The 144,179-nt window shown below is 41.6% G+C and overlaps 1 protein-coding gene and 1 long non-coding RNA gene across 3 annotated transcripts; one reads left to right on the forward strand and one right to left on the reverse strand.

The window, feature by feature from the left end:
* The first annotated feature begins 1,023 nt into the window (after nucleotides 1-1,023).
* On the forward strand, nucleotides 1,024-50,162 carry zbbx (zinc finger, B-box domain containing). The gene is made up of 20 exons (XM_062385290.1): nucleotides 1,024-1,152; nucleotides 1,611-1,724; nucleotides 8,533-8,617; nucleotides 9,164-9,215; nucleotides 9,778-9,872; nucleotides 12,946-13,041; nucleotides 19,571-19,765; nucleotides 23,099-23,315; nucleotides 24,775-24,934; nucleotides 28,538-28,620; nucleotides 31,560-31,681; nucleotides 31,882-31,937; nucleotides 32,871-33,079; nucleotides 36,193-37,074; nucleotides 38,053-38,282; nucleotides 40,084-40,252; nucleotides 44,239-44,403; nucleotides 46,763-47,038; nucleotides 47,222-47,300; nucleotides 49,896-50,162. Exons 1-20 carry the CDS (start codon nucleotides 1,088-1,090, stop codon nucleotides 49,972-49,974), a joined length of 3,429 nt encoding a protein of 1,142 aa, XP_062241274.1. The 5' UTR covers nucleotides 1,024-1,087; the 3' UTR covers nucleotides 49,975-50,162.
* A 19,896-nt stretch (nucleotides 50,163-70,058) lies between these two features.
* LOC133952433 (uncharacterized) lies at nucleotides 70,059-73,362 on the reverse strand. 2 transcript variants are annotated; one of them, XR_009920550.1, is made up of 5 exons: nucleotides 72,582-73,362; nucleotides 71,975-72,117; nucleotides 71,683-71,829; nucleotides 70,928-71,029; nucleotides 70,059-70,127 (listed from the first exon to the last, which is right to left on the reverse strand). It is a non-coding gene; the product is annotated as an uncharacterized LOC133952433 (long non-coding RNA). The 2 variants fall into 2 exon arrangements; XR_009920549.1 differs by lacking the exon at nucleotides 72,582-73,362 and having other exon boundaries at nucleotides 71,975-72,569.
* Between the last annotated feature and the right edge of the window lie 70,817 nt (nucleotides 73,363-144,179).

The raw sequence follows: 144,179 nt of genomic DNA on the forward strand, positions 1-144,179 counted from the left end.
TATATAAAAACCTGCCCTTAATGGTTCTGAGGAAGTTTGTTCCCACATCTGGAGTCACTGTGTCGAAGCTATTACTTTGACAAGCTTAAGACCAAAATGTAGGGTGGTCAATAAAACAATAACAATGATAGTAGTAATATAACAAAAATCTGATATATTGATATATAATTTTGTATTCACTGTGCAAGGACAGTGAGAACTTGAGTACAAGTGTTTGTCATTCTCTGCCCACAAAGAAGAGTCTCTGGAGCAAGAATCTGTCTTTACACTTGAAATAAATAATAATGTTATATTTATCATGATAATTATGGATATTGTCCGATTGGAAATGTTTTGTCATGACATAATTTTTGTCTCTATCGCCCAGCCATAAATCAAAATAAAAAAAACATTCAGTATGTGCAGTATACCAGAGTATGTCTGTCATCTGAGTGTCTACAATAGATGATTGAGGTCAAGACAGGAAAAGCGCAGATATACTTAATAACAATCAAAATGATCAAGGCTGCATCCTATTCACTGGTAATGGCTCACAGAGAGAGCTTCAATGGACACTTAAAGGTCACTTACATCAGTGGTTTTTCAGTTGTGACATGGTAAAAAAAAAGGTCAGGTGGCCATCATGAAACTTCTCATTTCATCAATGCTCTGATTCAGGTGCTGGTTCCTTGTTACCCACCTTGAGTGAAACCTTTTGTAGCCATTCACCCCGACCTAATGTCACTTTGCTATCGGTTGAGTTGCCAGGAGGTGTGGCTACCTCGCTGTATAAAATCCGTAATTGGATTTTGCTGATTTTAAAGAGTTTCAATCCTTTTTTCAAGCACATAAGTCTGCCAGACCCAATTTAAACACACCGGACGGCTTCTTTTAACTGCCTCTCGCACATTTGAGCAAATCTCTCGCTGTTATTTTACTCATTTCATTGCAGCAGTATTAATTTATGGCTTTGTGTGATTTAGCCTGGGCCCAGCGTGATAGCCTGTTTTATGTCATTACTGTTGGGTTTTTATTGCAGAAGACACTCTTTGTAAAAGGCGCAGAGAAATACGCCGGAGGAATACCAGAGTCCACAGACAGAGGAGACATGAATTTAAATGACTTCGTGGTGCTTCATAACAGCAAGGCCAAATCTGTCAAACTCAATGCCAGGTAAGATAAGATAAGATCAATGATTTGATTTAAGGCAGTTGGTAGAAGCCCATTAGGGTCTCTTTGTTGCCACACTTTTACCATCTATACCTGAATGGCCATTTTACAAAGTGGAGTTCTGGGCAAGATAAACCTTATGACTGGGATTCTGATAGTTTTCAGTGCTCTCTATTTGTTACCCTTAATAACTGACCAGTGCAAAATTGAGTCCAACCTCCCACTGTAGTTTCTCACTTGCCAACAGGTAATTGACTGAATTGATGGCTTGCTGGGTGGTATCCTGATCCAGTGACTAATTGATTAAAGTATGGATCAGTCATGGCAACAGGGATCTATCAGTGCAGCAGATAAATTGAACATATTGATAAAAGCCTGGACGTCCAATCTGGAAGAGCCGGTCATTTGTATGATTGATCGTTGTTGATTGATTGCATATATGTATGTGTTTGTTGCCATAGGAACCTGCAAGAGCTACAGATGGAGACGGTGACTCTGTCCCTGGAAAGCAAAGACATGGAAGAGAAACTGCAACAGCTGAAACAGAGCATGAGTAAAGAGAAGGAGGAGAGAGGGTGCGTATCAGTATCACAGTCAGTGCACTAGAAAAGGAAGAGAAAGGAGAGAGAGAGGTGGAGAGGACGAGCCGGGGCAGACTTAAGTGGGAAGGTGAGAATGGAAGGGAGACAGCTGAAGAAGGATATGAGGTGAGTGAAAAAGGGAGGGAGGAGAGAGAAAGAGAGAAACATGACAATTAAAATGTGCAGGAAGAGCTGCAGCAGATACATCAGCAATCACAGAGGGGAAGGGGGGAATCAGAAAACCCCTTCGTCCTCTTGATTTCTAAGCTGTGTTGGTTGCAGTGTTTCCATGAAAATAATACAAGAGAGAATCTCAGCATGTCACTGCTAATCACATAGTGAGGAGAACTAGTGAGTTATGGAGAGACAGTGACAGAGGTAGACCAGGTGGGGGGGAAACTGCATCAGCTGCAGCAGAGCAATGGACGTAGACAGTTATAGAGATGGAGGAGGTGACTAGATGACAGATAGGGGGACGGTCAATGACTTCTCTTCCCATTAAGGTCATGGAAAGGTTGCAACTGAAGGGAGAAAAGGAGAAGTCAGAAAATCTGAAAAGCCACTCATAGATAAAGTAGGTTCTCACCCATCTAGTGGATTATTCTAAAGGTCAGTGGAGCCCTACAGACACTTGGTCCTGACAACTTGTATCAGATGTTCCTCCTATTTTCTATTCGCTGTCATTAATGGACAGCAATGTTAACCACAAGTGAAAGACAGTAATGAGAGTGCATGTTGAGCATGGAGGGATTGACTTCAAAATGTAAGCAATAAAAGTATTTAATTTCTTCTAAATATTTCTCCGTTTTAATGCTTTACAGTCTAAAGAAACATATATAATATTGGGCAGTATTCATTCCAAGTGAAACTCATAAAAGAAATAAAAACTTAAGACATAGAGATAAAAAAGAATGCAACATCTGGTAGAGGAATTAATCAGATCAAAACTGAAATTAGGCCGAACAAAACTAATAATAGCAAGTTTGAACGATGGGACTGGTTGGTTCATGCTGGGCGGGCATACAGTAGTAGAAGGCTGTTCCTTTTCTTTTCTATTTTCCTACAGATATCCTAATGGTTTGTTTGTGGGAACAGGAAGTGTGTATTTCAAGTTTTTTAATACTTTCATGGTATTTATATAGCACCCAGACCTGCTTTATAATCAAATATCAAATATGACCGGTAAGTCCTTTTCTATGCGATGGGACCTTTAACAGGGACCAGCTCATACTCAAACAAAAGGATCTTGTTAAAAAGTGTTGTGGAATGGCTCAACTGCTGAAAACAAAACCCCATCATATCTGAAAAGTCAGGATCCAGCAACAAAAGTGCCAAGTTGACAACACTGCCTATAATCGCTCCTCTTAAGACTTCATAAAAATGAAGGCCAGTGGGAGAAACTCCAACAGTCAGCTGGGTGACCAGTGGTGTAACTTCATCGCTCAGTCAGTCAGGGGCATTCACATTTATAGGGCTGGCCCTGCAGTTGTGGTCCAGTACACTGGCACATACACACAGCCACACACAAACACATGCTGCTGCAAATTTATATCAGGCCATAACTGTTGTGTGTGTGAGACTATTAAAATTAGAAAATCTTACATGCTCATCCTCAAATACATTTTAATTGGATTTGACAGCTCACACATTCGCACACACACACAATAGCATTTATTTCCCCTCACCAGTTTATTACAGCGTATGTACCTGGTCCAATACTGTGACCATTATCCAGCAAATTCATATTGAGGGGCATTCTTGCCTGTGTGAGCAGGAAATTAATTTGTGTGATGAAAACAAACTCTAGTTATTAATGTGATTGTTTTATTCTCCATTCCAAGTTCACCCCATTTCATCTAATTCCATTAATGACTTGAGAGATGTGTTACCCAATGTGAAGTTATGTTGAAAAATGTAATAGGGGTGTATAATACAATATATGAGCACATAACTCAGAGACAGCTTTAGTGAGAAGCAGAGTCCGTATATTAGACACAGACACTTCCAGATAGTAAAAGCCAGAAAACGATGCACACAAACACACATTTACAGGCAGCGGTGCTCATTACAGCATCAGTGATTTAAAGCTGAGGTATGATGAGACGCTCTTTACACATTTTTAATGCTTGCTTCAGATTTACATTATTATTCCAAAAATATATTAGTATCGTAATGAATTAGGCTATGTGTTGTGTGTGTGTGTATATGTCCTACTCTATGAATACTACTTTGTTTATCAGTAATTAAGAAGCCATACATCAGCATGGGGATAGGGCCATCTTGTCCCGGCAGCACAAACGATAAGCACATAAACACAGTGTTTCCTGTCACACTGAAATACTGCAACATTTAGCGCTCCGCCGACCCCAAGATACGACAACGTGTGTGCGTGTGTGTGTCTGCCTTCGTGCGTTTGTGATACTAGGCTCCATAAATAATGCCCCTTGTGTTGCAGGCTACAGAGGGTGTGACTACAACCTTTTTTCAGCTGAATCTATTTAGTGTTCCTTAATTTGTAAAGACACATTAATCTCGACAGGACAGGAGTCTCACCCGAGTCCCATGTCTTGACCGACCTGACAAAGATTCTATATTTGTGTGCGTCAGCTTGAAAGAATTGGAGCGCAGTGGGGATTTGTGTCTATGCGAGACGGAGTGAGTGAAGGTGAAGGAGAAAGACTCGGCTGCCTCAGTTACAAAGTGTAAATAGAATAAATACTCGCATCTGAGAGCTAACTGAAAAAGATTAATATTTTATTAGAATTAAGAATGATACTTTAAAAAGGCTAGCTTATATTAATAATGCTCCAGTGAGTTTTTTTTATAGTGATGTCATTAATCAGTCTGAACCATAGACTTGGTTGGAATGAATGATCAAGTGTCTCCATTGCCACCTGGTGACCGGCTGCAGTATAAACCATAAACTCTGCCTCCTCCATGTTGGTGAATGAAACATGGGCATCTAATAATTCTGAGTACACATCAATGTTTCTCAAAGATGGTTCCTTTCATTTTATGTGGTTGATGTTTGTTTTCATGTTAATTTGATTTGAATTATGTATGTAAACACCATGATTGATAGCAGAGACTGAATTGCAATTGGTAGAGCATGTGTATTGGCCGGGACCTCACCCCACTACCAACTGCTCCTGCGCAATCTGTGGCTCTAAATGCGTAAGATGGGAATGCTCATATCCAGGACATTGTAGCTTGAGTTCCGGATAGCGCCATCCGTATACGATCTGACATGGAATGTGCAGAGCTGTTGTCAAGGAGAGTGCAACTGTCATAGAACATTTTAACACCGTTGTCTTCCTTCTAAAGGACTTAACTTATTAGCAGTGTTAAGAAAAGTACTATATAAAATGTTTTTTATTGTTATAATTGAAGAGGGGAATAATGCACTCTGTCATTTACAGCAAGTCTTTTAAATCAGGTGACATGAGTCAGATGATAAGTTGTGCTTCTGTCTTTCATGTGTACCCTCCTGCCATACTGTTTAATCAGTTTGTTTCCAAAACACGGCTTGTTTTGTTGTTTGTTCGATTAAAATGGAAGGTAGAAGAAAAAGTTTGTAGGACACATGATGTGGCTGAAAACACCTGAACTAGAATTGAAGCCGGGCAGTCAAGGATTAAATTACATTATCGAGTGCTAAAATAAAACAGATCCACATGTCCTGTCAGGCTTTTACAATTGACGCTCACGTTAATGTGGCTTCACTTCCTCCTGTCTTTTATCTGAAGGCTTTGTAGCGATGCAGCAGTCCTGTAGATGTGAAATCCAGCTTAACACTTTGAATCAATTAATTTGTAAGCCTCTAATGAAAAAGAAGAAACAGTTCTTATCACTTCTCCTCTGACTGACATGGGAAAAAGTGGACGCGGAAGGAGGTCTGGCAGTTAATCAGGTGTTCTGGTGAATAATGTGAAGGTTACCTGGATGTCCTCTGTTCCTCTCAGAACCTGTGGGTGCATGTTTGAAGCGCCTTTGCTGTAGATCTTCAGGCTGTTATTTATTCTCAAGCTGTGGAGTGTACCGTGTGTCTGTGTAATGTGCACCATGTGTTGTGTTTTTCCTCTCTCAATTTATCTTTTAGATCTCAGTGCTCCCGATACCTAGGTGAATTGTTCGTCTTTGTCTTAGTGTCGGGACACACTCGTGCACACACACACACACCCTCAAGTGTGCATCCTAAAGGATAGGCGAACAAATTCACTTTGCTGAGAGGAGGTGTGGTATAATCAGTTTGTTGAAGAGCACACAGGCGATAATAAAGCCAGACCGGCAGCTTGGGGCGAGAGCAGTTCATCATTCTCTGTTTTGGCCTGCCGATTTAATGTAGCTTTGTCTTGAGTCCTGCATGGCTTACAGACACTAGCTCTTACCTTAAGTACAGTTGAAGTTTCCATTTTCTGGCGTCCTCTGCTTTCTCACTGCTGTGATTCTCTTTCTGTTGACTCTTTCTTTCGTCACATTTTTGTATCTCAGGTGTGCTGGATTCATTCATTTCCCTGCTTCTAGCACTAGTTTCAGTCTGTAGCAGTTATGTCTACCATGCAGATGCATTGGCCTGCAACCAGCATTGTTCATGCTGGACTAAAAAGTGATTATGTTTGTGTTTATAGGATTCAATTTACTTTCGTTCTCAATCAAAGAGGGTATAAAAATATGGATGACATATTCTCAACTTCTTCCACCATCCAGAAATGAAGCCAATAGTACTGATGATGCAATTTGTGCCAAGTGAGAAATATTTGGAGCCAGATTTTATACAGTAGCCATCTGGGGACTGAGTTATTGATGGGATTGAGGACCTGCCAATACATGCCCATGACCAATCAAAAGCCCAGCTGTCAAACATGACTTTTCAACTTGTTTTTATATCATCAGATAATTAATTAAAAACAAACTTGAACATCACTCTAATAAGAGCCGTCTAAAATATCAGAAACCATCTTTGAGAACAAATTACGCTTGCACTTTTGACTTACCCTCTCTGTTTTTGACCTTTCCTCTCGTCTCACTGGGAGCGAGGGAATCCAGGGAAGACCCAATTTTTTTGGCACGAGACTTTAAAGTGTGTGTATGCATTTGTGTGTGTGTGTGGGGGGGGGGGGGGGGGCACAGATGTTTTTATTTCATCCTTTGGGTGAGAAGCGTGGGTGTGTTTATGTGTGTTGTCTTGTTTTTGCCAGGATTGAATGTGTCCATGTATGACAGGTGGTGTTTGACCTGGGATAGCATTAAACATTTGCTGTTTCCACTCGCTTTCATTGCATCTGTTTATCATTAGAAATATAGAGTAGATCTGAGCCGACGTAAAGAACTCTTCATTCTGTCTGCTTGGCCTTGACTTTAATATTTTTTGACGAGGTGGCATTTGGTGTTTCGATGTTCGCTTACAATATGCAAATTGTGATCAATCATGTGTGATAGTGATAGTGTGTGAATAGGTGTGAGTGTAAGTGTGTGTGTTTATTTTTCTTCATTAACAGGTTGTCAGATCACAGCATGACATTCTTTCCACACTGCTGGATCAAACTGTCTCTCTCTCTCTCTCTCTCACAAACACACACACATAAAAACATAGGCTGCTATTGGTATTTGAAAGCATTTTAAAATAAGAAGTTGTGATTGAGCTTTGTGTGCGTGGGAACATGTCTGTTTATTAGAAATATATAAATGTTATTATTTTGAAGTGAGTGTTTATTCATACGTGTACAGTGGCTCAGTAAATGTAACTGAGCGTGAGTGTGCGTAGATTAGATTGTGAGAGACACACACACACACTCTCTCTTACACACACACACACACACACACACACACACACACACACAAACAAACACACAAACACACTTTATCTCTCCAGGTTGCCTGTCCTCAGGGGACACCCTGTCATCCCGCAGACAGGGGTTTGCCTCAACTGTCTCCCTATAGCGACAGTCCAGTTGCCAAGGTGATGTTGCCGGTGTGATTAGCTGACGCCCACCCTCAGTGTCAGCGCAGCACAGCAACGGTGTCAGGGGTGTTGGCAACTCTTGTCATCACACACGCACACCAACCACGCACACACACACAGTCAGAGACACACTCTAACTCACACAAATCGAGTCTGACAGACTGCCAGCTCAATCCAAAATAAACTTCTTTCAAAGACAGCCAGACATCACAATAGCATAAATAGCATAAATAATTCAACAACATGAGCATGAATAACTCATGTCAAAATGAGGATTCCTCTCCACTTCTACACTCTCTGCTGCTGACAGGAGCGTCCTGCATGTGTGTCGAAAAGGTTATTGCATTTGCATATGCACCTATGTCTGTGTCTGTTGAGGTTTAAGTAGGTTTTTCTACTAACCTCTTTTGTGATGTCTACAATTTATGTTGCCAAAGTCAGATTGCTTTGGAGGTAAAGGTGTGTGTCCCTTTGCACATACCTTGCACCTTAAGGACCACCTTTTCCTGGATTTTGGTTGAGGTAGTTTGGATTAAATCATGTTATGCCTTTTTCATGCTGATATTTATTTTTCTTTCACATTTGTTGCTTTTCTTTTCAAAGTCTGGCATTGTTATACAAATTCATTCTGTAGCAAAAGTGCTTTCATTGCAGTTGATGCCAAATCTCCCAATTCCTTCACAGTTTGAGAATGTTTTTGTTGTGGCTTGCACAGTCGCTGCAGTCAAGTTAAACTATTTATACATGTACTACTAGGATTTATTAATTATATAAACTCAATTCTGTGCTGCATTTTGTTGATAATTATCAAAGAAAGACACATATTTTCTCTGTCTTCAGGCATTCAGGAGGGTTTAGATGGTCGTCTGGACAATGTGGTTCTTCAAACAGCGCAAAGAAGTTCAAGGAGAACAGACTCCAGAAGGTACAAGAGAAATCTATGGATGTTTTTATGATGTGTTAATTTTGTATATATACTTCCGGTTAAGCCTGATTGCACTGTTAGGGATGTCTTCAAATGTCCATATATATCCCATATGTGAATAAAAATATATGTCCATCCATTAAAACACCAAGGCCACCAAGCATTGCTTGAGATAAGATAGCACTTTGCACCCAGGAGCTTAATTTTAGAAATTATTACCATAGATCTAGATCTAGTTTAGTACTGCCTTAGAGTGAAGAAGACCGAGAATGATTTCATTCTCATCATTTTAATTTCAGCAGATGCCAGCCCCTGCTATAAATTTTCACCAGCTTGACAACATTTAAGGGCTGTAATCAAGAATAGATTGACTCATTTTATGACACAGACTCAATACATGTAAGAGAACCTTTTATATAGCAGGTTTTTATTCATCTATTTTGTTGTTTGCACATTAAAGAAATGTAGCAAAGGGCAGATTTAGGAATAGGTCACATATATCCACACAAATTCAGGTCACTCCAACCCTCCCTGTTTCCTCCCCAGCTGTCAGCAGGCAAGATGAGGATCCGAATGCTGAAGAATGAACCGCTGACAGGTGAGTAGTTTGCACAACCTGGTCCAGACCTCACACAGACGTTTTTGCCAAAATCCATTGGTCCTTTAATAGACTAACTTGTTCTGAAATCCTCTCTACCCTCCATGATGATGTTAGCATTCAAGAGCAGCTACAGGGCACCACCCTGCTAACCGGAGCAGGGTGCCTCGCCCACAGTTGACTTCAATAGGTTGGATACTTGCCATAGCAGAGGCCAATCTGTACATTTCTCTTGTTAAAGATTGATCTCTAGCCAGTAGCAAAACTTGGCAGTAGTAGTAATGTTTGAACATGCAAAAGCAAAACAATTTTAACTTATTAAATCTATATAGTAACCGCAAATGTATCTTTATAAGGATTGTATCTTGTGTATGAAATGCTTTTAACCCCTGAGGCTGAAGAATGCAACTAGTTTGCTTTTTGCACAGAAACCACATGCACGTCTGGTTCTTATCAAAATGTTTTGTATAAACAGTTTCTGTGCTCGTCTCTACCTTATTACCAGACAAATATCTTAAAATGTCAGTGATATTAAATGAACAGAATATTTGCTCTTTTTTAGTCCAGCCTCAGCCGCCCCCACTGCCTCGGACGATTAGGAAAAACAGGCTGACGGGAACAATCTGTGGACAGTGTGAAGTCAAGACAGCTGGACTGGTAAATGCGCAGAAACTAACCCAAACAACACTGTTTGGCTGAAATGTTTGTATATTTAATTTATGTGCTTTCTACCAGACCAAAAGTCACCAGCCTCCTGTGGGCATACTCTTTCTTGAGGCATCAGGTGTCTAATTGAGCCCTTCATTTTTCCATAATTTCATGAGCTGAGCTAAAATGAAATGTTTTAAGTGAATTTGTAAATTAATACCAGCAATCAAAAAACTTGACCTACACCGACAGCTGAATCTGTCACTTGCCTGTATATTTCTCTCTTTATTCTACTTGTCCATCATTTTGTCCATCACCATGTTTGTGCTTTACTGTTCCCTCTGTCGCCCTCATTCTCATTTCTGATCTCCCATCCCTCTTCTCTTTCTCCTTGCAATATGTGTTTAAATCCTTTTTTTTTCTCTCTTACACTCGCAAATTGTTGTCATCCCACCAACCTCCCCTTTCCCCCCCTCTATTATATCCTTACCTAATTCTGTCTTTCTTTTTCCTGCCCCTCAATAATGTTTGTCTGTCTTTTTCTTTCCTCTTGCTGCCTCTGCCTCGCCGTGCTTCTGCTTTCCAATCTGTCGGGTCTCTCCGTGTGTTTGTGTTTGCACTGATAACAGTTTAGCTGGATCCATTCATCGATACCCGAGACCTCTGAGGGCACCGTTGTTTATTCTTTCTCGCTCTCTTCAGCCAAGGCTGCTCGAGAGGAGGGACTGTGGCCTGCAACTGTATGTGTGAACAAGAGGAAGGGAGAAAGCGAGACATGAAAAGCCCCGGTGTATGTGTACCGGTGTATGTGTGTATAGCAGTCTGTGTCGGACTGAGCTGAGTAATGCATGCTTGATGACCAGTCACTCCCACATCCCCTCCTTCTAAATCCTCAGCTACTCATGTGTAATTCCTATCGTATTTCTGACTGCCAGCACAGTTTAGAATTGAATAAATTATGCTTCTGAGAGACAGTGAGAAGGAGAGGAATAGTTATAGAAAGAGAGACTGAAAGAGGGAATGAACGAAAGGGGAGGGACTGAACTGATTCACCTGACAGCCTCCATTTTTCTGCCACTTTGTTTTAGAGTAAGGTATTTTTAAGTGCAACACACACAATGTGGTAAAATGTAATGTGGTGATTTGCTTGATAGTGCATCTGATGGTGCTGAATCGTCCAATGAAGGCTCCAGTGCCCCCAGTGCCCCTTAGTGAGGGGCTTAATGGCAATTTTTGTAGTAGTGTGGGCTAAATGTACACACAGATACACACAATCCACTGGTGTATACATGCACACATTTCAGACAGCCCCGGTGCCCAATAATGACGGCAATATAGGAGAGTGTTATGACTCTGTTTCTGCCATTATGTCTGGAACTGCACTTAACCACATAAATGCACACTCACAAACTGATAGTCGTATACACATCTGGGCTTGTTTAAACTATGACTCTACAAAAATCCCATGTGCACACACACACACAGATGCATGCACAAACACACACACACACACACACTTGTGCAGTGTTCTAGAATTGTCGCAGCAAAAAAAGATCCTCGGTTCCTTAATGCGAAGCACACGAGAGGGCAGTGTTGTGGCGCTCACCGCCTGAGAGGGATTCCGACACCCTGGGGACGTTCTGTAATATATCCTCAGGCTGATAGAGGAAATCAGGCCTTTGTTTATGGGACAATTAAAGGGCTATATAGCAGCTGTGCACTTGCATATCACACACACACACACACACACACACACACACAGACTGATATGTGAGCAAGAGCAGAAACAGATCGCCACAATGTAACAAATATATATTAATTAATACATAATAAAGAGAATCTGCTGGTAAAACTTTGCACGGTAAGACCTCTGTACTATATTAAATATATTGTACTGTTACCAAAAACAGTAAAAGCTCGGGCTTGTAATCCTGGAAACGCATGCAGGCTGTACGTTCAAAAAAATGCTGCCTTTACATCCCATTACTCCCATCGTCCCTCTTGTGAAAGGTACGCTTACAAAACAGGTGACACACACTAACCAACAGCAGCTAGAAGCATTGACTCCCTTCTGGTTATTATCTCTGCATGCGCAATGCACGTCTCCTCCGCTGAGGGCTACAGTCATGCACAATTAGAGCATGGGTTATGGCGCGCAGTCGGACAGGTCTTTTGATATGTTTATCACAGTTCTGCGAGAGACACTGCCTTCTTTTCTTTTTTTCTCCATGATTTATTATTGGCTATCGGGTGGACTTGAGGTGGATTTCAACAAATACAATGAAATGGTTGCAGAAGCAAATGACCAACCCTACCTACCAACCAGACCTTAAAATTCTACTACACTAAAGTTTATTCTGTATTGATGATGCATGAAGAAAAAATACCTGCATGCCAAATGAATAGACCCAAAGTTGGATCGGCTGTTTATTTACTGTTTGTTGTTTATAGATTTTAAGTAGCCTTGGTCCTGTGCTTGCTCCCACTTTCCCCTCCATGGATTTTCCCTTCTTATTCGCTGCCTCTAGTCCCGGTGTTCTTGCCTGTGTTCTCCCTCCACCTGATCTAGGCCTATCTCCCAGACTTGCTGATGCAAGGACTCTCCCTCACTAATAAGACCAAATTCTCACACATAGAAATGATAATGACCTCCCTTAAGATGCTCAATCTCACTCACCCACAAAACAAACACACACACACACACACACACACACACACACACATACACACACACACACCCACACACACACACACACACACACACGCACACACACACTCAAACACCTTGCAGCATCCTGCTAAAGATTCGATTTCAATATTCATCCCTCCTCTCAAAGTGTGTTTGGAAAGGTTGATTTTAGAGGAAGAGAGACAATCTCCAGCTTTAGGTTTAAATCTTTAAGAAGTATTGCTTTATGAGTTTTCTGGTCGTTACTGCAGACTGTTTGTGCATTGTGATCATTGCACATACCGCACATGTTCATTGCATTATCATTCTTTTTTTAATTTAATGCTTGCCTCAGCCACATGAATGGAAAAATCTTCACATCCATTTATTTCTCGGTGTGTCTCTGTTTTGCAGAGTTGCGTTGAATGTACGGAGCACTACTGTATCGGCTGCTTTGCCAGATTTCACCAGAAGGGGGCACTGAAGCTCCACAGAATGATCCCCATTCAGGTGAGGAATTTACAATGTGCATCAAGTTGATTTTCACCCTGATCTTTGTCTGTTTCTCTCCGTCTCTTTCTCTTACATAGATACTTTCAATAATATCTCTGATGATCCCATTCTGCTTCACTCATTCTTCATTTTACCTTTCTTGCATCCTTGGCTGTGGTATCTACTTTTTCACAAACTCTTCTTCCCCCTTTCTCTGCTTCTGCACCCTAACTCACTTGGTATGCGTGCACGCACACATCCACACACACAAACACACGTCTTGTCATGGCTTCAGGGGACATTGCATTGACTTAACATTAAATCCCCGGAGACCTACTCTAACCTTAAGCACTGGCTTTATCCTCACCCCAACCTCAACTTAAACCCAACCTTACCCTGACCTCAAAACATATCTTCACCCTCAAATTTAATTATTAACGTTGTGGGGATTGTTTTTTCCCCATAACTTGACTATGTGAACAGATTAAGGTCCCCACAACATGAGACATAGCTGGACAACACATACAATGAGAGACTCAATGACACACTCACATTGAGACGGAGAACAGGCCTTGAGCAGCAGTCAACCCAAGACCAGCCACAGCAGTCTTCAGTCAAAGATAAGACAGAGAGACAAGACAGCAGGTCAATGGCAGAGAGTTTAATTTAGCCAGCACACTTGATCCATAAAATGGAAAAACAAGATTCTGCTATCAATCAACTGAGAATATGATGTTAGAGTTATCGTATGAACTTAACAAACATACAGGTATCTATATGCAAAAAATGCACGGTGGACATGGAAGGACAAGGAAAAAACATATTTTTTAATATCTGGCCATATTCAGCTTTGTTGATTTAGTAACTTGTGTAATGTGGGAGTCCCTTGTGTTGTTTTTCTCCACTGCGTGTGTGTGTGTGTGTTGTGTTTGATTCATGTAGTTACTCCATGTACTTTCTGCTGGCTGTACTGCTTTTCGCCTCGCAGGATGTGTGTGATTTTGCCAGCTAATTTTCATTTTATTGTTTTCTTGGGCACAATAATTTCCCTCTAGAAGCACACACTATGATATGGGATTTCTGTGTGCAGGGATATGGCTTTGTGAATTTCCATTTTTATGGTTTACCTGTCAAAATGTTCTTTGTATATTTCTGTGTATTTTTGTGTAACCCTGCCTCTGACATGCATGGTTATTGCATCTTTTCACCAACAACACAAATGAGCATTCTAAACCCAATCTTTTTATCAAAACCTGGCCGAACCCACACTGCCATGAACAGCCCATGATAAACTAGCCCTTATGAAGTCAATTTTCTGACTTACTTCTACATAGTCAACACACTAGTATATACTGGGTAGGCAGCATGGTGGAACAAAGCCACACACACTGACAGCGACAAACAGTACACACATTGTACCGAATCAGTGAAGACAAAACAACACTCTCTTCTGTCCTCGCCGCAGCACTCAGTGATGCATGGGTGGAAGTTCTCTCAAACACCAACTTGCATTCTGTTATTCAATCACACACACACAAAACTGCGTATTTTGGCAGGACATAAAAACTGGGGATTATACACATGCAGCTGACGCAGCCATCTCTCTCCCTATGCTAATCCTGCTTCATTTGCCTTAGAAAGAATAAGTGGAGGGAGAATCATAGAAAGAGAGACAGGAAGACAAAAACAGAATATTAATTTCATCAGCATGCTGTGTTGGGGCTTTCATCAGTACCTCATCTGCCCGTGTGCCGGCCTTACACACACAGATAGATTTAGCCTAACCTGTGTGCGGTACATTACATTATTACATTATATATCATTTAGCTGATTCGTTTATCCAAAGCGACTTACAATATGTGCATTCAGCCGTGAGGGTACAAACCCCAAAGAATCATGTAAGTACATTAGTTTAAAAAAAGCTAAACTACAAAGTGCTACATATAAGTGGACTATAGAAATGCAAAATAATGCAGTTAAAATTAACATTATCACATACATTGAACATATTTTAATGTTACAAAATCTCACTATCTTCTCTTTCTCTCTCTTTGTCCCTCCCTCTCACACACACACTAATCACTGCAGGTAAGAGAAGCTTGGATGGCGCTATCTAATCTTAATTTTTATACAGGATTGTTGGGATCTCATCCTATCTTAGTAATTGAAACCACAAGGAGCTGTAGCATTGTTAAATGACAGACAGGGGGTTGTGAGTCAGAGCATTTGCTATAGTGCTGAGACAAGCGTGATCACACGAGGAGAAGAAAAGCCAGCCCTGAATCTCTTGCATGCTGCGGAAATCAAGTCAAAGGTGCTGGTTCAACTGTTGAATATCCTCATGGAACTGGCGTGTGAGGGGTTGCCCCACTTAGATGGCTTGGAAACTAATATGCGGTGGCTTGAATCCAAGATTTACAAAATACAGGCGGTTGATCCATGAATATATAAGAGCTGATGCAAATGCAGGCAGTGGGGATGCTACAATGCGTATGTAAGCCTTGGATATGTGATGTTGCGGCCCATTTCTGCAAAAAAATGAATCTAAAAACTCACAGGAGTGTGTGCCATCAAAATCAGATCAAACAATGCTAGTCTTATTATTTTTATGAGGTAACTCACTTGTATTCTGTCAAATGAATGTAGTTGTAATGCAGTCGGTTCCGTTGGAAATTAGAAAACAAGTCAGTTTAGCAAACAGCAATCCAGTCAGTGTTCTTCCAGTAGGTCTGCATGTTGCTGCTTCTACCCATCGACCCATCAAACAAGTCACTGTTGGTTGAGCAGTGACCCCTCGGGTTTTTTCAAGCTAAAGAAAAGGATAAAATTAGTTGTGTGTAATTTGAACATACCAGACTTTCAACCAAACTTCATTTTAAGTGAAAGATTCTGTTCAAGCACACAAGATACAAACATTTCCATTTGTCTAACCCTTCAGTGTCTGGATCAGTCTCTTGAGAGGGATTCACATAGTTGAAATTATTTGTTCACTTGATAAGTCGCTAAAAAAATCTTTTAAGAACAAAAACAAAAAGCTTGAGAGAAAAGTTCAAAGTCCTGTCTGCTGTTACACCTCAACTCTCTTGGCCCTTGTGAGAAGTTGTTATGGCTGTGTGACTGTATGATCGGTAACACCCTCAGAAAGGGTTAGAATTCTGCAAGATCGGAAAAACTCCTAGACTGAGTCCATGTAAACGTTCACATGACACTGTTGGCTGGTGACAAAGAAGAGAAGGAGAGACAGAGTAAGAAGGATGGCTTCAACAGTTGTACTGATTTAAAACTTCTTGCGATGTAATTACATTACATTATATTACATTACATTTCATTTAGCTGACGCTTTTATCCAAGGCGACTTACAATAAGTGCATCAACCCCGAGGGTACAGACCAAGAACAACAAGAATCAAGAAAGTACAATTTCTTCAAAATAAAACAAAACTACAATGTGCTATAATTAAGTGCCATTTAAGTGCTACTAGAAGTGTTAGTTTCAAAGAGTTGTTAGTTTTTTTTTTTTTTTCATTCATTAAAGGTAAAGTCGGAAGAGGTGTGTTTTTAGTTTTCGGCGGAAGATGTGTATACTTTCAGATGTCCGGATGTCGATGGGGAGCTCATTCCACCTTCTAGGAGCCAGGACAGCAAACATTCGTGATTTTGATAAGTGTTTAGCTTGCAGTGAGGGAGCAACAAGCCGATTAGCCGAAGCAGAGCGGAGTGAACGAGCTGGGGTGTAGCGTTTGACCATGTCCTGGATGTAGACTGGACCTGATCCATTCACAGCATGGTACGCAAGTACTAGTGTTTTGAACCGGATGCGAGCGGCCACTGGTAACCTGTGAAGGGAGCGGAGGAGCGGAGTAGTGTGAGTGAATTTCGGTTTAGTTAAAAAACAGTCGAGCTGCTGCATTCTGGATGAGCTGCAAAGGTCGGATGGCAGTAGCAGGTATACCTGCCAGGAGGGCAGGTCTAGATGTAATACTTGGTGATCAGAGGGTGTTAGGATCAGGAAGGGTTGGCTGCTTGTTTCCTGTAGCAGCTTGTTGGACAGTGTGAATCTCTGTGAAGGTGTGACAGGGTTCATTTCAGGTGCTAACAACAGAGAAATGGTTATATTTCCCTTATACATGCTGATACGACACTAAGTCAATCTAGTCCACAAACCAGCTGTTGTAGCCAGGGTTAGTAATTTGTTCCCGACAGCCATTGATAAATAAAGTCATCTGGGAAAAACAATCCGGTGTCTGTCCTCCTCGCAGGACTATAATAAATACGATCAATCAAATGATTGGTTGGCCTGCCTGTCTTCCACGAACCAACTCTGCAAGTGCTCTTACTGTGCATGAGTCTTAAAGGGATAGTTCACCGGAAAATGGAAATTCACTCATTATCTACTCACCAGTATGCCGATGGAGGGGTGGGTGAAGTGTGTGAGTCCACAAAACACTTCTGGAGTCTCAGTGGTTAACTTTGTTGCAGCAGAAACCATTAAGAAGAAGAAGTGTCGATAGCCAGAAGTTATTGGGCGAGTTACAGAAAAGTAATCTTCTAGCAGTTGTGAGGTAGTGCAATACCTGATTTAAAGGGGTACCTTTGACTAGAACATGGATGGGAGAGAATGAAATGTATCAGTTGCATTTTTCTTAGTGTAGCTTGCTCTTGGTAGCTTAAGGTGTAAGCTACCTTATATACAACATACAAACACAAGATGATGTTAAAAAATATTGTTTTTTAAAGAAGTAATTTCGTAAAGTGTAAGCCTTTTATCTTTTCCACGACACACATTTCTATTGGTTCCTAAACACCGTAAGCAAGTTCCCCACTGTTACTTATGTTAACCCCAGACAAAAAGGCTGATAGGCTTATTTTGCCATATGAATTGTCTGTTGTCCACTAGCTTTTCTGCACGGCAGCCTGTCAAAACAGTCCTCAGACTCCAATTTTGCATATAATGACCACAATTGTTCTCTTTCTTCCTTTAGATTTCTATGAGAGATAGTAATTAACCAGCAGTGGAAAAACATATATTAAAAGAAGCATTATTTTTTTATTGTACTTAAGCAAAAACAATCCATCTATTGTCATAATCAGTGAGTTGCAGCCAAGGTGACAGAACAAAACAGCGATAAAGTGCGTCATAAAATGACTCAAATTATCATGAAGCCTTGCAACCTTGTTTTAACACTACATCTGTCCCTCTCAAGATCTCACTGTATCTTGTCATCCATATAGCCATAGCTCCATTTTGTTTTTGTGTGTCTGTCGCACACATTCAAGGACGGGATAACAGTCAACAGTCTGGTTAACCTCAGCAGCCTTCATGGTCAGTGGTGATTAATGGAACAGAATAATGAGTTCAGCCTATGGTACAGAGAAGCTCAATCAGCACCCATGCAGTGTGCTACCCATTTTCACTGGTTCATAATTACGGAGATACGACTAATTAAAACCGGTTTACTGATCGTGAAGGATTATTTTTCTCCTAAAAGAAGAAAAGCAGGATTGGTGTATTTGTGATGTGCAATGGAAGGAAGTGTATTACTGCTCGGCTGAATTAGTATGAGATTTAAAGGCAAACTGCAGTAGGTGGCCTGTCAATATGGTCATGTGATTCAGTGTCTTCCTGTTCGTTTATTTCTGGACCAAACACAAACCCAAAGAAGTTGGTGAGGAAAAGTGGATTGATTCAGGACAATTGGCAAAGGTTGATGGAGCGGTGTGGGAGGGGGGGAGGGACGCACTGGGAAAGATGGCGCAGACACACATACTGATGAAGCCAAGACACATAGGAAACAAGGACAACAGAGACACTTTGGGAAAGATATGGTCACAGTCGTCCCACTGGACCCATGTGATTTCCTTTCCATAAATTAAAGACACGCTTTTACTGTATAAAATTGAGGTTATCATTGTGACTTTCAAGGTTATGCCATTGATGTAGGGATAAGCACTTAAATTGATTAGGTTGTACCCTCTAAATGGGGTTCATGATAGCTGAGTGGCCTTATTTCACTGCCGTCATGTCATCATTTCATTACCTCCATGTCATCAGTGTACATTAAGTGGGACTTGCTTGGTTAGAAACTTGTTATAGGTCCCAGAATTGATTCCATAGCGACAGAAATCCCTGCAAAAACAGGTACAAGTTCAGCTGCTATGAAGACATACATAAATCAGGTTGGCTCCCATATTGCATCTTATTTTCCAGCTTTCAACAGAGTACTGAAATATATTTCATCCATTCTGGACTATATAACTCTTTTTTTTTTGTCCCTTACTGCATCTTTGAATGGCCACTATTTTAAGACTTTTCCATAAAACACATTAAAATCTATCTTTCACAAAATTCACAGGTTTGACTGTCAAAATATCCCCCAAAAATGGAAGGTGGGTTTCCTGGATAAACATTCAGCAGTTAATTGAGCTATTCACTAAGGGCTGACTAATTCAATTTTCGTATTTTTATATCACAGAAAATGTGGGGCTGCCATCTTATCCAGTAACAGCAATGTTGATCTAATCTCAGGTACAATGGATTTATTTTACAGGCAGAACTACAGACCCGTGTGAGCACTCGAGATGTTGTCGATTACTATCCCAGCACCTTTACAAGTCCTGATCCTTGTTCCAAACCCGGCACCAGTCACACACCAACGTCCAATGCAAGTACCAGGCAAGATGAACAGAGCCCAGGAAGAGAGGCTGTGACAATACCAATGCAAGCGCACCATGAAACCAGCCAGGTATGTGGTCTACTGTTAAAATGCTTCAGTTACTACTGCTACTCTGCAACATTTATAAATGATCAAGGATCATTTGGTTAAATTATATAATTGTGTGGAGATTCTCTGACTCATCTAACAAAAATGTGCATATTCGGTTTGATAGGACACAAGAAAGTGAGAAAAGTAAGAAATGGTGAAACATTGAGTTATGACTCTTTAATCTGGGCTTTTATTAACATGGTTTTTGGATAAGTGGCTTTTTTGTAACTTAAAAGTTCTTAGCTTCTAATAACAGAAGTGATGTTAATTGTGGAAAAAAACAACATTAGGTCTTGAAAGCCTTGAACTAAAATATGTGCTGGTTTAAATCAGTTCATCACAAGTTAAAAATATAGTAAAACAGTAGGCTTATTCTTCACAGTTACCTCAATGTTATATAAAAAATAACTTTAATCATCTGAATATTAGTAGAGCACTGTATTTTTACACAAATATTATTGTATTCCAATGTGCTGCAATACATTTCTTAAACTTTATGAACCCATTTGTGTACACATTCATGAGACAAATCCATAAAAATCTGAATTGTACCAACAATATTTTTGTAAACAAATATGTGAATTTTTCCAGAGCAGCTATTGATTCAATTAGAACTAAATGACCATAATTTCTCTCCATGTATGAACTGCTTGCTGTGACAATCACCACAGCAAATAACCCGCAGAAAAATAAGTCAAACAAACCTCTACGCCATGTGAGTTTTATCTCTGCACCCTGTGAGTCAATTGAAAAGACCTCAAACAAACCCTAATTGATATAATATCCACAGGCTGCATTGACTGTCAGGCATGTGAACTGCATGTACCTTTGGACAAAAAAAGGCCCGCCAATAGTTAGAGCCTGGCAGTCCAATTGACATTGCAGCTACCACAGAGCTCAGTTGACCTCATTCACACAGCACTCATTTCGAACAGCTGGGGTCAGAAGCTACTGAGAATGTGCTGACCTTTATCCTATACTTGACTTCAACTGGTCAAGCACTGCTTGTCTGGCTGGTCCCAATGGCACACTACTCTGCCATGTTGTATACACGAGTGTTCAACTTACAAGTTCAGGCTTCATAGAGCTAAGATGTTTAAATCCCATTAACCACAGAAGCAACATCCACAAATCGTCGCAATAATAAGGCTGATTATGGAAAAGAGTCAATTTTTTGCCTCATGAACGACGCAAGAAAATTCTTCATGTTTGGTAAAAAAATAGATTCCCAATAGACTCACAGACTAACTTATTAGATTTGTGTGTTTAAAGGTCAAGGTCATAGTGATCTCATATTATTGGGAATGTGATATGTCAGGAACACCTAGAGGGACTGATTGGGTTTTGGATTTCCCATTCGTAATGACCACTTATCACTATTCACAAGCATTCACACACATAGCACTTCTCTGTCACTCATACATTTCATTCACACACTGACAGTACAAGTGTCATGGGGCAAACTTGTCACTGGTTTAGTGACACTTAGACATGTCTAAGAACCACTGACCTTCTAATTAGTGGACAACCTGCTCTATCTTCTGTCACACAGCCACTGATATAAAACGTGATGAATTATCTTTGAAATGCTTTACGTCTGATGAACGCTATCTAAAAAAATATATAATGAAATGCAATGTCATATCATTTTTGCTTTTATTTCAATCGCTATAGTAGTTGGGTGGTCTAACTTGAAGATAAGTGTTCCCATTCAATTTTAATTATGTAGCTACAAAAATGTAGCCAAGGTCACAGCCAAACCTGCGTGAGGGTAAACTTGAAAGACTTGTTTTTCCTTGTCCTTGCATGTGACATTGGTAGACAGTGGTGTGCCTGCAACATTTACATTTTCATTCAATTAACTCACATCAAGGAATGAACAGACAAACAAAGACACGAGGCCGCTGCGTGTCTTGCTCGTGCCCGGGACAAGACGATCTCCAGGTACCGTCCCCTGCATCACTGCAAAATATGCACTGGCAGCGTCTGAAAAAACTCTCTCTCTTTTTTTAACCTAACTTTAGTGTGACAGACCAAGCCATTTTTAGCATGATAGGTAGGTGAAAGAGGAAAGTGAAATTGTTTTCAGCCACTATGTCAAGGAAAACTAAGGGGTTAGTAGAAACAACAAGCTTTCATCTGACTTACAAAAACAATACATAGTTTTCGCTTACTTCATTTTTTTGTCATTCAAATTCTCTGTAGTTCATATGTTAAAAGTCTATAGTTTAGCTAAACACAACCTAACTTTGGTAAATATGGTTATTTGTTATGAAACTGCAAAGGCAGCACTAGTAGCACTAAGCTTCTCTGAAATGGTCATAGAAATACTATATGCTAAAACTTTTAAACATGAAAGCTAACAGGCTGTAGCGACCCTAACCACACCCCACTCACTCTGTTGGACCCACCATCCCTCTCACTGTTGCCCAGGCCCTGTTAACTTTATCAATCTATAAAGTAAGCTTAATCTATGACACACCTCACTGCTCCCAGACAAAAATGTATGAAGCATCAGGCCAGGCTAAAGACAATACAGACCTACATGTGTAGGATACTGTCTTGGTCAAGTTAAAAATTTAAAATGTAAAGATGTGTTTGTGCGCTTGTGTGTGTGTCACTATACTCCACTGGCTCATCAGTGATTTCAGAAAATGCACTGAAACAGCACAATGGAATATTGCTTAAAATATAAGTAAGGAGCCGTTATTTAATAAAAACCCTCCCACTGTTTAAATCAAAGTAAAACTTTACGGTTTAATGTGATTAAAGCAGTAAAGCAGTCCGTGTGAAATATCTGTTGTCCACAGCTGTTTTATACTGTATGAGAAGCTTCTTCTTCAGGTCATTAATAGTAATTAAACTGCAGCCTCAGGACCACACTTCAGCTCTTTAATCCTGGGAGTCACGAGACGTTTTTCGAACTTTGCTTGCATCTCTTCAGCTGTGCTTTATGCATTACAATGCTTAGACTGTTGCATTACATTTGGCAATACGATGCGACAATTTCACCTCAGGACAGCCTTCAGAACTGAATGCCATTACACACTTGTCGACTTGGAGAATTATCTTTTGAGTGGAATTCGGTTCAATACAAGCCACCAGTATTCCAATTTGGAACCATAACCAAAAGGTCACACTCACACACAATTAATGCTTTGGCTTAAGACATCTGAGGTCTCCTGAGATTTCCTTCACAGTGACCGATCAATTTAAAATGGAAATGAAATAAATAAGTTTCTTAACTCAAAACTAAATCCATGAGATATTTTTGGGTATAACTTTATAAAATGTTTAAACATTTCGTTGCAGGTGTTGGTTGTGAATTACACAGAAGAGAAACAATTTGAATCGGGGATGAAAAGAGATGATGAGAGGGGATTTCCCAGTTCTCTTCTTAGAGGAGAATACAATGAGGTGGAGTCTGCAAGATCCTTCCAGGAGGCTGTGAGACAGTGGAGGGGACAGACGAGTGATGGAGCAGGAGAGCCCATAAGGAAGGAAGCTATGTGGATACCTGATCGCCCAGGTAAACTGCGCAGACGACTTCAGGCACACACGTGAATACACATACATACAAGTGGATTCATATCTTAACCGGCATCGACAGTTTCACTAAGTTTGAATGAGAATAATGAAGCAAAAAGTGTCAACTTAGATTTTCATGCAAGTTTTTCTCATTGTTCCACCCTCTCATCTGTCCCCCACTTTCTCTGTACAAACCCATTGGCAATTTGGTTTTTTTTTTGAGACATTGCATAGTTGCTCAGTTGTTGCGATACCATTTTTCCCTTGACTTTACTGTTACCTGGATTCTGTGTTTTGGCTCAATCCCATGCCAGTGCATTTTAAAAAGAAAAAACTTTTATAACAAAAATAGAACTTCTGGTATTTGGTATATACATGGCACATGGAACAAATCCCATTTGATGAGTTGTTAAAAACTGATTCTACAAAGCAAAATGTAAAGTCAAGTGTATATATGGAAGTAAAAAATGTAGCAATAGTAAAATGCATTGATAGATGTACATATTATAGCTTGACTAAATGTTTTTACACGTTTGCCACCTATGCCCATCCTTTTCCTCTTAGCTCTTCCTGTCTCGCCTTCCGTTCCATTTTTTCCTACTCCTCAGCTTTTACCTCCCCCCAATTTTCCCTGTCTCTGCACTGATCTGTTCAGGCCTCATAGAAAGTGCTGACCACGGCAGTAGGAGGGTAATCCATGGGTGTTGCATATTGAGATAATGAGAGGAGTGTTAGGGGGTGGCCCTACTCCACACCACGGTATTAATCGCCTCAGCTGATTGCATGGGCATGTGTACAAGCTCCACTGCGTCAGGCAATTTTGATGCCTTTTCACACATACTGGGTTTCCAAATGCAACAGTGTTTGTATGTCCAGGTTTATGTGGGTGTGTATTATTAACACTATTATTCTACGTTGACTGTGTGTGTGTGTGTGTGTTAAGGTGTTTGTGCTTTTTATTAGGCCTCCTATTTTCTCTGCTTTACTGCTTGGACAGACTCTGCTCCTCTCTTTCTTCGCTCTGCTCTGCAAATTGCTGCTAGCCCCTCCAGCCCTAATTATTTCTGTCAGGCCAAAGGCACCCTAGCCCAATTTAAAGCTGCCACTGTGGACTGCTAAAGTGTCTCCAGTACAATCATAACATTTCTCTTTCCTACCTTTTGCCTCCTCCTCTCTCATGCACTTACTACGTTCCGTCTTGTATTGTGTACATCTCTTTCTTATTCCCAGGGGGCACTCTCCTGTCTGTTTGTGTTTTGGCTCTCTTGACGTAGTGACAAGGTGTTTTCTCACTTCTTGAGGGCAGGTGTTTTGAGAAAGGTGTTGAGAAGCTGGCAGACAATACTTTCTTTCTCCCCTGTCTGCCTTTGTCTGACGTCCTCTTTTCTTTGGGCTATATTTTGCTCCTCTTCCCTTAACTTTATTTTTATGTGATCTCCCTCCTCCCTCTTTTTCTCCAGTATCAGTGTCAGCCACAGCAACTCAGGCTGACCTCTCTCCAGACAGAGAAGCTGAAGGACAAGGAAGAGGAGGGGGACCAGGCAGGGTACTTCTCCGGGTGGAGTTTAGTGACAACAGCCTTACCTACATGGATAGGTTGCTTCTCAAGAAGCAGCGCAGGTAAACAGACACACCCTCGTATCTCATTTCTATTTAAAAAAGGATGACTTGATAGTTTCCAAAGATTGAAGCTAGAACATTTAAAATACTCCTCCTAAATGTTAGTCTACTGTGCAGACTCAGGGTCAGATTCATCTTGTCAGACAAAGTGGGAACAATGATAATATTTGTACTGTGAGACCAAATATTTCAAAGAAATGATATCATATATCAAAAGGTTAGATTGCTCTCCCAAGAAGATGGTGCACATTGACCAGTCACGAGCCAGGCTGCGAGCTGACACATCACATCTCTGAAAATGCTCTAGCTAATTTTGATACACGTATTATTTGAACACACTCAAGACTCAGAGTGCACTCAAAACAGGACGACCCTTGCGTCTAACTGGTGGAAGTGGATTTTGACACACCCGAAATGCATTGCCACATACACAGTCCATGTTCAAAGTTCAAATAACTTGCCCTTCTCTTCAGGACATTCACTGATTGTTATGTTGAATATAACTGCAACACCTTGAAGCTTATAGTGATAATACTATTTGAGGAATAGTGAAATCATTGTTATTTCATTAAAACTGTTAAAAATAGTAACGTATACTATAATTAATGTTGTACTAACACTAATTCACACATGAAGAAGTCACTTAGTGGCACATTTTTAAGGTAACTACACTATTTGTATTACTGTGAACATTGATTTTGACTGTCTAACACACATAATCTTGTTTCTTCAATGGCTGGAAACATGAATAAGCTGATACAGTATGTGGAAACACAGTTTTCACATCACACACATCTTTCATTGCTGCTGCGCTTGTCTCTCCGTGTTCAGCCTATAACCCACCAGTGTACAAAGCAGTTTCTCAGCACTTATTGTGCAGTGGACTGCCTGAGGGCCTGGCTTCGGCAGGTCCCATTATTACAGCCCTTTATTTAAGCAGCTCCTTTTGGGCTGAGTAGCCCACTGGAGAGCAGGCTGGAGGAGAATAGAGCAGAGTGCAGTTTTGGGCCCACTGACTGCCTGAGCTGGAATGCTTTAAGTCCCCTGTTGTAGCTGCCTTTAACTGTGGAATAGACCAGAGACCCAATCTAGAGTGCAATAAGCCTGCAGCAGTGATGGTGGCAGAGCTTAATGGAGAGACAGAGAGACTCGGTGGCTGGCAGAGAGAAAGAATGAGAGGTTGAATTTTAACAAGCGTCTACAATAATGGGAAAGGGAGTGAAGGAGGGAGGGAGCACGGAGTAGGAATGCGTTTTTAAGAATTTGCTAAAAGTGCTTAGTTATATCAGAGTTGTAAACTCTGTCACCTTTTTAGATTTGTGGAAGGCCCAGAGGTTACAGGAATCGATCCTGTGACCAGAGGGGGCATTATGGTTTCTTGAGCAGGCTGGGCAGAGTGGGTGGGGGTAAGTGAATGCTCGGTTCTCCATCAACTGCAAAAGTCAAAGTATCTCTGATGGAGGCACTGAACCCTGTAATACAAGTCAGTGCAGGAATAGAACTGGGGTGTGCACTGGCCCCTTCCAGTGTCTGTAAGGCCTGATCTGACAGCCCTGTCAAGTTTAAAACGCAAATCTGGTTTCATGTGACATTATATATGAGTTATATCTGAAGGGAAAGCACGTCCATGTATAGGGCTTCTAAAAGGCATTTATGCTTACCTAAGATACACAGAAATGCTTTTTCAAAGTTAAGTAAAGCATGTTAGGAATTCAATGAGACCTTAGCCATAGTTGTCTGCCTGTACAGGACACATATAGCTTGTAATGACCGTATAGAGATTTTATTGGCTTATTGAGCGCAGCTCCAATGGGGTGATAATATTGGCTCGATGGCTGTTAAACAAAAGGGCAAATAAGGGCAGAGCCATTAGATTATTAGTCTGAAAAAATACATAATTTCCAAGCAGCCAGAGGAAAGGCTGTGAATGAGCATACATACAGCCGATGCCAGGGGACCTCTGAACAACGAATATCAACAAAAATGACCAAGACAGCAGCCCCAGTGCACAAAGACATACAGTGCATAAAAGCAACAAAATAAAAGAAGAAAAGTACACAGGCCAAGCCAGTGCTATAACTTTAAGGTTGTGCAAAACAGCAACATGTTTCCTTGAGGCCAGTTCATAAAAAACCTTTAAGATTGTTCAAAGGAGAAAGTGCTTCTTAGGTAATGCTATTTTGCAGCCCATTTTATACTTGGGGTGCATGAAAGGAGGTCGTTTTAGTGAGCTCTGAGTGCACTCTGGGGATATTTAAAAAGAATAAAGTTGAAGATCTAGCGCTATAGTTGCTGGTATGATAAGATAAAAGGCGGCTGTTATAAGTAGGTAGTTTAAATAACATAGTTTCCCTCTTTTGTATATGGCAATATTTTTTCAAAGAGATACTTTAGATCCTCACTCTTATTCTTGAGATGTAAATACTGATATTTGGTCGACTGTATTAGGAAGTAAAATCTTTTCTAATGTTAAAAGAAAACGTTTGCCTTACTGCCTGTCTCAGAGATCCTGTCTTATTGATGCACCTATTGTAGCAGTGCATCATCTCCCAATTACACAGTTCTACAGTTTGATAATGTGTCTCTTCAGAGCATCAAGGTGGTTTTTCTGTATTTCACTTTAACAGTTTTATGGTGATTAATTCGATAATTTGAGAATAAATTGTGAATAATTTGCCACAGTATTGTAACACGAGAGAAACGCTCTTCCTTACCAAGTTGTATCAGCTCACAATCCTTCCTACAACCTTTCAACAGAAATTATTTTTGCCTCTGTAGATGCTTTAAACATATGACGGAGGACTCTTTATCCTGTCCTTCATATTGTGCCTTTTTCATAAATTTAAAAAGTCAGATATCATGATTATATATAATATATTTTCTGATTGAAATTGTAAGACCAGGGAAGACCAAAAGGCCGACATGGTTCTTTTTACTTTGCCCTGGTAAAACCTTAATGTAAACAACCTAAGGCTAGTGAGGCTACTTGCACGTGAAGTACTGTGTGTGAGGATTAAAAAAGATGGATGGAGCTGAGGGATGAGAAGGGGGATGTGAGGGACAGGAAGAATAGATACCCCTCTGAGTTCATTAGGTAGAGAACGAATATACACTACATTGCCAGGTTGGAGGAAATGGACTAAGTAGGAGGAAAGTATTTACCTGTTGTTGCCCCTTAAATCTCTCACTGAATTTGGCAAGATTAGACTGGGAAGGAGGGATAAGTGGTGGGTAGTGATGAGAAGTGTAAAGGATACAGGTTTGCTGCTTAAGTGGGCCAACAGAATTATGTGACTATAAAGAACAAAATCAGAAAGTTCTTTGTATCTATTTATCCATCCATCCATCGATCAGTCCATTTTTGTGACTGTCTACCCATCCAGCCATCTGCCCGTTGATCCATCCATCCATCTATCTCTCCATTAATTTGTCAGTCAATCCATCCATTCGTAAAGGAGTATGACGGAAAAGAAATAGGCAGTTTTTCCTCACTCCTTATTACTCTTTTGTCTGTGCTCCAGCTCAGGGCCTGTGTGTTTATCTTCAATTTTTATTTTCTATTATATTTGTTCATTGATTTATTTATTATTCTTCTATATCCAGGACACCTGTCGAAATGTATGATCCTTTGCCAGCACTTGATCTAAAACCTCGAGCAAACACTGAGGAGGAGAGTAGCCTCACAGGTAAGACACACGCATGCACACAACTACCTATACGCCAACACACATCTGTATGCCCATGAACAGCTTTCAATTCTGAGATAGGATTTTGGCCCTAATGGCTGACAGCTGTATGTTCTTGATGTATGCCTCTCTGATACACAGAGACGAGAAACCGGTAAGGACAGAATAGTTTGACCTGCATGGGTATACTCACACACACACACATACACACACACTAATACACACACACACACACACACACACACACACACACACACACACACACACACACACACACACACACACACACACACACACACACAGACACAATAGCAAAAGTAAAAAAAAACTCTCCCTCTCAGCGGGTTTGACGTATCAGTACCTGCCCATCCATCCGTGCTGGTGTGATGTGTAATCACTGGCTGTGATTGTGTGGGCAGAGGGCTGTTAGAGGCGGCTCATGCCTGAGAGATTTCACTCTGCTTGGGTAAGAGATGGTGCAGGGGAGAGGGCGGATAGGGTTTGGACTGCAGTCTGGCGCTCAGGGCATGGAGCTCATCAGTCGGGGGAGAGCCCTGGCTGTTGGACGGCCGGGTAAGCCAGAAGGGAAGTTCTACCGGGTCATCTGTCCTCTTCCAAACCTCTGGACTCAACTGCCCCTCATCACATCAATCAAGATCTGCATGCCCTTGCCTGCTTGCCCGCTTCCCCACTGCTGTCCATCTAAATAGTGGTGTCTTTCAAAATGTCGGAGTTAGAAATGTTTCTCCTTGATCCCCAAAGAAAAGTGTAATTTTAGGAGAGGCAACCATACAAATACGACACAGACTTTTGACCAACATTTCTGACTGAAGTATCCTGAAGTATAGTGTATATTATAAATTAACAATACCCCCTTGCAGCTCTCCACTGAGCCTGCTCTTATAAATAAGAGATACTTAACAGCCTGAAAACTACACTGCCTCCTGAAACAGCTGTCGGCTCCTAAATATTACAACTTTTATAGAGGCGACCTTGCTTTTTTATCAACTCTGGCTCTTTCTATCCCAGAATATGTAATGATGAGTGCCAGCCAACCATAGGTTTCTCTTTATTTAAATTATTATTTTAAAATCACTCTCTCTTCTGTTGAAATCCTAACACTATGGCAGAGATTATACCATGTCCACAGTGAACAACATGTGATTTTTTCAAATTGAGGCGCATCGTTGTTTTTTATTGGGCTTAACTTTAAAAGTTCAATCGTAGTAATTTACTTCGTAGAATTTAGCGATGTTTCGACCACAGGACCTTTCCCCTGTAACTGGGAACCTTTTCAGGAACTCTTCTCGTTTATATCGCAGGACGGGGGTCTAAATAAAGTAAAGTCTTTCTTTCCCCCCCAAAACATTCATCGTTAAAGTTAAGTAAAATATACCTATTTCTCTTTATTAAGAACACAAGTATTCACATCATGACTTTCATTTCTCTCCTCACGATGTAGTGATTGATGTTCTATTGTTTTAGTGATACAAAGAGGGAAAAAGCATTGTCTCTGGGAAATGCAGAGCTGTCCATCAGCTGATAAACCATTCCTGCCACCTGCTCCGAACTTTTCTAAAGCATGCCAATTACAACAGGTTGCAGAGATTCTCCTCATCTCCTGCCTTTGAATATGAAAGAGTGGGCTGTGTGTGTGGCCATGAATGATGAATGAAGAGAAGACGATCTCTGGCATCATGTCGGGAGCACTATCTTGTTTTAAATTCAAATGTTTCTGATCTGTCAGACCCAATGCCGTGATGTGATCGGAGGATTGTTAGTAAGAGCGAAACAGAGAGGAAGAGAGATGGGAAGGAGCCATACACAGGGAGGTTGCAGTTGTAAAACAATGATAGAAAACACGCTGAAGTGTTTTTTTACCTAGCAAGGCGATCAAAAAAAGATTTCTAAATTCAGTTGTTACTGATATTGTCGGAAAGATAGTCAAAAGAATATAGATATCTTATCAGTGCCCAATGGCTCGGGCATTGATATGACATAGACAGGTGCCATAGATGACCACATGTCTCCTGCAGCAGAGTAGGGTCCTCAGCACTGAGAGTGCCGTTCAACCACAGCTGTGTCGACAGCATCTGTCCACTGTAACAAGATGAAAAATGAGTAAAGATACCACAGTGCAGCTCAGTGTGTGTATGTGATCTCTGATCCCCAGAGGATGAGGGGATAAGAGACGAAATTACCCCGTTGGTATCAAGATATGCAGGCATACCAAGAAGCTGTAAGAGACACACTGGCAACATAACCAGAAAGAAGCACTGAATACACGCTGTAGTCTTATACAGATTGATTCTACTTATTTCACGCATAATAAAAAAAGGATGTATGTATAAAACCCAAGAAAAGAAAGCATATTTTACAATGCCTCTCTACAAGCTGAGGTAATTTAAACTTGAGACTTGGAAGTAGATGTATCAGATGAATAAAACACAGAAAGCATATTTTATTTAATTCACGTTAAATGTATCTTTAATCAGACCCATGTCCATCATCATTCATTGGAGTTTGTTCTGGGGTCACCTTCAGTGCTTTCAAAATATAGATAGAAAAGTTGAGCAGACAATTTGACTGACTGCAGAAAGTTGAGACTTGACCTACCGGTCAAACAGAACTCTGGGGGTGTTGTTGGCATGGCCTGTGATTGATTCGTTGCTTGCATGCATATGTTTTATGATAAATCCTCCTGTCAATGAAAAGGCTGTATGATAAATGCTGTAAACATTTTGGATTATTTTCAAATTGAATTGACTTCATTATTTAACAACACTTTCATATACTTACCTATATTTGTAGTTTTTTTTCTTACTCTAGCTTTAAAGATAACTTAATAGCAAAGTCCCTCTCCCTCTCACATCCCAACACACAACATGACTATGCCCCTCTTTGCCCATCTTGATTTGTGTGCGTGTTTGCGTTTGCAGCTCAGGAGGAGGATTTTCGTTGCTACTGTGCATCATTGTTTGCAGTCCCTGTCAGTCGGGGCGAGACTCGTGCTCAGATCACTGCACCTGAACCGTGCCTCGTCATAGAAGTCCTGGATGAGGTGAGAACCACTCAAGCCTTTTCGTTTTAACAGCAAAGTTTTACCTACATGAACACGCAGAGTGAATCTAGACAAGCGAACCAGGGATAAGTCACACTTAACAACTTAATCGCAGAAAAGACCTCATAGAAAACAGCATATTCTTTGTTTCCTTCTTTGTCTTACTGTCTCATTCAAGTTATCTCTTTTATTTCCTACAGACAGAGGGAATCATGAATGAAGTCTCTGCTGAACAGAGGACGAGCAACAAATCAAAGTAAGAATCAATGTAACAAAAACTAATCTACTCTGACCTAATCCCACACCTACTGTACCTCACTGACATTGGCCGGTGTGATGAGAGCAAGCACATGTTTACACACAGAAAACTGTTGATTTACAAAACAAGCCTGACAGCATCTGTATTTATTATCGATCAAATCTTCTACATGAATCTCTCAGCGTGTAGTCAAGAGAATATACTGCAGTAACAGCCCCTGCCTGTGTGAAATATGTGTTTGAACTGTCTAGTGAACAGTGTGAGTTCAAGGTTTGCTCGTCCTGTACCAAAATTATAGCATAAATAATTCAACAGGCTCTTTAATGTACTGCTCACCCAAAGCATGTGATGCAATGATATATCAGTGTTGTACAGCACTGGTGCAGGGCCCATCAAGCTGGAGTCCTGGCCAACGAAACAAACTAAAACTCTGCAGCGATAGATGAGATTTAACAGCCTGATTTTACAATTGATGTCTGTTGAGAGATAAATTCAAAGTTGAAATCATGTTGGCCGTTAATTTTCAGCACCCATATTGAATTTTCATACAAGTGAATTATGAGGTGACAAACTAAGAATTCAAAGCATCATGGAAAAGGAGAAATTTCTGAACTTTTTTAACCATCGGATGAACTTTGGTGTTTCTTTTTAAGGAACGAAAACCTTTCTTATATTACGTCATGCAACTCGGTGTGTATATCTTGACTTTTTAGAAAGAGTAGTGTTGGTGGAGCTTGGAGTCATAGCTCAAAGGAAGTATAGAAGAAAATCTACTAGCATGCATTAACAATCAGCCAGTATTCATCATTCATCATTTGATTTAACTACAATTTTTCACAAGGATGTCGGGAAAGTTGCCGGGAAAGTTGAAATAAAGCCATTACTGTATAGTATAGTATCAACATGGATGCCTATTTCACCCCCCCACAGGGATTACTTGTTTGAGCAAGTCTCCAACAAAGGAAGTACCCTGGTGCCCCAAACAGCCGTGACTGGCGCTGGGTCCTCAAGAGTCAGCCGCTCCTCTCTCAGTCCATCACAACCATCCAGTCAGTCCAAAGCACCCACACAACCTCCAGCCGCTCAGAGGCTCCATCAATCCGAGCCTCAGACTTCCGAAGCAGATCACACAGACAAACGTAAGTTGTGCATTGTTTTAAGGTTAATTTAAGGGTTTTCTGCTGAGTTTGTTTCTTTCATATAGCAGATGCAATGAATTAACTTTATAAGCCTTTGTTGTTGATGTTAATGTGCGTGTATTTGTACATATCCCAAAAGAACTCTAATCTCATGCACAAATACGTTTGGCTATTATTTCAGTGAGTTTCGATAAAACAGCAGAGTGATTGATAGTATTTTAGTAAGTTTTTCAATGTTTACTCAAATGATAGATATGACAAATTGAAATTGACTAAAGGTTTGAGAAAACTATTGTTCCAAAGTAATTTATTAAAGATGTTTCCTCTTAAATCATTTGGAACAACTGACTTACAAAATCAATTTATATGGCATATTTTTATTGACAATAAACATTTTATAATCTTTTGAAATTCAAAAGAAAAGACAAAAGTCAAATTGTTATACTGTTGCTTTAAAGTCGATCAGTGGAGAAGTCCCCTCACTGGCGCTGGTAAATGCAGACCGCGGGTCAGGAGTTAATTTGTTGCTGCAAATGTTTCTGTGTAATGTTAGATGCTCCAGCAGTTTAGTGATGTACGCTGTGAGCTGATTCATTAAAATGCATCTTCAGCCTCTCCTGTGGTGCTCCAGTGGTCATCCTGCTCCCTGACTGTGCAGCTGCTCCCTGCAGAGCCTCATCCCAACAAGACGTTCCTTTCAGTCACTCTGCAACAAACACCCAGCGTTTGTATCTGTCTGTTCTAACACATTTCAGTTGATATTTCCGCTGGTAACCAATGAACTGTAATTGCACATGGCTGCAAAGGTGGCGGCCCGTGATTTTATAGTGTGGAAATATTTGTTTTAATGAGGTAGTAAAAACTGTTTCGACAGACTCATCAATCCAAATGTTAGATTTGTGTTATTTTCTCAGGGGAAACTACAGTGCTCAGCAGACGCAGCCTTTGATTTTGTGCAGGTTTTTGCCCAATTAAAAACTAAAATGGAAAGATGCCTCCAGTCTGATCCTGGTCTGATTTTAGTTCAAAAGCAGCTGTTAAGTAGTTGCTATTATCCTTATTAAATCCAAATTTAAAGTCAGATTAAAAATATTTTACCTTAAGTTTACTCTAATGTCTATGATTCTGTTTGAGTGGCACTAGCAATATAATTCTTCAAAGTGTGATCAGAAGCCAAAGCTCCATTATCTAAAAGCATCTCAAGGCAGAAACGATAGTTAGTCAGGGAACAAAAATATCTTAGTACATTGAGCAATAAGCTCCATGTAAGCTCATTTTTTCCTGAAAAGGATTTTGAGAAATAAAGAGTCGAGTAGTGATTTATGCTGTAAATCGTTTTGTGTCACGTTCTGAAGAGCAACCATGAGCTCTGGGAACTTGAGATGGAGATTTTTCACATTTCGTTTGCATAATGAAAATCACTACATTTTTAAATCCAAAAGACATTTCCTTGCTGTAATTGTTGCAAAAGTGTTGCTACCTGGTTTTACATCAATGAGCCTAAAGCATTATGACCATGAGTCTAATGCATCTTCTAACGTATACCTCTAAACCTGAGTCGTCATAATGATTTGAGTCATTAGTGTACATCTTCTTCTAATGAACCTCTCACAGCCTTCACACTTTGTAGTTACACTATTTTGTATACAGTTCAAAATTGTAACGATAAATTATAACCATATAAATGAATGTAGACATTTGTGTGTATGTTTAGTAATTTAGCATTTCCGTCTTCTCATAAAGGATGAGCCGCAGTGAGGAACAGTCTGGGCGACTACCAGGAAGTCAGAAATTGCAGGTTGATCAAATATTTGAGAAAAGTGAAGTGTTGTTTATCCAAGTTAAACTATTTTCATCTAAAATATATAATAGTTTGTTTTACTTTATTTTCTGGCCTTTTCCCTTTATTAGATAGGAGTAGTGCAGATAGACAGACAGTAACAGTTAATGTTTTTGAACCAGTCTCAGACCAGCATCAGACTGGAGGCACCTTTTAAGTTTTTGTTTTTAATTGGGCTAATACCTGCACAAAATCAAAGGCTGTGTCTGCTGAACACTGTAGTTTCCCCTGAGAAAATATTACAAATCTGAGATTTGGATTGAAGAGTCTGTGGAATCAGTTTTTACTGCCTCATTAAAATACTTTTTCCACACTATAAAATGATGGTTCACCTATGCAGTCATGTGTATCAGGTTACCAGCTGAATAATGGACAATATTGTGCTGAAACGTGTTTAGACAGTTGTAAACACTGAGTGTTTGATGCGGAGTGAAGGAACGTCCTGTTGAGATGAGGCTCTGCAGTGAGCTGCTGCACAGTCAGGAGCAGGATGCCCACTGCAGCACTGCAGGGGGGGGGGGGGGGGGTAAAGAAGCATTTTAATGAATCAGCTCACAGCATACATCACCAAGGTGCTGGAGCTTCTAATATTACACTGAAACATTAATAATAACTCATTAAGTCCTACACACTGTGTATTTACCTGGGCCAGGGAGGAGTCTTCCCAGCTGAACAACTTTACAGCACCAGTCTAATTTCTACAATTTGACTTTGTTTTTTTTCACTTCAGTCTGTGGATCTGCAGATGTAACATGGACAAACTGCAGAAAATCAACTTTACCTTCAGAGATGAGCTTATTTAGCTTTTTTTCATGGACTTTAAAGTAAATCACCATGTATGGTTTTATGCATTATTATTCCAAAACATGAATGATTCAGTGATGTGATGAATGTGAAATACAAAATTATGGAAATAAAAAACAATTTTCCAGTTTTATATTTCGATTACAATTTATTTAGAAAATTGCAACGTAACTTACAAGTTATCCCGATGCATGTTAACACCATTATAGATTGCTGAAATAGACAGACTTTGTGGTGCAGTGCCAATAGTAAATCATCTGAACGAGAAGCTAAAAATCTATTAAAAAGAATTGGGTCTGGCTGCATATCATATGTCCATCTTTCAGTATGCAAAGTTGTATTTTATGAAATCTCATTTTTTGGAGAAAAACCGCTTTGTGTTTGCATGTAGGTATTTTTCTTAAAGGAATATATGTGACCAGATACCTGCAAAATTGAATAACTATTTATTGCGTTATCTTTTGTGCAGCATTACCCTCTAAAAGTATGCCACCAGCAAACATCACTGCTGAGACAGCAAGGACTTCACAGACATCAATCAACACCTCAAAGTCGCAAAAGCCCAATTGTTCCACCACTTTCCACAAATCAGAAGCTGAACGTGGGTCACCACCACATTTTACCTCATTACCACATCCCCAGGCTAAGATCCCTAAATCCTCCCGCTCCCCTTTCTCATTTCCACCTGATGTCTTTCCTCTGGCTACCACCAGATCACCATTACCAAACCAGCATCTCTCACCTTCTCCGTCCACAACCTTCATGCTTGGGTCTACATTCACAGTCTCACCATCAAGCTCCACTGAGTCAACTTTGTCGGCCAAAGTTTGCCATTCATCCCCGTTACAACAAAGCTCAGACTCGGCTCTGCTGAAAGAACGACACCAACCTTCCACTTTATACCAAGAACCAATCTCTTCACCAAAGCTTTTTCAATCACCACCAAACAATCTGGAGTCCCTAGAGAAATCACTGCATTCCTTGAGTGACCCAGAGTCTCTCCTATCGGATAATCAATTTCAGTCTCCCAGGCCAAACCCACAACCAAGATCCCTGGAACCAAGTCAGTCACAAGCCCTCCGAGCACCACCAAGCGCAACTGTGAAAGCCCTGTTAAGTTTATCTTTATTTAATGAGTCCCCACCAGATGCAAATTCTAGACGTACGTCAACTCCAACATATGGGGATGCTCCAGTTTTAATGTCTCCTTGCTCCTTCTCTGGGAAATATGAATCAACTCTGTCTCAACGAGATACTCAGTGTAAACCTACGCTTTCATCACAATCCTTAAATGTCATCCAGAATCATCCTTTCGCTTTGAAACTAGAGGAGGAAGAGGAACTATCTGTGGGTAAGTGAATTATGATAATGAGCTGTCTGAATGCGTGCGTGCGTGCGTGCGTGCGTGCGTGCGTCTGGTTTTGGTTGTATCTCCACATTTATGCTTCTAAACCAAATCATGAACCACAACTCAGTGATTGTTATGTGGTTTGGACTCAAATCTAATTTGTGGGCAGTGATTACAACAAAGAAGTATCGGGAGCTCCGCCTATTCTCCTTTCAACAAGAGTATATGGCATAGCTCCTCTCTGGTTACATAAATATGAACACATGCAATCAGAATTCAACCCTACCTACATTCATATCAATGCCAATGATACACTTCCCTGGACCCTCTTGAGATTCTGCTCACTCCGTGAGGTTCCTCATTATTCTAAACACATTTGCCAATTCACACCTCAGATAATTAGCAACTCTAACTCTGATCATGTAATTTGGAAATAACATTTCCACCCTAACTTAGAAATGCACCTAATAGAGCGCATACCTCTGGCAAAGGCCCAATAGTCCAGCAGTATGATGTTATGGTTATCTCATACAACAGTACTATGCAGTTAGATTTTTAGAACCAAAGAATAATTTACCAAGGCCAATATTTGGGTTAGAACCGTTAAAATTGGTTTAAAATGGCCTATTGGTCTTCTTTCCTTCTGTAAGCGCTGCTCCCCCTTTCCTCTTTTCCTCCAATGATTCATCATCTCTTTGTTTAATTTCAGCCTTAGTTTCTATCATTCTCTTGTTTCCCTTTCCTGCACCTCTTTGACCAGTTTGATTCTAAAAGCCGACTTTATCAACTTTTTAGAGTTCGATCTGTGTATGGAAATGTCAAGGACACTCAGATCCCATTTAAGTTTTTTATGTTTGCTTGGATGTAGAATAAATAAATTGAATCTATTGGGGGGGGGGGGACACTTTCCAAGCTTGAATTATGATTCAAAAAACGTCTGTTTTATCCTCTAAAAAGTTTGTGTCTGTACTTTTCGTGAAGACAGTGGAGATGAAATGTCCAGCGACAGTCTGGGTCTGGCTCCACACAACGAAGGCTCCTCAGATGAAGAAACCCAGATGCACGGACGTTTAACAAGAGGGAGATCCAGAAAAGAAGAGCAGTGGAATTCTGTCACATCTCATCTCGGAGATTCCTTTGTTCCCACATATGCAGACATAGAAAAAGATCTGCCGACTGATGAGCCAGAACATCTGTCAGAGCCCTACATGGTAACACATTTTCATATTCCCACATACTTTTCGCTTCTTTGAGGTGGAAATCTTGGGCCAAGAGAGTAATAGCAGTATTTTTTCTCTGGGGCACAAGTTTAAGCTAAAGTCACAGGACTCAGCTGTAAATATGTTTTTAACTGCTTTTCAAGCCGACAATCAGCTAGCAAAATAAAGTTTTTTCTGTATACTGAACATTGGCCTAATAAATAGACTTTATAATTAGAATTTGGCTCATTTACCACCAATTAAACGTAATTTCTTTGGATGCAAATATTGAATTTTCTGCCTTAAATATGATTATTGATATAACAGTAGTGAAAAACATTAGCTTGCCAGTAAATCATTAAAATAATTCCTAAATATACTGCGATAGTTATATGCCATTATGCTCAAATTTGTATTGGAAATATCTCTAGGGTGAATAATAAAATATATAAATGGGCAACTTTTAGGAGTTGTAGAAGTTTTAGGCTCACATCAATACAGTGGGAATAATTACTGCGTAGAATGAGCAGATTTAGCGACATACAGTTTGTCATTGTTGCTGACCTGATATATTAGATAAGATTTGTGTCGCACTAAATGCTTAACATTTTTTAATCTATTGAATCCGAGACACCTAGGGGCTGTGGTGTGCTGCCAAGGGAAGAGAAAAGAAACAGTGGATTAAAAAAAAACACCTCTGGAATGTTCCTGAATGATCTGTCAGCCATTTAATTGTAGGAATGCTTTATATACTGTGACAGAGGGATGAAAAACATAGGAGGAGGTGGAGGGCAGTTGGCGATGGGGGTAGAGCCTTATTAAAATGCTTGAGCAATATGAGGTTCATGATTGTGAAGATGGTGGTTATCTGTGGCCTATGGACCTAAATCAAACTGCTGCTAATACGATTAGATAATGATTAGGTAATTTCTTTCCATCTTTAGCCCTCCGTCTGTCTGTCTTTCGACCCGATAGCCTCTCTTCTCCTTCTTATGGGATCTCTGTCTCTATTTTTCATAATTCTTTTTGTCTATTTGCCGTTCCCCATTCTTTTTCTTTCTCCCTTTCACCAGACAGTTCGGTCAGCAAGGTCTCTCGCTATGTCATTGTTATGCCACTCTTCTTTCATTCACCCTGTCTTCCTCCCCTTGTCATTCTCAGCTCGCTCTCTCCTCACTCTAACCAACACGATTCCCTCATGCCTTCCCTCCTATTATTTCCTGGCCCATCTGCAGCTCTCTCTCTTTCTCTCTCTCTCTTTAGCAGCGCTGTGGCTGGCATGCGAATGCATCAGATTCTAATCTTAACTAAACAGAGTTTCCTCATTTTACAGCCGTCTCACAGGAGGACACTTGCGTGGGAAGAGCGGCTGGCCCACCAGGGCGTTGTGAGATGCTCCCGGCAGCCCCAGGGGTTAATTAAAAATCAATTCATCAAGTGGAAACAAAGGAAACAGGGAGGGAAGGGAATAAACTCCAATGAAAGAGAGAGGCTTATTAAAATGCATTTACACAGTCAAAAAATGAAAAACACACAAGTTTTAACACACCTACCTGCCGAAATTTAAGTGGAATTGATATTGAATTTCACTTTGTCCTTTAAACTTGAACCCAAGCCATGAGAACACCATATTAATTACTTATTCCCCCTTCTTCACTCTATTTGAATGTCTCTTCCTCTCTCTTTATGTCCTCTACCCTATATAATATATTTCTCATTTAAATTTCTCGTCTTTCTGTGGCACTCCCTCCACTTATTCCCTTTGATAACACACACTCCTTTCTTCCTCCCATCTGTTTCCTTTTCCTCTTAGGTGATGCACAACTGGAGTGCTGGGTCTGGATCAGAGCAGTCTTATGATCTTGAGAGGTTTTCTCCTCTCAGTGTGGATTTGAGTTCTAGTCTCTCCAACACACCAGAACACACAAGCTGCGACGCACAGCGAACACGCCAAACTCCACCAAATGACTCAGACACAAAAGGTACGTTAAAGACGCAAAGTATTTGTTTTTGTACATTTGCGGGAACTTTTACACACCAACTGTTTTCTTCTTCTCATGTTTTTCCAACACACTGCATCAGAAAATTGCGTAGCTGCCTCTCCATGCTTCAGGAGATTAGATTGCAAAGATTACCTCTGTGTCCAACTTTTGCCGGGAGATACTTTCCAATTTGCAAGTGTTATTCATATCACAAAGGCCTCATAATAGGATTTAGAACAAATACGTAAAAACGTTGAGCTTACAAGAGGGATGAAAATGAGTTTTAAACCCAGAGGAGTGTTGGCTGCACAGTGGTAAACGAGAGATGGGGGACAACAAGGATAATTTACTACCGGTGGGTCCAAGGGGAGCGTCGCAAAGACTCCTTTTCATTCTCAGTGTGTGTGTGTGCGTGCCTGTAAATGTGTGTGTCTTTGCATCTTTATATGTAGTATTTAGTGCCTCTAATTTCTTAAACAGTAGGTCTTGTTTCTTCCTTAAAGGTGAAGGTAGTGCAGCTTGAATCCTTCACACAGACTCTACAGTATCCAGAGCCCAGTCCACTGCACATCTATTGGGAGGTTTTTGTATTGTCATGATTCATGCTACTTTTGTTTTATCATCATTGCCCCTTACCTTCAGGCACCTGCATAGAAAATTTATTTCACACTAAAATATATTTTTCTCATTCTTTTCGATGCCAAATTTAACCTTGAACTACACCAGACAAAGACTGTTGTAACAAGATGGTTTTAAAATCATCTGACATTCAATGTGTCTGTTCGACCGAATAGCCTGTTGAGGAAAGTGCCCTGAGGTGTATGATAAATATCCCATTTCTGACTGCAGCCCGGGCATTCAGAATAATTTTTTAAGGCTAATGATTTATAAATTGACCTTGTCTGTGAGGTGTGCACACTGTGCAGCACGGCTGATGGTAGTCGAGCCCGCGCCTCCAAATTGCATCAGAGTTAAAGTAATAATATCTGGATCCAATCAGATCCAATCAGATGCTGTAATTTGTCCAGCCACACAGTGCTCATTATACCTTGTACTCTCGTCCAAGGCGTTGTTAAATGCAATAAAACAAAGGTTGCTTTTTGGATTCAGGAAACATTTCCTTTTCATACTTTTATCATTTCTTCTGCCAAAATCGGGTCTAAAAGCTCAGCTCTTCTCTGTGCCATTGTCAAGACTGTGTTAAATGAATGACGTCGAGCTTGAGACTCACACAAATGTACCACCACTGTCCAATGCTCTATGCAGCCAGCCGCTCGTCAAAACCTTGCACTGTCTCTGCCACCATCGTTAAAGCACCAAAGTTAATGAGAGAGAAAGGTTAGAGAGGAGGAATATCACCTTGACAACACTCCACATTCGTTTATTTCCCTCCATCCCTCCATCTGTCTCTTCACTTTTTCTTTGCAGGCAGGGCTGAGGTCCAAAAGGTTTTAATATGTCTCCTGCTCTCCCTCTACACCTCTTTGTCCTCCCTGTCACCTGGTCAGTTGGAAAATGAGGTTGTTAGTGTGCAGTTTCTGTCTTGTGTGCATCCAGTTAGAGAGAGAGAGAGAGAGAGAGAGAGAGAGAGAGAGAGAGAAAAAAAGGATACTGGCAGTCACACAAGCTGTATGATGTGGTGCAAGGCAGACAGATTAATGAAAAGACAAGTAGACAGCCACCCTGACAAAAACAAAAGCCAAGATGAGAAAAAGACAGACGAGCAGACTGACAGAATTCCAGTGGTATCTATCTCTTGTATTTTCAAATTATTTTTTTTTCCAAAATATAACTTCAAACCTCTCAGTTTTCTGTTCATGAATTGAGAATCTGGAAAACTGGCTCCTCTCCTCCCCCCTTCTTTCTTCCTCCCTTCTCTCCTCCTCTCCTCATTTCAGCTGATTCAAACTAGTTAGTGGACTCTCCATCCAGTCGATATTATTAATTGATTGGCTAACCACTGGGTCGACAGTAGAAAACAGCAGTGATTGCATTGCAGCTGTCAGCATTAGCTGAACACACTTGTTAGCAATATTGCCTTGCTACAGATGCTGCATCTGTTTTATTGAACCAAATATAAATTATTACATTTAATTTAAGGATGAAATCATTGATTTAATACAATAAACAGCCATGAAAATAAAATAAAACAATATTCTATAATTGAAAGCTTAATCAAAAAGTGTTTCCATCCGTATGGCTGATTAACTTTCTGGTTATCGGATGGTTTGTGTGGTTTCCTTGTGCCGCTCTGCTTCTATTCTCCTGACAGGGCCTGGTCACATATAAGTGAATCAAGCAGTAGCAAATTATAGCCCCCTGATTCACTTCCAATCAGCGCAAGCGAGCGGGGAAAACAAAACCTTTGCTTCCTGTGGAGAAACACATTTGCAGTGTGGCTTTTCCCAACGATATTTGCTTCAGATTTCCGTATGTGTGACCGTGCCCCCAGTGGGTTCAGCTGGTTGGGGGCATGACCTCCTGCGTTCCTGCTTTACCCGTCCACTCTTACCCGCACCACTTCCTCATTCAAGCTATCATCCACTCAACTACCTGCAGCGTTTAAGGACTGTTACCATTGGGGCTTTTTGTTTGCTTAATGTGTTCTGCGACTTGAGTCGCACGTATTATAAATTCTAACAGATGCAGATAGGTTGTAAATTGCATACTTTGCTGTTTCCATTTGCTAGCTACAGGTTCAACTGATAGCAGCCTCACATTGCATGGTCGTTATCTTTGGATGATATTTATCTGGATTGCAGTTTCTCCAAATGTTTCCTTGGGCATGTGAAGGGCAATGAAAGAATTTGAAAGTGGGGTAAGTGATGGGAAGCTTTTAAAGGCTTTTGGGCAGCTGCAGCTCAGAGGTAGAGCGGGTCATTCACTAAGCAGAGGGTCAGTTCCAGAAGACCCATTCCGTGTGCCACAGCGCCCTAACTCTCCCCTGACGGCCGAATGCGAGTGATGTATAATGGAGAAAGGGCTGCACAGATGCTCTGTATGAATGTGTGTGTGAATTGTTGATTGTTACTGTAAAGCCCTCTGAGTGGTCATCAAGATTCCAAAAGACCATTAACCTTTTAAACAGGGACAGAAAGTTGAATGCGCAAATAGGGAAAAAAAGATTCAGGTCACACTAAAGCTGAAAAATGATGTACAACAGATTAACAATTAACATAGTTAACCAAGTAAACACAGATTTCCTGCAGCATTAAAAGTAATACAATCTTGAAAGTTAATGCAAACAATTCCTAAAGTTGCCTGAACTTTCTTGACAAACACTCTGTCTGCACTAAGATGGAGTTGAAACAAACGTAAAGCAACTGTTTTTGCATCTTCAGCACAACATTGTACTGCAAGAGCTAGTATGGTATAAGAATATCCGAATAGTGAGCAAAAGACAAGTAACAAAGGGAGTCAGACTTGTAGATGAGGGGGTTCATCCTACAGCAAAATAATAACTCAAAACATAAGAAAAAAGAACTTGAATGTGGCTTTATATGATAGAAGAGCAGCAGAGTCTATAGATTAAAACCTCACTGAGCTGGATGCGATGAGTTGAACAGAAGAGTGAACTCAAAGCAAAGTACAAGAGCAACATATTTATGAGAACTTCTGCAGCAGTGATGGGACATACTTTCAGTATAGTGTTCTATTCGTATTCCAGACAGAACAAAATAAAAGTTCTTCACACTGTTTGGCTCCCAATAATTTATTTTAAATAATAAATATGAGGCAAATGTAGAAGCAGAGAAACGTTTTTTTGAGAGAGATTTAAGATTCCATCATTTCAATTTTAATCTTTTTCATTTCTTTCTTTCCTGTACACTTAGACATTACGCAGTGTATATATATAATTTGTATACATCGTACATCCTCTGACAGAATTTACGTTACAGTAACAACTGGATTCATCTGACCGGTAGTGGAATGATGGCTGTTCTTTGTTTAATTAGATTCTCTTTCTATATCTCTCCTTCTTTTAGGAACAGAGTCCTGTGGACCGAGCAGTCGCCTCCGTACCAACACTGAGAGACAGCTTGTTTGCAGAATGATGGAGGACAGCAACACGCAGCCAACTGGAATTAAAATCTGCTCAAGCACGACTTCCAGGAGAGGAGAAATATCAGCATATGAACTAGGAACATCTGGTAAGTGTATGTGTGTGTTCTCTCACATGCACGCTTGTGTGTGTTTGTGTGTTTGTTTGTGTAAAAGATCAGGCAGACTGAGTTTAAACTTTTAAACAATTTACTCTCATACATACAGAACTCCATTTCCTACACAATTAATACCTAACAATTAACATCTCAATTCTGCTCATAGCTACTCACTGTCTAGGGCTAGGCACAGAACATTCAGGTTTCTTAAAGAGATTATACTGTAGCGCTCTCAAACACACACACACACACACACACACACACACAAAATAACAATAATTTGTATATGAGTTTTATTCAGAGATGTATCTTAGCAACCCACCGTTAATAAATTCCCTTCCTCTTTCCCTCATCCCGTATTTCACTGTAAACATACATGTTTAAATGTGGAAATTTCAATCCTCTACTTTTATTTTTACACTTTTTAGCTCTTCTGTTTTCTTCATAAATCTTTTTCTTACTCTTTTGAGGCACAATCCTCGAAATCCTTCCTTTTCCTCTCCCTATTATGTTTATTTGTAGTTGAACTCCCAACATGACTTGAGGTTTTGTTAAGTTACTTAACACTAATTTCAAAATCTGTTAAAGCGCCAGCAGAGCTCAGAACCTTTCCAAGATATTTAATGAGGATCTATTATGCTCATTTACAGCTCATAGGTTGGATTCTGGGACTCCACTATTAGCTAACAGAACATGATTGATTTGAACTGATTGAAATATTCTCAAATGCATCAGTTAATTTTCAACAACCTGAATCCAATGAAGAATGTGTATAGTTAAACTAGACAAACATTTAATATAAAACAGCACGATGATTACCTTATCGTTTAATGGTGGATGTAATTTTCAATCATTCAATGTCGTATATAATTTTTTTGCTATATAAGCCGCCATTAATTGTTGTACAGTAGGGTAATGTCATAAAATAACAACTGAAGGTCAGGAATTGAAAACACAAATGTTGTGCTCTTCTGCTATAGGTTGCTCGTATTGTTGTGTTGAACTTTGCTGCTCAAGTAAACTGTTTGGAGGGAACTAGTTTTGTTAGGAGCAGATCCCTGTTCAGAGAAATCTTTGACTGAAGTAGAAAAAAGTACAGATGCCTGAGCTCTTGTCTCACGGCGATTACTTTTACATACATTTATACTGTATATACTCTGTATGACTATAAGGAAGAGCTTTTTAAGTGTCAGAAAGAGACCTCAACATGTTTTCAGTATTTTTAGTTCCTCGAGGGAACCTGTGCACAGACGTTTTGGCAAGTTGTGTGTGTGTTTGTGCAGCTGCAGTGTGTTCACTGTGACAGTGCTCTAAAGAATGCTTCTCACCAAAACATATGTGTTCTGACTCCCTTGTGCTATTAATGAACATCTTGAAATAGCTTTCTGCTCCCGAGCATTTTTGTCAGGGTGGAACTCCTTTTCAGATTTACAGCACTTGGTTTTTAAACATCATCATTCTAGCTATCATACACCAAATCATGGGTGCTGCTAAAACTCACATTATATAATCATTTATCACTTGAAAAGGATCCATATGTCCTGAAGCTATAAATATATTGCACTTACAGAACATGCAAATGGTGAAAGATTGAAATCTGACTTTCCTTGAGGAGCCATTTGAGAGAAATCTAATTTTAATCTTCCCCTTTTATAATGAATCCATTTAAAATGTCAGGTCTTTCAGGACATTAAATCTATATATATGTCCTATTTGCCATGAAATGGAGGCCGATTAAATATACGGGTTTGTGTATTTGTGAGTTAACGTGTTAGCAGCACTGATACCGCATTTATCATTCCACATGCTGCTTGGTTTGACAGTGCTAAGCGGAGTTTCTGTACCAGGCATGGGGAGAGTGAGGTGGGAGGGAGGGAGGGAGGTAGGGAGAGGTAAAGAGACAATGCTAGATTGAAAGAATGAAAGACTTCATGCTGGAGCTGAAACTGGTTCGACAGCACGCAACAGAGGAATCAGTGTGCTGTTCACGCACATGTACACACCCACACCATCATAGATTCTCAACGGGGGCCGCGATGTAATTTACAGTGAGCAGGTGGGGATGGATGTTCAATCTGATTCAATTTGATGTAGCTCACAGTACAGTGGGATGAGACACCACCCATTCCACTAACTGGGGTGATCGTTTCTGTCTCTCACCTGCGTTCTCTGAACCCTCTCCTGTCTACCTCTCATCTTATCTGTTTCTCACAGCTCTCTGTGGCTGTTTTCACTTCACCGCATGTCGTCATATCCATTTTTACATCCTTCCGTCTATCCCTCTGGGCCCTGATACATTTATCCACCCATGTCATTACATATGTCTGGCTTCTTTTTCATTTTTATTTAGCGTCAAAAAGTTCCACTCCACCTCTGTCTCACCCAACAACGACGACCCCGAGTCCTCCCCGGCCACCTGTGTTCCCCTCCTCCTCTCAGTCTCCGTCTCCTCCTCGCCCTGCCTGCCGGTTTCGTCCCACGTCGGCCTCAGAATGGGGCCCATTGTCTCAGGCAGCCCAAGAGATCATGGACATCTGTAGACTGGACCAGACAGGTTGTGAGGACCCTGACCTGCACACAGACACAACTGCACACACGCTCCACGGCCTCGAGCAAGACCTCAAAGGTACAGACGCAAACAAACAGCAGAGATGGAAGTCAAGCATGAAATCACACCACCATAGTGCGATTTAATGAATGAACACCTTACTTTGCATTTTATAATGACAATCAAACACGGAAGCATTGTGGTGATAATGATTTTAAAATAAGGGTCATAAGCGTTGCTCTCCTTTCTTGTCTATTTCAGAAACAGGGACACAGGCTTCATTATTTGCTGCAGTAAACAGTGAAAGACAATCTCAGCATCAGAATCATAGACTGACACGGTGGGTAAAACACACACGCACACAACAAACCCACTCCCATCTTTACATTGTGGTTGCTCAACCCACATCATATACATTACCTCATGCTAAAGGGTAAACTCAAGTCTGAATGGTATTACTGTACTTTGATGGGCTCACCTAGAAGTTTTCTGGAACTTCCTACTTGGACAATGGAAATTGGAAAATGTCCAAAGCAACTTTGCATTCTCCCTTCGGGAAATTTCACGAAAATGTTTGGACTTCGATGCCTGTCTGAAAGAAGCTTAAGATTTGATAATCTGTCAGTTATGCACTGGAGATCGTACCCGCTCACCAAAGTTACACAGATCAAGACCAGATGTTCACGATGAGGAGTGAGAAGAGAGCTGCTCCATTGTCTTTATTCCAGGTCAGTGAGCCCTCAAACTCAATTTTGAAGAGGCTATTTTAAGGCAAAAAGTTTCATAGTGTTGCTTAAATATGTCACAGTCTTAAGCTTTAGAATAAGAGCTACAACTCTGGTTACTGTTTCAATTTCCTTTCCCATTTGATATCCTCAAAGACAAATTCACTCTTCCCCCAGGGAGGATCTGACTGTAGCATGGGGACTTCCTGTTTTCAAACTCTCTGCTACTTCCTTTCTCCATGAGAGGCATGTAATCCATTGCCCTGTACACATCCCTTCTCTCCTCCACCATACCAACGGTCACGATGGGGGGTAATCCCTCTTTTTTGTGCTCCGTCGATCCCGCTCTCTGTCGGATATGTGGAGTGTGTAATGAATCGTTAGCCAGCAGAACGACTCTAACTCTGACGACATGTTGGGTATCGGGGGCCCTAATGTGCTGCTTAATGTGTGTGTGTGAGATGGAGAGAGACGGCCTGTCGGTGTGTTTTTCTCACATATCAGAAACGGAGTGTGTCGAGCTGCGCTTTGTTGACGGTTTGTGTGTGTGCGTGTAATGGGCATAATCTGTGCTAGAGGCCTTGTGCTGAGCAGAGCACTGTGAATATCACATTGAGATGTGTAATAACCGGATTACCACATACTACACAGAGGGCTCTCTAAATAGCTCCTTCCATCCTTCAAACACACACACACACACATCACCCAGTTACACTTACCCAGACCAGTTTGTCATACCTGTGCAGGTATCATGTTTTGTTTTTGTATGTCATTACTTCAACAGTTTCATTTTGATCTTTGTCATCGCCTTCAAGATTGTGGAGATTGTTACCAGATTCAGTACAAAGATGAAAAGCTCCTCAGATATGTCCAATATTAATATCATGGCTGTAGTTATTTACTCATCAATACAGGGATCAAATTTTGGAATTGGATCCACTGATCCATGAGTCTGGACCTTCACCTTTTTCACTTTCCTTTTATAAACGTAAACCCTGCTTTAACTAAAAAACTGTTACTTTAATATAGTGTCACTCTACTGATAGGACACCTCAGTGTTATCGTCCTCACAGTCACCAGGCTGCTCTCAGACTGTGGTGACTGCACTTACATCACAGAGTAGATGTATAATATTGAAGTTCCATTGTGCTCTGGTCTCTGGTGCCCAAGAGTTATACAGAATAACAGTCTACCATAAAAAAAAGGAGTGGTTTTATATCTCTGGAACCTATGAAATATATTCATATTTACTTTAGTGAATATTATAGCAGTAAGACATGTACGCTCTAAAGCCCCATACCCCCCCCCAACCCCCTCCTTATATCACACAAGATAATTCTGGGACAGTGTTTCAATGCAGCATGTGTCTGATGTGTTTGTCTATCAGCACCTGTACTGTACGTTGTCATTTCATATCCAGATGTACGACCCATCAGTCCCAGTCAGCTGCTTCAAGCTGCCTGGATGAGCTTTAGTGCTGCATCAGTCATATCTTTCATCCACCCCTCATTCAGTGCATACTTACACTGCAGTATCAAATTCAGATTTGGGGCGTGGCCCTGATTTGATCATGCGCAGTCTACACAGCACAGGATTTCCAATAATCTCAAACTGAGCCTTAAACTGTAATAAGCTTAAATGTGGTAGTTGAGCTTGACTGTAATTAACTGAGACACTTGGGGTATATTTACCCATTTATTTGTTTATGTTTACTGAATTAATTTAATAATCAGCTCAGCAGAGGTAGTTATGTTTCAGTGTTGTTTGCCTGCGTGTAAGGAGGATTAATGCAAAAAACTGCACAACCAATTTTCTTGAAAGTTGGTGCAAGGATGAAAGAAAAAGATAGATGATAATCTCACATATTTTCCAGGGAAAAATTCAATGGTCTTGATGAAAGAATTCTGGTGTATTTATTGAACTGAGATCTTTGAGTGTAATCTGATGCAGTTTGATTGAATCTAAGGGAACTGTTTGGATTCAGATTGAATGAAAAGCTTTCAAAGCACAACCCTGAATCCACCTCCAGCTGAAAGGTTGACCTGACATTGGACATTGTGTCTGATTTTGATTCATGTTTCTGTGTTTGGTGTCTGCGTCTGACACGGTTCTAAAGTGCTTGAGCACATTTGTCTTTTAATCATGGGTTGGTATTAAAGTGCTTTGTGTGTTTGATGTTCTGACTATGATTGGTGGCTTTGGTTTTGCAGGGACAGAGTCAGCGACGCACAAAGGGAGGTGGAGGAGGCTGCAAAGAGAGACCGGCAGAGCGTCCTATTACTCCCCTGACATATTTGCTCACAAAAGCAGACAAACACACACTCTCACACACACAAACACACACATATATATATATATACACACATATATAACCTGTATTGTAAGAGAGTAAAGTGAGCAAATTGAATATAATTTAAATTGTGTAATTGTTGAGGTGTCAAGGTTGTTGTAAGTGTCTATAACTGTGCAGAATTTTTTTCGAGTGCAAATAAATGAAAATGTTATCCTTTGAAAAAATTGTCATGAATTGATTAAACAAGGTTTGTTTTGTGTTGGGATTTATCACTCTGAATGTTTCCATATTTAACATTCACCATATTTACAGTGCGTAAAAAAAGCGGCCTGTGCATGGATTAGCTGAAGGTACAAAACAAACAATGTGAGACGTGTGAGCATTACAAGACAGACGCAGTCGGCTCTGGTGCCGATTTTAACTGCAGGGGTTAAGAAGAATGTTGTCACCAGTTTGGTCCTTAATAAGGTTTGAGTGGCACTGGATCGGGTCAGACTGCCACAGACACACACACACACACACACACACACACACACACACACACACACACACACACACACACACACACACACACACACACACACACACACACACACACACACACACACACCCACCCCTATGCGGGAGTCTCCTGCAGGTGATAAATTATGTTTGTAAGAGAGGGTGCTATCTCTCCGTACGTGTGTGCAGGACTTGGGGAAGATAAACACCAGGTGCTGGAACTGGTTTCTCACCTCTGTCAGGATTGTGTACACGCACAGTAGGTCTGCGTGAGTGTGTATATTTTGTATATTATTTTCTCAGCACTCCTGTTTTGCGTGACTCCCCACAGCCCGTCTTTACCTTTCATATCTGCAACTGTCCTCAGCTGAGTTCACAGCCCGTCACTCGCTGTGTTATCTGCAACCATGTGCATCATGTGGGGATCAAACAAGGACAAAAAAGTACACATGAGAGAAGAGTCACAGCCGTGTTACACTCAAACACACACAAACTCTCTGAAGGTAGAGAAACGTCAGAGAGGCCGTGATTAAATTGAAGATTAAGCTTAATTTGCGCACTGCAAGCAGTTGTGTGTGTGACTATGCCTTGATGTGACCGTGCTGTTTACTTCACTCACTGTGGAGGGATATAAGGGTGTTTTATATGCCCCGACGTTAATCGCGAGGAGCGGACTCCAAAAGCCCCGTGATCCAACAGCAATCACAGAGAGACTGAGAGAGAGAGAGAGAGAGAGAGATAAATAAATCTGATGGATATCGAACCGCTAGGCCGGGTTTAAACATCTCTGAGATCCCCCCCCCCCCTCTGTCTCCCCCTCTCACGTGGACAAGGACGGGGGGAAAGAATCGTGAAAGGAGAGCTGACCTTTGTTAGACTTTGCTGTTGAGTGTGATGTTGTTGATGGGGTCAGAAAAGCAAAGAAACTGGAAGAGTTGACATTTAGCTGAACAATTAACTGACCCTTCTCCAGAACCGGAGTTCAAATATGCTTTGTTTCGAAACTTTGTGTCTCTCTGAGCAAATTTCGTGACTGTTTTGAATCTGAAAAGTTAACTCGGGAAGACATATTGTATAAGTTTCCCAACACGTCACAGTGGATATTACTGGAAAATCAAATACAAGCATATGGTTTCCCTTTTCTCCCCACGAGCCGCTGGGATTTTACCAATATTACTTGTTTTTTCTTGGGATTTGGCCTTTTTTCTGTGACTGTGAGTTGCACATAAGAAACATTTTGTTCTGCCGCTGGGCCGCATGTTCACTTGTTTTCTGTTGAGAACCCATCCAATTTCTTCCTCACACAGAATGCTCCGAGAGGACTCACTTGTTCGCAGACTCTCATAAGTCTCCCGCAGTGAGCCGCAAGGGACTGAGGCGGCATCCACGAAATAGGTAAAGTAGAAGAAAGGGCGCTCCTAATGTAGAAAGGGATTATATTCATATATATTATTAAATTATTAGGCTTTTTGTGAACTCACAAGGGAAATCCTCTGTGGGTATTTCATGGCAAATGTGTCGTCTTGTGTCTTTTATTTGTTCCTTTAACTGAAAAAAAAAATGTATTATTAAATATATTATGGAGGAAATATAACTGCTGTCTGTATCACACTCACTGGTGACACTGTGGTGGGTTATTGGTTAAATAAGTCATCCGTCTGGTAATTCAAGTCAGTGTTGACTTTTTATTCAATAATCACAGTTTCTGAATCATCTTTAGCAAGTACTGTGTGTGTGATGTCACTGCAGGGTTGGGTTAATCAGAGGAATCGCTGCCATGCATGACACTACCACAGGTGAGAATTTGGTTGAGCATATTGATTTGACAAAAAAACGATGCGAGGATCATCATCATCATCATCATCAGACACAGAGAAGCAGATTCAGCCATTGGATTAGACAGGTTAGTCTGATATATGTGTTCAGTAAATGATTATGGCCTAAGAGGGATGTTATGACAAACGAAATGGCCTGTTCACATTCCCCAGCCCTGCTTTTAAATATTGTAAGTATTGAAGCTGAAATACAGTAAACTTGTGCTGCAGCCCACGTGTCAAAGACCGTGTGTTGTATTGAACACATCAAGGAGTAAAACAGCATCTAAAGGAACTGATATGTCCCATGCAGGTAGATTTACATTCTGTTAAAAATTCATACCTTTTAATATTTAATGTTTGCCCATTTGACATGCCCAAATGACCGAAGATCTAAAAGTCAAAATGCTTGTACATTACACATCCACGTGTCCTTCAGTTCTCGTGTGGCTCAGAAAAGTACTTTTGTGTCCTGGTCTGATTAAGATTATATTTGACAATAAGCAGGAGACAGTTTCGTAAGAGAAACATGAAAGTCACCACATCTCCCCTACATCCTCCATCCAGTCCTCCATCCTCTCCATGATAAATCCAAATACTCAAATTCTGCAACACCGAAAACACAGCGAAGCATTTTGGTACTTATAAGATGTTTTTATTATATCACTTAAAACTTAACATGATTCATTAGAGTGTTGCTCGTCATATTCTTACTCAACTCCACCTGTAATTTGGAAGGCTGTCACTCCTTTACACAGCCAATCATCTGCTCTCATTGGACAGTACAAATGTCTGTCTGCAGGTGATCGTAATTAACAAAGGTATTAACCAATCAGGGCTCATTCTGCACCTGCTCGACACTCCTCATTGGGTCTTTTGCTCAGGAGCGCTCGCTGTCTCCACCTGAGCCTCCTGAGGTGGGAACTTTTCCGGAAAGCTTCCAGTTAGGAAGCTGAAAGTCAGCGTAAACAAGCAAACCAGCCCGTCTGGAGGAGAGGAAATAGCACACACGTGGAGGACGGAGTTTCCGGACGGTGCCGTCATGGACGTCACGCAACAATATCTAAAACGTGGGAAACTTAAAACAAACATACATATTGCCCCATGTGGACTAAAGAGACATGAACAATCAAGGACTGGACAGAGTGTGACCTCACCACCGCTGCACAGGTAGGAGCTCACGTAAGAATGGCTGTTGTTGGTGTTGGAGGCTGCTGTCTGGAGAGAAAAGGGATCTGACTGCTTCATATGCACTTTGATTTGATTCAGCTGTGTTCAAACAACATCTGCACAGACAGGAACATGATTCTGATTAATTGATGCAAAAAGAAGTGGGCTGCACTCCTCGAGAAAAAAAAGAAGATATTTACAGAGAAGCGTAGAGATGAAAAAGCAATTTATTTTAATCGGACAAAGTGAATTATGAAATGCTCCGGTCGGACTTTGAGCTTTTTAAGATGAAGAAACATGAGGAAATCATGAGAAGAAAATAAATATGCCAAAAACCTTGTCTCATGTTGTATTATCACGACATCAAAGCGTCTCTCACTTGTAGTTTTACTGAATGTTCGTGTGTAGGTGCAGCTCGTCTCTGCTGCCCCTGAACCTACTGCTGCATTCCAGACCACGTGGATGCTGGAATTCTCCGACCTCCTACTGGAAAAAGAGCAATTGAACACCTCTCAAAGTCAGAGTTCTGAAAATGTATCATTACATTATATATCATTTAGCTACATTAGACCACAAGGGTACAAACACACAACAGCAAAAATCCTGTATGTACATTAGCTTAAAAAAATTAATTCATTCTCAACCCTTACTTCATGGAGAAGCAGTTTGACTGTGGCTGTGGCTCTGAGGCCCGTCCACCCTCCGTACGACTGCATGTGCACGTGTTCTCACCCCCATCACAAGCCAAATAAACCCCAGCTTCTCACGGTCAGCCATGTTTGTCTACGTTTGACATTGGGCAATCCCCGTGCATTGGAACGCTTGGAAATAACGAATATCCGACACCCGAGTTGTCTGGAACGCAGCATAACAACTCGCCGTTAGTGAAGCATGACACCATCGGTCCCCCCTGGCCAGGTGAAACATGGGTTTTACCTGCGCCTACCAGCAACATCTCCACCGTATGAATGACCGGCTCCTTTTCCTTCTATGGTTGCCGGGCTGCAGGTATTTGCTGTGGATGTATATCATCTAATCACGTCCCGTGCTGTCTGTTGGAGCCGTGCTGCCTCATTACAGGAGAGGGCTGTCAGTGTGAAACATAAAAAGCCTCTTAGCTGCTTAGTTTGTGCGGCTGCTGCAGCTCCGTGTCTACACCATTACACACCCGGGCTGTGAGTAGAGCGAGCAGCCAGGCGGAACACAGGTGTGGGAGGACATTGCAGGCAAATAGAGCGAGAGGTAATAACGTGAAGTCTTGTTTGTGCATTATGTATAAATGTGACTATAAAAAATACACAAAAGACGAGCTCAAAAATAGTAGAAAGGACATGTCTTATAAATTCCAAATTCCGCGGAAATTATGTTTTAAATGTTTAAGATATGACTTATTCTAAACAGAGTTTGGTGTCTTTGTTACAGCAGCGGCTCGTCTGTTTCAGGAAGCCGAGGACCATGAGGAACATCCACACAGTTATTTCTCAACATAAAAACCACTGAATCGCTCGGACACACCGTGTGTGGCTGCAGAGGGCGCTGTTGCTCACTAATAGTTACATAGTGTCGCCTTACTAAATCTATTCTGTGATATTACTTTTTAATAAGTATTGCATGCTACTCATTACTACTTTACTGTCTATTTTGGACCACCCTCTTTCTGCGAATTTATTATATTAAATTAACTAAACTTAGCTCCATATGACTGTTCAAAACTGTATTACTACATTCAAGGTCATTATCACGTCTGTTCTTAGATGACCCCGTACAATGGAGATGGAAGTACGGTGTGCCCTGAATGTTCAGGCAGGGAGAGTAATAATGGAGGGGATGAGAGAGGAAGATGCAGCGAGAAAATATAAAGCGCGGAAAGGTTGAGGAGGTAGAGGATGGAAATTATAGAAAGGTGAACGTTGGACATGAAAGAAATGGGGCAGGGAGGTAGACCTCTATCTACTTTGATAAAGAAAGTATTTTTCTGCTCATATTTTCCCCTGCTTCTTTTGTCATGTCTACATTTCTCTCCCTCCCTCTCTCTCTCTCTCTCGGTTCTCCACCTCTTCTTCTTATTCCATCAATCCTCCTTCAGCTGTATCTTCCTCACTCCTTCCCTTTTTTTTCTTTCACCTTCACACTCCTCTTCCTCAATTCCCTCTCTCCTCTCCCTCATTTCTCCTTCACTTACATCTCCCTCCATTCACGTCCTTTCATGTTTCCTCCTCTCTGTTCCCTTTTCCTTTTAATCCCTCCATTTGTCCCCCCTCTGCCTCATGTTTGGTGGCAGGTCCCAGCGCCCCGGCTGAGCCACCGAGACCTGCTGGTAAATCAATACATCACTGTAATTGATTCTGTCGGGGGCTCAAAGTGTTTAATGAGAACCCACCACCACCACCACCACCACCACCACCGACCCCCTCCTCCTCCTCTTTGCACGTGGGATTTGGCGGTCCGTTTTTAATGGTTAATGGAGCGGAGGCATCCATGTGCAGCAGAGTACTGCAGGTGGTGGATGAGGGAGGGGCCAGGTATGGCAGGTGAGGGTCTCTGGGGGGGGGGGGCAGGAAGGCAGGTTTGGGCCATTGCGTTTTATCAGTGCAGCTCCCGAGGTGATTGGTCGGTCAAGCCGGGTAATGAGGGTGAAGGCTGGAAGTAAAATGTCTGGTCTTGGGAGAAAAGAACAATGTGCCATGCCAGGCAAGAAGAGTGTGTGTGTGTGTGAAAAAAAAGACCCCCCCCCCCCCCCCCCCCTCCACACCTTAGTTTTTCACTGAATTTCTGGACGATTGTGATGAATGTGAACATGATGATATTTTTGATTCGAGAGATTCTCAACAATCGACTGTTTGATATGACCTCACTCTGTTTGTTCTTGGGAGGTTTATGAGGTTCTGAGTCTGGGAAAAACTTTTAACATCTATACACACACACACACACAGACACACAATTCATGATTTCCTCTTGATAACAAAGGAAATAACAAAGTTAGGTTTATGTATTTTCACCTCCCTCCCACTCTGAAAACCGGTTTTATAGACACACACCCAGATGATCTACAACCCGACACAATGTCCTGATTTTTATCTTACTGATGTGTGTGTGTGTATATTTGTGTGTGTGTTTGTGGCCCTGGAACAGATTCAACAATATTGACAACTACAACTACACCTACGCCTACACACACCTACAGCTACATACACCTAATACGTCCGTTCGGCTCTGATTGGCTGTATTTGTTTAAATATTTTGCTGCTAGACATCTGGTCAGAGCAGGTCTAGCAACAAAATTTCTCCATGTCTTTGAAAAGTTCACACATTGGCGACTCACACTCACAAACACTAATTTAGCTCCAACCTGAACCTTTTGTTGTCAAGTTTAAATAATTGTCAGCATGTGGAAAATCGTGTAATCAGCTTAAATCGTCCAGAAGGTACGAGTGGTTCTGCGATAAAGTGACGACTGAAAATAAACGTCAAGAAGTTCCTAATGCCATGGAGAAATTTACACTAGCAGTTTTCATTCTGGGTATATTTGTGTTTTTCTTTATGAGGTAAAAAAAGCCAGTCAAGGCAATTGATTTTAAATCAAAAAATCAAGTAGTCCCTCAATCTAACAATTATCCTTCAGATACATTTTTGGCATTATTTTTTATTTATTTTAATAATCCTTTGTTATCTCATCTATCAATAACTGTCACTGTGCTCTACAGTTTGTTTCGACCTGTTTGACTGTGGCTCATACTTGAACGTATTTAAACAAAAGTCAAAACATGTTGTTCTTTCTTCCTCCAGAAAAAACCTTGCAATGGCTAAACTGCAATATTAAACTGCAGTACTCTGAGCGGTACCTAATAAAGTGGTAACTAAGTGTGTAGACTGTGTATGTCAGAAGTATAGCTTTCACTGTATGAACAGATAAAACACTTTGATTGGCACAGGCTGAGTTTATGTGGAGTCTTGTGTTATGCGTTTCTGTCACAAACCAGGAGCTTCTTCTTCTTCGTTTCGTTTGGTGGAGGTTGGCAACCCTCGTCCAGGTGAATGACCGCCACCTACTGTTTAAATCATGATATTTAAATAAGATTTCTTTAAAAACATTCAAGACAATCAAGACAGCTATGATGTATTTCATATCAAATGTGACTAATATGACATTGATCTAATTCATCAAATCTACATGATAGAAATGGATAAGATAATTCTAGATCATAGGCACAGTGAGAGTATTAAACCTTCTTGCCTCAACAAACTTCACCTTCCCTGAATCAACCTTCTGGTGAGTTGAATATTTTCCACTTGTTGAATTAAGCTAATTAAATGTTATAACAAACTATGTTATAATTTGAGCTTGGTGGGAGTAAAAGGTTGACAAAAGAGTTTTATGTGTCATTTGTAGTTTTATCTTCAAATATATTTGACTAAGTATACAGAGTGGCCTCATTTTTGATTGTGTACAGTAAATATGTCCATAGAGTCATAGGAGTAGTATTAGTACACAATATTTATTGGTCTGTAATGGACCTTTGATAGAGGCAGTAGTTTTATTTTCAAATGCCTGAGCTCGATGAAGTGTCTGTAAACGTTTCTGCTACTTACATGTGAACTGTCTGTGTGTGAATTCCTTCCTATTCATTCTCCCCACAGATCTGAGAAATCAACAGGAGAATTTTTTCCATCATGTCTCAAAAATGTGTGATGGAAATCAGTGTAGGATACCTGATAAGCTCCCCCACTACACAATACAAGGTGTTGAAGCAGCTTTACTCTGGCTCACATGGAAAAGTTTTCCAGTGCATGAATTTGAGCAACAATGAAACGGTGGCTATAAAAATGTTCAGCATCCCGGCCCACTTTAGGTCTGCTGAGAAAGAGGAGGCCATCCTAAAAAAAATGAAGGAGCTTCTCTCAGGGAAGTATAACATCGCCCCACTGTATGAATCCTTCACCCACAAGGGACATCACTGCCTCGTGTTTGAGCACCTGGATATAGATCTGCACAAATTCATGCAGAGCAGCCCGAATCTCCGGCTGGAGCAGATCCGCCCCATTCTACAACAGGTTTGTTGTTTAAACTGAAGTTCTTAAACTAACTGCTTTGTCGTGTGAAAGGTCCATTTTGTCTCTAAGATTAGTTTGTTAGAGTTTTTGTCAAATCCAAGTTGTAACTCCCGTCAAAATGCATCTTCCCTCTCAAACTCCAGGTGTTTTTGTTTCAGTAGCAACTAATGAAAGATGTTTGCACTATGTTAAGTTACATAATATCCTTTATAAACTAGAGTGAGACTTGTGGTGGATACATGGAAACCTTCAGTTTCATATTTAGTTTGTACAACCACTCGTGCTCTGTATGTTCGTCTATCTCCAAACTATCTTGTTCCTGTAGTCAACTCTACGACTTTAGAATATCGGACTAATGGTTGTTTCTGTTTCTGCTACCATCATCGAACATGTGTATATGTTGAGGAGATGAACTCTGGAGCTCATGTGTTATTCATGATTTCAGCTGGCGACATCCTTGGAATTCCTGGAAAGTTCAGGGATCATTCATTCAGATTTGACGGCACACAGAATTATGATAGTGGATCACGTCATCCAGCCGCTGAAAGTGAAAATCATAGGTTTTGGCTCAGCCTGCACCACTCCTGAGGAGCAGATAGGTGAGGTCCAGCCGGACTCGTTTTACAGGTAAGTAACTGACCGCACATCTGTATTCTTGGGACAGCTGTGTTTGCTCTAATAAATTATATTGAATGTGTTTCTCTTCTTCTTCTAAGATTTCCTGGGATTCTGAGGGACGCTCCTTTGGACGAGGCCATCGACGTCTGGTCTCTAGGCTGCATTATTGGCCAGCTGTATATGGGCATTCCGTTGTTCACGGCCTGGAATGAGGATGAGTTGGTCATTATCACACATGCTGCAATGAAAACACTACATACACACTGTGACTCTTTTGTTCTTTTAAATCCACACACTTGTTTAAATAGTGAGAGAGTTTCCAGTAGAAGTTCAATGATTTCTACTATTTTATTAATGAAACAAACTAGAGACACTTCTTCCGTAATAGAAAAGCACCTGATGATCCTGAGCAACAATGAGTAGTTAGCAAACTTGATGTGAGCTAACTCTCACAACGTTGTGTTTTCTTCTCAGCTTAAGCAAATGCGTAAAACTTGGAGGCCACGGCAGCATAAACAATTCCCTTCAGGCTGGTTCTGGCCAAAGTTCTAGATTTCAAGATAATTCATGGTAAGAAAGTTTCCCATCACTGGGCTGTGTTTATAGCTGCCTAGTTAGGTGTCTTTCCTTCGGTCTGTGTTTCGTTCCCTTGTGCCATCCACTGCCTTCGGAGCAAACTATCTATTCTAGTTCGATCAACAGCCTGGATGAATTGATAACAGCACAAGATATCTTTAACAAACAGTGTTTTTCCTCATCTTGTTACAGATGACTCTTCCTGAAATACAGGACCTGGAGTGCTTTCTGGACCTCCTGACTGACATGCTAAAGATGAACCCGTCTGAAAGGATTAACCCCAGGCAAATTCTCGAGAGTCAGTTCATGACGATGAGCCACTTTAAGGGTCGATTCCAAAACAGCTCCTAGTAAGTGTGTGCCGAGAGGCTCTGTGTACGTCTGTGCTGATAGATATAGGCCAAACATATATGAGATATAAGGAGATTAAGGTGTTTGGCTAAGATGTTTCATTTTGTCTTCCAGGGCGAATAGGTCTCAGGACATGATGGACATCCGCCAGGATCAGAGCTCTGACGGTGGACACGGTAAATTTGGTAAATATTCTTGTGTTTTGCGCAGACTTCCATCGGAAGGCCCAGTAATCCCACAGAAGAAGCGAAAGAGGGATGATCCCACAGGCGATGGCAACCCGTCTAAAAAGAAGACAAACGTGAGCTTCACAGAAGAGCTGACCCTTACCGGGTGCCTAACCCGAGGGAGTAAGAGGCGCGCAGAGGAGGCGCCAGTGTTGGACGAAAGCTGCCCACTGAGGAAAAAGAGGGCATGCAGGAGATGGAAAACGGCCAAGAACCTAACTTGTGTTTTACCTGGTCTTTTTAATTGATTTACTGAAATGTGCCCTGATTAACTTTTTCCAAAGTGTTGTAATGTGAATTAAAACATGAAATAAATCACCTCTCTAAAGAGTCATGTTTAAATGTCTGTCGTAATCATAAAGGGAGCATGGAGCTCTTTAGAGGCTGCAGACACATTCACCTCCATGTTTGGTTCCTGTTCATCTCCACTAAGGTGAAAAGATGCTAATGTGGGAAATATATGAGAATCAGCGGCTTGAGCTCTCGGCCACTGTACAATATATATTTTTTTATTTTTGTACTTCTTGAACCAGGCTGTTTGAGCTCTTTCTCAAAAACAAACCAGCCTGTAGAGTTGCCATCATGCCAAATATGCGCAAATCATTTAAAATACGTCAGGGAGGGCGGTTAGTAGCAGGCCCTTTTATATATGTATATAGCGTCCGAATGCAAGCGCATCACACATTCATAAAACGAGCCTCTCCCACTTCCTGGTCGAGCTGGGGGAAGAGGAAGCAGCCCCCTCTGATCAGGCCACATGAGGCCGACCTGCAGTCCACCAGACCTCAGAGGCTGCTGCCAGTGCGGCTCCAACCTGCCTCTTCCCCTATGTCGGTGCTTCCACTTCGACAGCATCTTCAGAGTGTCCTCCTTCTATTTCAATTATATCTACTGTAACATCTGGGAGCGGGAGGGTCAGCTCTACCAGGATGATGCTACACAACAAGGACACTGGCAGAGGGATGAACCATAGGTTGAAATCCAACTCAGCGATCCTAGCTGCTACATAACGAAGGTCACGTTTACTGGTCCTATAACACAACTGGGTGGCAGAGTAGAGATTTTGGTGGGAACTCAAGTTTGTGTGTGTGTGTAATGTGAATAAGAAGGAAGGATTAAAGACAAGAAGGAAGTTAGTAAGGACTAAATAGAAAGAAAGACTCACTGTCTCAAATAAGATTGAATCAGATTCAATGTAATCAAGTACACATACTTTCCAGAGTTTTGCCCCTGAATCATTTAACTTCATATTTCTGTCACAGTCTGAATGTTCCTCATCTTATACTTTGAATAAACTTCCAGAAACTTCAGTAAATTCACAAAAATCAAAACCAGTCTCTCTCAACCGAACATCTGGAACACACACGAACACACACACACACGCACACACACACCGTCACACACATACGGCCAGAATAACATGAGGAGTGAACTGGCAGAGGAGTTGCATTAACGACAGAAGGAAGATCTTTTTTTTTCAAGAGCACAAATGGCTAGAGAGCAGAGGAGAGTGGAGAGTGATGGAGACGTGGCCGTGAGCCTTAGCTTGTTTTGTTGTGCGTTTGTGCGAGTGTTTGTGTGTCGGATGTGGTTGGGATGGGGGAACGTTACGGACTGTGAATCATAAATAACAGCAGCCTGTAAGACACTAATGAATAACACGGGGAATATGTCAGCTCATCGTTTGCCTCCCTCCTGTCTCATCCACTCTTCACACCTCTCTCTTTCTCCCTGTCTTCTGTCTCTCTCTTCCTTCTTGATTGAGAAACACCTGTTATGGGCTCCTAGTTAGCTATCCCTTGTTCACCCAACAGAAACCAATAGAATGCCGGGTGCAGTGTTTGACAAAAGAGATTGTCCTGTCTTCGTGAGAAGCCCCTACGTGTACATGATAGTTTGGTCCATCTCCAATTCACTAACATGGAGGGGGCCATGTTTGTGACCTACACTGCAGCCAACCACCTGGTGGGACGGGCCACTTTGAATTCATTTAGTCTTCACTCTCATGGAGCTGACATCTTTACATACAGAATATGCTATGGAGGCTCTGGAGCCATTTAAAGACACGTTTTACAGAAATGAGTAGCTAAAGTAATGTGAATGAGGAATTTAACTAATTACTTTAATTAGTGAGGAATCAGGAAAATAATGTAATGACTTTTTTCAGTGAGGAATGTCTCGGGTACTTTTTTCAAGTAACACTCCCAACACTGAATTATTGCATGAAAGGGTATTTCATTATGAAACAGAGGGATGAGTGACTGATACGCTGAGTATTAGGTTCCATTTACACAGATAGGGATCCTGCTCCTAAGCCAATGGGGTTCATTAACTTCCCTCATGGTGAGGATGATGGATGTTGGCCTATATAACACATGAACAAATGGAGCAGCATAATACCAAACTGGGTTCTCTTCTGTTTCTTCATGTCTTCCAATAAGCTGCTCTGTATTTCTACTTCTCTCTATTTTCCCGCCTGTATTCATTTAGCGCCTTTTGTCAGTCTCACATTCTCCCCTTTTTACTGTCTCTCTCATTATCCATGTCCTGTTCATGGCCTCTTTAAAATCTCTTTTTTTATTGAGGTTAACTTCTCATTGCTCCTTGTCTCTGACTCTCTCTTTTCTGTCCCTGTCCTCACAGACACACACACGGTCACACCTCGTCTCTTTATGAAATACCTACATATGTGTTTGTGATTCCAGCAACGAGGTGATGAATGGCTTGTTTATTTTGTCTGTGTGACTCTATCTTTTCCCCTCGTCCTAATTAGAGTTATTTCTGCTGATTTAGCTCAGCCCCACCTGTAGCTCTGTTTATACAGCTGAATTTCACAGTACAATTCTTGCTGAAGCCCGTTAAGCTGATGCTCTACTGTAGTTTGATGAATGTCTCCTAACTTGTGTTTTGATGGGGAATGGATGAATATTTCTGTGAAGTGTGGACGAGCCTGGAATATTAACCGAGCTCCATGTGAGTGTGTGCCTAAAAATGCAAGCGTGTGCTAAACTTCACGAGTGTTTGTGTGCGAGTTCGCTTTGTTGTCCTAATTATTTCTCCCAGAAATGCTTACAATCTCTTTAGATTGTTGAGGTGATGCTTTTCTTTAGTACTTCACCTAGGTTTTGGGGAAGTTTTGGGAACTCATTAGAAATTGAGACAACCATGTGCCACACATCAGAGCAAGCTGACATGAGCGTGTTTAAAGGGAGTAACTCCAAAGCTCCTAATTAAAGGGTCTTTGTTAAGGATCCCATACTGTAGAACGTGGGGTTCCTATGTCTTTTTATGCCACTGTGCCAGCCACAGCCAGTGGTCAGAGGCATTAGGTTTTAAGGATGGAAACACCCAATTCCCACAGAAAACCTATTTCTGGATGTCACCATTCTTCATTCAAAAGTGAAAACATTACATATCTTCATATTGCAAAGTGTGATCACTCCTACAAGACTGTACCGAACTTGTAGTACTGACACATCATGAGAAGTTTCTTCTTCTTCGGCTCTCGTCTTCATCAGTGTTTGCTATGGCTATTTAACACATTGTCAGATTACCATTACATTATATTTCATTTAGCTGACGCTTCTATCCAAAGTTACCTACAATAAGTGAATTCAACCGTGAGGGTAAGAACCCAGAACAACAAGAAGCAAGCAGGTAACGCTTTCTTCATGAAAGCCAAACTACAAAGTGCTATATCTAAGTAACATATAAGTGCTACTAAATATAGTTATTGTTATCCAAGGTGTAATTGGAAGAGATGTGTCTTTAGTCTACGGCGGAAGATGTGTAGACTTTCTGCTCTCCTGATGTCAATGGGGAGCTTGTTTCACCATTTAGGAGCCAGGACAGCAAACAGTCGTGATTTTGTTGAGTGGTTGGCTGGCAGTGAACGAGCAGCTAACCGATTGGCCAATGCAGAGCAAAGTGGGTGGGCTAGGGTGTAAGGTTGGACCATTGTCCTGGTCCCGATCCGCAGCACGGTACGCGGGTACTAGTGTTTTGAAACGATTGCCGGCAGCCACTGGTAACCAGTGAAAGGAGTGGAGGGGTGGTGTAGTGTGAGAAAACTTAGGTTGGTTGAAGACCAGTTGAGCTGCTGCATTCTGGATGAGCTGCAGAGGTCGGACGGCACTAGCAGGCAGATCAGCCAGGAGGGAGTTGCAGTAGTTCAGGTGTGAGATGACCAGAGCCTGGACCAGAACCTGCCGCTCCTTCTGAGTGAGAAGGGGAAGTATTCTCCTGCTGTTGTGCAGCATGTATCTACAGAAGCGTACAAACTCTTCACAGAGGCCGGCAACAAAGGACATTAACGCAGCTGTGCGTTAAACACAACACCATGTTTCTAGCTCCTTGACTGAATTGTAGTTCAACATAGAAAGACATGTTGTGTCCCACTCTGTGAAAGCATGCTTACAAGCTTCTGTGCGGGACACAGAATATTGTGTAAAGGCCGTAGACGCACTTAAGGCCAAGCATTCGTCAAAGAAACTTTCCTTGCCGCTGTCATTAAAGCTCCATATAAAAGCACAAGCTGTTTAAAAAAGAAATCCTTCTAAGGAAGAAAGGGAGAATGTCAGCACATAATTAAGTTGGATGAAAGCAGGGGAATTAGAGGCTTTTTCCACTTTAAACACAAACGACTCAATCAGAACCTTGAGCTAAATGAGCGACAGACGGCTACATGATCATAGGGAAGATAAACATCCCTCTCCTCGCCTCCATCCTTTCTGCTTTGTCACTTTTCCTCGTGCCTTAACTATCTGTCTTACCTGCTGTACATGTCTTTCTCTCCACCTCCCTGGGTGTTCTTTTCTCTCACCTTCTTTGTCTAACCCTCGTCGTTATGTTTGTACAGCCTGTGAACATCATCTCTTGTTCATTTAGATTTATGCACAAGCATCCCTTCCGCCTACATTCCCCCTCCTCGCCCCACTGATTCGCTGTCCTATTTCCACATCTTTAACTGCATTTTAAATGTTCTCCTCTCGCTCGCATCACTTTCTCCCTCGCCTAACTTGCGCCCGTACGCCCCCTCTCAGGTCCTTGAATGCACCACCCACAGCTCCACAGCATACCAAGTTTCAAGCTGGGCCCTGATGCACAAGCTCTCATTGATTCGGAATATGAAATCCATCATAAGTGACATTTGATCTGTTTCATCATGTGCGCCCCCAGAGAACGGCAGCCCTGCTAGCGTTAGCCACACTCAGAACCAATATGACATTGTTTACCCCAGTGGCTCCTGCTAATAACCGTATGCAGCTCGCTTTAGGCTGCTGCTGTAGCAGGTATAGGTGTTACTGCGTAGGTCAGGTTATTTTTCTGTGCTGAGTTCTAGATTAGAAAAACAACAGTCATGCGAGAGTTCCCCCTCTTTCAAGTCTGAAAGTATTGCAGAAGGAAAATTCTATACCCGCAAACATTAGAGACTCAGGAAGCTTTGCAGTATTTACAACCGGACTCAACTCCGGCTAAAGTCAACACAAATCTGTCTCCACTCTATTTACTGGATTTATATGTATTGGGTGCCTTAATGTAATGTAAAGTTCAGTTTGGCCTGGATATGGTGTCGGGGGCATGGCATCAAGTCAGTTGAGCCTTTTCAGTTTGATCAGCAAAATCTACAAGAAGGATTTAATTTTTTCTAATGAACCAAACAATTGGCACTGATTTGGCTCCATAAGCTAACTGCCCATGTTTACCATACACGTATGAGAGCAGTATTGAACTTCTCATTTAACTCTTGTCAAAACAGTGAATAAGCAACGTTGAACTATTGCATCTACAGAAATTGAAAGTGACAGAAGTTTGTATTTTCTTTTTTATTCAACTGATTTATTCCTTTTCTAGTTCCCCCTGTGATTCCAAGTATCAGATCAAGGCTGTGTATTGATTATGAGCTTTTGTCTCGGCATGGCAGTCACACATGACTGCATCATACTGCTTTGTCCCAATGCTCATTAAAGTTACATACACACACAGCAGTGTACTGAAAATATATGTCCCTGCGAACACTATCCAATATAGACCAAAGTAGAATGAGGGGTGAGACATAGAAATTCCAGGGTTAATGACTAACCCTATTTGCAGTCCTCAGGGGGGTTTCAGGAGGAGAGAGTGGGATGCAGGTGATGGATCGAGGGAGGAGGATGATGAGGGAGCTGTAGAGATGAGGTTCAGAGGATTCTTCTTTCGTATGAGAGAAAGATGCAGCTCTCTCAATGAAAAGGCAGACTGTTTTCTAGGATTTTATTTCTGTATTTCCATTCGTCTGCAACGGGAGTTGACTCTCTTCCAGCTTGTTTCTCTGATTACATCCCCAAGTCAGGCAGGGTGTGTGTATGTGAGTGAGGGGGAGTACGTGGAAGTGATGACACACAAAAGGGAGGGGGGGGGACTCCACACATGAACTACAGAGAGGAAGAGGAAGATGGCTGTGTTCCAGTTGAACCCGCATGATGAAAGCCCACAGGTGCAGTTTTCCCGCTGACTCCACCACAGCACATTGGAGCAGCATGCATGTTTCCCTGTGTGCGACAACATATCAGTGTGTGTGTGTGTGTGTGTGTTTTTTACGAGAGCCTGTTTGCCCACCAACTTCAGTTCAGACCGGAGGGAAGTCATGAGACTGCTAATTAGCGGCACAGAGGAGAGCAGCCCCAGCGGCCAATCAAATCTGCTTTTGAAACCGGCTCCCCCCGAGACGTCATGGAAACGGGGCGAGTGAGTAACCAAGGTGATGAGATATGATGTCATCCATTGAGGGGTACACATTACTGTCATCTTAATTAATGAGATGAAAGAGAGATTTTACATTTTTTTGTGCATTCAAACGCAAGCGCGTCGCTCGGTTTCCCTGACGGTGGTCGGCTCCTCTCGTCCCTGCAGTTTTCTCATTTACTGTTTTCATGTTGGGAAAAAGTTGAGGAAGGAGCTTGGAGAGGGACAAGGTCATTCAGAGTGCATGTTCTAGATGAATGATTTTTTTCACTCATGCAGCTTAGTGAATTTGGTGTAAATTCAAACACACTCCACACTGATGCTATAGTGGTTGCAGGTGCCACATACAAATGAAAAGCAGCAATATACAAAAACTTGATCTGATAACTAGTGTTTCATTTCCTTTCTGTAAAGCTGCAGGGGAGAAAGAGAATGTGAGAGTTTTAATGAGTTTTAGTGCATTTTAATTCAAGAACCCTCCCTCCAGTCCCACCCAAGGCACGTGACCAACTATTGTAACCATAGCATATATATATATTAAAATTTGTCCTGCCACAGTTTCATAATGAACCAAACATTTGATCAAATTAAGAGATCACTAATGTCTATTTGCTGCCTGCTCACTTTCTCGCGTGCACTATTGTACATAAAGGTGTTAGCTTCCACGAAGACAGAGCAAACCTCATAGTCTCAGATGCAGTTGTGCACAAATACACACCCTAAAAAATGTGACCAATGGTTACTCAAAAAAATTGTGGCAACAAAGTGACAAGTGATATAATTGAGTAGATTTTAATTACTACAACTTTGATTAAAAAGTATTGAATAATTTAACTACATTTAAACATAAAAAATGATTTATATTTACTGAATTTCCAGTGGAAATGTATTTATATTAACTGAAAATTTGCTGTAAATTGATTTATATTTACTGAAAATCTGCTGTAAAATGTTTTACATTTACTGAATATTCGGTGGAAATTGATACATTCTTACTGATAATCTGCTGTAAATTTATTTATATTTACTTAAAATCTTCTGTAAGTTGATTAATATTTACTGAAAATCTGTTGGAAATTGATCAACATTTACTGAATATTCGGTGGAAATTGATTCATTTTTACTGAAAATCTGGTGTAAATGTATTTATATTAACTTAAAATCTGCTGTAAATTGATTAATATTTACTGAAAATCTGGTGTAAATGTATTTATATTTACTGAATAAACTGTGAAAATGTATTAATTTTTACTGAAAATCTGGTGTAAATTTATTTATATTTACTGAATATTTCGTGAATTTTTATTTATATTTACTGAATAAAATTTGTATAACCTTACTAAATATCGGGATATAAATGATTTGGATTCACTTAATATAAACTATATCAACTAATTTTAGCATATTGTTCAACACAATTACACTGGTATTCTTCTTTATATCTACGTAAATTTAATTCAAGTATTAAATTGCTTCACAATACTTTAAATCAATATATTCAATAATATTGGATGTCACTTTGTTGCCATAATTTGTCTGTCTAATCCATTCAATTCCATTACTTATGATGGCACAATTTACTTCAGTAGGATTAACAGATCACCATGCATAACAAGAACAGCAGATAAAAAACATTTATTTGTGCAACTTTGCTTAAACATGTTCATTCAACATTTTTTAAGTGCAAATGCAAAAATACAATAAAATCTAGAGAAAAACATTATGCAAAACATGTATATGTACAATAGGGATACAATTTATACCGCTAATCTGGGATAAGGTCTTGGATACTTTTTCACTGCAAAAATTGGACTCACTTAAAATTTCTCAGTAAAAAAATTCTAATTTGTATCCCTAGTGTTCACAGTGGACAAAGTTTAAGAACAGTTGCATGGTAAAAAACATAATGCCCCTCCCCTCAAATGAATATGGTTGGGTAAGGACAATCTCTCAACACAGAAACTGTGGGATTTAACAAAGCCTTGAAGCAAAACATAACAAGTAACGTTAAACTTGAATAGGGACCCATTCAAATGAAAGGAGATTTGTTTTGTCAATGTCTAAACTGTTGATGTTTTGCCATTGACCTAAAAAACTTCCCTCCATTTTGAAATGGTCCCTTTTCTTCAAGTTTCTCTAGGATAAGGTCTTGGATACTTTTTTCACTGCTGAAATTGGACTCACTTAAAATTTCTCAGTAAAAATTTAAAATTTGCATCCCTAGTGTGCACAGTGGACAAAGTTTAAGAACAGTTGCATGGTAAAAAAACATAATGCCCCTCCCCTCAAATGAATATGGTTGGGTAAGGACAATCCCTCAACACAGAAACTGTGGGATTTAACAAAGCCTTGAAGCAAAACATAACAAGTAACGTTAAACTTGAATAGGGACCCTTTCAAATGAAAGGAGATTTGTTTTGTCAATGTCAAAACTTTTGCTGTTTTGCCATTGACCTAACAAACTTCCCTTCATTTTGAAAGGGTCCCTCTTCTTCAAGTTTCTCTAGGATAAGGTCTTGGATACTTTTTCACTGGTAAAATTTCTCAGTAAAAAATTTCAAATTTGCATCCCTAGTGTGCACAGTGGACAAAGTGTAAGAACTGTTGCATCGTAAAAAACATAATGCCCCTCCCCTCAAATGAATATGGTTGAGTAAGGACAATCTCTCAACACAGAAACTGTAAGATTTAACAAAGCTTTGAAGCAAAACATAAAAAGAAGTTAAAAAACATTAAACTTGAAGAGGGACCCTTTCAAATGAAAGGAGAAACTGTTGATGTTTTGCCATTGACCTAACAAACTTCCCTTCATTTTTTATCTAGTAGCTTGTTCTTGAGGCTGTTCACTTTTGGGGACAGCTTTGAACAATCCAGTTCCAGGAAGAGTTTCTGGAAGGCTTCGAAACTGTACCTGAGCTCCTTAGGATAGGCAAGATTCACTGCATATGTCAGTCCAACGAGCATGGAGCAAGCCCTTGGAAAATTTGTCAGTCCAATCAGAACTGTTACGCTTTCCACCACAATTCCAACTTTTTCGACACCCTCTGACGTTATAATCTTGAAGATCTTCATCTTTTGGTCAGCAAGATCCTGCGACACACTGTCTTCATCAGCATCCTGAAAGAGCAAAAATATTGTTTCTCAGACTATACAGCCAAATGTGAATGTCCTAATTGAACATCTCCCCAAGTGCATCAAACCCTTTGGACAATAAAATCTATTGAAATGGGCTGTCAAAGCCTATTTAACCATTTATAAAAAAAAAATCTGAGATCATGTTATTGCAAAAGTATATTGCCATCCCAGATAACTTTAAAAGGATTAAACCAGCTGACCAACAAATTATACAAATTCAATGACACCAGAGATGATGATCTGAACTGTAGATATTTGTAAATTCAATTCTAAAATGAAATCAATGGATACGCATGTTTTGATATTTATCTTATTTTACATTGACTTACAAAGGTTGGTCACATGTCAACCAATCTTTATAAAGCACTGTTAGCTCATTATTGATTCTTGAAGTCGACCACAGCAACTGAATCAACCCTGCTCCTTCTGTATCTCTATAAAGGTCTCTCTCAACTGCTTTGTGAATAGTTCTTAGGAAGAAACTCCTAGCTAGGAACGTTTAGGGCTACATTATAAAGACAATAAGTTACTGATAACTTTTGAATTCTGCCAGCTGGTGAAACAGATGGATGGGGAGGATTTAGTACTTTAAAATTCCCTAATGGAAAACAAATGTACAATGCACAATGATTACCTGCATGACTTCACAAACCTTAGTAGCTTGCAAAGAATTACTGGGAGTTACTTATGATTGTATTTTGACCTTCCCAAGACATACAAAGGGGGAGAGATGAAAGAAATAGTGATCACCATCTTTATATTTGATGTGTTCTTCAACTTACATCATACTCTTTTAAGATTTGATCTGTTGATTCCCCGAGGTAAACAATCAAACAACGAATGACAACATCTCTGGATACGTTGATGCTAGGATTGCTTGGAGCCTGAAATGACAAAAATAAACACTATTCAAGTTCATGGTTTAAGAATCATAGTCAACATTTTAGAGCTTGCTTTTTTTATGGATTAAACAAACATGACATAAAATGTTATTCAGTGAGCTTTAGATATGTTGGCAGGCAAATTGTGTCACCTTTGGACAGAGCCAGACTGTTTCCCCCCCTTTTCTGGTTTAAGCTGGTGTTGTGAACCAGATAAGACACAGGAGGGACATACAGTCTAGATGTAAACACACATATGTAGCACTTTATTTGTGAATGATCACAGCAGACCGTCTTTCCCTGACCCCCACATGAATCTAAATGGACTACAAAGGATTAGAAACAACTTTTAGATCAATGCAGCTCAATAGAGCACCACACACCTCTGACCTAATTAATCAACATATAATTGAATGTACATTTTTCCAACAATGTCAACAACAACTGATTATAAACTTGAAAAATTCAGTATCTAATAAAGTTGCCGTTGATTGTATACTTCAAAAGGTATGCAGTTATTTAATATTCTTATTGTAGAGAATCCCAGACAAACATTTCCTCCTGTAGATTTAAGTAATACGCAAATGAAACCAGCAGTTTAATCTCAAAATGCCTAAAATAGAATATCAGCAAATATTATACTAATTGAAGGATACCTTGAGTAGAATAGCCTGCAACCTCAACCCCATGGTTCCTCCCTTGGACTGGAAGAGGTTCAGAAGCTTGGGAGTATATTCATCCAGCTTGGACATGAACTTTGATTCCAGGTGCACCCTTGTGATTCTTTGAAACTCGTCCTCAATCTAGAAGACAAATTATGAAACCAGCTTTAAAGCCTAAAATATTACAAGTGTACATATTATTCTTCAACATTTTTAAAAGCAAGAAGCCACCTAACACAAAACATACATTTTGTATGTAAGAGCTAAATATGCAAAACCAACAGACCTTGGGGCTAGCTTGCTTTCCTCAGCACGGCGCTGAAACTTGGCATGCATCTGGGGGAGTAACGTGTATTCAACGGGACAGGCTCCCTCTCTCTCGCACGCCCACTCACACAGCAGAAACCTCCGGTGAAGGGAGCTACGTGGCTAATGAAATGTGTGCGTTAGCTTAGCTTCCCGGCCAACTATTTCTCAAACTCCGCAGAAACTAAATAAAATTCACCAAGCCCGCCTGTACTGTTTCATTAACCACCCACACTGACGTCGGGTATTGTTGAACCCTTAGTTCGCCGACTTAGATGCGAAAATAGTCCTTGGTTTTTCACACTGGCCTGCTCTACCGAGGCGAGCTAATGCTACTTAGCATCAGCTAGCTTCTCACTCATTCATTTAAATGCCAATATATAATGACAAGAATACCACTGGGATCAAATATAACTAGCAGAAAACACAAGGCAAGCCAGCAAGAGTATTTACACATTAAGCAGCAGCAGGTAACAGCAGCTAACTTATCATGTTACACTATTTTAATTTTAAACTTAAATTATGAGTCTGAAGTATATAAGTTAGCATGCTGGCTAAACCTCCATATAGAGTGATACATCACTTACCTCAGATGCAGATGAAAGAGGCTGAGCTGAGTTGAAGCCAAGTGGTCAAAATGCCAGCAGCCAATCAGAGTTCTCCTGTCGAAGGTGTCGAATCAGATCCATCAGACCAGGTGCTCCAACACACACTGAATCATGTGCTCACCTCTCTCTCTCTCTCTCTCTCATGCTCCTCTGATGTTTTTAATCACTCAAACTTAGAACTGATCTCAAACAAAGAAAGTAAACATCAGTCCTGTTCTTTTCCTAATAAATTGTGATAAGTGATGGTGTATATTGTACAAGTATGAAGTAAGCGCAGGTGAGAGGGGGAGTGAGGAGGGAACACACTCCGACAGAGACTCTGACGCAGACAGAAGTGGCATCGATGCAGAGTCGTCCACGAAATTCACACAATGACAAGTACGCCTGCATAGGTCACGTGTCCCCAGCCTCATGACTCTTGAAATTTGTACATAACTTTTCATAAGAAATCTTACGAACCGTTTCATTAGACCATGTTGCACCTCTACATGTTTGATAACTCAATACCGCAAAACAATTTTTAACTGCTGCAGCAACTTGGTTACACATCACAAATAATTGAAAAGAAAACGGCAGTCCCTGTAATATGCGGCAGATCACAACTGATGTGGCTCAAAATGCCTTTGGCGGAAGTGTAACATTATTAAAACCTAAGGCCTCACAATGAGTAAAATTGATCAAATATCTGGAACTTTTGACTTTCCTAAAAATTACAATTAAATTCTACTAAGCAATTCAGAGCTGATTTTACTCTGTCACAAATTAGTAAAATTCAATTAATAAAAAAATCTTATTTGTTGAATTCAGCTCACTTTGATTCAAAACTGCACAGTCATTTTTATTATATAAAGGTTACTATTATTTATTTATTAAATATTAATTAACCCCAGTCCCACTTTTTAGAGTGCAAGTGTGAGCTCAGACTTTCATAAATATCAGGTCAAACACTTGGTCAGATACTCCCTCTAGCACTGATTGGTGGAATGAGAGCTCTGGTTTCTTTTCAATAGCCTTAATGAGCTGGAGCAGGGGAAGCCATATTTGTCAGATTTTACCTGCCACATGTACTACTGTCGGATCATAAAGACAGTTTTAGTAAATACGATTAGTTATTAGTTATTATTGTAAATGTTCTCCACTGCACCTGTAAACGAATGATGACAGCTACAACAGCGCCTTGCTTGTGGGTTGCCTGATCCACTGAGTAAAACAAACAGTCTGTTGGTAATAGAATTCTTGTCTATAATTTAGCAGGAGTTGAATTGCAAAACCAATTTAGAGCGGGAAGAGATATGGTGTAGCATCTACCTCATAGGGATGGTTATACAATACAAGGGAAACAAATGTTCGAGTGACGGAAACATGGTTATATTCTTAGAATGAGTGTGGACAAGCAAAGGCAAAGAAAGATGGCAACGCTGCAGTGAAATAGACCGATACACGCCATCACTCTTCATTTGAACATTGATTGAGGTGTGTGTGTGTGTGTGTGTTTGTGGTCATGCATGTGTGTCAGTGTGCGGTTAGCATTTGCATTAACATGCGAGGAGTCAGGAGAATAGATCATTTCTCGACCCAGGATTAGTGTTCGATTTGCACTCTATCTATTATTCATCTGCCTATCCATCTGTCCCCGATACACAATTACAAAGGTCAACACGCCCTCATAGGCACTGTACCACACACACACACTCTCACTCTAAGTCATCAATAAGCATTAATGCATATCTGTACATTGTGTCCTAGGAGGGCATTTAACAGGCAGAAGTACAATATTGGAGAGGAGAGGCAGTGAGTCCTGATCCCTTCAATTAGCTGGACGCTGCACAGGTCCAAGTAACTTCAACTCTATCGAGGCAAATGACGTATGATCAGTTCTTTTTCCCCTTCAGTCTATTACATGGGACGGATGGGATCCTATATGTGACGCTCTGATGCTTCCTAGGTCATCTGTGCGCTTATTCTGCAATTGTGGGAAAATAGGCTTTTTCTCCTTCCTGCAGAAAGTCAGAGGAGAAGATCAATACCAGTCATGTCAGCAGCATGTAACACCCTGCGATACAACTGCCATTTTTAAGGCAATGGATATCAATCTTCTCGACTGAAATAAGTGTGGTCATTTTCCAAAGCGTCGGATTATTCCACGCGGTTTTCCATGTTTCTTTTAGCCGCCTCTGGGTTGAGACGTATGGAGGCCACAGTGGAAATAATTAAGAGGAGCTCTGATCGCATTTTAAGAACAAATTCACGAGGCTCATCCACCTACTCAGCACGGAGACCTATTTGGGGAGAGCGAGCGCAAACAGAAATCCATGGAAAATGCAAGTGATGAGATGGATGACATGCATGGCAGCATGCGATAAGGAGCATTCATTCTCTGAACAGGCTCATCCCAGATTCCATTGCGCTACATTTGAACCACATGCTGAGAAAAGCAGATTCTGCTGCGCACTGCTGAATCCCAGACGTATATACAGGGTAAATCTGTACATATAAAAGGTCACCAGGTAACGCAGTCATGTGCAAACCAGGCTTATGTTGCATCAGCCCAAACTTTATAGTTTAATCCAGATCCAACCCACATTGGAGACAGTAAGACCTTTACTGCAGCCATTCACCAAGTTACAATCAAAATGATTTGGCTTAATTTATACGTCATGTCATGTTCTCTACATAAAATCTATATGAACATACATAAGCTCAAATTTTGTTCACACAACAACCAGTCACTTTAAACACCGGCCTCAGGAGCTTGAACATCTAGTGACTCAGGGCTCAGATGGGGGATTTCATCTTGATGAGCACAAGTTTCAAATGTCTTGCCTGAAACTGACTTGTGCACAGTTCATGTCTGCCTTAATCCTTATTTATCCTGCCTCGTCTCCTTCACATCTCCCCCTTCATTATCAAAGAGGATCTAAGGTAAAAAAAAAAGCATAAGGGGATCAGCCGGATTCACCTGGACGGTGTGTTACTTGAACTCCGGCTCTCAGATGTGGGCGTCGTCTCTGTGTGACGCGGCGATGATCAAACCGCCGAGGTCTCGTACTTCACACGGCGACTTGTGGCCGGCTTCGGTGCTTTGTTAAAACGTTGTCCCACAAAGCCGGTGCGGTGGCGGATTTTAAAAGGAGAGAGGGCGCCACTTTCGTTTTCACATTAAAGAGTTTGGGTTTGCTTTGTGCGAACTTCAAGCCTTTGTGTTCGAGGCGTTATCACTCGCACAACTTCCAAGGTTGGTTGGGTTTTAGCTTTTTCCCCATTTACTTTTGTGTGAAGTGGTGGGGGTGTGCATTTATAATGGTTTGTGTGTGTGTGTGTGTGTGTGTGTGTGTGTGCAAACAAGCTGGAGTGGGTCTGTTTAGATTCAATTACTTACATATTCAAGTGGCTGAGTGTCAAACCGATGTGTAAATAATCACAACACTAATTGCGCAGTATGTTCTGGATAACGACACTCCGATGACTCAACGGGTCTTGTGTGTTAATGTGAGTCGGTGATTGGGAAATTGTAATTTCTTCCAAAAACTGCTGCAGTTAAACAAGGAAAGTCAACGTGGATTACTGCTTTGATCTATGAGTGTCGTAAAGGTGCCAGAGCTTTTATCTCAATCACCCCCGAGTCTTTTACTGTTTCCAGCTGACATCCGTTCAGAGGCAGCTACCCGAGAGGAACCCGGCGCTGTTATTGCTCCAGCCAATGATAATTGAATTCCGGTGTGATAATGCCACAACAATCAAATCAGTCGAAGTGAAAGTGCGTTAACCTGAAAGCACATTGACTCAAGTGAAGCATAAACACAGCGCAGGTGTCTGTATAACAGCATTACCATCACTATATGCATGTGTCGTATTCAATGTAACCTGATCAGCGTCCGTAGCACCGGCTGCTGCTGGACAACTCGCGCTGCAACATCTGGCACTGCCACAATCCACTCACTGTCAAACAGAGACGACTCGACGGTCACTCTGCTGCATTGAAACACTGTCTCCTGAGTTTATCAAGAGTTTCTTCAACATTAAACTTTCATTTTGTTGAGGGCCGCGAAGGGACGATACAATAGCAATGATTTATGCACTAGCTGTGTTTCGTACGCTTATCTTTATTTATTTCTCTTCCGCGGGCACCTCTCTTTTTATACTGTTTAAATAATGCAGCTGTAATTTTGCAGAGGCTCTATCCACAGTTTGGTGATTTCAAATCAAATGAAACCCATTTTGACCAAAGAACGTTATACAAGGTCACATGGAGATGAACAGTGAAAAGCTATTGCATAACAAGTAACTCCTTACCTTGTTTTATGATGGAGCGTTGAGACCAGCCACTGTATGAAAACGCTGGCTCCAAATCACGGTGCAAGATGGCGTCATCCGTAGCCTGGATATTATAGCTTCATGTTTTTACAACAGGGGGAAGTGGAGATTTATTGTCCTCTCACTTGCAAAGATTCACAACGTAAGATGGCTGGGTTTAATTTGCTTGATGCTCACGTAAAGCTTCAATGTCGGTACTGTATCCCTTCTTCAGTAGCCACATTCTAGCCCTTTACCTAATTTGCAGTTGATGTGCAGTGTTTCTGTATTGTTAGAGGTTGTTGTCTTGCAACTTTTGTTTAGTGGTATTTGTGTTTATTATCATGGAAAGTATCTGAGTCTAATGCAGATATATGTCAGCTAGTACGAGGCCACGCTTATTCCACGGATGACAGATGAGCACAGTTCTAAATCTGAGCGCAGGAACCGAGACGCAGCGAGAGACTCACTCCATGACATAGAAGACTACTTACCATCACATTATGTCCAGGCGACTAAACATAATTCCTGTCATTATTCCTGCTTCCTGTTGTAAAATTTCTAGCCTAGAAAATGCCCGGATCGGTTTTCAGTGCTGTTTGTCCCTGACCGGAGATGATTGCGTTTCACTAACTCTCCGCTGTGGAATGCTCTTTAATGTTCTGCTTGCATTCTTCCATCCCATTCCCCTGAATCTCTCCCAATCTGTTTTTATTTTCTACATCCAGCCACAGCCACTAACGCTCCACTGAGTTTCCAAGTGATAGGGAATTGCAACCCCCCGCTAATGAATAGGCCGTCATGGCTGCATGTTGTGCTGCGGATGGGTTGGATGGTTAGATGCATATGTCTCAGACACCAGCCGTCTGATACACGCTTACACACAAATATTCACAGTTGGTATCCGTTTAGGAGGGAGATCCTAACTAATGAAGGCTCCTTCTTTTAATGGCAAGTCAATGAGCCATTCAAGCCTAAGTCTGAAAGATTCATGAGCGGGAGCTGGGGCATATGTGTGTGTGTTTGTTTGTGTGTGTGTGTGTGTTGCTGTCAATGAAGTTTATGGTATGAGACAGTTATGTAGCACTGACTGTAAGAGCTATGAATCCAGTGTTTATGGCAATTGATATACAGTACAGCACCAGAAGGTCACATTCAACCAGTTACACTTACCAAGCATCGCTTTTCTTATATCAGACCCATACGAGGTTAGCTTATCACACGCCTCACCAAGAGACTACTGTTTTGTTCTGTTTATTGTTTGCAAATTAAAACTGTAACACTTTATAAGACACTGACAAGGAATATTGAATAAACACATTGTACTGCCAAGCTGAATCCTAGACTGAAGATATGTGTTAGATGGAGGAGCTCACATGATTGATCCTCTTCTTTGGCAGAGCTGGAAGGCTCAGGAAAAGCTTTGTCCATTTGCCAGCGAAGGTCACAGATAATGGTTTTTCCTATTTTTAAGGCAAGGGGCCGAAAGCTCTGGTCAAACTATTGGGGCGTTGTGTTGTCAAGGTGCTGAACAAGATGCCATCAGATAGGCCTTGGATTCAGACCGATCAGTATAACTTCCATCCTGGTTGTGGAACTGTGGACAGTATTTACCCAGCCTACATGTGATGGAGGAGGCCTTTGACCATGTTCCTTGGGATATCCTGCGAGTTGGTACTGTGGACGTAAGGGACACCAAGCCATTTGGTCCTTGTGTAACTAGAGTCGAAAAATCTCGGACTGCATTCCCAGCAGGTTAATTGTCTTGTCCGAGGACATTGGAATTTGTCTTGCTACCTTTTTCTGGTCTGTGACAGAATCTGTAGGTGCAGCAAATACATTTTTATGTCACTACAAAAAAATGTGATGATCAGGTGGAAACCCCAATTTCTTTTACATTTCACAGCTGAAATCCATCCACGAGGTATCTGGATTAACCACACCTGCAGCATTAGACAAACTTCATCTTCCTCTTCTTTGTTCAAGATCACAAAAGAAATAAGTTGAGGGGTAGTCAGTGCCATGGAAATCCAGTTGAAAGAGCTTCTTCGACGTGGAAGAAGTGCTCAATACCCGTAGTATCTGAAGCCTATCATCCCCACATAAAAGAAAATAAGAAACTCAAATTGAACCCTGCCTGTAACCTTAATGTGGGCTGTAACCTACTGTGCCATCATCACTCTGGATCACAGCTTACACCCTTGTTTCGACCGCCATGACATACAATTAAAACCCATTCAATTTACCCCGCAACCATGGAAAAGACTGAGGGAGCACTAATGACATTCCTGGACACTCTAATTGCACACTCTTAACTTTAATGCAGAAATTAAAACCACTGAATTGGCAAACTGGACAAGAGACGCAACCGTCCAGAGCACTGTATGGATTTCTTTTTTCTTCTTCTGCAAAAATCCTTCAGAGAGCTCAGCGTCCCTGTCGGCTCAAATAAACAAGACCCACATTTTTATGTTCAGTGAGTTGGCAGACAGGTTGCTCTGGATGAAGTCAGCTGGGTGCACCGTGAAGCCATGTTGACTTATTGCCAAATTAAACCTGAGACAACATGAGTCATCCATAGTCAAATATGTATACGTTAGATTGTTCTTTATTCTTAGTTAACTTTAACTTTAACTTGCCTCACACATGCAACGTATCTGTTCAAGCAGCATCTAAAGCAAATTGGCTGTGCTACAGTAACGACACAGATATTCAGCTAAATGTAAAAGTGAAGGCCAGCCACCCCTTACTCTTTGTTTTGGAACTTGTCTTTGAAAGCTCCATGTAAAACGTTCACACTTACACAAACCCTTCCTCTAATGCTGGTCCTTGTACATGAACATTATTTCGCCCCTTGTGTTTTTAAAAAGAATGGCCATATGTTGACTGATAATGGATTTTTATCATAAACAAATATGAAAATATGATTCTATTTTCTCCCCTGAGAATTTGCTGAATTGTATTTTATGCTTTTAGGTATTAATTGTCTGTCATAGGACATTTTATGTACAATCAGTCAACCTTCATCTATGTCTGTTTAGAATACTTTGTATATTGGTATAGATAGAAATAGAACATGGTTATTATTGTGATGAATATTTGATGTGTAGAGTCTCACTGCATGCCCTTCTCTCAGATCATGACATCATGTTGGGACCAAAGATAATTTCTGCATAATACATGAGGTGGCTCGATCATCAAATCAAACGACTACTGATTCAAAACCTTGTCAGTGTTCCTTTCCCAACTGCCTCTTGATTTTATTTATTTAGTTTTTATTTTAATTTACCATGGGATACACCGAGGGCATGGCATCAGCTACTGAGTGGTTTAAAAAGTTGGAGACTTCTGGGCAGTGGATAGGAAACAGTATGCTTCGTCTTAAACATCTTTAGCATAATGTTCTAGAGACCACATTCATGATCAATAGCAATAAATGTGACCTATTGGAATTTCTGAATTTGGCACAAATGTCCAGCTGAACTCAAGGATGAAGAGATTTGATTTTGGAGGTCTAAGCACAATGTCATAGTGACTTCACAAACCCTTTTTTACCTTTTTAAATGGATTGAGAGAATAATTTAAAATTTGGTACAAATATTCACTTAGACGTAGGAATGAATTGATTAGATTTGGGTGGTCAAATGTCATGGTGACCTCACATTATTGTTAATCAATATGTCAGGCATACCTGGAGGGACTGACACTGCACTGGAGGTGGCAAACAACAGCATGCTGGTAATTGTGGTTATAGAATCACATAAGAAATTGAAACAAACCTGAGTCTTTGGCCTCCACTACATGGAGGAGGCAAGTGTTTATAGCCTATACTGAAGCCAGCCACCAGGGGATGGATGTAGATTCACTTTCAGAGACATCATGTAGTCCATCCTTTAAATGCAGTGTATGTTATCTACCTTTATATTGCTATATTGGTTTTGCAAACATGGAGCTCTTTGGTATTATTAAGGATCTTTCTTAATGAAGTTTGCACCAGAGCATCTGTGAAAACCTCTTACTTCTTAACTTCAGCCATTTTACCTTTTTAATTACAGGTAATGTCATCCTTTTTGTGTTTAAACACGTTTTTATGACCCTGGGCCCATGAAACACTTTTACAGTGAGCTGTATAAATCGAAAACGTTCATGAATGTCAATGAGAACCCAAAGTGTTTGCCCATGAAACGTGGAGTTTTTGCGGATGAATGAAGCCCATTGGACTTCAGTCATGTTGCTGGTTCAAGGCCAGTTCACGGCCTTCCTCCACCAACCATCTATCACACTGTTCCAAACTTTTGAACCTCAGGAAAGCAGTGAAATGAAGGGCAAAACTATAAATTGCATGAAGCCGAGTTGAGCCGAGGCACATAAATGCAAAATAGAAAGTGGCAGGGAATAGTAATCATGTGTGAGTGTGCTTGTCTCTGTGTGTGTGCGTATCCGTGTGTGGGATGCACACTGGTTGCACAGACCCCCAACAGAGAGGCAGTGAGAGGTTTTCGAAGTCGTTCTCTCTCCTTTCTCTGCTCATTTCACTCTCGACAACGCACAGGGATCAAGCTGTGCAACAGGGTGAGGAGGTGAGACCGGAAAAAGAGAGAGAGGAGAGGGGGGGGGGGGGGGAGAGAGATTCAAACACTCTGTAATAACTGGCCCTAATTAAGACCAGAGGGAGTAGGGGAGTTATTAGCTGTCATAAGCAAGTTCATCAGACCCAGAGAGTGCAGATACTCACGTGTGTTTGTGTGTGTGTATGTTTGTGTGTGAGAGAGTGTGAAGTCTTACCAGGTTGTGTTTATTCATCCTTATGTGGGTGCATGTGTGACACGCATAGATAGGAATGAAATAAATACTGTGTGTGTGTGTGAGTGTGTGTGTGTTTATACGTGCAAGCTGTAATAGTTGAGCTGTGCTATTCTCTCCAAACACCCCATGTTATTAATATGTATGCAGCTGAGCGATACCCTCTCATCTCCTAGCTCATCAAAAAACACTCACAAATGCATTATTACCAATCCCCATTAAATCGCTTCTCTCTCTCCCCACACACACACACACACACAGACACACACTTGCGCAAGTGCTCACACTCAAGCTCTGTAAACGTGGTGACTTGTTGTTGCATTGTTTCATTTTGTTTTCGAACATTTGTTGTACACAGAGAGTTCTTTAGTCTTTAATCTGTTAACTGATCAGCAGATATATGATAGACCATCAGTATCAGAACTGTGTGTACATTTTATAAGAGACCGGCCATGTTAGTGAGGTGCTAGACTGAACCACAGCTTGTTGACACGTTGCTATTTCTGGGTAAAAACCAGAAGACATTTTCCACTTTATTAACACAGGGATAAGGGTTGGTTGTGCCCATTGAACATGCACACAGTACTCTGTCACATGTACTTGACGTGATGGGATCTCTCTCAGTGCGGCGGTTGGCCTTCAGTCCAAATATGACAGAGAGAGAGAGAGAGAGAGAGAAAGAGAGAGAAAGAGAGAGAGAGAAATGGGTGTAATGAGGCAACAGTGGAGAACAGTGAGTTAGAGGTCTTTTATGTTATTAAGAGAAGTGTAAAATAATTTTGGGTCATTATGAAAGTGTGGCGAGACAAATTAGCCTATGCTGGGTGGCCATAGTCTTGTTAATGAATATGAAGCCCTGTGTAGGCCTATTGCCCTGATTTTTATTCAATGTTGACTCTGTTACCATGTAATAATGTGTGAATCATCTTATCATATATTTTTGGGCTTGTGTTTGCTCGTGTAAAAACTAACCACCTTGTTGTACCAGTGTATTTTTACTGGTCATCCCTTATAAAATCTTTATTTCATTTTTTTGACGAGCAATGGCTGTCTATGAGAAAATAATAAATCTGAATGACCGTTACCTTTAACAATAAATGTTTGTGCCTTTTTCAGCTGCCTCAGGTTTATATTACCATTTCTATTTTCTGCTACTATTGCCCTGCTTCAAACTGAACGGCAGACGTGAAAGGTCAAATGCACTTAGATTAAAGTGGCTCTTCGGTGCAGGTCTTGTGATGAGCGAGTTAATAGCTTAGAACCTGGAAAGTCAGCTAGTTTTTTCTATTAGAATAACACAGAAGGCACGGTTTGACATTTCCATACAACATACATTGAATTTATCGGGCAGTTTTCTGTGAATCGGATCACTGCAGGGTTTGATACAAGGGAGTAATGTGCTGTCTTTGCAAACAAAATCAACTGTATGGTAGTGATGATAATAATGATGAATTTAGTCGCAGAGCATAGACTGTATAAAAATATTTAAAAATGAAGAACTTGACGGCTCCCGAAAGGTGAACGCAAAGTGTCTTGATCAGCACCTGGTGGCTGAAATTAGTAAAGTCCTAAATCCTGCTTCCTCCATGTAAGTGTATGGGACATGGACCAAACCCAAAAGTCAAATTACACATCAAATAACAAAAATTTCAAACATGTTTCTTTTCAGTGTTTGGGTGATGGTTTTAACTGATGCCCTGATTGACAGCTGAAAACTGCCTTTCGATTGGTCAAGTGCCTGTGTGTTGGACTGATCTTGCTACCGTGGCCTCATCCCATGATCACTATCACACAGATTTGGACTCCAAATGCGTAAGACCGTTTGCAACCAGGATTTATTATTTATATTTTTACTTCACTTCTACATAGTGGGAGGAAGCAGAGACAGGTCATCCATCTTTATATACAGTTCATTATACAGGGAGGCAGCTCCAGCAGTCGCATCATAGAGATATCTGTGATGTATGGGTTCATTAGTTCAGTGTGTACGGGTTTAATAACGTTGCGAAGGATGTTGTAAAAAATTGAACGCCTCTCGATAGAAAAAAAGTCTCCCACCATGGGTTGTTTCATTGTGGAAACTGTTCAGTTTCTCTATAATATTGTGAGGTCTTGACCTCACTCTGAGATAATGTATGTTAGAGTTTGAAGCCATTTAAAATTGAATTGAATGGTATTGTAAGTGGGTTTTTGTGACTGACTGTGTTTTGTGGAGTGCAGATGCTCTGTTTTAATTGCCCCCACAATTGGTTTCTTCATAGCCCGTTCCAAACAATTAAACTTAAAAAACACAAGGTGGCTCCACGAGTGCTCTGTTGTTTAAGTTAAAATACAGCATGTTGTTCCACTGCTGCTGTAATTGTAAAAACTGCCATTACGGTCCCAGTGGAAATAAAGGTAGTCTCTATTGAAGTTCACCAGACCCCCAATAAATGAGAGGGCAGGAGTCATGTTGCACCATATTGCTGTCAGCTGCATTCAAAGGTCACTTAAGCAACAGAAAGTACATTCCTGAAACAAATTTACTGCTTTCTTTCTTTCACTTTTATTCCAAATAAGGACAGACACACACACACAACTCTGTAGCTGCCACCAATGCTGTTTTCTTTCCTTGTCTTTCCGGTGCTTTTGTCTCTATTTATCGTTCATTGTTCTCTCATTGGAGCCAATTTCCCCATATTGCTTTTCTTAATCCTCGCAGGGGGTTTGAACAAGCTCACTAAAGCAGCACAATTATGCAGAAATTGGCCTACTCGGATAAATGGCTTGCTGTTTTATATTCGTGCATCACACCTACATTTAATCTCTTCCCAGTTTACAGATTTCAAAACCTCCATTAACTCGTAGACCTGTTTTTTTGTTCTTTCGTATTTTCTCTTAAATGCAGCTAATGTGTTTTTAACTCTCTAATTCTTCGCCTCTAAAATAAAGAAAAGAAATATTCCCATCTGCCCACCTCTCTTTCATCTCCCTCGGCCTACATTCCCATCTTTCTTTGTGTTTGCTCTCATTCTCCTCACTCACCCTTCCCCTCTACTCTCCCTGGACCATGAATTCCACTACAGTGCAGCCTCCATCGATTTGCTCTCTGGCTGAAGTGCTATTGATTACGACACATGCTCCACCAGTACTAAGCTCAGGCTGCGTGGCGGAGTAAAAAAAAAACACACATGAGCGCCCAACGATCTCTCAGACACATGGTTCTCCTTTTTCTTCTTCTCCTTCCACTTCAAATCATGTGACAATACTTTAGATCCCTTCTTCATCTCCCCACTGATGCCACAGCTCAGTATTTGTTGTCTATTGATTTCCTCGGCGCATCCGAGAGATGTATGTCTTCATGTGCGATTCCTCAACGACTGTTTCGGAACTGATTGCCAGCTGGAACACAGAAGTAGCAGCAGGTCTCACTCATGCTTTACCTGGAAAAAATAAACAACCCTCCAAATAAACCTTTTTTGATTGTGTGTGTGTGTGTGTCTTTTGAAGAGAGGAAATATGTTGAGTCTCATCTCGCGAGCCATGAATTTATGTATTTATGCTAACGTACTGAGCCCGAGTGCTTTTTAATGAGAGGAGGAGAGAGAGAGAGTGATGGAAAGAGGATGGGGCGGCCTGATGAGGCAGGGGATGTCCAAGGCTTCGTGTCGCTGGAAGTGACGTATTCAAATGCTGTGAAGCAGCACTGGGAGCCTGGCCATGTGGAAAACTGCTGACAGGCCCACTGCGACATGGACAAATCCATACATCTGTGCTGCGAGGCGATTTTCACACACAAACACACACGCACACATCTGACGTCCAGTCGACTTCCCCTGTTTGTTGTGTGTTCACCTTTTTATTAGTTACTTATTCTCCAATCCTGCTGAAATGTTAAACGACACAAAGGGTTGGTGAAAAGTTAAACTGTCAAGCCATCTATAATAGGATTTATCAATTCACCATATATGTTACCCTATATGTTGACGGTCTCTTCTTGGCCACATTCTAAAAGCTTTATTGGCTCCACATCATAGCCGATAGTTTCCGCTGGGGCGCAGAGCTCATCCATTATCACCAAGGCAGCCTGTCTAATTGGACGCTTGGACCTGATTCATCTTTTTGTCAATGTAGAGATGTGAGTATGAATGGAGACTGCATGTGCGTGTTTGTGGTTGAGTTTCCCTTAACTGCATTAAAGTCACCGTAGCAGTCCATCATCATGTATTACCGGAACCTGCGATAATGTAATATAATAGTGCTGAGATTGAAATCATATATTCCCATTTGTGTGAGTGTGTGTGCGTCTAAGGAGGCAGGGCTCCAGACTGCAAACAAGAGTGTGCAAGATAAAATTTCACGTCACATTTGTGCGAGTGCATGATGATCACGAGGCTGTTTGATGTTGATGTGGTATGAGTGTTGTGTTAGCCACTGTGGTTAAAAGTAGTACTATGTCTTCTTCAGTGGCGCAGCAGGTTATTCTCGAAATGATCTATCCAGCTGTTACTGTGTTGATCCAGAGCTCAGGCAGTCTGTCCCTGGAGGAGGTTGGTGGAGAGGGAGTGCCAACAGGTTGCCCCGACCTATGTCGGCACTTGAAGATGGACGACAAGTCAGCACCCCCAAAAGTGAGACCAAAACATCCTTTGATCAGTTTCCACCCTGGTGGCTGGCTGCATTACACAGCAAGTCATGAACATGGTCCTCTCCATGTTCACCGCTGGGACATGGAACACAATGGTTTCTGTCATTTTAAGTAGTTCTTATCAAGCTGATGTTTCTGATTATTTTAGTTTTCATTAGATATTTGATGCTACAAAATGGGGTGAGACAACATGATTGACTGTGATTAGACAGGTGAATATATTTCGGATGATATATATATATATTTTCTTGTGGTGACATGTTGACATCTTTAATGGAGGTTGTGGTACAAGGGGAAGGCTGTGCAGTGTGTGTATTGTAGGAAATTGCTTGGGCTCAAGTCAGATCCTAAGTGATGAGATGGTTTGTGTTTGTCGGTTTAATGGACAAAAAACAACAAAGCAACAAATTGAAGTAAAAGTAGAACATTGAGAGCAGATTCTCTCTGTTCATTGTTGGTAATTTAACGAAAGTAAATTGTAAGTAGTGAAAGATAGAGAATGACTGTTTGACAGCGAAGAGAAGATGTTATTAGGTAGTTTGAGTAGTTTTTTCATTAGTGCCAGACAGGATTCCCAGTCTTCATAACAGTAGGTGATCAATAACCGGTAAATGAGCTGCTACCTCTACTGTGGCTAACGATATGAAATCTATCATATATAATAATGTGCGGGCTGGCGTGATTAATGACACGCAGTGATATAGTGATTATTGGTCTCTAACTGTAGACTGGTCAGAGGTCCACAGAGGTCTAGTGGACATTAAGACAGCAGGGGGAGGATGTGGAAGCAAATGAGCCATCGGTGGATCTTTAACATCCTAGTTACACAAGACATCACACAAGATTGATGTCAACTGTGCAGGAGCCCACAAATTACACAACAATTACCTCTTTACATAGCTAACTGAAGTCTTGTATAGACAGTAACACAGGTGGAACGTTCCAGAGTGAAATATGGCCAAGTTTTCTGCAGTATTGGTGAAATCCCTGTCAGTATAAAGTATTTGAAGCTTAATTTGATGATTTGGTGAATGTGAATGGAAATAAATACTTATAAAGAGGTTGAATATTAGAAATGACTTACAAGGTGAGTCAGTAGTAAAAGACTACTAATCAAACACTAAATGTAGCTGCCATTCAGCCTTTTCTTCCCAAGCTGGGTTACTGCAGTTAGATTATAGAGGATATTGTTCAATTTATATTCACATTAGATTTGTCTGCGCTGATGAAAATGAAAGATGTCAAAAAAAACAAAAACAACCTTGTCTAGAGTTGGAGGAGAAAAATGGAATTAAAGAGGACAACCACACTCAACTGAATCAAATAACAGAAATTAAAACCAGGGGCAGATCTAATTGTGCCTTTTCATAGCTCTCATTTCTGCCAAATAAGCTCAAGTTCAAGCTTTTTAGTTTTTTACTCCTTTTTGCTTGCACCCAAGTTTGCCTAGAAAACATTTCTGCCTTTCAAGTTGAATTATGGTGCCCGTCAAAGCAGCGCAACCCCTCACTGCTCACAGCAGCATGCATGGCCCATCACACACCCACACACACATGACCCCGCACACACACCGGGTGCAACATACACACTTATCGTGGGGCAATCAATAGCAGTTGTGATGGATGTTGTATGGTGATGTACGTGCTGCCCTCTGACCTGTAATTGAATGTGCACGGTTCCGACACTTTATCATGATAGGGCCGTTCGCTCCACAGGTCATCGGCTGCTAAATGGTTGATAAGCCGGCACACTCTGCGTCTGCTGCTCATATGTCAGAGCGATGGCTTTGCTGACTGATTTCCACAGAGTGCGCGAAGGCAAGAGTTTGTGCCGGAAGGTTTCTGCAGGGGACTGTGCGAAATGGAGGGTGTGTATGAGAAGGAGCACGAGTTCAGGGAGTCTTCCAATCGATTCCTAATGCCTGTCTGCCTCGGCCATTTCTCACCGGAGGACACTCCGATGGTTCTGGAAACAAACGAGCTGGAGTATCGCGTCAGCACCACTATCATAATCCTGTCCGCCCAATGAACCGTGCAGTTTTAACATCTAGCTCTTCTGTCAATCTCAACAGCCGTTCCTAACTATCAGTGGTTGTGTCATGTCTGTTTAAAATAATTTTGTACTGAATGTTATGGAGCAGATGTGAAATAACGACATTCTTCGAAAACTTAACACATAAAACGTACTAAATGTACCTAAAACTGTAAAATAAATATAATTAATTAACAGAAAGTGGTTTGAATTTGTTTAATTCCACTAATTTCACATTTTTAGATACTTTCCCTGCTTTGGTCAACCAATCCTAATCAAGAATATCTCACAATAAATTGGAAAATTATTAATGAGTCCCCCGTATTATAAGCTTTTCACACAGTCATTTAAGAAACAGTCTCATCATGAAGATCAGATAATGCAAAATGAAGGTGCCATTTGTGTTCACTAAGTTTCTCTGACATTTGTATGATCCATCGACATGTATGATCCACCGTACATGGATCATTTGTATGATCCATGTACGGTATCCATCTATACCGCTTATCAGTTGGAGGGTCGTGGGGAGACGGGATCTGATCCTAGACATTGGGCGAAGGTGGGGCCCACTAAGTACATGTCCCCAGTCTGTCTCATTGTCGACGTATAGAGACAAACCACCATTCAGACACCCACAGGCAAAACAAGCTGGGCTCAGAATATGGCGACGCCTGCGAGCTAGTTCTGGCAGGCAACTCGAGCTGCGCGGCGCCAATCACGTGACATACATCACGTGACATACATCACGTGACATACATCACGTGACATACATCATGTGACATACCTCAATCTCCACAACCAGCTATAATACACACCCACCTTATCAGGTGGTCTATTTAACCAGAGAGACATTTCCCATCAGCCCCTCTTTCTCGCACTGCTGCTGCAGTATTGCTACCTGTTGCTTCAGCGTCTCAGTTGTTGACCAAGTGACCGTTGTTCCTCCGTGGGTCGTTGTCTCTCTCAATCCGTGATTCCTCCTCCGAAAAAGTTCGCATTATTTCCGTAATTTCGGCTCGGTCCTTTAAGATTCACTACGTGTGAAACGGACGTCAAGCGTCTGCACCACGACTCCCGCGGGCCTCTCAGCGCGCACCACATCTTGGAGGAGCTGCGCACCCGAAGCGTTTAATTCATCCGGTCTGAGCCACGAGTTAGTTTCAACTACTTCTTGACTGAAGGCGGTTCCGCGAGGCCGAACAAACGCCGGTGGCAGCGTCACTGACGGCAGCTTCGCTGACGGATTCTTCCCGGGACATCTCTGCTCTACCAACTTCTCCCTCACCGCGGGATGTTGTCCCTCGGAGGCAGAGGAAGCGCGCCTGGATCCGCTGGGGCTTTCATCCTGTCTCCTCTGCTGAATGAAGTCTGCACTGAACGTTATGAATGAAACAATTCAGTCTCGAATCACACGCCATCTTCCCTGCACGTGATGTAAACAACGGTACCGGCTTGTGCTATAGTACTTCCTGGTACGTCACTCCAGCAGGATTATGGGAGTTGTAGTCCAATCTCCAGCCATGGGTTTGAAGCTCCTGTCTCCTGACAACAGTACCTTTCCCAAAGGTATCAAATGCTGCAGGTAAAATGTTTTGTTATTCCTGAAAATTCAATTATATAATATAATATATATGTGGGTAGAGTGGTCTTCCTCCAACCAAAGGTTGGGGTTCAATCTTGTGCAAGATACTGAACCCTCAAATGGGCCCTCATAGATGTTGAATGCAATAATTGTAAATAACTTGTATATATGACTTTCTTATGACTTCTGGCATGCGATGATTTCGCAACGGACGTGCCATGTGCTATATTTGTCCCATTGCACATGCCCGAGTTTCAGGGATAGGAAGGGAGCGAGATGGCTCACTCCTCAGCTACTTCCATCAGCACCTCCGGTAAAACAAAGTTTATTACAGCTGCGCGAATAACACGCGCTATGAGGTAACTAACGAATGATCGAATATTAAATTCACGGGCAACTATTTTGTCTTCGGATTGTCGACTACAATCTGGTGCACTTTGAGGAAGTAAATATGTCAGAATCTACTGTTGGTGGTCATAATCTACTTGTGGTGTGAGAAACAGTTCATAGACACACTGAGCAGTACCCGGGTTTTCCTTTCCGCATATTAACGTCTTGGCGATGTCCGTCTCGGGAAACCTTCTTTGAAAATTTCTGAACATCTTTCATTGGATGTGAGAGAGTGGTGGTTTACTGTTGTGTCAAGACACCACAACACTTCTGTGCGCAGCGTTGTCGTAAGGCCTGCATGATTATGGCCAAAATCATAATTACGATTATTTAGATCAATATTAATATCATGATTATTAATACATCTTAGGAACAACATCTTTTTTTTTATATAGCGTTTTTATGTTTAAATGCACAAGAACACTGCTTTCACTCCCATGTTGTGCTACATTCCAGCTAATGTACACATCTTTCATTAGGTCCTGGGCAATCGACTCTCCTGTCGGTTCTTATGGGAAAAATGACGTCTGTAAGCATCGACTCTTCATTGCAAATTACAATCGATGCAGTGAATTGTCAGGGACATGTACGGCTCCATTGTTGTGCTTGATCATTGCTCACAGTATTTATGGGACACCTGTCTTTGGCCAAATGAAATGCGATCGCATCCGTTATTCCAGTGTGTCTTCGGGAATGGGGATGGATACGCTATATGTTGACGTTGGACATGGACGGAGATTCAGGGAGGTAATGTTAGCTTTGGCCTTGATGCACTTGTTGTACTATGGTTTGTGGGTTGTTTTTTTCAGGTGGTTAAACAAGGTAGTTGTATTGCTATGCGGCGCAAACACAACTCTAAACGCACTCTGGCATGATTTGTTCTTGGTTATCATCACTTGCCCTAAATTCCAAAACTACCAAACAATGGATGATGATCCTTTTCGAAGGACTTGCTCCTCGCCTTCTGCTCCTGATAATTGATTTACCTTTCACACGACACCGTGACTGGCTACTCTCTGTCTCTACTCTTCTAAGAAATACCGGAACTGGCTGCAGACAAAACGTTTGTTCTGGTTACCACTGCATGGTGCGTGCATGACAACTCCCATCTTGTTCTCCCTCTGGTGGTTAGCGTATGTTAGTCGAAAAAGCGCTTGTAGCAAATCACGCATTTTAAATGTCAATATTGCTGACGATCATGCAATTCGATTAATTGTGCAGCCCTAGTTGTTGTGGCTCCCATTGTCACTCTGAGGTCTGTAGAAGTTGAAGCAGAGGGAAAAAAAAAAAAATAAATTGTTGCATTTCAGGTGGTTTGCTGGACTTAGAGTGTTCAATTCTGGGGTATAGGTTGCCACGTGCCAAGTTCACAATATATTCTCCTACAGCCAGGGCAGTTGGGGGGAACCTCACCAGGTAGTATATATTCTCTCGCGACAATGTGCCTACAGCGAATGACCACACCACAGGGGTGCATGGTAAGCATCACAGTTTCACAGGTAGCATATTCTCCTGCAGGCATGCGCCTATGAAGAATGCCTGCAGTGGCAGTGGCATGGCACACATAACAGGCTCACTAGGTAGCATATTCTCCAGCAGGCATGCGCCTATGGAGAATGCCACACCGCAGTGGCATGGAACACATAACAGGCTCACTAGGTAGCATATTCTCCAGCAGGCATGCGCCTATGGAGAATGCCACACCGCAGTGGCATGGAACACATAACAGGCTCACTAGGTAGCATATTCTCCTGCAGGCATGCGCCTATGGAGAATGCCACACCGCAGTGGCATGGAACACATAACAGGCTCACTAGGTAGCATATTCTCCAGCAGGCATGCGCCTATGGAGAATGCCACACCGCAGTGGCATGGAACACATAACAGGCTCACTAGGTAGCATATTCTCCAGCAGGCATGCGCCTATGGAGAATGCCACACCGCAGTGGCATGGAACACATAACAGGCTCACTAGGTAGCATATTCTCCAGCAGGCATGCGCCTATGGAGAATAGCCACACCGCAGTGGCATGGAACACATAACAGGCTCACTAGGTAGCATATTCTCCTGCAGGCATGTGCCTATGGAGAATGCCACACTGCAGTGGCATGGAACACATAACAGGCTCACTAGGTAGCATATTCTCCTGCAGGCATGGGCCTATGGAGAATAGCCACACTGCAGTGGCATGGAACACATAACAGGCTCACTAGGTAGCATATTCTCCTGCAGGCATGGGCCTATGGAGAATAGCCACACTGCAGTGGCATGGAACACATAACAGGCTCACTAGGTAGCATATTCTCCTTCAGGCATGGGCCTATGGAGAATAGCCACACCGCAGTGGCATGGAACACATAACAGGCTCACTAGGTAGCATATTCTCCTGCAGGCATGGGCCTATGGAGAATAGCCACACTGCAGTGGCATGGAACACATAACAGGCTCACTAGGTAGCATATTCTCCTGCAGGCATGGGCCTATGGAGAATAGCCACACTGCAGTGGCATGGAACACATAACAGGCTCATTAGGTAGCATTTTCTCTGGCAGGCATGCGCCTATTGAGAATGGCCACACCGCGGCGGTGTATGACACACACATAGCAGATACCGATTCATCCGTCAGGCTCCAAATCTGTGCAGTGTTGGGGGGCTACAGTGTTAGCTCATCACTCCCATCATTCCTGTGTTAGCATATGGGGAGTGATTAAGTTGGAGCCTAGACGCCAAACACAAACCTGTTCTACTATGAATAATAAATATCGTAATAAATAAGATAAATAATCAAACGTAAGTTGTCTGACTGAAATGGAGCGAAGCCAGCGAGCTAGTTCTGGCAGGCAACTCGAGCTGCGCTGCTTCAGTCATGTGCCATACATCAGGTGACATAAATCATGTGACATATATCAGGTGACATACTTCACTTGCATGCTGCTACAATAGAAAGCTATGAATCCTCAATGATGACAGTCTTACCTAACATTTACCTTGGCTTTATATTTCCTTATTACGGAATTGTTGTCAAGGTGAGTCAGAGTATACGATAACGGAAGCAGTATAATAGGAAATCTGACAAGGACGCTTATTTTAATCCTCTACATGACCTTATCCTCTCTAGTATTAGAAGAACACATGTTCACAACAAGTCTGATAGATCTTGTCGAGACTTCTGAATTATCATTGCTAAGAATAATACTGCTTTCTGTTCTTTCTGCTCTATGATCAAACGCTTGCATCCCTCTTCAACCCATCTGACGACACCCTTGCCTACCAACAATGGTCGAAAATGCATGACGAGATCTCCTCAAAGCTTCGCCATCCCTGCCAGAGCTGAGGCCTAACACCTGGATGCTGTCCCCGCACTCACTAAGATGTTGCACCACTATGACTGCAACACTCCATCATCAATGCTACTCATGCTATGTTGGACACCACAAGAAGGAATATTGACTCTCAAACATCATCTGCAGCCTTGATGTTTTAATGTGTAATCTCCGCTGCATAAATCCTTTGTTGCATGTCAGATCTCGGGATCCATCACGTATCCGCGTCCGGGGTAGTCACAGGCATGTTTCGGCGCGCCTTTATCCCCTCAAATGGTGACGATACAATGCGAACGATGCCAAGGGATTCATTGCACCCTTGCCATGGCATACATCTGTTCCTGTCCATCCTGGGAGAGGGATCCCTCACATGTGGCTCTCTCTGAGGTTTCTACTTTTTCCCCTGTTTATGGGGGTTTTTTTGGTAGTTTTTCCTTACTCTTGTCGAGGGTTAAGGACAGGATGTCGCATTTGTTAAGCCCGATGAAACGAATCATGTTTTGGATATTGGCGATACAAACAAACATGTGAATGAATAATTTGTATGTGTTTTGCAGACTGATTATTTTATTGCATTTCAGGTGGTTTGCTGGGCTTAAAGGTGAAATTCCGGTGCATATGTTGCCATGTGCCAAGTTCACTATATTCCCGTATAGGGAACCTCACCAGGTAGTATATTCCCCCGCAGACAATTTGGCTACAGCGAATGACCACGCCGCGGCGGTGAATGGCACACATAACAGTTCACTAGGTAGCATATTCTCCTGCAGGCAATGCGCCTAGGGAGAATGGCCACACCGCGGCGGTGAATGGCTCACATAACAGGTTCACTAGTTAGCATATTTTCCTGCAGGCTAATGCCCCTACGGAGAATGGCCACACCGCGGCGGTGAATGGCGCACACATAGCAGATACCGATCCGTACGTCAGGCTCCGACTATGTGCAGTTTTGGGGGGTTACAAGTATTTGCTCATCACTCCCATCATTCCTGTGTAATCATATAGGGGAGTGATTAAGTTGGAGCCTAGACGCCAAACACTAAATCTGTTGTAATAAATATATTACATGATCAAACGTGAGTTGTCTGACAGAAATATGGCGACGCCTGCGAGCTAGTTCTGGCAGGCAACTCGAGCTGCGCGGCGCCAATCACGTGACATACATCACGTGACATACATCACGTGACATACATCATGTGACATACCTCAATCTCCACAACCAGCTATAATACACACCCACCTTATCAGGTGGTCTATTTAACCAGAGAGACATTTCCCATCAGCCCCTCTTTCTCGCACTGCTGCTGCAGTATTGCTACCTGTTGCTTCAGTCCCTCCACCACCCCAGCATCCACCTGTAGGCCCAGCATCCACCTGTAGGCTCCAAACGGGGGGTTACAAGTATTTGCTCATCACTCCCATCATTCCTGTGTAATCATATAGGGGAGTGATTAAGTTGGAGCCTAGACGCCAAACACTAAATCTGTTGTAATAAATATATTACATGATCAAACGTGAGTTGTCTGACAGAAATACAGAAACTTAACCCCGATCCCCCATGCTATTTAGAAACCTTAATTTTTTTAATATGGAGGGAGAAAGTTTCTCTTCCTCTACTTTCACCTGTGGGGGACCCTCCTTATAAAAGGTGAGCTTCTCCGCTTCACCTCTCCACTTTTTGCTGCTGTACTCCATGGCAGAGGCATGTGACATTTTGGTTTTAACCTTTTCCATATTTTAGTCTATGCGTTATTTCAGTTGTACATTTACTGGCTTGCTTAAAGTTAAGCATACATATTTATTTTGTTCAATCTGTGTATAGGCTCCATTTATGTACAACGTTGACTGTTGTTTGGCTCCTTTTGTCGGAATAAACAGAGATCGCCTCCAAACATTCACGGCACGCCCCAGTTGAACTCACATTCTACACTATGACGGTGAACACAGTAAGTATTACACCATCTGTATGACCATGTTAACACACTTATTATTTAAGCATGTTGATGTTGGTGTTTAGCTGGCTGTAGATTCTTGTCTTGTTCTGTGTCCCTTCGCCTCAACTGGTCAAACACTTGTTTGCCAACACTGAAAGCTCCTCTCTGCAAAGAGTTTCCTGATATCATTCAAGTCATGATTATCACTCCCGTTGAACTGCCGCATCCTCAGAAAATGTTGGGGGAAAGAAAAAGTATAACTCTGTAAATCATTGCTTCTTTTAGATTTGTCTCAATCTGTCAAGACTGTCATTATCATTTCAGCAAATCACCCCTGTGGTTTCTGGCTTTTCCTCTCTTGGTTAGGCCTCCTAATTGATGCACGTTTGTGTCCTCAGACATCCCAAAACAGTATTATTTAATACATTACTATCAATCAGAGGTTCTCATTTGAATTTTTAATACGGCAGGCTCAAGTATAGAGATTTCTTATGTATTACCCAGTAATACGAGTTAATAATGAGCCTCCAATCACAGACGCAGCGTGAGACCTAATATGTGAAATTTGCATCGAAGGCAGACGCCCTCATGTATTCATCTCCCTTCAATCACATTGATTGCCTGTTTCAACTTGTCTGCAAAGCTGGCAGGCCTGGTTTTTTGGGGGTGATAATCTGATTGGTTCCATTGTGCCAGACAAGATAAATTAATCACCGCAAACCGATGCTACAGTTAATTTTTTTAAGTGATCGACTTTACAGAACAGTGGCTGTAGCCTTTTTTTTTTATCTCCGGTGTTATAAAGAGGAATCACATTTGGCGTAATAAACCATAAACACTTCCTCCAAATAAACATTGGCAGGAGTATTTTTTTTCTTCATTTGAAGTTTAAAATTTGGATTAGACATGATGTGCTTGGCAAAGCAACCAAACCTGAAGGAGATGGTGTCCTTGATACATTATTCTAAAATTACACGAGATATCAGTCAAGCCTGGGTTTCTATGAGGCAGCGCGTCCTTGGTTTTATATTTACAGGGGGAAGAGCCAATATCTCTGAAGATCATATTAATCATGTCATGGTCTCCCCTGCGCGTGTTTGTTTGCGTTTGAGCATGCTGTAGTCTAAATGTTGCACTGCCCTGAGTAGTGGCCTTCGCCGTGCTGTGTTATTTCAGGATCCACTTTACACACACACACACACATACACACACAGGATTTAGCAGGACATTTGGAGGAGAGTAAACAGAGAATATTTCATCAGCTGTGTGACCTGGCAATATTTGGGCCCGTGGTAACTGCATTACACCATTTGTTTGAGGTTGTGTGTGGGTGTGTACCGCAGCAGTGCCAGGGCCTGTGGCGGTGTGGGATACAAGCTCACCTGAGTTGTTTGGATTAATAAGACTCCATAGAGATTCTCAGATGCTCAAAAGTACACAGTGGATGCAAGAGACGTGGCTGTGACGGAACCTCTGCTTCCTAGGAAGCAGGCTGCCCAGACAGACACGAGGACTATGATGTGTGGTGACGCACAGTTTGTACTGAAAAGTGATGTGAAGATGAGTAGGATCAGGAAGACTTTCAGCTCTGATGTAATGAAATGAAAAAGTGGGTAATACACCGGTAATAGTCCATTATATACATTATACCAGGACGTCTATGCTTTAACATTACAGGTCATTTAATCACAGCGATGCCCAGTTTAATATGACAGGCAGAATGCACATTAATAAACTTTTCTGCAAATGAGGCCGTCTAGACATCCTGTAGCCCCTCTCATCTACTTAGTATCGGGTCATTAGATTGTTTGATAGTTGTTTTGGAGGAGTTAACCAAGGAATTCAACAACCAAAAAAAACAAGATTAGTGCTCTGCAACAAAGCAACATCATTAATTATCACAATATTAACGTCATCAATGACAATGGAACATATGTGGGCACCATACAAGCACGGTGAGGAGATGTGTACAGGAGAGTTTAAACCACGACCTTCACTCAGCAGCAAAAATCTGTCTTGATACTTAAAATAAATGATAATGTGACATTGGTTGTGATTATTATTGATACAGGGGGATAAGAACAATTTTATCTACGCTAAAGTTTTGGCAATATCGCCCAGTCCAAATAAAAACACACCTGAAGTGGATGATCCGCAAAACAGCCACAAATTTACACTATGTCTGTATTGGGTCTGGACATTTTTTTAGCCTGTCAAAGACAAAGAACAGGAGAAACTCTGAGACATTCAGGGGAGGGGTAGCGCCTTGGTAGCAGATACAGGGGGCAGTTATTGCCAAAAGCAAAACAATCTGGGTGACCCCTTCATTGACGTCTTTGTGTATGGCACCACTTTTTCATCCTGAGATATTTGTATTCCTACAGTTTCGCATCTGACATATCCCTCCTGTTTTCTCACATGGACTCATTTTTACTTTTTCTGGATATTTTACCAGTGGGCTGACAGCAAACTTTCAGGAAAATGTCTGGACTTGCATGTTTGAAAGCAGACTTTGACAGCTGACAACTTTTCTCATCAGCTGTTGTGGACATTGTTTAATGCAGATTCATTGTCCAACCCTAGTATTTCCCTTGTTCCACCAGTGTGACTGTCCGTATACTCCACCCTGCTCACAGGTTAACCTACATAATAGGTGGTGAAGTGTGCATACATCCCTTCAATGTTGGTTAAGTAGTTGTTTTAAAGGACATGTCTTCTTAGAAGCACTTCCTTTGTATTCATCCTATGACTTAATCAACTGCTGTCCCTTCCCTCACCCTCGTGTTCCACCACGTACTCTCCCTCATTTCTGTTTGTAATTAGGTCCCCTGACACCTTCATCACTGTCCAGCTGTGAGTGTGTGTGCGTGTGGGTGTCGGTGTGTATCCATGTACTTGTGACACTGATGAGGAACTGATGAGAATACTCAATTTGCTGTTTCATATCAGAGGTACGTGTCCCTGCTGAGTTTGTGTAAGTATGTGTGTGGGTGTGGGTGTGTGTCTGTATGTGTGTGTGTTAAGTAATTTTGAATGTGGCTGTGTGTACTGATTGGGTTTGTATATGTATTTTATGGACATGAGTATGAGATGCACGCAGTAAGAGTCACAGCAGAGACACAGCTGAAGGACAACGCATGCTCTAGAAAAACAACTGTTTTCCTTTCGTCTTGTTTGACACGTGGCTTCATACCTTGCCTGTGGGGGGCAGTGTGAACCCAATAATCTTGATTACACCTGATGGAAAAACAAACATTAGATAGAAGATAATTCTCTTGGTTGGAGTTGTATGAAAACCTCATAATGTTTGTGCCTTAAATAACAAATAAAGCAAGACCTGTTTTTTTTGTTGTTGCCATTTTCTTAAACACTTAACTCTTAAAGTTTGACGGCATCAGATCTCGACAGAATCAAGAAGAGACTTTACAGTTTGGCGTGGAAGTTGCATCTGCTTTTAAACTGTCCTTTTTCAAGTACGAGATTGCAGGAGGGGAAACATTCCAGCCAGCAAAGGTTGATTGATTAGATTGATTGTTCTCTCATCATCAATTTCCTTGTTCTTTATTTTCCATTATTATGTTTTCAACTGAATGTTTCCTCTGAAGCACTCTCTGCGGATCCTCTCACCTTTTCATACGCTAAACGTCTGTTAGGTAAGGCTGTACTTCTTTGAGTTGTACCTGCTTCAGTATTTTCCAAAGATTCTCCCTGGTGGTTAGCTGGAGGGGCGGTGGGGGGGTTGGGGTTAGACCATTGAAGGTTGATAACTGTGAGCATGCATGCAGTACGCTCTTATGTGCACCCAAATGGTTCACATACATGGCAGGTGTAGCGCCAACCTGCCTGTGGGGGACAGGACGGGGATGGATCTTTTTATGGAACAGGGATCCAACGACACGGCGGGATTTCTCCCAGTGCTGCCAATCTGCAGTCCACTGCTGATAGACGTGATCAAAAGCAGAGCAAAGAGCGGCGTGCTATTATTATTATTGTTAGAAAAGTGTAAAACATTTGATGACACAGTGGCAAGACAAATTAAACTATGACAACCTCTGTAATTAATGGGAACCTGTGTGCCTTTGTCCAACTTCACACTGCACAAACTATATCGCGTCCTTCTCAGTGCTTTTAAGATGTAGAGCCATACTTTTCTGCAGAGGTACCTCTACTCTAAGCCAGCATATCAGCTTTATAAATCATTTTTATTATATTTTTAACTTTCAGCTCTGTTGCACAGTTGAGCACAAGGTACAAACAAGGCAATATCTCTCATCCCTGAGGCAAACAGCACAAGAAGCAATCAGGCTTAAGTTGTACGGAGGCATAAAGGATGTGTTGGGTCTTAACCCTCGACTGACCTGTTTCTTCTATTTAGGATCGAACCTGTGACAGCCCTCTGTAACAGTTGGGGGTAGAGCCTGAGAGTTATAATCACTACACCGGCTTTCACTGGTGGATCTTGGTTGGGCCATAGAGAGAGAAGCAGCGGGTATCCTGCCATGAGGCAAACAGACCTTCTTCCATTATGTCTTCAGGTCTGTCCGTCCATCTTATTCTTGTGAACAGGATATCTCAGGAACATCTTGTGGGAGTGTCTTAAAATTTGGTCCAAATGCTGTAACTGAAAGAATAACTCTCTAATTTGGTGGGTCAAGGTCTCTTTGACCTTACCAAACAATGTTTTTGTGAACGCAACATCTCAGGAACACTTTCAGACGTTCTCTTAACATTTTGTATGTTCACTTAGACTCAAATAAGAAATGAGTAGATTTTGCTTGTTGATACTCAGAGGTCAAGGTCACTGTGACCTCACAACAGCAAATTTGGCCTCCTGAATTTGTTATTTCCTGAACCCCTCGGGAGATAACTTGCAAATTTCGCTTAAATGTTCACTTGAACTCACTTATTAACGGATAAGAATGTAGGCAGTCTTATAACATTGTCACAGTGATCTCACAATTCATTTTTAGCCTAATAAATATTTCCTCAGTCTATCTTTTAGGATAATTGTTCAAACTTTGACCAGCCTTCGCTTTAACTCAAAGACTAATTGATTAGATTTTAGTGGTCCAAAGTCAGAGTGACCTATATGAGCCTGGCACAAAAATGTAAAAGCTGCACTGGTTGAAGGAGGAAACAACCACTGTGACATATTTATGTGAATCTGGTCCACATTTGACTCGCCCTGACTGTACATTCGATGTGCTTGAATCCACCTTCTCGACATGATGGTTACCCCTGAGCTTTCCACCATAGGTTTTCTACAGTCTTCAACAGTGCACTCCACTGCTGACAGAAAGTTATAACGTAAGATGAGCTATAGGTCCGGGAGCTGAGCTTTACAGTGTCTTTTAACCTCCAGGAAGTAATGCTTCAAAATTGAGGACAAGACTTCCCGATCAACTGGAAGGTGACAGAGATAAATAAAAGAAAAGCCTCCTGGTCCCTGCCCAGCAGCATGTCTTCCTCATCCTAATCTTCATCAGAGGAAGCGAGAAGCAGCAGACCCTGACAGTTGGCAGCAGAAATGATCAAACGGTTGCAAGAGGGGCAGAGTGTGACAGGTTCAATGTAAAGTTTTCTCTTGTATTTCTCTGTTAAAGAAATGTTGGATTAGCACAGTCCGTACAGAGACTTTAATAGTCTCCTCCTGATTCACTGAGTATGCAAATGCAAGTTACTATTATTTTTGGAGGTTCAAAGTTGTGCGCTCAAGACTCGCCGGCTCTGTAAGCGAGAAAAGCCTGTATAAAATAATGTATAACATAAATTTTCTTTTGGAGATATGAGGCTTTTCTGAGCAGGAAAAAAAGTGGGGACAAAGGGGAAGGAGAAACAAGAAAAGGAGGAAATCACTTAACAGTATTTTGATATGCCCCCATATTATCCTCTGTGGCCCGCGGGGAGGAACCTTTGAGGGCTCCATTGCACTTTTAAATCCCCTCGATTACTATGCCTGCATTTCAAATGTCGCTCTACAAAGTACGCTACTTCTGCTAGCCTTAAAGCCCCTGGGCTAGAACTATAGCACACTAACTGGGGATTATAGGCTTGTATTTGCCATTTTCACCTTGTTATTGGTCTTCTGCGAATAGCCCCATTTCCCATGTTCAAGAGCTCCAGCACTGAACAGGACTTGGCATAAATAGCTTCGTAGATGGTGATGCATTGAGTATCCTGCTGAATTATTGATTGGTTCCCATGGATGATGATGATGACGATGATTAGACTGTAGTGTGCTGACTTAGCTCTTGAGGAGGCACTTGGATTAAGAAGAATACACTGTTTTCTGCTTCTCAGAGTGAAAAGCTCCTTTTTCACATCCTGTTCATGGTGGGAAAGCCACACTTGTATTTCACCTTGGAAACATAGAGAGAAGAAGCATAGTTTTCCTGCACTAAAGACAGCAGCAGAGTTAGTCAGGAGCCATTTTAATGCAACAGGACGTGGTCTGAGTCAGACCAACAGGAAAATGTCTAAAACATTCAGGTGAGGAGAGGATTCCAGAGCATGTAGGCAGGAAATAATGAATAAACTCCTGACAATGGTGTCGGCTCCTATCGAATCTGGACACTCGTTGTCTTTCAAGGTTGACATCTGCATCTTCTTTGTGTATGACACACCATTTTCATCCTGAGATTTTTGTATTCTTTTGGGGATTTTCTCACTTTTTGCGTCCATTGTGTGGAGGAACAACAGGAGCAACCTACTTGAAAATTTGTCTCCTCACGTGAAGCCCCTCTGGAAAGTTTCAGGGCAATTTCGTGCCTTCAGTGCATGTCTGAAATTGACAAATTTTAATCTTTCTAAAAAGGTGCGCTGACATGACACTGTTACATAGTATTGCGTCCGGCCATTGATTCTGAAACACTGGCAAAAAACACTGAGGTGACTAAATGCAAAGGCTTGGTTCTGCTCAGGATTAACAAGCTAAGGTGGCAGAGTGAGGGGTCTTACGTAAAAATAGCAAGAACTCTGTTCAAAGGGGCTAAAAGGAAGGACATACATGGAAAAGCGTATGAGTGCGACTCGCCAAAAACATTTAGACGGAGGGAGCGAAGAAGATTGAAAATGAAAAAAGATACAGTGATAAGGGGATAGGGTGCATGTGGTGATGCATAAAAACTGTGAATAAGGATCATAAAAGAACAAAGAGGACGGGAATGAAGGAGAAAATACAAAGCATACAAATGTTAAAACCCCACTTTAAAGACAGTAAATGTTTTACAGTCTATAGGAAAGTGCTCTGGGCATTCAGCCCAGCACTGCCTGGGGGAGACTTTAGAGGAGGGCCGAGTCCATTTCTTTTGCAGAAGTAACCTCACTAGGTTGATGGAGCACCACCATTGTAGTTGGTTTAATTTCCATGTGATACTTTGCTCTTCCTGCTGAATTGAAACATTTTGTCTGGTAACAAAATCCCATCTTGAGTGCGAGCATTGCTTTTAAGGAAACTTTGTTTTCTTGCAGCTGTGTGGTCTATGATTTGGTACGTTTTTAAGTAGCACATGTCATGACAATCAATTTGTCTTCTCAATACTGGAGGCTTCAGTGGCTTAAAATGACCTCAATCACCTCAATAATTTCAGCTAAAAACTAAAATAACTGTAGATTGTTCTAATTTAGTTTGAATGAACTTTGAATTACTTATTGTTTAATTTGTTTTATACATTTTGACCTTCTGATTTTAATGCCTCCCATTATTTTACCGGTTTTGTATCACTGTGCAGCACTAACTGAAAAGAGGCTGAAACATGACATTGTTCCGTATGCTATCGTTAGTAATCTAGCATTAGCGTGCAAGCGATATTTTTTGCATGACAATCACATATTTTCGCATCAACTACTGATCACGTGTCGGGCTTTTGCGACGACTACTGATGATGTAACGGCTCCTTGAAGGGCTGTACCAATTCGTAAGGGAAGATTTCAACCACTACCCCTTATGACTCCGTTTCAATGGGCAAGTTGACCCTCGGAAACAAGGGGTCGGGCCAAGGGGTGAAATGGGATTAGGACTATGATTAAATTCAAGCTGTCAAGAAGTAACACACAAATGCACATAGTCGTATCTCCCCGTCCTTACATTGAATCAACTAACATTCATTGCATTAGATAACTACAAGTTGCCGCACCCTAAGCCTTGCTTACCCTATCCTAATAACATGGCTTCACCTTTATATGGAATCCTTTTACGTTTTGTAGTTTTTCCTTTTGTCGTCATAAGGCAGCCAAGTCACCATAATGTGTGTCTGCATAAACAGATTAAGGTCCCAACCTCCTGAGTAATACCTACTACACACAAACAACAAACAGAGAGAGTGAGCTCATTCTTCTTCACTGTAGTGTTTCCATTATTTGTCTATACTATATGTGAGGGCAGCAAGGCCATTGCATTAGTCATGGATGCGTCTTTGCATTAGGGAGTAAATATTGCCTCTGAAAAATGGGCTTGTCCACCTCGTTGTGGTATTACTCATTTCTCTTTCTCTCACTGACACACACACGCACACACACACTCACACACACACACTCCGCCAAATCAAAGCTACATTTTCCTCTGCCTACGCTGGTAGTTCTTTCCCAAAATTCATAAAATGTTACGTCTGACTTCTAGAACTCCACTACTGATCAATTATAGACCAATACTAATATTAACAAATCAATTAATGATAAGTCATAATGAGTCTGTCTGTGCCAGACTCACTCGTTTGCAGTTGCTCCAGACTATTCACACACTTTGTTTTGACCTGTAAACAGTGTGGAAATGAGACTTGAATCCCGTTATTTGAATGCAAAAGTTAAACCTCTCCACATTCAGTCAATGAATGAATCCCATTGTTTTTCACTTCACACTCTTGGGAAAGACAAACAACATCAAGAATGAAAATTATCTTTTGGTAAGCCCAGTCGGAAGAGAGAGAGCCAAGACCATGGGATGAGGGAAAGAAGATTAAGAAGGGTAAACTCTATTTCTATCCCTCAGCACTTACTCTATCTCTCCACTCAGTCCATTTCATTCTTTCACTCCTCCATCTTTACTCCTGATGGCTTAGCCCCCCCTGCCTGCATCATAAGAATGAAAAGTGTTCCTCTATACGCCCCACTTACGGGCAGGACAGTAACTTATATTTCACATCTGGGTCGTCCCCAATGAGTCTTCATCATGTCTGTCATTTCAAGCTGGTAGTAGATGGTCCACATTAGAAATGATTCACAATAAGGACTGAGTGAGAAGACTGGACCTGGATGGAGTCAAGTAGGAAAAGTTCGGGTTTTTCTTTTTGCTACTCAAATCTAAAAAGTGATAATTGAACTGTAATTTTAAGGGTTGCTTTTTGTGATGAGCAGCAGATACAAGGTAGTAGAGGGAAGAGCAGACTTCTGAGTGCAGCGGCGGACTGCACACCGGTAGCACCGGGACATTTCCCAGTGGCCTGAAGCTCTTTTAATCTTTGTCAAAGATGGTCTCTAGGAGCATAACACACTGATGTTTGTTTAAGTGCAAATTTTTCTGGTGAGTCCATTTTTGGACCTTTTTACGAAATTGAAACATGTAGTCCATCCTAATATAAACTATATAGTCCTAACTCAACAATGTATCTTCAAGCTAAATCGTTTTCCTCTAATTGTTTTTTTTTCTTTTCCATTTTATGCTCGTAAAACCTTTGCTATAACACACATATACACACACACCCTTCTTATAGCCTCTATTGTCTTTCTCCTCATCGCTCTGTCTCCTCTCGTATGTTCTCATCTCACTCCACCTCTTTACCATAACCCTTCGATCAAGCTCTGTCACGATCGTCCTCTCTCTGTCGGGTTCCATCAGTTTCCATCCCTTTGCTTCTTTCTGATTCGGCTCTTCACAGCTGTCTGCAGTGTCATTCACACATTACTGACTGACTCGGCCCGTCAACCTCAATATCCCATTTCTCACACTCGCTCTTTTACCTGTTAACTCTCTTTCACCCTTTCTCTTCCTATACATCAGCCCAACATGCTTCCCTTAGGGTCAGCATTTTATTCCCCATAATTATTTTCTATGGGTCTATGATGATTTGTTTGAACTCTGCTTTATTAACTGATTTTCCATGTGAATACATGTACTAAAGTAGACAGTGTGTGTGACACCTGTGTGTGAGAATCAAGTGTGACATCATGAACCAGCACCTCTAAACCCAGAGAAACCCACATTTCAACACGTGTGTATAGGATATGAACAGGCAGTTTATGGTCTGATAAATACAAACCTGGCTGCAGGACTCCTCATGGAGCCGTTGGTGCACTGGACAACTCACACTGTCGATTTATATTTCGTCTTTGGCAGATTTCCCTGTTTGCCTTTTTCTGTGGCTGACGTAGCAACTGACTTCAGTCATTACGAGTTCGGTACTGGCGCAGAATCCCTATATGCATCTTTAGATTCCTTACATACGCTGCATTCTAACTGCAGGAACTTTCCCCAGAAAGTATAGGAACCCTCACATGAACCTTGTGCTGATCAGGGTCTAAATTATGTTCTGGGCAAATCTTTATACCCCATTTACTTTAAATAAACATTGTCATTCGTCCACTCTCACCTTGTCTGAGACGGCACTGCTGGAGATGGTCGACCAGGTTATAAATCGTGGGGTAAGACATAAGCGTCATGTTGAATGTCACAGTGAGCGTCATACTGAGCATCACAATGATCAAAGCAACGCCTTGCATTGCCGCTCTGTGGTCGTGTGTTTGTGTGTGTGTGTGTGCTCTTGTACAACTATCTTTGTGAGGACCAGTTTGAGCCTACAACCTACGGGGTGAGGATCTTTTGGCCGGTTCTCACTTTGTGACCCACCTTTAATCGACTGTTTGGGAGTTAAGACTACGTGTTATGGTTAGAATTAGATTTAGGTTAAGTTAAGGGTTAGGGTTAGGAATTTAGTTTGGATGGTTAGGCTATGGGGCTAGGGAATGCATTATGTCAATGAGTGTCCTCACTAAGAAAGAAGTTCCAACGTGTGTGTGTAAGTGTGAGAGAGCGAGAGAGAAACTTACAAATACAGTAAATTTATCATCACCTCTGCCAATTGAGGTGATGTTTCCATTTCCATTTGTCTGTCTTGCTGTCAGCAGGATAACTCAAAAAGGACTGCACCATTATCCGTGACATTTTGTGGAGAGGTGGGGCATGACCCAAGGAAGAAGGCATTACCTTTTGAAGCGGATCTGGAGAGGAACAGGATTTAAGAATTTCTTTCTTCAACATTGCATGTCAGAGTGTTGACCTTGGCGGAGTTATGTACTTAGGTACTCTGAGGCCACACTGTTGTGGAAACGTTTGCAATTAATTGTCAATAAAAACATCGACCTGTTGTTGTGCACATTTGTTGGCATGCGCTTGTTGCCTCTGGAAACAACGAGAGATTGGGATGTACTTGATGTGTTAGCGGTGGGGATCGACTTAAACAACCAGACATTGTCCAGAACTTAAATTATCATTCCCTTTAGGACAGTGCCCCCCCAAAAAGTGCCCTATGTTTGTATAGACTAGTTATTGCAATCTGCAAAAAGAGTTAGACTGTCTGGCCTTAGTGATGCGCACGGCTGCACTTTTTGCAGTAATGCGCAAAATTCTCTTTGTGGTTCACATTTTAGCGAATGTAATTATTATTTAACACATTAATGATATATGATGCCTATTTCAGCCGCCTGAACCCATCCACTATTTATCAGAAATATTAAAAAAATTCGACCCTACCCATCCGACCCGCGGATCAACCGTGAGTCCCATTGACTAACTGGAATTCGTGCATCACTAGTATGCACTCTCTTAGTGCCCTTCTAATTTTCCTCCGTAACAATAACAGAATGATGACCAAAGGATGTTGCACTTTCTCCACAAAAACTGGATATATTATATGCAACCCGTGGTAATGCTGACAAACCTCTTGACCACATTAACTCTTTAGTTTTAGCTGTGGTTTAGTTACTGTGTTATCTGCTGCTTCAGTGAAACCCAAGTCCCCCAATCAGAGGGCGGAATGTTTATGTGTCCTGCTGGCGCTGCAGAGAACAAAGCTGAGGGAATCACGTCTGCCCAGGTGATGCAGCTGGTATCAAAAGGGTCAGCAGGAGGAGACGAGAGGGGGACGGACAGACTTAAATCCTCAGAGAGACAGGAAGGCAGTAAGTCAGCTGTGCACACTGACAAATTCTTGGAATAGCAAAATCCTCACAACATGGCAGATGGTAATTTGTGTATTTAAGAACAAGGATATCGGTGCGATTAAAGGAAAAAGAAATGTGAGAGATGGCTCAAAACTGAAATTTCCAAACGAAAAAAAAGGAGATAAACCAGAATTTGTAGCAGTGAAAGGACGACATCTTTTCCTGCGCTCAGAAAAATCAAATTCATGTTCTGAACATCAGCGCAATAATTAGAAGCAATATCTGAGCCATTGTGCCCTTCCCCGGTGTCGTTCAGCCTTCATTACAACCACTTTGATACCGAAATGAAACAGCTTTCAGTCGGATTGCGGCCATTATACCAAAGAGCCTCGCTGCTATTCAGCCCAAATTACACAGTCGAGTTTCTTTTGGGTTAAGCGTGCTCTGTCTGTGTGGCTGATTTGTTATTTGTGGGTGGGTCTGTGTGTGTTTTTGTGCACACACTCATGCAAGGGAATGTACGTGTGTGGAAGGATGATGGCGGATCAGTAATTGCTTTCATAGCGACTGGGTGTGTGTGTCTGTGTGTATAAGGGACCCAAAGAAAGCATTAAAAGACATAAAAGACAACCTTTTAGAGCGGACAGGAAAGACCCTGGGGCTGGGACAAATTAAAACACAACTAATAGAGAAGCAATCACAAAGAGAGGAAAACACCAACACATACTATTAGACACACTTTTAAAGCTGCGTAGAGAAATACATATATACATTTCTATGTATTATTTTACAGTTTATAACAGGTAATACAACACACTAGTTCATTTCTGTCTATGACACACACACACACACACACACACAAACACTATGCTTTAATAAACTTGGAAAAAATTCGAATCTACTGGTGCGTCGAATGGCATATAGACGCAAAATCGGTGTATCTCATCCCAAACGCCCGGGGTGAGAGATGCCAATATCTCATTCATATGCAATCTCGATGCGCGAAAATAGTGCGTGAACGTACCATAAGTATCTCATAACACCCATGTGTGTATCTGTCTGGACATACACACACCATCCTAACTGCACACCATACTGCGTGAAGTCAAAAAAGGACTACCGCTGACACCACTTTAGAGGCTGTATGTGGGATTGGGGCTTTCACCTTTTCCAAAAATCCAGTCAGAACGAATTTGAAATGATGCGTAATTCGTCCGAATGAACACTTGACGTTGCCCCGCACGTCTGTGGTGCCTCATCCGCTTGGACAGAGAGCGAACAGATGAGCCCACAGATTTGTTTTCGTTGAAGAGTAACGCTGGACACACATATGTCCTCCATTAACGTTTGACGTGCCCAGCGTGTGGTGCTGACCTGAAACTCAGTACGACAACAATCGCAGTTTCTAGCGTCCTGCACTATTGTACTAAAACAATTAACATTACTGACTTTACTGATGGGGCAAGAGCGCATGTAGTTGGTCAAGTTGATGGATCTTCGAGACAAACCACTTTATACAGTCTGATCTCTTCTGGAATCTACAGTTTAAATTTGTCATTACAGTTCGAATATGAACCCCCGATGTCTGAATATGTGTTTGAATTTTCTCATCTCTAAACCACACAGCAAACTGTGAGTAACAATCACACACATTTTTATTTCTCAATTGTATCCTTTGATTTACTACAGCATCAGATTCAAGCTTGTTTTGATCAGATCCTGGTACTTGTTTCGGTTTATATTTTTCTCATATTTACTCCCATTGGAGTCAGTAAAAGGATATAACCCAGCGTCTGGGCTTTTATGTAATAGCAGCTCTAATAGTTTTGCTTGTGAGTCCAAACTGTGGATAGTGAAAGACCAGGGATGTAGTAAGGGCTTTTGTTCCGTGGTTACTCACCATAAAAGAAAGAAATGTGTGCAACACAGTGAGACTAATGTGCAGCTCTTTTGAACTGGAGTCATAACACTGGCTTTGTGCAATCTTCTGCATATGAATTATTTAAAGATGCTGGAACTTCCACCCTTTTTGTAAAATGCTGAGTGAAAAATAAAAAATAAAAATCACACAGAAGTCTGAACTCGATTTGGAAATTTCCATTTGAATGTTTCAGTCCCAAGAATGCAACGGTAATTTTTATAATTGATGAGACATTTTAGCATCAGTGTCAAAATTCAATATGCTACGTATACACACACATATACACACACACACACTTCCCCTTCAGAATCAGTTCCGGTGAGTGACAGTGTTAATCCACTTTCCCTCTCACACTCCCCCCCTCCTCCTCCACCTCCTCGTCTTTTATCCTCCTTTTCACTTTTACCACCATCTCTCCCGCACCAATCTCCTATTCATAAAGACAGAATTTAATTTTCAGTACTGCGGCACAAACCTTCTACCTTAAGTGCCTGAGCGTAGTATTCATCTAGTTTTTTTTTATAAAATATAGAAAAAATACGGAAGAAATTCGGTTCCCAGTGCGTTTAACTTGATTTGAAATCTTCTAGAAAGCATATTTTTTTGTAATACTACCAATGTAAGAATTATATTGCCTTGTATTCGTATACAGAACAATTTGTATCACTTCCAGGGCAGTAAAACCTTGAAATTTGAATCTGTTAACCACCCAACATACATACACACACGTTGGCTTCTCCATCATGGTCACGCCGCTCACTAACCTATATTCACGCACCAAGCATAAAATAGTGCCTCGGTAAAAATGTACAACCCCATGCATCTTAAGATTGTATGTTTATTGCCTGAAATGGCAGAATGAAATCAAATTCATTACAAGGCCCTACATCATCCTGAGCAGCCTGCCTGGGGGCTTTATGTTCACACTGCAGAGATTGCAGCTTCCCGTCATGGACACGCAGAGCAGGAAGCAACGTGGGGTGTGCGTATGTGTGCGTTTGCTTAGTATGTTGATATTGAGGAACTCCATGTTCAGTGTCAGGCGAGGGCTCTTAATAGGGGTTCATAAATATGTTCAGCCTGAGACTCTGAAGTGTACTTTCTCTCCACGGTACCTCTGCTCATTAAAACATATTGCTTCTCCTTCCTGTTTCCCGTTATGAATCTCCATGTGGAGCAGAAGTGGCGTCAGCACCCAGGGTCGCTCTGATAATGGTTTTATGTGCCGCACTGGTATTTGCTATTTGATGCACAGTTTGGGATTCAATACATTTATTTTTTTTGACAGATGCAGGCTTTGACGAGGAGCTCTCCTCGCTACTAGATGGCCGGAAAAAGAATCGCTGCACATTGAGGTTCTCTCCTTCGGTTCCTCTTCGTCCGAGTCCATATCAGCCCTCATTCCGTGCTTTCGCCTCCCTCTATTAATGCCTCCTTCCCTTCCTCCTCTGCTCCTTCTATAGGATGAATCCCTTTCCCCGGTTCTTCCTCGCTCTGCTCCAGCTCTCAAGATATCCACACTGAACCGTGCAGAACAAGATTACAGCTCCTGACAGATCCACGAAAGAACTGCTCTTTACTTCCTTCTCCACCTCTCGTGCCATCACCATTCCTCATCTGCCTCTCACTGTACACTCTACCCTCTTCTCTCTTCTGTCAGCCCCTCTTCTCTCTCTCTCTTTCCATGGCCTCCCTTCCTCCCCCCCCCCCCCCCCCCTTCTGCAATAAGAGTGACAAGATAAGAGATTGCATTTCTCTGCTCAGCAGTCCGGGCTCGAACAGGGTGTCATGTTTAAGGAGGGGAGTACCTGACATCACACATCAGACCTCTGTAACATTTCAATGGGCTTCCTATTTCTCTCCACCACATCTTGTCAGACATCAGCCTATTATTGACAGATTGTGGATTAGAGGAAGTGAAGGGGGAAGTCGGTGCTTTCAACAGATTTGTTGCTATCTGTGTTTGCTGATATCTTGAGCACAGAGCGCTATGGGACAAACGCTTGAGGAGGAAATAGGATTTTCTCTGCTTGGATGACTGTGTATAAGCAATGTCAACTTGTTGTACCAGGCAGACATGACAGTAGGTACATGCAGGAAGGTACAGGAAAACAAGAGAGGAGGCGGAAGCAGGAGAAAGAGGCTTCCCTCCAAAATACATATTTTGTGATGTCAAGTCCTATTTACTCATTTGTTCTTGAGCTGTCAACTACATCTGCTTACTATCGTACTTATAGTTACCTCTGGGGACCGATATGTTCCTAGAAGTAAACTTCATATTGAATGGAAGAAACACCAACGTACACATTCCCATACCGCCCTGATGCACTAATGTTGGACCTACTGGTAGTTGAAACTGTGACAGGAAAATCATACCCAGTGTCAAGCAAAACCACTTCATCAAAAACTAAACCTTCAAATCATAACTGAAGTGTAGTTTTACAATAAATGATTAAACATTTAGCTTGAATGTTATGATTCCACCCATGTTTGTATTTCTCAGTACCCTGTTACCTGGATGTCCATTAACAGAGTTGTACATTGGTGTTTGTATTTTTCAGACCCTGCAGTGATCCTTAACTGCTGTTTAACAACATTATAAGGAGTTTGTTTTGTGATGACACTTCCGATAAGTAACGAAATCTAAACCAAACTCTCCAGATGCCTTGGTGACATTAAAAACGAGCTTTGGTGAAAATGTGATGTATTGGACAACGTATACTTTTAATATATCAAATAAGGATAAAACTTTGAGATGATATAAGAAGTATTTCTCTATGACCTTTAATAAAGGAGATAGGACCGATCAAAGTGTCACATTTCAAACTTTGAAGTGCTCAAACTTCATTCCCCCATATCTTCCTTAATTATGATTCAAGACAAGATATTTCTTGTGTGACCAAATCGGCAAGTCAAATCTTATTAAGATTGACAATGCAGTTCAAAAATGTGATGATTTGCACATGGAATAACCCATAACCACGGCCCCATTGGATGACCCCTTGAGTTTTCTATTTGTCCTATTTGACCAATACCATGATCTACAACTTGAGGTACAATCTTCCTGTTTATAACTTAACTTAGAGTAATTTAGGCAATGGGAGTATAAATTGGACATCCAGGCATCAAATAGACAAAGGCTTGTCATTTATTTGGGTGGCTGTGTTTGTTACATGCTGCAGTGTCCTTGGGCAAGTTGCTGAACACCATATTACCTGTGAAGGCTGTGCCTGAAGTATATGAATGGTGTCTGAGAGAGAAAGTGCCAACCAAGTGTGGCTTGTAGTGTGAAGAGCTTTTAGTGGTCGACACGAATACAAAAGTGCGATATAAATACAGTCCATTTACCATCCTGCATAGGGACACAACTAACTGGCCTTTTTCTAACATGGTAGCCATCGAGTCTAGCACTACCTTTACAGTAGTTGGATTTTTCATACCGTTTCCACGGCTGGAGTAGTTGCTGTGTTCAGATGTCCCCAGATGGCCTGAGTGTGTCAGCGCTGTAACACATTAACTTCCCCTGCAGCTTTGAGAACGACCTTGGCAGATTGTTTCTTCTCCCAGTCCAGCTCAGGTGAATTCCCGTTCATACCAGGGTGAGAGTGTGAAGACTGAAGATTGTGACAAATGTTATTCCCAATGCCAATGTGTTTTCTTACCGTTTCTCTCCTTCCATCCTCTGGAACCACTTTTCATTTGATTTCTCTCATCTGTTGACCTCGCCCTCATCCAAACTTTTCCTTACCCGGTAGATTTCTCCAGTATCACTCTAATCTATCCTTATTTCCTTCCCTCCTCCATGATTTTATATTTCCTTCCTTTACACCTGCTATCAATCCATTAGCTTTACATCCCTCCTCACCTTTTTCTCTCTTCAAACCCACTCCTCCCTCATCCTCCTACACCCGGCCACATCCCAGTCTAGCTGTGTCCACTCTGTCGTCTGCGCGAAGACTGATGCCGTGCCGGCGCCATCCCTCACCACGGTGTCACCACTCCGCGTTCAAAATTCAATCATTTAGTGAAACTGCCTTTGCGCTCGGTGTCTCATCTCCACAATTCTGGCTGCGACTGAAAGGCACTATTGGCATGGCCTACTGACGCACTCTCCAGATATTTAACAGTTTGGACGCTTGAAGCATTTTACCTCTGATGTGTTTTGGTCTCTTTGGGATACTGCCCTCCACAGACCTATTTTGGGAAGTGGCGGCGGTGGCAGTGGAGGTGAGGGGGTGGGATGTGTGTTCTGCTGAGCCAAACTCAAGCTGAACTCAGCTTTGGCACCTGAGACTGCATATTTATTCCATCCTAAGCTGCTGAGTGGAAACCGACCGATGTATTTTTTTTACTTTTCATTTTTAACCCTCATTATCAAGACAATCATGCAGGTTATATTCCCAGCTACAATTTTGAGCAATCACATGAAATAAGTCTATAATTTTGTTATGATGAACGGCTCTGGACCCGAATTCAATGCATTCAATTTGTGTGAGTGAAATCATATTCCATCTTCCTGGCCAGCTTTTGTCCTTTACGTGTAGGTCTGGGATGAAACATCTGTGAAGGGAGGTGCCGACCTGATAACCCTGGCGTGCAAGAGCTTGAGTGTGCGACTCATACCCTCAACACTGCAACATTCAGATAAGGTGTCTGGTGAACGGTTCTGCATTTTCTAATGGTGCCGTGGATTTACTGCCGCTGTGCGTGGTGTCCTCTGTAGTTTCCATCCGGGAGTCGGTACATCACTCCTTGGACGTCTGAATGAGGATTTCGCATGTGACTGCTGTCCTCGGATGATTGCACAAAGGATAACAACGTTAAATCTTGTGCAGCCGTTACAGTGTGGCTCTTTTCTCGTGTGTCCTTCGTCAAATGAAAAAAAGACACTGGAAAGTTTTGCATTTTCAGATGCTTCTGTTTAGAACCACTCGAAACGTAAAGGTGAGGCAGTGAAGTTCCGTGCAACCCCAAGTATTTGAGCTGTGCAGAAATCCGACTTGGCTCTGGCTTTCACAACCTTTTTAACCGTAACACGGGGGAAATTTAGCAGGTGCTCATATTCGGAATGATGCACAATATGTGGAGAAGCTCAGCAACAGAGCAGCAGCAGGTTGGATTCAGGCATTCAGATGCAAGCAGCTGGTGTAAAGGGAGTGTGAGGCATCAACAACAGCACTGATGCAGCTGAATAACTAGGAACCTGGAATATTTAATGCCGGGGTTGCTAAATGGCATGGAAGTGTGTGGAGAAATGAAGATTAAAGGCTGAACTTTATACTCGTTTTGGGAAATGGACGAGCCTTCTGTCCGTACTGATCATATCATCTCAATTGGGGCCCGTGTTTTACTTACGGATACAGATTAACAGTTACGGAGCAGCAACAAAGGATCTTTATATGAAACTACTGGGTTCTGAAGAAGAATACATTGTCCACATGTCACAATGTATATAATGGCCTCACAGACAGTTTACAGCACAACAACTGCTGCCTTTTTCTGAGCCTTTTTCTGAGAGGTACTTTGTCCCAACCTTTCATTGTAGACATGTTTATCGTCAGAAACTCTTGACTCTGCTCTGCCCTCTAGTGGCCTTTCAACCATCCCGATGTAAAGACCGTATGTGGGCAATAAAGCTGACATGGTTTTAATTGGACGTTTCTCTTTTCATACACAAAGGCAGTACAAATGGGCCTCAATCGATTCTCTCAAGTATATACTTTTATGGCATTGAATACTACATAAAATCAGTCGTCGACTCCTCTGAAATGCTGTCCTCCCCTCTCTTAGTGTGTCACAATTTCTAGCATATCTGCAAAGGTCTTCTTCCTTTCCTGTATCCGGAGCCCTCAGGCCTTCTGCCCCACTCAGAGGTGGTTGTGAGTCACTGAGGGAAAGCCTATGAGCACAGTCAGTGCCGGAGACAGATTAGAGGAAATACTGCGCTGTGAGGCAGGTGTCAAGAATGAGCTGTGATGCCTGTTTCAAAAATAGCCAGAAACCATTATACAAGCACTGATTGACTGACTGACACGTGCACACACGCACACACGCACATACACCCACACAAACGCACACCTGCAAAAAAGATAGTACGTCTTTGATAACAGACACAGGAGTGTGTATTGCTTCCTGCTCACTGTAACAGATGGCTTTAACATGATGTCTTGCTGTGTGTGTGCTGTGTGTCATGTTTCATGTTTCATATTTTCTCGCTGCTTGTCCTCTTCACTCCTCGCCTTAGTGTGCGTTCACCGCAGGGCTGTCACCTTCAACATGACTCACGCTGAGATGAGGAAGGGGAGGGTTAATAAAGATGACACGGCCTGAGTCTAATCAGATCTTGGGGCGAGTTCAGAAGTTGAAGGGTTGAAGATCTAAAGGTTACGATGTAGGAGCCATTGAGGGACAGATCAAATTATGTCCCATGACACATACAAACCCACATTATAGAGAATATTTATTGTGTGTGTGAGTGTGTGTGTGTGTGTGATTGTGTGTTTGTTGTATTCAGAAAAGAGAAATACATTCTGTATTCTCTCTGGAGCACCTGGAACTTTTAGCTGGAGTATTTAGCGTGTGGCTCAGTATGAGTTTACCTGAGCATCAATCTTGTTTCTGGAAGGAATTTACCACTGACACTGTTCATTTGAATGTGTGTCTTTGTGTCTGTGTGTGTGTTGGCAGGTCGGGCACATTAGTAGGTAAACAAATCAGGGGAGACTCAGGTCTCTCCTTTGTCATAAATCATATTGAAAGTGCATAGTCACACACACACACACACACACATCAGCTGTTCAGTGTGGATTTGATGTAATATTCCTGTTTAAAATTATATTCCTATAATAGTGTACGGTATGTCTATGCATTGTGTAGTTGTGAAAGTGAAAGAAAGAGACGGTCAACAGATGGAAGTGTTTAGGTCTGAGGATTTCAATGTCACTTACTACCACCACTCTCCTTAGGCACGTTGCATAAAGAAATATGGCCACCGTTTGCTGTGCCGTCGTCAAGGTCCATTTCACTTTCTATTATTTTAATTATTTTGTTTTTTCCATTTGCTTGTAGTAAAACTTTGAAGGGAATGATCGATGGTTCTAAAACAGACACCTCTACAGATTCACACAGAGCTAGTCTATGCGCAAAAGGTTTGCATGAGCTCTCCTTTATACCTGCCTAAAAACTTAAATCAAATCCATGATGAAACACAAGCGCAATCATGAAATGAAAGAGTGGAAGGTGAGGTAAGGAGGGCGGAGAGGGATTTAAAAAGGGCAAGAAAAGATGGAATGTAGTCGTGCTGAGATGATGACGAACACAAAGATAAAAGAAAATGTATGAAATATTAAGAAAAACTTTGAATAGCCAGGTGGCATAGGACCCATATTACAAAACTCTCTTTTAGACCAGCCGTTTCTCCTGAAACACAAACTGCTTCAGACATGCAGCTCCAGATAATCTCTTATTATCCAGAGGGTTTGTTTGTGAGACTGAAAATGTCTGAGTCAGTTACTGCAGACACTCTCCAGAGGTTTTCCCTGCCAGCCGCCTCGTTAAAAACTCCGGACAATGTTGAGCCCATGTTAGATAACCGAAGACACAACAGAGACTGTGCTTTGGATTCACCGCAAGCAGGTCAGCGCATTTATGACATTTCTAACAAGCAACAGATACAACAGAGAGTACACACAATACAAAGAGGAGCCATGTACGTAGAAGATTCAAAAGAAAGATATCGAGATTCAACAGTTTTTCTGGGAAGGAGCCGGTGCTGTAAATACAACCACTTGATCTCCACAGCAGTATTTGATATGTTCTGTCCTGCCTCCGCCTGCTGCACCAGCCCTCACATTGACGCTTTGGAGATTTTACTTCTCACACGATGAACATCTAGATCGTGAATGTGTCAGTTTTGAAAACATGTCTTCTCTACGAGAATTGCCCTTAGCAGAAGATCTCTGCCTCCGACTTAAGTACTCGGCACCATTCAGTCCTCAAAGGTACACAATACAAGTTGCATGGCAATCTGAGATGTGCAGATGAAGAAGATTCTCATTGAATATTTATGACAATTCAGGAATACAGAGCTGTTTTTCCCTGCGTTTTGGGGTTAGTCAAGTGAGTTCCAAAGTTCAGCCGAAGTTCAGATAGGTGCGACTTCCCGCTCCGAGCGAAATACATTAAGAGAAAAGAGCTTGAAGTTTCTTCAGGGCTTTCAGAAACGTACAACGCTGTTTAAAAATTCCAGCTGTATTTATTTAGTTATGTCTCTGCACTCAATCTTCTGTTCATGCATGTTTGTTTGTGCGCGTGCGTGTGTGTGTGTGTGTGTGTGTGTATCGTACCTCTTTCCCGTCACAGCTTGTTATCACTGTTGTGAAAGTGAGACCGTACTTTCCGTTCAGCCGTGCCCACTTAAACAATGGAGGAGGTAACTTATCATCAACTGCTTCCACGGGTGAATGTCACAAACAGTGCAACAATGCCCCCATCCCCCCTCCATGCTTTGAATTGGGCCTCTGAGGCTTCGGCAACACAACAACTAACCCATCTTTGTTGCGATGATGAAGGGATCATAGAGGGAACGTTCAAGAGGAACGGTGCGGTTATGAACCATGGCGCGGGAGGGGAAGCGGTGAGGACGAAAGGGAGGAATGGTGCGTGAAGAGAGAGAGCGAGAGTCAGCGTGAATGGCAGTAAGTGAGAGCATCCAGTCGGATAACAAAGGTATGAATAACAGACAAATGTGAGGAAAGTGAAGGGGCGATTAACCCTGCGAGAGGTGGGAGAGTTCGCTATTGTTTGAAAGTAGAGAGCTAGCCTGGTGGTGAAACCGGAGCACTCACAGTGGCATGTGTAGGATGAAGAGATTCTTTGGCTCTGTGTGTAGATCCTACCCATGTGTCATTCATCCCACACACACACTTCTTGTCTATGGGATGCAACACAAGGCACCAGGTCTGTATGTTAACTTTCTGCTGGGCACGAGTCGTACTTGAAAAGGGGAAGGAGAATCACTTCATTAAGAGACAAAATACAGAAATCTTTGTGTGTGTGTTCTTACATTTTGGATATCACCTCCAAGTAGATAAGATATTGGTACAGTTTCTTTATCCTGTCTACTTGGCAATCTAATAGTTATTTACTTTTAGTCTTATTCAAGAAATGAAACAATTCTGTCCATGTCCAGATGAACTGTCTGCATGGCTGAGCTCCTTAAACATGACTTCATTACAATTAAAGCAACGCTGTATCGGTGTGGGTTGTATTTGTGTGAACAAACAGAGTTGGCTAACAGGTTAGTGGCTGGCTACTTAGCTTCATTCAGCTGCAATCTTAAACTGGACGATTAAAGTGAAATACAGACATGGGGTGTGGATGTGTGAATTCAACAGACGCGGTATGATTAGGCTGCAGTTTCTGCTAGCCGTTTATCCCCATTACTGCTGCCAAAGAGCTTACTGGCTGAATTGGGCAAATTCTGGTCCCATAAACAAATTACTTGCTCTATTTGAGGAAGGAAATCAAATTAAGAAATTAGCACAGATCCAGCACTGTACCCCAGCCAGTAATACTATTAGCTCTTAGTTTAGATTTGATCGTTATTCTATCAGCGACGCACAGGGATACAGTTTGGATGCTGATGCATATGGATTACCTTTACCTTTCCAACAGTAAATAAACGTCTAGGTTTTGATTAGTTACCGAAATGCATTTGTGCTTAAAGAATCTCGTTTCACATTAAGTGGGAAGTGTTTTTTCGCCTTTAGTTCTCCCGCTCCACCTCAAAGACTAATGTTTGAGATCTTAATGCAGGGGAGAAGCAGGTTATTTAACTCCATACAACACCTCTGCAGCTCTGGAGCAAAGAGTTACTGCTCTAATTTCAAAGATACAGTTAATGGCAGTAATCAAGAGTTTAAAGGTAACAAATTGAAAATGGTTCTTAAAACAAAATCAGATATGCAATAAAGACTCGACTTTGATTATAGCGTGACTGCATGGATTTTATATTATTAACACTCATTACATGCATTGATATATTTTAGAAAAACTCCAAACCAAACATCAAAAGTGTAATGAGCTGTGCATGTTTCCCTGGGTGTCTGCCCGAGACTTGGTCAGGCTGTGGTCAGGCTGTGCTCCTTCTCCCTCAGGTTGTGGAGCTGTTGGCTGTCCCTGCGTCCATAGCCAGGAGGAGTTTCTTTAATAGAACCATGTTGTTGGAATGGACATACTGCATTTCATTTTTTTCAGCGTAGATCTGCATAGGCTACTTTCTGTATGGGGCCTATATAAGCAGCAAACCCAAGCAGAAATACTTTATAGGCAAAATGGGGTTAACAGTGAAGCCTCACTGTGAATTTTCTTTGCAACAGGAAACAAATATTTTTTGCAAAAGAATGCCAGTGCTACATTTCCACACACATACAGGGACGGGGGTCACTACTGCCTATTTAAAGATTACCAGCAGAAGGTGCAGTCACTGCAGAGGTGTTAAATGGGATTAATTGGACTGCAGTGGAGAGACCAGCGGTGATGCTGAGATGAATACATGGAGGAAACCTCTCTTGGCTGTAGCACCGATGATAAATTCCTGAGCTTGAAAAAAAAGAGTTAAAGGACCGTGACAAAAAGAAAAGAACGGCTGCAACAAAAGGTTTAAAGCCATTACCTTTCACAACTACTTCGTCATCTGCTCACTTTGGCTTGAGGGCAGACTGAATATTTCAGTGACTCACTATCCCCTCTTCGGGTGCAGAGTGTTATTACAAGACAGGACATTTTTGAAAGTTTGAAACCAAATTCCTTAATATTGCTGCTTAAAGGTGGGACAGTGTGAGAAACTTGAAAAGCTGACACAGGGTGAATCAGAGTGTGAATAAAAGCACTAAGCTCATGAAGTAAGATAAAGATCGGAGACAGTGAGGGAAGAGAGATCACCATTCATACTTCATTTGCTTCCCTCTTTCCTCGCAGCTTTCCCTTTCTGTCCCCGCTTACATTTAAACAACCATCTCTACCCATCCCTCTTACCCCTGTCGCCCTCCCTGTTTCTCCCAAAGCACTCTCACCTGAGCAAGATTAATTGTTCTAGTCGAATCACATTACCTCCCAGGCCAACTCCAAACCCCCCATGTACACACACACACACACACACACACACACACACACACACACACACACGCACACACACACACACACAGGGAAAGTGATCGAGACAGGGGTTGGTCTGTGAGCCAGAGACAGATAGAGGAAGGAGAGAGGAGCATTGAGGGAGCTGAACGCATGGATGGTCTGCTCATTAAACTCATCACATTATTTTAGCCCTGTGCTTTATTACGCTTAACTGGGACACTAGGCACTCAGTCAAACACTCACACACACGCACACACATGGCCATAGTTCATTCCCGTACGCACATCCCTCCTGTGCTGCAAGTTTACCACACTGTGTTTATGACATAGCATGTTTAATTTGAGGAAGACAATGATTCATGGCCCCTGGTAACGATGCTTCATCATCTCACAGCACCTTTGGCAAAAAGAAGGGCTGTGCAGGGCAGGAAAACTCTTGTTAATGTGATGCTAATCATCTCATAACCCGGAAAATAGGCTAACACGCACAACAGCTCATGCAAATTTGTGTTAGTCTGATTATGTGTATTTTTTTTGCTGTGTGCAAGAGGTGCAGTGTCCATAATGTGTGAGTGTGCGTGTATGTGCGAACGTGCGTGTCTCTGTGTGCACGTATGTGAGTGTGCGTATTGATCCATCGCTATGTGCTCCATCAAGCTGCCAAGCGTAATGAGGAAGAATGGGACACTAAGCAGGTGCTCTCCTTCTGCTGATTTTGAAAACATATGCACGGGAGTAAACACCTCAATCACTGCAGGGGGCAAGACTCGGTGAATTAATAAAATGCACATGCTTTAGGGATAATACATTCTTTTTATACATGCAACCTTTTAAGGTATTTAAAATGCTTTTTTTCAGCAAATAAATCCGGGAATAAGCTCTTGTTGGGAAGAGGAAAATCGATGTGTCGGCTAAATGGGGTCAGAAAAAAGCCAAGAGTGAAATCGGTAAGACTTTGATATGAACGTGTCTGTCAGCAGACCACCTTTCACTTTTTACACAAGTGAAAACAAAGTGAATGTGAGCAATGTACGACTTATTTCATGCTCATGAAGACTCTTTTTTTCGCAAGCCAACTGATTAAAAATGTATTTTTATATGCAGTAACTTATATAATGCTTTTGTCCATCCCATGACATGTATGTGTTGTGGTGCAGATGGTACTGTAATTATGTGGTTTCAAGCTGCTGGGAGCTTTAGATCTCTTGAGATTACATCAGTCACATCAAGACGTTTCAGACAAGCTGTCAATCATTTATATTTACACGCGAGCTGTTGGGCCGTCAGCTTTCGAATGAAGTCGACATTACACGCATGTGCTAATGTTTTTGAATACTTCTCCGTGAGTCATACGGAGGATTCAACTTGACATTGCTCTGCCCATCTGTGGTGCCTCCTCCACTGAGGTTAGCCTGCAGAGAGTGAGGCACTTTATGGTCCAACGCTGACAGTCTGCCACCCCCAGCTACTTTCCCACCACTCAGATGCTTTGCGTAGATGTTTCAAGACGGCTTCGCTTGTTAGCGTCCTCCATTTCAGGGCAAAGTAACGCAACATTACCGACTTTCTTTACTGATCAAGTCAGTGCCCTCTAGTGGATCAAGTCTGTATATTTTCTATCCGAACGAGGTCAAATCATTTCGAACGTGAACCTTTCACGCACGTTTGAATGATTGTTCAAATATCCATATAAGTAATCAACCAATATAACTAAAAAGTGGCAGCAGTAGTTGGCCAATGAAATTATGTGATTATATTTGCTGATGTATTTTACAGAACAAAGGATGCTGAGAAGATGTGAATTTCTGTTTTCACCTAAAAAGTAAAAATCTCGGTCCTAAATTCTTCTTTGTCGAGATTTCATAATGTCATCATTATATGACCAATATGTGTATCATGTGATATTTATTTTATGAATTGTTTACCCCCTAATATTTGCATTGGCCTCCATACACCTACATCAGTTGGGCTCTGATTTATACTGCAATCTATTACAGGCAGGTGAAAACAAACTTATTTTGCTGCATATACAAAACACTATTCATTAAATATAAATACACAACCAAACAGCTTAATGGTGTGACCATGAGAAAACTACTGAATGTGTGAGAGAGTGAGTCACTGTCTCTCACTCATGGGGGAGCCACAAGCTGTTGTGTGCGCGGCCAGTTGTCAGGTTTAGCCAGTGTGTCTGTGTGAGTGCAGGTAGTTTATAAATAATGTGGGGACGCTGAGGGTACTGGATCACATGTCCACTGTGTGAACTGTCCTCCTCTGTTATCTCGGAGCGGGGCGGACTTCTCCAACACCCTTATCCTCCTCAGCCCGTCTCCCACTCTCCTCTGTCCGAGTTGTTCCTTGTCACGTCTCTCTTCTTGCTCCACCTTCAGCCTTCTCCTGCGATGTCTTCTGTCAGCTTTTATTTTCATACCTCCGACCCGGGAACAGTCATTGCTGCAGGGTTCCTGTTGTCAGGGTGTCGGCCCATCTGTCTTTCTATCCCCTCCTCCTGAATGTGAAATCTCAGGAATGCCTCCTAGGAATTTCTTCAAATTGGGAACAAACATCAACCTGGACTCCAGGAGGACTTCATTAGATCAAGGCGGTCAGAGGTCAAGGTCGCTGTGACCTCGCGTCCAATCCGTTTTTATGAACGTAACATCGCAGGAACCCCCTGAGGAAATGTCATTACATCTGGAACAACGCCCACTTGGACGCAAGCATGAGCTGATTGGATTTTGTGACGAGAAGGTCAAAGAACTGCTCTTTGAGGACATAATGTTCTACGGAAAAAAAATTCTGGCCGTTACTCGACACCATAACTCAGGAGACTGTGCCTAAAGCTCCTACAGTATAACTTTGGCAGAGGGTTACCACCACAAGGAAACAACTCCTCTGAATTATTTTCTCTGTCCTTTTCCAAGTGTCATGGTTTCACCATCCATTTGTCAGTATGCAACCCAAACATGTTTCAATCCCTCCCATTATTCCACCTCTGACACGACTGTCCGTCTCTGCTCAGCGTCTCGTAACTCTATCAATCAATCAGGGGTAATGACGTTTTATTTGACATGTGTCCCTGTGTCATTGGCCTCTGATAGACGGGGCTACACCCGCCACGGGCACTTTGTAAAATGAACAGGCCCCTCGGGAAAGAAACAGTTAATAAAATATAAATCAGATTGATGACGGTGTTGCCTGCCATAATGTCGTCATGTGCTGAAACATGCTCCGTACGGAAGATGAGCGTGAGACCTCCTCTTCAGGTGGCTGTGGAGATAAGAGGAGGTGCTCAGCAGACCCAGCATGGTAGATTCAACCTACCATTGAATACATGTAACCTCATGCCGGCCCTGGCCATCTTTCCGATTTGTAATTATAAGATGATTGGCAGTTTAGTTATGTGAACTGGGAAGGAAACAACATTGCTTAAAATAAGTAGTTACATAGAATTAAATAGAAGCACTTGCAACAGTTGCATACAGAGGTTTTTTCAATGAGATTTTTACTGCAATTTCATATGTTTTTACTTTTAGTTGTCCAAGGGTTCTTGGTTGAAGACCAGAAAAATATGACGAAGCTTATATTGTTGCACCAAACATGAGCTGCTTTTAGAAACCCACTTAAGTCCTCACAATTTTCAGAAATACCCCGGAGGGGCTGTGTGTGAGATCACAATTGTCCGAACCGGTTACTCCGGACAGTTTCTGGAACGTCTCCTGCCAACGTCCAGTTAAATGTCAAAGTGAACCCATCAACTCTCACCGAGAACCAGCGGACGTGAGATTTCTAACACGCGACAGGTGCAAAACTGAAAATCACTAAATGTACACAAATAAGTCAGGATGAAAAAGAGGTGTCATACATGGAACACAGTGACGAAAAAATGTCAACCTGGAAAGACGAGAAGATTCTACAGCTCTTGGGGATGATGGCCAATGTCGGGATTAACGCGCTCTAAACTATTTCTTCTGTTTTTGTGAAAACGTCTGACCCAGGCAATCGTCAGACATTTTGGATTCATGCCTGAAAACTGTTTTAATGACCCCAAAATATCTTCACTGACAACGTATTTGTTCTCCTACAAGATCCAGCACGATTTATCTCCTTTTTTACCCCAATGTTTTATATGGTTGTGCGCTACAGGCCTATGAATCAACAGAGGTCATGTTTAATTCATTGCATTTTTAACATTCCTACCCTAACCAAAGTGCTTTTGTTGTGTTACCCCACCACACATGGGACCCGTATATGTCCTGGGATCCACCCCAACACTTCCAAACGACCTGAGCTTGGTGCAAAAATGTAGCACTTGATTTCCTCCCTCCAAACAATGCAACTGCTAAACATGATACTGGCAGCGTTTACAGTTTGGGCTAATGGCATTTGGCAAAACACACATATTGAGTTGTTTACTCAGTGGTTTCAAAAAGTCTGAGAGCACTTTTCCGTTGGGAAAACTCTCTCAAACCTTATGGACACTAAATGTAATGTCTAGAAAATTGGGCTGAAAAACAAGACACAAGTTGAGATAAACTTTTAATAGTTTAACTTTTTTATCTTGGCCAGTTTGTGGGCAGGTCATTTAGATCCCTGTGGCTCTTATATGTTGGTTCTCATGGGTTTCATATCAATGTTCTGATTGCTGGAGTTTTTTTTTATATTCATCAAATGCAGGTTATTTACATTAGTTTTATGTGTGCAACTAATTTCAAGTGGCAAGTGGGTTTTGTTTACTTTGCACGCAGGCTCCTATTATTTTTTAACGAAGATGTAAAACTCAAAAATAATATAAGAGGAGCAACACAGAAACGATTTGGTCTCTTCAATTACATAATACCTATAGAACAGGATGTCATGTGCATTAAACGTATGAGAATTGCACAAGATTTCCCACAAGTCGTATCTGAATATGCATATCGTCCCCGGTGTTATTATCATAACATGATGATTGCTTCCTGCACATACAACTGTTATTCTAAATCATGTATGACTGAATGGATGGTTTATGTAAACCAGCTCCTGAATTATTCATTTTATAGATGCCTGTCAGAGACTACATTTTCTGCAGTGTGTTTGTTTATGTTAATATACGTGCACGTGCGCAGCGCACATGAGTATGTGTGTGTGTGGGGGGGTTTGTGAATGCTCAACGAGCAATGTGTGCATTTCTGCGCATGAACGAAACGAGAGAAATTGGACTCAATTGTTACAATTGCCGAAACACAAAATATGTTTAAACTTCCACAGAGCCAAACATTTGTGCTGTGTCCCAGTGCTGCTGGAAATCTGTAACATCTTCACGTGAAATTTCTCATTTCTATTTGAGGGTAATCTAATTTGCATTTTTTGTCTTATAACTGTCCGTACAAACATGTCCGTGCCCGCCTGCGTGAGCGTATGATTGACTAATGCATGTGGGTCTGCCGGTTAAGTTACTGCCATCAGCTCAGGATAGTCATTTGGGCTTGACCTCACGTAATGGGGTTTGGCAGCCAGTGGCTAAGACAATAATTACAAACACACAGACAGGCTGTATCAAAGCCTGCTGACTAGAATAAAAATCATTTTAGAGCTGTTGTTACCAAAGAGAAGCAATTATCTGAACACAATACAAGGCTCAGAGCAAAAAAACAGGGGGGAGGAAAGCAGGGAAACATGGAATGCAATGGGAGGAATCCTGTTCTTTGTTTAAAAAAGTTAATTTGTGCTGATATTAGAGGACCGCGCTGAATTGTTAATATTAAAGGTTCAAGGTTTGACTTGGTTCTTGCATTCTCTGTTTTCCCAGCTCTCTTTAATTGCATCTCTGATACTATAGTGATACAACTTCTTCCTTTTTCTCCTTTCATTCCCCTTCACCCTCTCCTCTCTTCTCTCAGTAGATGTCACTGCAGTTCCACCTCCAGCCAGCCAGGGGAGCGGGTGGATTGCAATGCATCGTGGGACACAGACACCCGCAGGTGACGATAGTGGTGACGAAAAAAGGGACTGGAGGGGAGAGAGGCGTGGAAGAGATGTGACGAGGGGAGAAAGAGGACAGATAAATGAAAAGGGAAGGCAGAAGGAGACGGTGGAGAGCCTTTGAGTCCATCTTGGCAGGTAGCTGCGGTGGCCTTGAACCTCAATATGAAAAAAAAATGATTTATCGCACACGTCACATGCATAAGCTAGCCAGCCTAAAATACGCACATGCAAATGCGTAAATACCACAGGTACATGGAAAAACTATTAAAAATTATGATCCCCCCCACACACACACAAACACACACACACACACGCACACACAGAACCATATTCAGAAATGCAATTAACTATCATGCCCCCATCTACTATCAGTTGGTAATGGAAGAGATAAAGTGCGGTGGCACCAGGGGAAATGTGAGTGAAGATAGAGGTGTTGTTGACTTGTCTCTGTCAAACAGACAGCGATCTGCCAGCTCTCCTGTGTCCCACCACTTCCGCTGATTGGAGCCCAAAGTAATTACTTTATTTAGTGTGGGAAAAGAGAAATATCACTGCTCATCGAGTGACTTTTCGAGTAATGCTTGACTTGGCCCAGTGCATGGAGCTAAATGTTTGTTTGATTTGATCTCTTTCGAAATGGTCACCGCATCAGTTTAGGAAATCACAGAGTCACAAACTGCCGGAGCAATGAAGAGACACAGCTAATTCGACTGTGTTGGATTCCGAGCAATCATCGATCATCATCGATCATCACTTCAGTGATGTACACAAGTGATTTGTGTGTGTGTGTGTGTGGACAGTGAATTCATAACCAAAGCTGGCCCGTGCTTTGCCAGTAGCCAGAGGCATTATGTTGAGTTAATATCTTCAGGTTTGGTGCAAACTTTCAATTCGATTCAAGGGTGAACTTAGTTGTTTTTTGATGGTCAAAGGTCAAGGTTACTGTGACCTCACAAAGCACGTTTTTTGCCTTGCGAACGCAACATCTCGGGAAAAACCTTCGAGCAATCCTTTCAAGTTTGGCACAATTGTTCACTTAGACTCACGGGTTAACTGATTGGATTTGGGTGGTCAAAGGTCAAGGTCACGGTGACTCACAAAATCTTAAAATTTTGACCAGTTTATCTCAAAAGAAACTTAATCGATTTCAGTAGTCAAAGGTCAAAATGACCTCAGATGAGTCTGGAGACAGGAACTGCACTGGTTGGCAAAGGCATACAACCACCAGACTGTAATTCTAGGCTGTAACGCTCTTGGGCTCATTGTCATATGTTCAAAGGTTCATTGAAACACGTAAAACAACATTTTAGTTTGAACTGATTTTCTGTCATTCATTTGGACTTATTGTCAGAGCCCTGATCAGCTGATCGAATTCATAATAGGAGTCGTCCCACCAGAGCTCAGCAGCTGCCTGATCTCTGTCAAGTCAGATGCTCTTCTTTAAATGCTCTAATTAATCACGCTGCAACCTTTGCATCTGTGCTTAGATTCGAATCCCCACTGATAACACCGCGAAGTGCCCTATATTTCATCAATGCTACGGCTCTGCTGCTGTGTTCATCCATATTCAAACCGAAGCGATTTAAGGTTGATTCGTTCTCCAGTTTTGTGTTGAATGATCCGACCTTGTCAGTGAAAACAAGTGAGAGCGACTTGACCTGTCCCCGGGGTCCTCTGATGGTCGGCCTTTTCACAAATTCAGAATTTTTGTGGTTCTAGAGCAAAAGATCCAACAATTTCAAGCCGCTGTGATGAACCACATAATGCACCTCTCACGAAATGGGAGTTCAGCGGCACATAACTGTCTTCTCTCCTGGCATGGTGTCAGAAAAGTAACAAAAAAAGCACTTCTATATCCATTAGGAAGTGGCTGTATTTGAAGAAAGAAAAACAAAATGCAGGTGGGCAAAGCTTTAAAGTGCCTTTTTTCCCACAGAGGCGACTTCCAGCCAATTCTCCGGCTCCCCCGTGTGCTTCCATGAATGTGCAGGGAGTTTCCATATCCCAGTCATCCCACTAAACATAATTACACAGCTTGTTTACAATGTATTTTAACTTTGACAAAAGTGGTCCTAGCAGATTTAGTGCAGCCGTGTACGGATGTTTTCTCTTTTAATGTGCAATCTCTCTCTCGGGTAAACGCATTGCATCCAAGTGTTTGGTTTCTATTAAATCCCTTTCAAGTGCTTGTTTCACCACACAAAGAGACAAGCGGGTGTGTCAGTGGCATAGCAGGAGAGGAAGAGGAGGTGTGTGTGTGGTGTGTCTCTGTGTTTTTTGCGTTGTTTACGAGTGAGCATGGATTTTTTTTTGCAGCTGTTGTGTGTGTGGGTGAGCGCGTGTGCGCTTGTCAGCATTTCTGCGTGTCACAGTTCAGCGGCAGACAAGTGGAGAGGAGCAATAAACGTGCTTCCTCCACTAATCAGGGATTAGAAAGTGTTTAAGAGCATAAGAGAGAACTGTAAAACAAATGAGTGTGTGTGTGGAAGAGGCAGTGGAAAACGCCTATAAGGAAATGAAGTAAACGGCTGCTGGGTATTAGTCTTGTCTCCATCCTGCCCCGAACGAGTCAACTTTTCATTTTCTTAAGTTTCTGTCATTTACGGGTTTTGCTCTTTCTCACCCTATCGCAATAATCCTCTTTCGTGAAACACCATTTAAATATTTTGTAAATTCCTGAAAGGTGCGCAAAGTGGAATATCAGCATATCTTCATCTTAATTTATTCTATCCCATTAATCATATGTCTTTATTAAGTATTCTCTTATTTAACCATTCCTTTAAATTTCCAGTCCTTTTAGTGGCTTGTTTTGTGTCAAACTAAATAAATGAAACCTTCTCATTCATTTCAATGATGGCACACCCATGACACTGCAGGAGGTGTTAATAACATAGGGCCATCTTGCTTGTGCTGGTATTCTCATAATATACTTTCACATAGACTATTTACTGCCAGTCAGATAGAGTCACAGCTAATGTAAAAACGTTTTGGCAACATTATTCCATGAGACTGATAACTGGGAGGCAGGTGTTACCCGCTTTGTTGCATGTACACAAATAGAGATTTGACGAGAGGTGGGGAAGCGAGATAAAGGAAGATTATGAGATGGAAGAGCGAGGGAAAGATACACGCAGAATGAAAGTGAGAGAAATGGAGAGAGTGAAGGTGAGGAGAGGCAGTCTTCCTGTGGACGTGGAAATGATTAATGCAAAGCTGCCATAGAGGTGGAAAGGGGAAACCACAGCGATGGGGGGAAGAGTCATGGCCAGGTGCAGGGCTGAGAAAATGAGAGAGAGAGAGAGAGAGAGAGAGAGAGAGAGAGAGAGAGAGAGAGAGAGAGAGAGAGAGAGAGAGAGAGAGAGAGAGAGAGAGAGAGAGAGAGAGAGAGAGAGAGAGAGAGAGAGAGAGAGAGAGAGAGAGAGAGAGAGAGAGAGGTGTGAATGTATGAAAATCTTTCACGGTATTGGAGAAACAATGACTGCTTTCCACTGGTGGTGGAAACATGAATAGGTGTTCCAGGAAAGACTGCATAGAAGGAATGAGAAGATGGGAGAAGGAGGTAGAGAGAGAGAGGATAAAGGTGTGAGAGAGGAACCAGTAGAGACCTGCTGAGAAACGGAGAGTGCAATAAAGAAACAGACGGGGAAGCCAAGACAGAAAGAAAAGAGATGGTGCTGCCTGCTAAGACGAGAGACTGGGGATTGAGTGGCTTGTGGTTTCTTTACAAGGGCCTGCTGTGTGTGTGTGTGTGGGCATGTCTATCTATAGTTCTGAGGGCCAATTCTGGTTTTATACCATCGGTTTGAGGACATTTTGGTTGGTCCTCACAATTTAAATTGGATTTTTTGAGGGTTGACTTTTAGGGTTAGAATTAGGTTAAGGCACGGGTAAAGGTTAGGGTTAGGGTTAGGCATTTAGTTGTGATGGTTAGGGCGAGGGGCTTGGGAGTGCATTATGCCAACGAGTGTCCCTACGACTATAGAGAAACGTGCATGACACGTGTGTGTGGGTGTTTGTGCGTATGTGTCACAAAGAGGGAGAGAAATCAGTAAAGAAGACTTTATCCATGTGTGAAGAGGTAAACCTTTGCTCTATCTATATCCCCTGATTGTTAAGCTTGAGGAGGTTTGTGTGTCTTTGTGTGTGTGTGTGAGACCGTGCTATAAATCCCACTTCGGTGTGAGCTGCACACTTCATTCGATTGTAGCTGCAGTTATTGTTTTTAACTTCCCCTTTGACCTCACTCTGCTTTATTGGCCTATTCCATCAAATGGCTCCTTCTGTTGTGCATACCTGTCACCGTGTGTGTCTTTGTTAGCGAGCGATCGCATCCTCACATACTGTAACACAACAACATCTTGTGGGAAGGCTGGTAATGAGAAACATGGTTGTTTTCAATGAGCTTTCAGTCAAAGGCTCTCTATTTGTTTGAGTTTGACTTGGCAGCTGATGGATTTCTCTTCTCCCCCCTCACACACACACACACACACACATACACACAGTTGAAGTGTTGGAAACATAATATCTAACCCTTTGAGCTCTGCAACACAAACTCCAGTGACTGCATTAGTCTTTTTGCTCACTGAGATTTGAGTATCTTGCTTTATATCAATAAACACTACCATAACAAAATATAGAGCTAAAAGTAGTAAATTTGTATTATTAACCAAATAAATACAAAATAAACACAACAAAATATTGATCAAAAATATTTCTAAACATACAAGTATTTCTTATTTGAGCTTTGTCCATGGTTTTGTTGTAGAAATGTACTCCCCTGCCAATCTCTGTCACCAGCACTTGACGACATCATCACACGGCTACACTATAGTGAGGCCTAACAAAGAATCCTTAGCTTTCCGTTACAAACAGATTTTTTCTTGATATTGTCTTGTAAGTTTTTGATCAGATTTATACTGGATCACGCAAATGACTATCTCCAGCATGCAGTTAGCTGTTTTAGAATCTTGCAGTCCATTGTTTTGGTTGCGGTCAGCACACTGCAGCAGAAGGGCAACGTTAGCAACTACTACCTTACATAACTCTCAATGCTAATGCTGCTGTGCATGTGCCGAACATTGTTAGAGTAGACTAACAAGCAGGCCAGCCTTAGTAACTTTTAGAGTGAAAATACAACAGTTTGTTTGGTGCAGCTTCCCCCTTTACATTTACATTTATTGAAATATTCTGTATTGATTCCTGATGGAACAAGGTCTCGCTGAGCAGCAGCTGAACTTGTACAGATTCAATGTGTCTCAAGGACACTTTAGCAGACCTTTGTTTTCAGAGCATTATCAACCCGGGTCGTTAGAATGAAGTCTCCCTATTCTCTGCATCGCTCTGCTGCCTTCATCACATGACTTGTTTTTAATGGGCTTCTCCTTTGGTTTTAGGTATATTTTTGGGTGCATTTGTAGCCTGTAGCATCAGTGAGTCAGCAGGTCAAGTGCCACATCTTAGAAGAAATGATAAGAAAAAACACCAACTGTCATGAGTCTACACAAATGCCTAAATACTGGATTCATCTGCCTCTGCAATTTTGCTTTAATTTTTTTTGCTTTAACTGAGATTCAGTTTCTACAAATGACATCTCTCTTTATAAGACAGTGTATTACAAAATCATAAGTTGTGTTAAAGTAGGAAGGTAACTTGCTCTCAGGATCAGTAACGTGCATTGAACTTAGTTGCAGTACAAAAAACATCAAAATGTAAAACTGCAGCATAGTTGACCGTCTACCCCACTGGCTTTGAATATCAATCGCCTGAAACTGTGGAACCATTTCTGTTTTCCTCAATATCGTACGGGAGATGTGGGAAATAAAGACTGGATAAAATGCAGTGCAAGCTGTGAGCTCAATGTGAATCATTACGAGTTGCTCCGCAGCTGAGTTTACCCCACAAGAAAGCAGTTTGTGTTCTGCCTTGATTTCTTTTTTTTTTTCGACCATGCTGCTTGCAAAAATTCTTCTTTATTGGTCTCAGCGGAAATGTAGTCACCTTTGGGCCAAGACATACTTCAGAGCCCCATTCCAGAGAGAGGAACATGCCTTTGGGAAACACAGTGGTCATCCACACACTTACTCCACAGGGCCGACGTGGATTACAAAGATATTAATGCTCACCACTTTACAGTGCATCTACAGCGTAATGTGCACCACTTCCACAAAGATAGGATTTCCTCCCGTATCTATAGCTCACTGCATCTCGCATCTGCATTCGTCACAGTCTGGCGACGGAGAGACACAACAGCATTCATAGGAGCCTGAAGCTTTCCATATTTAGTCTCCAAGTGATACAGACCTAGAGTTTTATCGGAGACAAGCTTAGCAACAAGGGTGGGTAACACAGACGGAGAACAATTTGTCAGGGATGCTACAAATTGCTCTTTTCCTCAGTCAATTCTCCTGCCAGGACTTTTTCCCCTTTAACACTGTTTCTCCCAGAAGTTCATTGAGTTGCTTCTACACCATCCATCCATCCACCTGGATTCCCGCCTCCCATAATTCAGCGTTCACTTTCTCCCTCCTCCCCATTATCTCGCTAGCAGAGTGTGTAGGTGGTGCGGATTACATGATGGTTGATTAAATAGTACAAGCAGCACATACTCAAGGCTTCATTAGTCATAAAAGGCCAATCCGCCAACAATTAAAACCGGCTTCACTGACTTTAATGACACCACAAAGACGGCGTGAGCTCCACTGCTTTACGAGATAAAAGCAGCCCGAGACCATTAAAGAAAATATGGAAAGAGGGATGACGTTACAGACGGAGAGGAAGTTGAGGCCTTGAGGGTTAATAGACATTTGGTGGATTGTTTCCAGCCCCCCAAAACAATTGTGATCTAAACTGCACAACATGATAATGAGGGGGATTTTAGTGCTAAATAGGATGTCGATGAAACAAATCAAATTATAATCCTCTTTTCTTTATATATAACTACTATTAAAGATAACGGAAAAACTTAAATAAGGGAATCTCACAGAAATGTACTCAAATAACACAATAACTGTTTTCCACTCGGAGAAATGATATATAAACCCCCCCAAAAACTGTATTGGATTCGTCATTATGGATTTGTGTCTCCACAGGAAGTTGTTCTGAAAGGGATGTGATCACCACGGACCCCTTATAGGAAAGGCACATGACATCAACAATCGGAGAACACTCTGACCATAATCAGACAATAATCTTTTGGCACAAATATTAAATATAGATATTTTATTAAGTAAAGACTAGCCTGTTTGGTACAAGCAGCGATAAATCTATTCTAATGTCTGGTTTTAACAAAGACTGACGTGGGAGTTAAAAACAGGTCCTTGGTTTCCAAACTCCTGCTCAGACCAGAATGAATTCTGGGAGAGAGAACAATCCACCAATATTGAGGCCACAACCACATTAACATGAAGGGATCTTGTATTTGCATAAATCTATATTCACACTTCGATTCTGAACTTTATACTATGTTGTCTAGTGTTGCTGTTGCCCAATAGCTTTGTGTAGCACTGACTTTTAGCGTCCATGAGACATTTGTAGTCAGTTGAGATTACTGTCAACTTGGACACAGCACACGTATCTTCACTGTATAGTTTTGAAGGGGCTCTTTGATGCTTGCCAGTTGTTTTGAAGCAGAGAAAGTAGGTTTAGGCAGCAGTGTAGAGCGGGTGTGATGACTTGAAACATTGTCCTCTCCTGACTTTGCTTATCTTTTTTTTATTTAAATGGTGACAAACAAAATTTCCCAAACTAGATTGAGCTATTCTGTGTCTCTCCTTCATTTCTGTTTTCCTGAGTCTTCATGTCTGCTTTCATCGACTTTTGCTGAACACTGATGCTTCTTGAAGTTTTGTGTTACAGTGCGGGATCTGAGGATTATAGACCCTCTGACCCTTCTGATTTAGCATGCAGGGCCCGAGGAACAATGCCTTTCGATTAGGTCAGGTTTTGTACGAGAGGGGATGACATTGATTGGCCGAGGGAATGGGGATTGACATTGATTGGTCCCGGCTTGTTTGTGCGGACAGGAAGTGATTTGCATAATGCAGACATTCGCAGTCTGCAGAGGCTCTGTACGTGGTGAACCAGGGCAGAATATAAAAATGTGGCCTTAACAGTGAAAAGGCATCACTAAGGTGGAATACATGCACAATTCATTGGATAGAAATAGAATTACAGAACTATTAAGTCGGCCCGATGACCACAAATAGAGACAGCAAGACAATTATCATTTTAAGATTGTCAGAATCCCAAGAAACTCAAACAAGCAAAGAAACGAGTTAGAAAATGAGAGAGGGAGAGTGATTAAGAGACAGGGAGAAATGCCAGAGAAAGAAGGAGGAGACAAAATTAAAGAAAGTAAGAGAAGAAGGCCGGGGAGAAAATAGAGCAGACACAGGAGTGAACAGAGAGAGTGCTGTGTCTCCTGGTTGTCTTTGTTTACTGTGACAAGGACAGGTGGAGGCTGACAGCAGGACCTTTTCAGGGAGCCAGTTAAATAAAGAGGGGATGGAGGGATGGAAATGAGCGGAGAGGGAAGAACAAAAGAAGGAGGGAGACTCGGAGACTAAATGCCAGTCCCCAAATGGCTGCCAAGCCTTCTGTCTGCTCCCTGCTCAGAGTTGTAGCACCATGTGGTTGATCAGCATCATAGATCAAACTGCTACGATCAATTTGACTATCTCTTTATTTATTTACTTTAAGCATTACTTTTTGATAACAGTTTCATCAGTTCAGGGATATCATTGAAAGCTGAATGGATATTTACGCCTCCAGGTCAATGACAGGTGTTCCCAGAGGTGTAGATCTTAGGATGTCCATCCATCCACCCATTAAACATATATTGCATTTCCATCTGGTCTGTCTGCCTGTCAGACTGTTGCCTGTTCGTCCTATTCTCACGAACATGATATTTCAGCAAGACCTTGAGGATATAGCTTAACTTTTGGCAGGATTTTTGCTAGGAGTGATTCAAAATTGATAGTCAGAAGTCAAAGGTCCAGGTCACTGTGCAATCATGGCCATAACTGAAAAATGCACGAGCTGATCATTACAATATTTCAAAGTAATGAATAACTAAATCGAATTATGAAGTGATGATATTCTATATGCTTGAGGTCAGGGACTCAAATCATGTGATATCTCACAGTGAAACATGCGTTTAAGCACATATTTAATTGATTATCATTTCTAATGTAAAATGATCTGTATTCTCCAGTATCACCAGTATACAAGCTTTTGGATTTGGCAGTAAAAAAATCAACCTATTCAACAGTAGTTGCACAGACCTTTGTGATCACTTAGATTTTATCAAAATGCTTTATCTTTAATGGTCAAATGCATTTTGCAACACACATTTATGATGCCTGAATACAATTTTAGGCTGCATTTTCACTGTAAAATAATTTGACATATTTTAGATTGATTGGCACAAAAGGTAGCATGGACACTCATGATTCAAATATTTTGTATCCCTTTCCTCTTTTGCCATGAGATACACATTTGTAGTTTAAAGTGAGATGTTGGATGGATTAGAATGAAAACTTGCTCTGACTCTTCAAAGGTTCTCTGAGGAATGAATTCTTGCATTTTGGCGAATCCCCAAACTTGTCAGCTCCCACCATCATTCGGAAGTTTCAATACCTGTAAAAAAATGACATTCCCTCCAGCCTTGGCTTTACTTTGTGTTTTGCACTAATTAAGAAATGTTAGCATAATGACACACTCAACTAAAATGGTGAACACAAATCCTGCTAAATGTCATCTTCTAAATGTTAACTGTGTTATTTTTAGCATTTAGCTCCATCTCTGCCGTTGCTCAAGGCAATACTGTGCAGAATCACATGAAGCCACTAACCTTTTCTTTCGTAAAATACATGTCTATAATAAAAACTGAAGAATGAACAAACAAGCAAATTCCATGTGTTGCAGTAGAGTATGAGTAGGATGCAGTTGAGTGAAAGGGCAAAACATCTCACACACACATGCAGACCAACCTTTGAATCAATGCAGCATTATGGGATTGTCTCAAAGTGATTACATAGGATCACGGATACAACAAAAACCTACAACAACAAACAAAGATTCATGGGCAGGCTAACACACACACACACACACGCACACACGGAATGCATAGAAAGATCACTCACACACACACTCGTCAAGCCACGATGTCCGGCCCCTTTGACAGGGATAATCCTGTGGCATCCTGAGAGAGAGGGTAAAGTTAAGAAGAGAGGATCCCAAACCCGGAAAAGCCGATTAGAGGCTGAGGGAACAAAACCCAGGCAGTGGGAGAAGGAAGAGGAGAAACAAGGAGCAGAACGCCACAGCCAAGCCAACCCTGACACAAGAGGCCAGTTATGCCTTATAGTCCAGGAAAACAGAAGGGATGGGGAGGAATGGATACAGAGTGTGAAGACAGATTGCAGACAGAAGGAGTACTACAGGGGGACATGAAGGTGTGGAAGAAAGGAGCAACTATATGAGAATGTTCTGAACAAAGATAGAGATCTGAGAGGAGGAAAGAAGGGGAGAACATGGAAAGAAGGAGATGAGGAGATACATGTGATAAGAAAGGCTGGCGATAATGAGGGAAAGAGAAAGAGACGGGTAAATTGACAGACACTGAATATCATCGAAATTGTAAGGGAAAGAAAAGTGATATAAAGAGAGAATCCAGCTAGAATCGTGTGTTCTTGTCACTCTAGTTGATAATGGAGGACTCTCTTTCGGCTTATTTCCTTCCAAGCCTCACACAGAAACACACACTTATTCATTTGTCTTGGCAAGGATACTAATAATGACGTTTTTTCATTTAGCCATTTAACCATCTACACTAAAGCCTTAACTCTAAAACCAAGTCTCAATCCTCAAACAGCTTGTTAAAAGTGTGAGCACTGAACAAACCATTCTCTCTCTCCCCCCCCCCCCCCCCCCCCAGAGCAGTTGGGTTTGTTGAGTTGGTATTTCCGCCCGGTGATAAGGGCCGTTATAGAATGAGACACTGGAGGTGTCGTATTGTGTTGGAAAGGACATCGCACACACGCTCAGACTCATGTACACGTAGAGACAAGGCTGGATCATATCTTGTCGTACCAAAATGCTGTGCAGATCCCAGCAGTGATAGATGGATAGGGAAGGCTGATGGAAACATAGACTGAGACAGATAGGTATAGAATAACGAAAGACTCCCATTAAAGGGAGGATTATGTTTTCCACTGAGTTTTTCACCTTTTCCATCAACACAGAGTCAGCTGATTTACATTCAGATCAGAAATGAGACCCGCGTATCACTTGTCATATCAATCGGATTCCTGAGAATCCTGCTGGCTTTTCCTGAAAAGACAACCATTTTTTATGTCCAGGATGCTATTCCTTCCTTAAATATGTTAGCATTTCTTGCTATTTCTCTTTGTCTCCTTATGTAAACTTCCTCGGGCCACTGACTCAGGTCTTTTTTTTTTAACATCCCATATTGAAAAGACAGGATGTTGTTGACGGGCATCTTGTCTTGTCACTTCCTGATGTCCCGGCGTGATTGGATGATAAATACTCCAATTACAACAACACAGACAGAGGTAAGTGCTGCTGGTCATTGTCCCCGGATGCCTTCTCAGGGATTTAATGTCTAAACCATCTGCGTGGGGGAAAAAGGACAAACAAATGAATTTTCAATACAGCATCTCATTACTCTCTCATGTAAGCTATCGGTGAATAAACACTCTTAGTTCTGATTTTATCCTTTCTAGTGGCTGGATACACAACACTAAATACTAACCTTTCCTTTGATTATTTCAGTTATAATTATAAGTAAAATTCTGTGCTGTGATGGTTGTTTGCTACATTAACATATATGAAAACGTCATAAGATAATAATTGTAGGTCAAGTTCTAAGAAGTCATGCCCTATGTCTTTCTCTTTGAGGAAACTACAATGGACCCATAACATTATAAATTGGCCCAATTCTCCCCGTGGGCTCCTTCCCTTATGAAATATGACTTTCATGTGTGTAATAGAAGTGCAAGGAAGAACATAAAGGCGTAGAGGAACCATTCCAAATCGTTTTCCAGTGACTTTTTTATGGCTACTTTTACTGTAGCCCAGATTTTCTTAACAAATCATTCTGCAAAGTGCTGAACCATTTGTCTCTTATATAGAAGCCTAGACTGTTTATGAAGATGGAAGATGCCTCTGCACGTCCTCCCATATACTGGGGATACAAACACTGCCATCTTGCACATTCGGAGCCAGAGTATGTGCAGTAGAGATTTGGGATGAAGCCATGGTCGCAAGGTCCCTTCAATACAATGCGCTCGAGCAAGTAGGAGTCAGTCTCAGCTGTCAGAAACCATGTCCCTTCCATTAACATGGAGACACGACCTATACTGCAACCAGTCACCAAGCTATACTTTTGGGGACCTGTCATGTTGTCCATCTTTATATGAAAGCTGTATTATATGAGGAAATTATACATTCATGAGTTCTTTTTTTTGCAGTTGTGCAGGTGTTCGTCTATGTGTTAACTTGTCAGGGCTTTATTTTCCAGGCAGACATGCAGGTGGCAGCAGCCTGTATGACATCACTTTGAATGGAGGGATCATTGAGCACAGGGGGGAAACAGAGCAAATTGAAGTGTCATGGGGATATTAACGGAGACAGGATGTGGCCACCAATAGCCGCAGCAAATTGGGTAGCAGGGAAAATACAAAGGCAGCCAGTCAAAAACAGGCTTATCCGATGGAAATGGCAGGATGGACAGAATGTAAACAGTTGTTGGGATGCAATTTCTTCCTCTCTCTCGCTTGTGCCACCAGTGCAGGAAGGCAGAATGTGATGTTTTATGACCGAGCACGGCAAAAAAAAAGAAGGTAAATGGAAATATGCATGGCTTTTGTATTGCTTGTGCTCGGGTTTGTGCAAGTGCCTGGACAGGAATGAGACAGATAGGAGGAGAGGAAGTTTTGTAAGTATCAAATAAAGTTTGTTACAAAGACGCGGTGTATTTTCAAGCCAAATGTGAGGAGAAGCAATTCAGTTCTTACGTTTTTAGGCAATTTAGGCCAAGTGAGTGAGCGAAAAACAAACTAATATTAAGAAAAGAAACGGGGACATGCAGGCAGAGCTATTGTAGAGACACAAACTTCTGAGTGTCAAAACAACAAAACTAAATCATGTTGGCGAGGGATAGAAGGGAGCTTAAAGGAAGGAGAGTAAGGGTGTAAAAAAAAAATGTGGTGGGGATTTAGAGAGACAGAGGAGCAGAAGTATTGATATTTCCAGCATAAACACTTGTTCTAATGGACCCAGGGAGTAGGAGCAGGGGAATCAATCTGAAGACAGAGGTCTCTGCAAATGTATGGAAAGAAAATATACCTCTCACCTGCTGTGAGGAGGGCAAAGACGGGGTGGTGGAATGGAGTGAGGCGATGACCAAATGCAGTGGGGATACAGAAAGAGAGACGAGACTGAATCCTGATGTGCAAAATGTATTTTTCATGAGAGGGGAATCAATGGTATGGCTGGAATGGGCCGCACAAAGACGTAAGCTCTCTGCAAAAAGAAGACGAGGAATGCACGGGGAGCACAATGGATAAATTGGTATATTGATAACTGGAAAGACAAATGACAGTTAGTAGGAGGAGGTTCCAAGAGTCGGATGAGGGAGGAGGACAAAGTAGAGGGCTGGCTAAAGGGCGGGGAGGATAAAGAGACAGACACTTGAGTACCTGAGCTGTTTTATGGAGGAATTTGTGATTTTAACCTGAGGGTCACCCTGCGTTGACCCTCACTTCCTCAGGAGGAGGTTTTATTGATTTGGTTCAGAGAGGGAACGAAAAGTTGAGAATAGAAATACATGATACATATATAGTGCAAAGCATTTATTCCAATTACTTACAAAAGACAACAAGATATTTGGGCCAACCTCTGTCCTCACCTTGTCACCTAGTCGTTATAACAGTAACCAGGTAGCTTCACACCCAGGCCTCTGTGGTTCACTTACATTAATGTCCCCACACCTCTACCTACCAGGGAGGTCTCTCTCTCTCTCTCTCTCTCTCTCTCTCTCTCTCTCTCTCTCTCTCTCTCTCTCTCTCTCTCTCTCTCTCTCTCTCTCTCTCTCTCTCTCTCTCTCTCTCTCTCTCTCTCTCTCTCTCTCTCTCTCTCTCTCTCTCTCTGTCACTAAGAATCAGCTGTCGGGCCAAGTCAATGGACAATTTTTTCCAGATGACTCGTTTTTTGTTAAGTAACATTACAATTGCCTATGACCTTTTAAGAATTTTTGTCACAAAATCCTGCTTTGGACCAGCAGCGTGTGAGAAACTAATTCTTCAATGAAACTGCTTTATTCTACGTTTTTGAAGAAGTGGAAACCTTTCTGGCAAAAACCTGAACTAAGAACACTGAAGGAATCCCAATGTAATAAGACATTTTGTGCAAGATTTTTTCTTTGCACAAAATTTTTTACACCTGATTTGACAAGGCCAATCAGTACGTTACCCATTGACCATCCAATCACAACATGTCAAGCTGAAGAGTTTGTGCAGGACACCAAATCTCAATTGTCTCTGATTGGCCTGATTTGCCAAGTTCTGACCCTAATCACTGCTTAAAACTTGGTCGGGCCTCGTGGAGTTTTTCAGCCCAACTCAGTTCAGGCTTATTGCAGCTAATGGAGATAATTTTACGTCAAAAGTAGAAGCAAGACTCAAGCTTAAGCTAAATGAAAAATGAATCTGCTGTTGAGATCCCATCTCAACCGAAGTTAAATAAAAGTTAATTAATCAATGTTAAGGGTAAGCGAGGGTAATGTTAGCAGATAGCAAACACCCATACTTTAATAGCTTATCAGAGACAGTGCCCCGAATTTGACAGTTTGACTTCATCTGATTGCTGATTGGCTGGTCAGCTCAAATGTAAAAATATGGTCTGATTGCAAATTGTATGTTGTTACTTCAGTTTCAGGTGCACAGATAGATTCGCCTGCCAGTCTCTGACTTTATGAAATCTCACTATTAAAAGTTTTTCCCCAGGAATTTGTGAGTCATTCTCGGAAATAATTTTACGACTACATTTCCTACGCACAAAACTGTCGTCTTATTTCTGCAGTTTGCAAGATTTAATTAATGACGTGAGCAGATCTTGCTGCAGTGCTCACACACACACACACACACACACACACACACACACACACACACACACACACACACACACACACACACACACACACACACACACACACCAGCTGACAGACCTAGACAGTCTCTTATTATTCTTTTGGCGGCACCTGAGCTCGGCTTTAAGTACATTCTGTATTTCATGCCACATTACCCCCCATGTCAGCAAATGAGGAGAAGAAAGGTGGCGACTGAGGGAGGGGGAGAGATGGAGCGAGGGCGGCGAGACACAGTCTCCTTTTCTCTGCCCAACTGACTGTCTGCCCGAACATCCCTTCCACCTCATCTAGACTTTCTATTTCCCTTTTATCTGTATCCCCCTGTTTCTTCTAGCTTAATGTTTTTTAATGGTCGGGAACCAGAATGGGTCACAGGCGTGTTCCTGTTGGGTCCCCACATGACAAGAGTAGTGATATGTTTTAATGAGCCTGGGACTCAGGGCAAAAGATGAAATTCCTCATTGGAGCCTTACACAGAAAAAGACGGTATCTACCACTCTGTCTCATTCTCTATTAGGTCACACTTTAAGTGTTTCACTTCACTTTCTTCATTTCCTCAACTTCATTGTTTGCGTTTTATTTTTCAGCTCTTGCTTTCTCGTTCTTTGTAAGTGGGACTTTGCTCTGCAGCATAGATGTCCCACATAGAAAGTGCAAATCCACTTTATATGGTTTTTCTGGGTTTGTCCATCTGAGCAGACTTTTACGCTTCAACTTATCCGAATTTCACACGGCATAGGTGTATCCATTAACATTTAACTCACCTTGGGCGGAGTTCAGCGGCCTGAAGCCCTGCGGAGAAAATTCACCCCACTTCGAATCACCACCAGACCTCTTCAGAGCACCAACGTCTGTGGACTGCCCCTGGTGTCCACGTGTTCGTCTGCTGGCGGACGGAGGTCAGTCCTTGAGCTGTACAGCTGCTTTTATTTCACCGTTCAGTAAACCACTGCCTGTGTGCTTTTCACCTGTTCACTTGCTTTAAAGGTTTGAAGAACTGTGGCCTGACTATGTATGGGTCTTGCATACTAAAGTGCACCGTGCCTGAGGATAAGCAGAGTCATGCACATATAGCGCAGTGGTATTTTAATTGTTGAATGGCTGAGTTGGAGTTTGAGGAAGGAATCACAATTGGGCTGTGGGGCACTAACTAATTAAATAAAACGGATAAATAATTTGTAATGCATGTAAATTAATTAATGGTCAAATGCCAGTTTTTTCCTTTTTGAACAAAGGGCTATGTGTGCTTGCATAACTAAACCGATTTGGGTAATTCATAACCCCCTTTCATCACCTTAGAAGGTTTTTGTTTGTGTCTAATAGGAAAAAAGAAGTAAGACATATTTTAAGAACTAATCCAAAAAAAAAGCTATAGCCATTATTGTTTTAGCAGAATACTGGAGGATTGTAGAATAGTTGACTGTGGGCAGCATCTTTCCAGGTTGTTTACCACCAATTATAGAACAAATACAGAAATTTAATAATAAAATTGTATTAATCAAAATCAAAGTGAAAAATTTTGAATTTAGTCAAAGGACACTTGGATAACGAGCAGGGTATCTATTGGGTTCAGCTGGCTAATGAAGAAGTGGGACTTAGGCTGTAACTGTCTTTACTTAGATAGATTGCGGCGAGCTCTCTTATCGAAGGGATTGGAGAGGTGATATGCATGACTGCTTAGGCTTTTCTCATAAAACATTTAATGAGGCTATAAGCTCGAACTTCAGTAACCTTTGCAGTGACCTCTCACTGTCTGATGAAGCCCATCAAACAAAGTTCCACAATAGCACACACACACACACACACACACACACACACACACACACACACACAGAGAGAGACTGTATGTCTGTTGAGGCAGACGATCACAGGTTTTAAACGGAGTGAGGGCAGCAGAAACATACGGGGTCAGTGGATGTGAGGTTAATTTCTGAAGAGGTCACAGAGAATCATTATAAACTCCTCTTTATTGGACATAAAGTCAGACCTTCATTAAGGAGGGGGTAATTGGGTCAATGCCAATTGGGGCAAATGTGCAACAATCGGTATCGATTGAAGCATATTGTTAGCATACTGTTCAGGGTGTGACCCGGAGGTCTCGTTTCAATCGGTGCAGTCTGCTTTCAACGTATCTAATAAATACATTTTAACCAGTCAATAAGTAATTTAATACAAGGGATGAGACCTAATTGTCTATATGAGGACATTTCCCAGTCCACACTGAAGTCACTAGCCAGAAACAAA

The sequence above is a fragment of the Platichthys flesus genome, chromosome 4 (genome assembly GCF_949316205.1).
Source record: "Platichthys flesus chromosome 4, fPlaFle2.1, whole genome shotgun sequence".
Lineage (NCBI taxonomy): Eukaryota > Metazoa > Chordata > Actinopteri > Pleuronectiformes > Pleuronectidae > Platichthys > Platichthys flesus.

Bases quoted from the DNA above. Each gene is read 5' to 3' on its own strand.
- zbbx (XM_062385290.1), top strand. From the start codon at position 1,088: ATGAATTTAAATGACTTCGTGGTGCTTCATAACAGCAAGGCCAAATCT. The intron at 8,618-9,163 runs GTACAAGAGAAA...TTTCCTCCCCAG, and splicing joins AGGAGAACAGACTCCAGAAG to CTGTCAGCAGGCAAGATGAG. The intron at 47,301-49,895 runs GTGGGTAAAACA...TTGGTTTTGCAG, and splicing joins CAGAATCATAGACTGACACG to GGACAGAGTCAGCGACGCAC.